The sequence below is a fragment of the Ciconia boyciana genome, chromosome 9, assembly GCF_034638445.1.
Source record: "Ciconia boyciana chromosome 9, ASM3463844v1, whole genome shotgun sequence".
Lineage (NCBI taxonomy): Eukaryota > Metazoa > Chordata > Aves > Ciconiiformes > Ciconiidae > Ciconia > Ciconia boyciana.
The window spans coordinates 478,395-603,659 of NC_132942.1; the positions used below are offsets into that span (position 1 = coordinate 478,395).

The window sequence follows — 125,265 nt, forward strand, 5'->3', positions numbered from 1 at the left end:
CAGAGGCCTCACCTTCATCAAAAGTTTATCCATAACTTGTGACTTTTATGCTAGTCTTTGTGGAACATTTTTGACCTTCAGAACCCTTGGTAACATCCAGGCATCCCAAATTTACAAAATGTAGTTTCATTAGTTATTGGAATGCATGCAGTTGTGTATGGTCAGGTGAAAGGAGAGGTTACTATTATGTTTACAATGTTCTGCATCTTTAAATGTAGAAGAACCTGCCTCCTTTGGCAAGGATGGATTGTCATTCTGGCTTTCAAATGATACTTAAAATGTTGCCAAGAATAATTCTGTATTAATTCTCTTATCATATGCTTGCTCTTTTCCATGCACATGTAAAGCCGCAGGAACAGAGATACACACAAACTTTCTAATTTTGTTCTTTCCTTGTTCCTTGCTTTCCTTAACTCGGAATATGGTATCGTAGTGTGTAGTACTTGTCCTGATGAAACCAGTGGTGTAATGGATCCTTTAACTCCCTGACACAACTGTGCGAATGAATGAGCTCTCTTATGCATAGATGGGAGGCCTGGGACATCTTTCAGCTCCTCAGACAAACACTGATTTCAATGTTAAATATGAAGTAAATGATGTTGCTGATTGCCATTGCGGTGCCACAGTGCTTTGAACTATATTTCATTACTACTATCAGGAAACAAGTTTTAAGGGATCTTGCCTTATTTTGAGATATTGATAATTAGCAGTCTAGTGTAGAAACCAGATTTGTGCAAATTTGGGAGGTGGAATTTCCTCTAGTCCTTTTGAGCCTCAGGATTCACAGTGTACAACTACCATGGCTGTGGGAAGCGCTTGCTGAAGGGCACGTCACGAGGGAGAGTCCCACAGTGGCTGCAGGCGTTAGGAGGGCAAGGACAGCCTTACGAGATTTGGGGCTGCCGTGCCTGTGGGCCGTGTGGGCAGACTAGGAATCCAGGCGTTCAGCATTTCAATCTTGGTCATATTAAATTAGTCAGGTGTAAAGCATACGTAGAATAAAGGTATCAAATGGAGGAATATCACATAAATAGTAATGGCTAAATTAAAATGGTCCTAATGAAGTCAGCTGTTCTGCCGGGTGTCTGGAATATTTTGCAATTGGAATGTTACCAGGTCCTAGCAAGCTCCGTGACCAACAGCCATTTCCAGTGGGTCTGAGATTTTTATTATGTCTGCTTCCACACGCCTGTGTTTGCCACATAGTCCAAATGTGTAACCAATAACTCCAAATCAAAGATTTCTGTGATGAATGATGGTCTGCAGGCTCACCAAGCTGGCTCAGAGCCTGGTTTGTGTTCTTACATGTTGGTTTCCTTTTTGTATTGCTTGCTAATTAAGCTCAAATATATATCCCGATTTTTGCATGTAAAGTGAAACTCAGTTTGTTAATGGAACATAAAAACTGAGTATAAATATTTAAATAGATCCAAGCCACAATAAAGATAATTTGGTGGTGGGTTTTTTTTACATTATTTTAATGAAGTAGAATTAATCTGTTTCTTAGGGAACGTTCACGTCTATTTTTAAGTGGAAAAAATATTTTTTCTGTCATGTACAATGGAATCTATTACATCCATACACATGGTGGAAGAGGGGCACAGTATTTGCAGATTTCAGTCCCACAAGTAGGTCTCAGATGTGGCTTCTGTTTCAAGCTGACTCTGAGTTCCTGGGTAAACCTGAAGCAAGTTGCTGCACAGCTCTGTGTGGATAATATTTATTCCAGGGGCTCACATAACCTCTGACTCTCTGTGATCTATATCTGCACCCATAAGGAGGTGATACAGACAGACACAGAAACTACAGGGATGCCATAGAAATAGTTAAAAGGGCATAAAGGGAGGAGAGACACAGGTTTAGGAGGAAATACAGTCCTCCTCCTGAAGCCGTAGTGATGATCTTGCAAGCAGAACTGGCGCAAATCTCTTTCTGGGCTCTTAAGCACAGGACCAAAGAGACCTGAGTCTGGACAGCTGTGGGAGTTGGACTGGTCTGGGAGCTGTCAGTTTTCCTCTCCCTCCCTGGAAGAGCAGGCAGGTGAACACCTCACAGTTCGGTTCATCCGTTCAGTTCCAATAGTGGAATAAGCTTCCAGCTCTCTGCTACCCGAGTGAGTTACACAAGCCCAGTGCTGGGATCGTGAGGATCTGGGTTGCAGCGGGGTGTCGTTTGGCGTGGAAATCTGCGCTGGAGGATGAGCAGGTCTGTGCGCAGTGGATGACCGTGTCTGTGGTACGGCAGCATGGCTCTGAAGATGCCGTCCTCAGGTAGCACAGTGTGTGCTGCCCTCTTCTCACGGCACGCACCTGCACGTGCAGAGCGTAAGCTGTGTGCTGAGAAAGGAAAGGTCATAATGAGAACAGCAGTACACTCTTTTTTCCTTTGTAGAAGGTGAACGGTTTCTCCAGAGCTCTTCTCAGCTGGCCTAACTTCGGGATAGCCCTAGCCTTCCCTAAAGGCATCCCAGCTCCAGAATATTAGTTCAACTAGCTGCTTGGAAATTCACATTCTTTTCCAAGTTTTGTTGTACACTCTTACGACAGTGGTAACTGAGCCGCTGTGATCATTAGAGATATGTAATTGCAGTTTTCGTGTCTGGGATGTGGTTTAATTATGCATACTGTACCTAACTTTCCTCTGTAATTTCAGCTGGAGATGACATTCATCACTTTCTCAGGTAAACCTGAATGTAGTTTCTGGGTGCAGTCGAACAGCAGTGTTTGCCTCAGAGACAGTCGTTTACATTTCCAGGCTAGTATATGAAATAATCTCATTGTGCGAGTCATACATGAACACATAAAGTGACTTTCTGTGAAGAGTGCTTTATAAAATATCATCTCTTTATTTCACATCTTGTTTCCTGGGATGGACTTGAGATACATAATAGTACTTAATCTTCAGCCTTCGCTTCTGTGTGATGCAATCGGAGCGAGCCAGCATCTCTAAGCAGGAAGGCTTTGCATTGCTTGCAGCCCAGACCTGGATTTTTTTTTCCACATCCAGAGAGGGTATTTTGAATAAAGAGGAAGATCCTGGAGTGGAAATGAAAAGCTGCTCTCTTCACTGGCACGGGTGTTTTGCACCTCTTTGGTATAAATGCAATCGTGCCGTCATCTGCCGATGACAGCAAAATTGGAAAGACTGCAGGCAGATGATGAAACCAAAGAGCAAAATGACCCAATGCTCCACACGAGGCAACAACAGCAGGCAAGAATGGTGAGTGGTTTGGGCCTAAACCAAAAACTTGTCTGTCAAGTAATTAAACAGCAGGAAAACAGGGGGTGTGAGCATCAGCAGCTTACCGCATTATTTCCTTCCAACCTGCCCTCTTGGTACTGTGACATTTTCCATCGCGTGCGCCTGAGCAGGCCGCGGCAGAGCGAGTTTGGAGTGTACTTAGCTGTGAGAGATTTCTACCTTAAAGAGTGGGTTGCAATTCAAAAAGTGTGAGAAATACTGCTCTAGATCTGTTCCAGTTCTCTAATGCTGCAGGTTCAACTGGCTATCGGAGTCTGCATTAAGAGCACTGCCTCAGAAGAATCCGTAATACAGCCAAATGTGTTTTCGTTCTATGATTTCGTGTGCACAGCGTGGTTTGTAGGTGCCTTTCTGGCGTCTTTTGGTCACCCCCGGCCTAAAAATGCTGGCTGCCCGAGGGCTGAGGGAGCGGAGCCCTACAGGCGTTGGGGCTCGGGCTGCTCTCGCCCGCAGCGGCAGCGCCGCTCAGCAGCAAGGGCAGCGGCGCGGCGGCGATCTCCCGGTGCGGGAACTCTTAGGCTGCGCAGGTCTCGCACCGGGAGAGCAACGGAGTGTAAAAACAGGAATCGCCTCAAGCTCGTACTTCGCTGACCTGCTGGCGCGGCCCCGGCCCGGCCGCTGCCGGCTCCCCCGGCGGGGCAGCGCTCTCGGCTGCGGCCGGTTCCGCGCCGCCGGCGGCACTGGCAGGCCGCTGCGGAGCCCCGCGGAGCGGAACGGAGCGGGCTGGGGCAGCGCGGCGCCTCCCTCCCTCCCTCCCGGCGCCCCTGCGGCGGGGCCGCCTGCCCGCCCGGCGCGGGGCTCGGGCCGCTGCGGGGCGGTGGGTCCGCGCCTCCCTGCGAGGACGGGCGGCCGAGGCGCGGGGCTCCGGGGGTGTGTTCGCGGGCAGGACGGCCTTAGTCAGCAATCCCGGCCGCGCCTCAGCCGATGCAGCGGCGGTGCCGCCCGGGCCGGAGCGCTCCGCTCCGCTCTGCCGCCGGGGCCGGGACCGCCGGGCCGGCAGCATGGGGGCCGGCCGGCCGGCTCTCCCAGCCAGGCAGCCCCAGCAGCGAGCCCCCGCCGCCTCCGCCGTGTAGGCTGCCTGGGCACCGGCGAATCCTGATGGACTGAGGAGGGGTCGCGTGGCGTTCTTCTTTATTTTTTTGGTGGTTTTTTTGGCTTTGCCCGGTTTCAGTTCCTTTTTCTGTTTCGCTACGGGTTGGGAAGATGAAATGCTTCTCGCGCTACCTGCCTTACATCTTCAGGCCGCCGAGCGCCCTCCTCTCCGCCAGCTGCCACGCGGAAGGTACGCGCCGCGGAAGGTACGCGCCGCGGGGCGCGGGGGCTGGCGGGCAGAGCCCCTCCGCGCCGGAGCCCCTTCTCCTCGCGGGGCGGGGGCGGCTGCGTCGGGCTGCTCTGTATCGCGGGAGGCGGCAGGCTGAGGGCTCGGAGGGCGCCTGAGGGCTTAGGCGAAAATGCCCGTGTTTACTCCCGTCAGCGCTTCCTGGGCGACTGGTAACTCCGCGCTAACTGTGCGAGTAAGCGAGCAGCAGGACCAGCTTAAGGACGGCTTTCTAGTTATGGTGCTGCGCTTTTCTCAGGTTTATGTAGCTTGTAAATGTGGCCTTTAATTCCTCTGTGTATTCCCAAGAAAATGAAAAAGTCCTCTCTAGCACTGCCTGCGTTTGGTTACCTGAGCCCTCTCCCTCGTTCAGTACAGCCTCTTTTCAGGTCTCGGCAAAACAGCTCTGCAGGTATTTGGGATAAACGAAACGTTCTCAGCAGTGTTTGAACTTTTTATTTTCTGGGTAGGAATGCAAAGTATCAGGTCTGTGTTCGCTGAGACTTGACTGGGACTTCTCCCGTAGGGAGTGCTTATTCATGCTGATTTATAACCCTGTGTGATATGGCTGCGTGTGCGTTGCTGCGTGTGAACTATCAGCTGGTTTTGTGAATCGTCTGCCGTCGTCCAAAGAGTTCCGCGGGATCAAAGTGTCACACACTGCTACTCCCCTGTGTGGGACCACAGCGATTTTCCTCATGCGCCCTAACCAGAGTTAGTTAATGAGGAAGAACACTCTTCCTGGCACCGAGCTTTCTACAGACTCACTCATCTGAGTCTGTGTGCATAGACTGAATTACCAGCCTTATCTGTGAGCAATGGGAGAATCCAGAGGAAGACTAGGGATTTATGCTTACGGCTGTTTTTGACATGATTGGCTTCAGTCTCTGCCCACTGTGTGTATCTAGCGAAAAAGAAACGCTGTGGGGAGTACCTGGCCACGGCTCCCGACACCTTGACCACGAATGTCGTAAGGCTGAAGATACGGAGTGGAAGGGTCAAGCAAGAAGGACTGGGCAGTAGATGATGACACTCCAGGCTAAATTATTGTATCTACTTAGGTTGCTATATTTTAGTCCAAGCAGACAGTATGGACTTTTTTTAAAAAAAAATTTCGTTTTCTCTGAAGTTCTAAGCAGATGAAATTATCCCAGTAGATAACTCAGACTAACTCTGGAGTTCTTTCTTTGACAATTTCTCTGAAGATTTCATTTGTTTTCATGTTGGCTTCAACCAAAGGCACAGCTCCTGAAGATATCCTGAATAAGTAACTTCTGGATTTTTCTACTGGAATAAGTGATTCAATGGAGAAACAGACCTTGCTGTTTTAGGGGAGGTCATATGAGACTACTGAGAGAAAAAAAAAAAATTAAAGAATGCCACACTGGTGTTCTATCTATTCTTCTCCATTGCAAACAATATATAAAGAATGAAACTTGTACAGAACTGTTTCTCAGAGCAATTATCAGATGCATATAATTAACTTGGGGTGAAGCTGAGGTCTGGAGAGTTTAAATGAATCTGTTACAGGCTAAATCACTAGCAGAACCGAGAAGAGAACCCAGGTAAGAGCCTGACTCCTGCCTCAGTCCTCTTGGAGTGGCTAAAAAGGCCAGTGTAGCATGCAAGAACCCTCAATATACGATTGTAGCAAGAGCAGGATCTAGTGTTCGTACCTCCATGCTTTGAAGCAATGAAGTTGCGATTTGGTATCTCTGGTTCACTCTTGGTGGAGTGCAGACTCACAAATGGACAGAACTATTGACGGGGTGAAGCTGCGATGCCGCAGGGACCAGATTCAGTCAGATGCTGCCCTGGTCAGTCTTTCAGCCAGGCTTTGCTCTGCAGACAGACAGAAGGCACAGAACGGCTGAGCCTATCAAAGAGAAAAGGCTCCTCTCCTCCCCCAGCCTGGCAGAGGTGTCCCTCAACCAGAGGAGAAGCTCCTTTGTGCCCCTGCACCACCCTCTGTACTCCTGGCAAAGGTGTTCCTCCAAAGACCCTTCTGATCCCGGCTCTGTCCAGACCGAGACCTGACATCCTGATGTATTCTCTATTACCTCACTGTAAGAATTCTTTTCTTCATTCATCCCAAATTCTCAGAGTTGTAAACAAGAGATCTAGGTCAGCAGAAAGCCTGGAACAGCGAACAAAGACTGTGCACCAAGCTGTAGTGAACCTGAAATTCAAGTACGCTTGTTTATCCTCTTCTGGCATTGCCTATGCAATGGTTGTAGAACGTTGCAGCTGAGCTCTCCTTTATATCCTCAAAAACCAGTTTGTTGTTCGGCTCTGCTTTGCTGTGAAGTTACAGTCCTTGACTGGCAGTGCTCGTGGAAATGATCCAGTGTCGTTATCGTTACTGTGGAGGTGCAGGATTATGGTAATGAACAGGAAGGAGAGGGTGCATCTGGAGAAGGCTGGTGCAAGTGAAGTGCCTTAGGTGGTGCACGTGGTGTGGCTGAGCAGGCGACATGCTGGCTTCTCTTGTGTGACCTGTTGTTGCCATCACACTCCTGATGCTTGTTGTCGTCCAGAAACACCAGTCCTCCTCATACCAAGGCGTGTGGACTAGGATGCAGTATAGTCTAGCATGTGTGTTTTGAGCTCTTTTGAAAATATTGACTACTTGAGCCTTGATAGCACAGCTCAGCGACGCATTCAGACGTGGGGTTGGCGTCGCATGTTGGAATTCAGTCCCACTCAGCAGCACGTAGGAACGCACACTTGTGTCCCATTGACCTTAAAGGTGTGCCTGTAGCTTGGCTGAATAATAGCAGTTTGACAGAATTTGAGCCCACAGTACTATCCTTTGGACCCTGATTGCTACTCCTGACCTGTATTTGAATGAGGAATATTGGTGTAGAAAAGCATTTCTTGATCTATTACTTAAGATGCAAACCAGGTATTTGCGTCTGCCTTGTTCACGCAGTGGCGTGTGCACTGAAAACTGATCCAAATAGATCTTCCGATGTGGAATGTGCGCTGTGGGCTTTCTATCATTTATTATTTGCTGAAAAAGGGTTAAATGACAGAGGGACTGGTGCCTTAACAAGTATATATACATATATACTGACCAAAGTAACTGCCTGGTTTTTTAAATGCAAACTTTTTTTTATTTCTGCAACATGTTCAACTCAAGGATATCAAAGATCATTTAAATCCTTAGCTAAGTAACCTTCAGAAAAAAAGCCTTTGAATTAAGAAAACAATATCCTTTCCTGCAGACGAGGAAGCAAGCACAAAGATGGGAAGTGAGTTGTCTGAGGTCATACAATCGCCAAACTTTGAGTCATGCATGTTTTTCTTCCAGAATTTACACAGAAATGTATTTGTGTGCACTTTTCTGAGCAGGGTTTTAAATGTTGGCTGCTCTGCAGAATTATTAATTCTTTTGGATACTTTAATTGATGTTTAGGCATGTAATAGTTATTTCCTGTCCCTAAAATCTGTTATTGTGCTTAGGAGATCTTTAACGGCATTATTAATTTGACAGGCCAACAACGTGAATAAATAAATTTTCCGTAACTTGCAGATTTTTCCAAATTTGGTTGGCACTGAGTTAGGTTGAAGGTCTTGAATCACTTTGCATTTCACACTGATAAGCGTAGCCCTTCATCGCTGCAGTTGTGGGATCTCTGTGCAATAGTATGTTAGTTTGGTGCAGATACAAAACCACAAACAATACAAATGCGTCTGCTTTCAGTTCACTCCCTAACATTGCAATTGATAGGGATTATATTAATATTAATCTTTATTTGACATTAAATACTTTATCCCATATCTGAATTTACTGTTAAGGTCTAGGTACAATTTTTTAATTGTAACAGAAAAATAATGATGCACATTTGATACTGCAACGCTAAAAATCTGGACAAGACAATGAAAACACATTTAGGAGGTCTATGTCAAAGAAGCACTGCTACTTTCAAGCTAGGTTCAAAACAAATATATGCTATAGGTTTTGTGCTATTTTATTAACTCTAATTACCATAACAACGTAATAAGAAACTTTAGCACTTCTTTCATACTTCCCATGTACTTTTGTGAAGGACCAAAAGAAAGTGTCCACTGAGCGTAAGTCACGTTAGGCCAAAGGTTTGGAGTTCAGTTGTTGCTGTGAGTAGGCTCAGGCAGTGCTGGTATGAGCACTGCGCTCACTGTGTGTTCTGCACCAACAAGTCTCGATATGTCTTGCTTTGAAGAGTCCACCAGGAGCTTGGTATTACTCTGCAGCTCATTCCTGCACATTCTTAATTCATGCAAATAGTTTAGAATTACTGAATCAGCAGCTAATAGAAAGTTATGGCGGTAGTGCAGTACGAGCAGTAGTAGGCCAAACACAAGGTTTGTAATCATTGGTGTGGAGTTCTGATGCTGGCTGGTTTTCTTTCTCATGGGGGAAAAAACAGCTTCACACTGTGCTGTGGATAGATTTCTGTTTGCTTGGGAAATAGAAAACATAGGAATAAAAGAAAACTTCCTGTGTCCAGCATACCCAAAGCTGAGACAGTGCACAACGGGTACAGCAGGTTTGTGTGTGTGGTATGAACGGGGAGGAGCTGCTGCTGATAACGAAGGGCTTTGAAACCCTGCTGTGCTGCGTCCTAGCTGCTGTCAGACGCAGATGTGAAAGGAGCAATGCTGCTCAGATGTGACTCATGTCGGAGAACAACAAGTGGGGGGGAGCACGGGAAGGTCTTGACTCGCAGCTGCAGAAATGAAAAACAAAGGGCTGGCTGTACAATTACCACAGGCCATGATCTGGGACTGAGTTGCGTTGGCTAACAACTCAACTGTCTTTATTACGTTATCGTCGTGGCTGCACTCACTGCCCTCCTGGCTGTGCATCTGGCCCTTCTACTGGGAACACTGGCTTTCCTGGGAGATGGCATTGTTGATGTTTCACCAGCTCCCATCTGTGCTCAGTGGGGCTGCTGGCACAGCAGTCTGGGATTTCACACACTCCTCCAAAATCAAAGTATTGGGTCAAGGCTGGAAGAAAATGTGGGTAATTTCTTAGCGGCATTTTGGAAGGAATAAAAAAAATAGCATTGACAAGTCCCTTGGGAGTCATCTAGCGGGAGCAACTGTACTGATTGGTAGTATTGACATAGTACAGGGATTCTTATAAAAGATTTTAATCCATGCCAGATTTGGTCTGGAATCTCACTCCCATCCAGCTGGTCTCTAGGTTCTTCTAATTTAGCAATAAATGAATGAATAAATCGACTTGAGATTTTTGAATGGGAGGAGATATACAGGAGAAAACCATCATGCCTTATTGCTTCTCCCAAGACTTAAGTGACAATATTTGAATGATTTTAAGTGATAATTACTACAGTTAGCATGGAAACATACAGTCAGATGAGTGGCTGGAGGGCTGGTAAGAGCTAGGGAGGTCTCTCAGATTACCTTTCTGTATGCAGTGGGCTCTAATAAAGCAGATACTTACCAGGTTCTTGTCAAACACGTGTCTCAGCCGTCACAGGATGCCAAATTGCTGTCTTTGCTGGTAATCAGTTCTAGTGCTGAGCTGTCTTCGTGGTTTGTGTTCATTTATCTCTAACAAAACTATCTGCAAGTTAAAATGATTCTGTCTCCACTATGTAGCCTGTAGAAGAATTGCTCAGCACTGGCTTTATCGTGATGTTGTATCTAGTCTCGTTCGGTTAAGTCTCGTTCCTGTCTGAGCCTCTCCTTACAAATGAAGCTTTCCGAACCTCTTATTAGTGTTTGGGGCCTTTTATTTTCCCCTAGTGTGGGATAGCCAGGAAGGGAACTGGTACTGTAACTAAGAAAATCATCCATCCTTAGTAGAGAATGTGGTTTGTATGTTTACTGTATGGCAGCCTGCTGATCTGTTGGCGTCTGTAATGACCTTCAGGCCAATGCTGCTGTTAACTTAAATTCAGTTTGTGCTCTTTACTGCATCTGTGTCCTCCACTGCGATGAGTTTTCTATCCACAGTAGAGGAATTCTGGCTGAAGTCGTGAGTTTCTGTATTGCTGAAAATAGTTGGTCAGGGCTGTGTCAGGTAACACCCTAGACCGTGAAAAATGAAGGTTTGTTAAGGGTTAAGCTGTCAGCCTTTCTCACCTCCACCCTCCTGAAAACTTTATTTTAAAGCCAAGCTGTTCTCGTTTTCCCTACTTTCTTTTCCTCTGGGGAGAATCTTCAATCCTCAGTACGCCTTTTAGTGTTAACATGTAGGGTAAAATTAATTAAAAAGCATGCCCAGGACAAGGAGTTCTCTCTGATGTGGCCAGGTCGGCTCCGTGGGTACGTACATCTGCTGCAGTTGCAGGCAGTTGGTGAAGCTGGTCCAGATTTCCCGGTGGGAGTGGAGCTGAGCCCGGTGGTGCCCGTGCAGGCTGGGCTCCCAGGGGCACACTCGGGGCTCCCAAAAGGGCTGGGCAGGTGGGAGCTGTGCAGCCTTCGTGCCGAGCTGGCATGCTGGGACCCTCCTGCGTTGCCAGCAGAGCTGCTGGCGGGGCGGCAGGCTGTCCGCCTTCGAAGGGCCTCCGTGGGCGCTCCGCGTGTTGTGCTCTCAGCGCTGCTAACCGTCGGCAGCTGCCCTGGTAACACTGCTCACACCATCCCTGCTTCAGCCAGCCGGCCTGGCCTGGGCGTACAGCTGATTGTCCTTCTGAACCCCCACCTTGGGGAGCTGCGCTGAGTGCAGAGCAGCCATATTGCTGAGCAGAGGAAAATAAATGAAAAGGCAGTTTAATAAATAGATTTTAAAAAATCAATGGGGTAAACCTTATGTATTTGAAAATGAATGTTTCTTTCAAGGCCCCTGAAGAATGGCTGGCACCCGTGCCCAGGGGGGCTCTGCCCGAGCTGCAGATGCAGCAGAGGCACAGATGCAGCAGAGGCACAGGGCAGTGACTGTCTGCAGCGAGGGTGGGCACCAGCCTGCGGTGCAGCCCCGCTCCACCCTGCCGCCGGGTACAGAGAGCTCTTGTCTCCAGTCCCCATCATGCTGCAAGAGAGGGCAGAGCCTGCCGGAGTTATCCCGAGGGGACACCAGCATGACCCATGGCTGTCAGCCTGGTCCCATTGTGGTGCCTCCTGCTGCTGCTGTACAAGACGTGAATCTGCGGGGAGCTCGGTCAGCAGCAGTGAGCTCTCGTCCTGCCAGCAGTTTTGGTCTGTCCTGCAGGGAGTTTAAACAGAAAGTGTATCGACATTTGATCTTCAGAAATTACGCACAGTTCCAAATTACAGACTGCGCGTGCAGAGAGCAAGGGAGGGCATGGACTAATTCTGATCTCTGCTGCTTTGTAAGTCACAGCAACTCCTCTGTCTTCTGTTAAGTAGCTCCTGTGTCTCCCTGACCCTGGGGCATCTCAGATTTGACTTCATTGCCTCTGTGGGCAGTGGGAGTCATGCAAAAAGCACAACTGCCCATTACAAGCCTGTCGCTGAACACGTTAGCACTGTGATGCTGCTCGAGTCTGCCAGGCTTGCCTGGAGGACGTGGCAAGTCCTCGCATGTCCTCATAAACCTCCTCATGCTCGGGTGTGCATGGGCTCTGCTCCTCATTCAAGTTTGTACAAACATATGCAAATACATTTTACAAACGTGGATCCTGTGCTCTCTACTCTGTATCAGTATTTTGACAAAGGCTAAGCTAGGAAAGGTCATACAGCGTCTGCTTTGGTAGATGAGGCCTGGAGCTAACTTGGTTCATTTAATGTGATTACCCTAAGGAAGTTAATCTGTTGCTTTAGGAATACCTTCACCTTTAGTTTACTGAAACTAAGTGTTCAGACTGTCCAGTGCCTGATTTATAAATTTCTCAATGTCAAGGTAAGCAAACAAGCACTCAGGTAATCAGTGCTGTTAGTGAAACCAACTTAGCTCAAAATTAAATACTGTTTTAGTGAAAAAATACACTAAATAATGAAACCTATCTTTAAGCAGACTGATTATTTCCCAAATAGCTTGATACTGACAAGATTCGGGGTCCTTGAAAGACCAAAATGTGACTTTCCTTTAAAATAAAGGATTTTGAAGTTACAATAATTCTCAGAGTATTTGTATGAATAGTTCCCTGGCTCAGAAAGGCTACAAAAGAGTGGAGCAATTCCTGTGTTTAAGTAGCCCCGAGGTAACTACCTTCTTGTTTTCTCTGAAGCCTTTTAGTTTTCCATTTTCCTGCCTTTCTCAGTTTGTGCCCAGGCTTTGCATTTTTGCCCAGGCATTTTTGGAGGTTCCAGTGGTGGTGACACAAAGGCAGGGACATTTAATCACTTATGTTTGAGCCAATTTTAAAGCTTAGCTCAAAGGTGCCCTTAAGCTAGAGGGTTAGCTTTTTAGGGGTCTTTAACATGAAAGCTCAGCCAGAGGCACCTTAAAACTAAGCTCTTTGCCTTAGCGGCACCTCTAGGCTAAGCTTTTGGCCTTTGGAATATTTTTGAGTGATGATTGTAAAAAATAAAAATAAATATTTCCTCATACGCCCCAGACAGCGATTCCTCTATGGGTGACCACAGAAGGTGTGTTGAGGTTTTACCTCTTACCGTCTTTAGATGAGTGGAATAGGGCAATTAACAAAGTGAAGGAAAGTCTGCTTGGGAACTGTTTAAAATGTGTCTTGCAGCTCCTGATCCCAGACATTAAACCCTCAGTGGAATTGAGCAGCCACAGGGACCAGCCAGCTGATGGCTAACTCACTGCTCTGGCTGCGCTCGGTCTCTGCACGATGCTTTGCAGAGCAAACCCTGGTCTGGAGGCTGGAGAGCTCTCAGGACGGCAGGACCCCACAGCCAAAATCCTTGGCCTGGCGTGAACCTAAAACAGCCAATTTTCTGTTCGTTCTTTTTTGAAGACTTTAACTTTGTCATTATGATGACCTGTATACTTACCATCAGCCTGTCAGTTTTGTCCCTGCTGTGTTGACCACAAGTGGGTTTATTTTTCTGGTGAGTCATTCCTATGGCTTCGACCTGAGTTAATCAGGCACCGGCAGCTGGGAGCTTCACTGAAGTCCTGAATTACCCTGGATTAAAACCCACATAAATTAAATTTGAAGCAGCGTTAATACTACAGAATGGTATGTGCATTAGAGGTACAGTAAGATTGTGTAAGTATGCAAATATGGTTTGGTGTAACTAATAGTCTATAATTACATGAAGCGAGGTCATTAGTTTAAGGCTGATGGAGGAGAACAGCGAGTTAAGATTGAGCTTTCTACAATAATTGCATTTCCTGATTTAGCTGTTCTTTAATTTCTCAGCCTGAATGCCATATCAACCCTTGCTTTTTAGTGAAGAACATCAGACTTGCTCTAATCTCAGTTCTTACATTTATCAGAACTTGCACCATGTGCAGGAATCCAGCCGCCTAGTCATAACAGAAAATGAGGCTAGTTTTGTGTGGCCATGAAGAAATGGATTGTTGCTAGGGGAAGGAGGCAAATTCCCTATCCAAAATACTAGGCATAATGTCAAAATGAAGCATGGTATGTGGAAACTATTTCTCCTCCCAGTGAGCCTAAGGCCTTGTTTCTGCTACATCCATTTCTCTTCATTCATTCCTGTGTACTTGGAGGAGGTAAATCACACAGCGCTGCCCAGCTCCTCCCGCGGTGCCAGGCGTGAGCGGGGAGATGTGCTGCAGCCGGAGAGAAGGGGGAGCTGCAGGCACGTCTCTGGACTCCTTTAATGTGAGAAATTATAAACTTTGTCCTGACTGGGTATGATGGGGGAGCTCTGATAGCCAGCAGGCTGCTCATGAAATGGCAAGATGCCCAGCTCTACAGCTGCCAGACTCAGCTATTGGTATTCAGGCATATCGGTGGTGCAGGCGGATCGGTTTTCTCCTTTAGGGATGATTGGTGCACCTGCATTTTTGTTGTGGTAGCTCAGGAGCTGCAAGTATGGTTCCTTGGCTGCACTGATTGCATTTCCTTTGCATTTTTTCTTACTCCGTCCATTTCAAGGCCTTTTAGGGAAAAATAACATTTTCATTATTCATAGATATAGACTTACAGGGTTTTATTTTGCTCTCTACTAGCTTCAGGAATTTATAAAAGAGGAAGAAGGCTGCTTCAGCTGTCACAGATACAGAGCTTTCTTCTTGCAGTTACACTCTTTCAGTATAATTTTTTGCCACAGAATACAGTAAGATCCATGTTTTTTGTCTGAATGGTGATGCTCTTGGAGCACTTTCAGTGGGGAAAAAGCGTACAAGCCACTTTGAAAGAGGTTATTGTTTCGTTAAGAACTCAGGTCGAAGTCTCTCTCCTTAATGATATGCTAAATTTTGTCCTTTAAGGGGCAGAGAGTCAAAGATGAGAGGGAAAACTCACTCTGGATGATTCCTCCGTGCTTTGTTATTTGATCACATGCTCCAGCTCTTGGTGTCCCAGGAGGGATGACTCTGGCTCTGCGGAGCCGCAGCTCTTTCCCCGTGGCAGAGAGGGAAGAAGCAGAGATCTCTCCCCAAGCCTTCTCGCCCTGTCACCTGAAGCAGCAAGGATTGCCCAGGCAGGAGGGGACCCCTGGCCCCGGCTGCGGGTGGATGGATGCCCGCAGGGGATGGATGCCGGACCAGAGGCTGCGGTGGGAGGAGGAGGTCGGGAGGAGGCCAGGAGAAGGAGCGTGGCACCTCGCAGCCCAGGGAGGGGGGTCAAGCCCTGGCTTTCTAGCACTCAGTGGCCAGGCACTTGGAAAACCAGCGGCTGCTGCCGTTGTTCCTCAGCCTCTCCCTGCGCTCTGAGAATCCCAGTTGCAGTGTACCAGCACAGGGTCAACCTCTGCCGCAGGAGGTGAACTCTCGGGGCACGCTGGGGCTCATCTCATGCCTTGCGTTTCTAAACGGTACCTACCCCACCGTCCAAGGCACGTAGTGCTGTGGGCCCAGGAGACTGTTACAAAAAACAGACGTTGGAGAAAACTAAAACCTGCCTTTTGTGGTCTCAGCCCCGGAAGAGCCCAGACACGGTCTGTGAGGCGGGGATGCTGCCTTGGCTGTGGCCAGTTTGGGCTGACTTCAGAAGGCAGCTGGCCGGCAGAGCAATGCTGGTCGTTGGGTTGGCGGCAGGGAGCCTCTTCCAGCCGCGCCAGCAGCCCCCAGCCGCAGCGCATCACCTTCCTCAGCTGCCCCGCAACCACTCGGCTCGGCTCGGCTGCAGTCAGGATTCCTCCAGGACCCCTTGCCACGTCTTCTGTGTAAACATCTCTCTTGATTTCCTGCAGATAATAACTACACCTTGACTGGGAGAGATCCTCTGCCCGCTTCCCTGGTGATGCGCTGCTGTCACTCGGCGCCGTGCTGGCTGCCGCAGCTGGAGGAGCAGGTTTGCTGCTCCCTGGTCGGAGCGGTTCCTGTCTGCGCGTACGCTAGGCTCTGAGCCGGGACCTAACTGCAGGCCCCGCTGAAAGCCAGTATAAGCGAGGACAGAGGTCTAAACTGCGCGTGATGCTCTCATCAGTTAGGAGTGGATTTTTTTAATTCTAGCCAGTGGCATTTCTAAACCTCTTAATGCCACATAAAAGTGCTTTGTATCTGTAAATAAGCTCTGATAGTATAAACACTTCTATGTTGAGGCCATGATCCCTCACATGATCTTACACTACTGTAAGTTTACAGCCATAAATGCTACGACGGTGCCCAAGCAGAGTGTTGTTTTTTTTTAAAAAAAAGCGCCTAATAGCTGCTAGGCTCAGACAAGGCCTGAGCTGGAGATCAGCTTTTATTATTACAAAAGTATATGTATTTCCACTACTTTCCCAGGCTAAAACGTGACCTCATTTGTATTCTCTCAAAGCTATTGGGTAGGGAGTGAGATTGAATTTGGTTTTAAATTCTCCTGCGCATGACATTGAGCTGCTATTTGAAAGGAATTAATCTCCATATCCTGCTAGGACCCTTCTGAGCTATCTGAATAAATGGAGTGGAGGAGGTCATTCAGGTTTTGCCTTTGATTCCCTTTGGATGGGCTGCGGGCAGTCCCATGGGACTCGTGTTGAGACCCTGGGGTTGTCTTTGATCAGACTTTGGTGATTATTGACGCGGAATAAGGGTGCTCTGTAGGCTGGCTCGCAAGGCCATACATCTCGGGGGAAGTAAACTGGGACCAGTCTGTCCTTCTAAGTTTTGCTTTTTAGCAACCCCCTCTCCATGCGGGAAGGCCAAGAATGGGAAAATCCCTGACCACAGAGTTCATTATAGTAAGTGGAAGCAGACGTTGAGCTGGAGACGCTTCTGCGGAGTTCAGAGTTTTTAAAGTTCTAATTAAAATGCAATTGAAACAGTGGATCTGGATTAGCGCTGCCAGGCGAGGTGGTTATTAGAGTTGCATGCCGTTTACTTAAACAGCTCGTTCAGGGTGTTGCCTACACTCTCTTCTGAAGCTTTGGTTCTAGGCTTTGAAGCTGTGTATTTTCTCTTAAAAAAAAAAAGAAAAAAACGCTATTACTTGTTTGCTGGAGACAAACTATATTATTTTTTTCCCCCACGAGTCGATATTGCCTCTCTCATTTAAACCTTCCGTCTCTGAGCAGCGCTGGTTCTGTTCAGGAGGTATTACCAAATAACAGCAGCGCTGAGGACTGGAGAAGCTGGGGAGACACAGAAGCTGCCCCGGCCGCTGGGAAGGGGCAGCACCCCATGGCCCTCCCGGTGTCTCTTTGGGCTAGCGAAGGATTCTCGGAGAGCACGCGGCTCTCCTGTGAAACCACTGAAGCAGACCTGGACTAAAGCCCTCTTGTTTTATTGCAGCACGGGAAAAGTCGCTAGGGCGATGTTACTGGCTGCAAATTGAAGAACAGTGGCAAGTCCTGTTGGAAAATGAAGCTGGAGGGACCTCCAGCTGGCCGTTCCGCCCAGCAGCCCCGCCGAGCCGTTGCGCTCCGCAGGAGGCCTTTGCTCGGCGGGGTGCACACGCAGGGGGCCGGGGCCGGGGCCCGGGCAGGGGCCGGGGCCGCGCCGAGCCGCGGCAGGGCCGCGGGCTGTGCCGCACACGCCTCGGCCGGGCTGCAGCCCGACGGGCCGGCTCTGCTGTCGGCGAACGGCGCGTCGCTGAGAGCGGGTGAAACGCCCAGGCTGTGGGAGACCGTCCCCGGGCGCTGCGGAGCTCCGCTTCCCCTTCTGCCGGGGCGAGCCGCCAACCGGGTGACCCGCAGCGGGCGGCGCCGCGTCCCGCCGGGTAATCCGGAGCCCCGGCTTCTCCCTCCCGCCCCCCGGCCGCGCCGGTGCGGGCAGAGGGCGCGGGGCAGCCGGGCGGCCCCCGGCTCGGGGCGGGCGGCCCGGGCGGGCGGGGAGGAGGCGCAGCCGCTGCTGCCGGCCCCGCCCCGCCCCGCCCCGCCCCGCCCGCCGCGAGTCCCTCCGGCCGCCGGGCGGGGGCGGTGCGGCTGCCGCTGCCGGTGCCGGTGCCGCTGCCGTGCGCGGTCCGGTCCCGCGGGGAACGGCGGCCTGGCCGGGCGGGGTCCCCGGCGCAGGGTGCCCCCGCCGCCCGCTGCGCCCCGCGGGAGGCGGCGGCGGGGCGTCTCGGGCTGCGCGGGGCGGTTCCGGCGGGTTCTCTCGGGTGACACGGCCGCGCGGGGAGCACTGGTGAACGCGACGGCGGTCGAGCTCTCCGCTCTCTTGGGAAACCCGCCGCCTCGGCCGCAGCCCGGCCCAGCGCGCCTTGACCGGGCAGGCCGGGGCCCCGGGCGCCTGTCCCGGGAGGGGGCGGGTGTGTGGCACGTCCGTGGCTGGGCTCCGGCCCTGGCGCATCTGCACCCCGGGGCTGGGACGGTGCTGGGGACCAGGCTCCGGCCTCGCGCCCGGGGGCTCGAGCCACTCTGCATCACGTCACCCCTGAATGACCACAGGCAGCTGGAACAGCTTACTTCTTTAATAGCAAAAAATGTTGCTGAGGGTTTTTTTGTCAAAAATGCTTTTAATTGTGCACGTTCCATCCTATCATCAGAGGATTTTGGAAATTATTTTCTTCTCCCCCAGTTCGTGTTGGGAAGTTGCTCCCCATCCCGCTCTTGTGCTGATCAGCAATCCCAGTGCAGCCATCGGTCTCCAGGCTGCCTAGTGCTAAGGCTTCCTGCAATTTTGCGTGTCAAACCGGCTCCAACAAAAGAAAGAGCAGAATTAAGAGCATATTTCCAAGGCTCTAGAGAGATTTCCGTTATGTGACTATATTTCACTCACTACAGATGGGTTCAGCTGTAGCTTCCCAGTGTTCCTGTGTCATCCATATTTAGTTAGCGCTTAAATCAGCACAAAGGTACCTTCTGTCATCCCTCCCACTCTGAAGAGACCTGACTGAGGTTGCAGGGTTGCACAGCTAGAAACGCTTCAGAGCGGGAGAGTGGGAGAGCAGCTGGCTGGGAAGCTGAGCTTCACAGCAGATCTCACATTCTGCAGCTGGCTGGGAATGGAGCTATTTTAAGGACTTTCGGGGAAGGCAGGATGGTGAGTATGGTCAGGGTGACCTACCTGTAAGAAAACCCAGGGAAATTGCCTCTATTTATTCTCCCCACCACTGACAGCTTCACCCACGTGTCGGCAGGATTGCTGGATCCGTTCTCCCGCCCAGGGCCCGTGGTGAGGGCGCGCGTTTCCCCCAGCACCATGGCCTGCGTTGGGCACAAACCACAGGCACAGCTCAGTGACTCTCATCAGACCTCGAGGCGTGTTTAGCTGCTGTCCTGCGCTGGCAGACCAGATGGTAAATACCCAGCCACAGCCTGCAGCTTCTCGATTTTTGTATGCCCTCTCCACTGAACCCACCCAGGAATGTCACAAATTACCATGCTGGCAGAGGGCACGAAGGGCCACAAGTCCACGTGTGTCGACTCAGCGAACACGTTCACAAAAGCAATAGTCTGAGGTTTAACTTTTCTCTTCTCTGCAGGCAGCTTTGCTAAAGCAAGGTCACAAAAAAAGTCTCAGAAATTCCTTAAATGTTTTGATACTGTGGTGAAGCTGTGCAGGTGTAATTGGTATATGCAAGACCCTATTCTTACTGCAAAAGCCTTGTATTACACCAGTGACTATTTCACAGCAACCCAACAAACTGTGTTTGATACTATACTCTAAATAATTTTCTAATGTGGCTTATAAAAGAAAAACAGGCTGTCATGGGCTGATCTTGCTATATTTGGGAAATAAATGCAGTATCAGCTTTGTAAAGCCATATGGTGGATTTATTCACAATCAGCAGTTCCTTTCAAATGCAAGTTCATGGCATTTAGTAATACATTTTCCAGTATACAGCTCAGCACTCTTCTTTTTCTTTTTCCTTTTCCAGCATATGATTTGAGAGCGGTCAGCTGGCTGCGGTTGTAGGCCACCCCTTGTCTGGGCAATGCATATTCAGCAATATAATTAATCACGTACATTAGTGAGTTCTTACAAACTCCTGTGTACTTCGTCATCAGTTTTTGTCCCCGCACAGATTTGTTTCCTGTGCTGCTGGCTGCTTTTTTTCCTTTCTATGCGGTGTTGCACAACAGTGTGACTTTTTGGCTCAGTTTCCTCTGGAAATAGTGGTTGTAAGACCACGCTTGGAGCGTGTGCCTGCACGGCCATCAGACCCGCTCTCCTCCATTACTTCTGGCGCTTGCTCCTCCTCCACCAGGTCTGGATGAGGGCTGGGGGTCTTGGAGGTACCAGCTCCGTGGGAATGTGGGCAGAGGGAGAGCCTCTTCCTGCCCTTGGGAAGGGGGGTGGTCTCCTCCCGAGGGAGGGGGCTCTGCGTCCAGAGCCAGTGCCAGGGACGCTGGGCGCTGGAGCCCTGGCACTGCCGAGTGGGGTCTGTGTGCAGGCAGAGGTGTGCTCAGCACCTGGCCGAGGCGCAGTCGGTCCCCATCACGGACCTGGTGGGTTTAGGGGAGAGGGTTTGAGCGCACGTGGCTGCGAGCAGTGGGCTGGCGTGCCGGTCAGAGATGGATGGACCTGAGGTGTGGCTCCTGGGTCTCCTCCTGATCCGACTTTCTCCCAGTGGAAGTAACTACTGACACCCGCAGGTGACTTTTGCTGTGGGCTGCTCTGGTCTCTACGGGCTGGGTCCTCGTGAGTACTGAGAATCGCATTATCCCTGGCGAAGGCCTGCGACCTCACTGGCTGTGCAGGGAGCAGGGGTGCTCAGCTCCTCTTCCTTACAGGACTCAGTCCTTACCTGTGTATTCCTTCAGGATCGTTGCTGCATATTGGAGCTCAGCAGATCCCAGCCTTCTTTGCTCGCTGCATTGTGGCTGATCCCGGACACAAATCTTTCCCTTGTGCCTATTCCAGCTGCTCTGCCCACCTGTATAATGATGGCACTTAGCACTAAATAGCTTCAATAAGGCCTCTGAAACATTAACTAATGAATCTGCACAACATCTTTGTGAAGGAGCTATGCATTATTTAAGGAACTCAGGGAGAGAACAGAAAAGGGACTGCAAGTGGGGCTGAGTTCAGGACTTGGTGCGTCTGATGTAGGCGTGCTTTGTACCTAAATGCTGAGCTGCTCTATCGCCCTCTTTACTCCTTTTGTTGTCTTGGTCTGGAATGGAATATTTATTTTCATAATAATGCATTATAAAATCCCAGCTTTCTAAAACATAAGCAAGGGGCTTATCAGTTCTTAATCTCTGCTCTCACTAACCAGAGAACGCAAGTTTACTCGTTGATTTGTAACTGGGTGACACCCTTTACTGGGCTCAAAAGCTCCTTCTTCTGTCTTGTAACACACCTTCTGCCCCGAGCCACAGCACACTGGATTGCTGTCCACAGCTGAAACGGGAGGCTGGCAGTGGTTCAGGGACCCGCGTTTTTGGGTATTTCTGTGGAGCACAGATACCTGAAAACTTCCATGACTGCATATGCAAGCAAAACAGATCAGTCCCATGTCTGCGTACGTGTGTTTACCCTCGTGTAATCTTGCGCCCTTTCATACGTGCATCTCCCAGTGCTGGTAAGCTGCTTCTTGGGCAGTGAAGCCTCAAGTGGACTTCGGAGCTCTTGGGAAGTGTGTTCCCTACAACAGGATCCTGCAACAGAAAAACAGGATCTCCAAGACCTGCCCAGGCCAACCTGCTGGGTCGTGCTCTCTGCTGTTCCTGGAGCTCGTGTGCCGTGCATACCCTACTGCCTGGCGTCTAATGCTTGCTGCTGTATTGGCAACATATGCATGAGCAGGAGGAGAGGGGGAGGAGGCTGAAGATGGCCCTTGCTGCGGAGCCCTCATTCCCTTAGGGAACCTGGTGCGTGACAGTTAGCCAGACAGCTCTCCTTGCTCTCTCTTGGGCGCAGTGGGAGATGCTTTCTGGCAGCTGCAATCCCAGGAAGTGCTGCATACAGAGAGGCAGGAGTCCGCATAAAACCATGCTGCTTATATCCCAGTTTTTCACAGAAGAACATATTTGGCTGTTGGGATCATTTATTTAAAAACATTTAGTGATGGATACATCCAATTGCCTCTGCTTTTCCCTAGAAATTGGTGGAAACGGTGAGAAAGCCAGAGGAACAGTCAAGAGAATGGTAGGGCAGTAGTTCACCATCACCGTGCATTTCTTTGGCAGCATGGCAATGCCAGATGTGGTTTCCCGCTGGTTTGGAGCCATTGCTCCATGTCCGTGGCAGCACAGCGGAGGTCACGGTTGGCGCCCCGTGCCCTGGCCTGAGAACTGCCACGCAGCACGCATCCGAGCTACTCCCGTGGTGCGTACCTAGGGCAACTCTCATCCTGTAACCCACAGTGAGATGCAACCGCAGCGTATGGTTTGGGGAGGAAGTTAAGCATGTGCTGGACGGCATTGCGGTGATTAGTCTGCTGAGTGTAATCGTCAAATTATACAGTTGGCTTGGAGCACAGCTGGAGGAATTGTTCAGGTGACTGAAAAAGCAGCACAGTAAATATGACCTAGGCCATCCTTGGCAAAGCATCGCTGTCTAGTGCAGATACTGCAGTGGATGTTTCTTGTGCAGTGAGTGTCTCCCCGTTAGAAACTCGATTAAAAGTTAGTATAAAAGTTAGTATAAAAGAGCCACAAGACGAAAATAACATCTTATCTCCTGCTGTGCTGGGCATGAACTGTTCATCTGGGGGAAAGAAACCTCTATTTCCTGGCCCTCTGCGAGTGTGCTGGCATGTGTTTCCTGTGTGCACGAGGATGAAAGATGGGCTAAGAGAAGTGTAGTAAGGAGCTGGCACGGGAGCAAAGCAGTGCTGGGCTGTGCATGCTGCAGGAGGAGGTGTGATGGATGAGGGAATTCCTGTTAGTCAGCTGTCCGTCCTTTAAGTGTTAAGAGACAGTCTTGGGTTTCTGAGGAGTTTCTTGATTTTAAATACTTTTCTTCTTCTCTTGGCTAGCTGCAAATTATCTCCTGAATTCTTCTAACAGTTAATGAAATTGGTCTATTTTCTTCTTCTTTCTTCTGCTTGGGGACCCCACTGCCTCTGGTGTGTGGGTCTGGGCTGCCATGATCCAGTTGCTGAAGCATCTTGTTTTTTGTATATGAGTAGAAACTGGTCAATACCATGATTCTATGAAACCAGTGACTCTCTGAGCAAGGTTGATACTGTAAGGTTTGAACTGCAGTTTGTTTTTATTGGGAGCTATGAAAACTGAAATGACTTTGAGCTGTCATTGAGCACTGATTAACGGCAGCACACAGTGGCAATGTGAAATGCATCGACCCCAAAGGATGTTTGGGTGTGCCGAGCACTGAGGATGCACTGCAAGCAGCGCAGCTGCGCCGAGGTCTGGCAGAGGCTGGGGGTGAGCACTCACTTTCGTGGCTCGTGGCCGTGTTTTGTGCCCCCCTGCCCGAGGGGAGACGGCTGCTGTCAGCGCAGGCACTGCATCTGCTGGCATCGGGTGTGATCTGGGTCACTGAGACAGAGCGAGCCAAAGAGCGTGGTGCTCAATTTTGTTGAACAAAGAGCACATTTTTTGTGAAATACTTTGTCCTCTCTTTCTGTAACATTGATGAAGTAATTTATAATAACACGGGATACTTTATGTGGCACTGTAAAAGCGTGGGCTCTCCATTGCTTGTGAAGTGTGGTGAGCACAGGGGGACTTTGCTGTCCTGGGATGGCGAATATCGGAGCTTGTCACAGAGATGGACTGAGGACTCTGTTACTGCTCACCGGTGTTCTAGGCATAAAGTCTCTAGGTCTGAAAGGTCAAGGAACTTGGTCAAGGTTATTAAAAAATAAATAAATAACTAAAAAATCCATGGTACAGTCAGGCATAGGATTTGCACTTCTTGATTTGTCTTTATTAATCTTCTTGTTTCCACTATAACTTTTCTTTTTTGCAGAGAAAGCAATGTAATCATAGCAAACCAGAAGTTGTGACTTTGGGCAAGTGAGAGACCGGTACTGAACTGCCCCTGGGCATGCGGGTGCTCAGTCCCTGCTCTGTTCACTCTTCCCCATGAACTCCTGTTGTAGGAAAACCTCTAAATTCTCTTTCTGCCTTATGCTTTATGCAAAGCACCTGGAAATTCCCTTAGCCTTAGCTCCCATTCTGGTGATAGCACGCATACCTTGAAGCAGTACCACTCCTTAAAAAGGAGCGGTGTCGTCACCCAAATGCACAGGGGTCCCCACCGTCCCCACCGGGGCCTGGGCCGTGCTATGTGTTGAGCACTGAAGATGGGACCCACGCGTGGCAGGGCAGTGTTCCTCGATGAGGGCTCTGAAGCGGTCCCAGGCTGCTTGCTGGAGAGTTCTTATTTCTCAGGTCACTTGCTGGGTGTATTTCTCAGGAGCGCTGGAGGGGAGGTGAGGTCCCGGTGCATCACGTGCTCTCGGCTCCGAGGGCCAGCTGCACACCGACAGACGGAAAGCAGCGTGACCCAACACGGTTCCCTCACTTCCCTCCTTCAGTCTGGGGCTGTGTGTGTGAGAGAGGGGACCCACCTGGATGCCTCTGGTCCCGTGTGCAGGGCTGGGGCCGGCATGGCGGGGACAGGGTGACTGGGATTTCCCTGGGGATTCAGGTCCCCAGACCTGAATGAGGTCCCCCAGACCTGGGCGATGTGACCTCCGGAGTGTGCCAGGCCCTGCGGGTGAGGGGATGGGCTCGTCCTTGGCTGGGGGAAGCTGCGCCTCTCGGTTGGCTCCGCACCAGCAAAGCGGGTGGGGGCCGTGCCGTCATGCGGGGCTGGGGACGATGGCTAGGCAGAGGCCAGCAGAGCCAACTCCCGTGGCAGCTCACAGCAGCGTTAATGCCCTTCGCTTCATCACTCACTGGTTTTTGTTTAGCATCACGGCTGGGCTTGACCTGTGCAAAAGGCACGGCTGGCAGGTTGTGTCCTCCAGATGCTTCAGTAGCAGATCCCGGCCCTGTGGGGCTGGGCTCTCCTCTGGAAGAGGTCTGTAGGGATGTTGGTCACCTCGTAGGGCAGCCACATAAAATAAACCCAGAATAAAATGTTCGGTTCTTGCCTGTAAAAAGACCTTTAACAGTCTCTCCCTTCTGCACTTGAGTTCCCCTCTTGCTCAGAGACCAACAGGCTGCCGGCTCCTGAGGCTGTGAAATCACAAGGACCTTGGTGCTCCAGCAGCATTAGGAGTCTGGCTTTAAACCTGAACTGTCCGTTGAAGAAAGATTTATTGCCATGGGTATTCCTAGGGATTTCATCCCTTAGTCTGGGCTGGATCAGATCACAGCCGGCTCTAAATCTGGGGCCATTTGTGTTGCCCCTCGTCCCCCCGGCAGCTGCCACAGCGCAGATCCCCGGGGCTGGAGCGGTGGCAGTGCCAGGGTGGGCACAGACCACGCATGGGGCTGGGCAGGGTCTCGCCGCTGCAGCCGCTGCAGCCCGGGAGGGTGGGCTATGCCCTGCCTGTCTGCACAGCAGTGTTCTGCAGGCGTCGGGAAGGAGCGAGTCGAGAAGCGTGTTGGTCCCAGGGAGATGTCTGTGTTCGTCGCAGGCAGAGCTCACCCTACAGCTTTCTGTCATTGGGTGCTTCTTCTCAGAGCTGTGGGATATCGGTGCACACACACATCCACACAAACAGGCAGACTCACGTGTGCAGACCATGGCAATACAAGCTTGCACACTGGTGTTTTTTCTCTTTAATCCAGTTTCTTAGTAACCCGCCTAAAGTGGAAATTTCACAACAAAACCAATGCATTCAAAAGCAGGAGCTGATGAGAAGGCTTCCCTTTTATTTTTGCCTTGATTCTGCCTTTAAATTCAACATTCCTCAGCTGAAATGAAAAACTAAGCAACTCACAAGCAGATGGCAACAAACGCACCGTGCTAACCCATGAAGAAAAACCATCAAGGTGCGTTTTTTGACCCGCTGCCACATAGTTAGATGTTACTCTGTTGAAAGAGGCTAATTGACTTGACTGTTTAACCTAATAGCAGCTTAGGCTTCTCTCCATCCACACTGTTAATCTGAAGTCTTAGGTGACAGAATAATTGGAGAAGAAAACAAATAATCCAATTGATTAAAATCAGGAGCAGCCTAAGAGCAAGAGGCAAAAGTGTTCGTCACTTGGGGAAACAGGAGGCAGTCGTGTTCCCTGTATGGTTCTTGTCCGTAGTATCCTCATGGGCACAGGCACCACCACGGGCTATTGCTCGCCGTGGCCGGAGCAGCCCACGTCCCCAGGACGGGGCCCTGGAGCAGGGAGGCTCCCAGCCCAAGGGTCTGGGAGCCCTGCAGCTTGCAGGGGGAGAGGGTCAAGAGTTGCGGGAGATGCTCATTTTCAGGAGACACGCAGGACCGCAGTGACAATTCCTGGTGTACGAGCAGGTCCAGACCTGAGGATGCCTGGTGCGGAGCAAGGAGCAAGGCTTGGCCCTGCGTGGGGGTGAGCAGGGGCTGCCCGGACCCAGTGCCTGGCCCCCGGGGGGTTCCCGTGCCTTCCTTGTCCTCCTCTCACTGGGGAGGCAAACAGCTCCCCGTCTTCTGGGGGTGCTGTATCCTGAACGTGAGCACACACACACTACACGGCAAACAAATTGCCTGCAGATGAGTCCGTTTACAATCCTCTGCTGCTCGGGCTGCCCTCAGATCTTTATCTTCTCCTGTTTGTGCTGATTTTGTAATTTTTCAAGGGTAGTTGTCCTTGAGAGAAAAGGCATTGCAGGTTTGCTGTGCTTGACATCACTCTCCGTGTTGTCTAAACTTCAAAGCCATAAAATTCACACTGATGAAATTTCACATGTGTAAGACTGGGAAGACCACGGAGAAGGTTTTTGATAGAATGTCATGGCCATGTTTTTCTGACACAGATTATGTGAGGGCAGGAGTGAGGGGAACATTGCTGTTATACCCTTGAGATTTTGTTCCATAAATTTGGGTCTCAGGAAAATGGAGCACTGTGACCTCTTTGCCACAGTCTGTTGGCAGAAGTTACATATGTTGGTGTGTGGATAGCTCTAAAATAGACTCCGTAGTCAGCAGGATTGTAACTGACTGTCTCTCTGGTTGGATGTGGCAAGTTGGAGTGGAAGGGCTAAGAGAGATGAAGCGTGGGAATTGCTTGGGACAACCTGGTGGGGACCAAGAGCTGCCGGTGCTAATGTCTGCAGTGCGCCCGGGGAGGAGTTAGGTGTGCAGTCTCTTATCCCAGGACAGCCTTCTGCAGCAGGACGGGTGTGTATTGCTACAGAGTAGGTGGGAGTGAGTTGCTAATACATGTGCACTCAGGATAATCATGTGAAATATACTATTCAAATGCCTTTTTTTAATTAGCACAATTACTTGTTTTAGGTGAGTAATCACGGTAAGACTGCATACACGTTGGCATCCAATTTTGCATATATATTGCGTGAAGAATGGGGTGTTCATGCCTCAGTACTACGCGGAATGTCCAGAGAACATACTGATGGATTGACGATGCTCATGCTAATGAATTGATTACCCTCCATGCGCGAATGTTTCTTCCTTTAAATGTTCAGAAATCATTCAAAAACATGACAAGAATGAAATCAGTTTTGTTTATTAAATTGGATTGAAGTAACTGGATTCCCATATGGACAGGGGCAATTGGATTTAATGTTACTTTGCATATTGTTCCAGTCTCATCTTGGTGGGGATAGTTGTCTGGTTTAGGAAGTAATTTTTTTTTTAAAGGGCAATAACATCTTAATGATCACATCATCACGTTTCAATGTAGACTTTTATACATAATGTAATACTGACCTCATTGCTTATATTGTTATTATATGTAATTTGGGAGAAGGCTTTGGGAAAGGCAGGTACGTGTGTGAGCACCTGCGCATGTTCATGTTCGTGTGTAACCCATGTGCTGGACTGGGCTGCTGCTTGATTCATGATTTGGTCGGGGCTATTAGATTTCCTTCCCTCAGGCATTTCATAATCTGTTTAACATAACACAGTCATTTGTCTTGTTTGCTGACTACTTAACAGATGGATTTGTGGTTTTCGTAATTACTATATGAACGTTAATAAGACGTGATATCTTTTATTAACAGTTTTCCAGGTTTGTTTTTCCAATGACATGAGGTAGATTATATGTAAATATTAGTGACATACAAATATTAGTTTTACAATGTTAGTGTTTTGAGAAGTTGTGCAAACTTTTAAGGCTCCCCATGGTGTCTTTTTTTTCCCCTCCCCTAAGGTATACTTCATAATTATTCTCTAGTAGCACAACTGGTTTTATGTTTTGTTAAAGGTTGGTCTCTCCTTAGTGTAAGGAGAGCATAGACCTGGCCGATGTCCTAAGCCACTCTCTATATTTATCCTGCCTATGTGGTGTTCTTCCATCCCATTTATATCCTTGTGTGATACTCGCATCCCATCTTTCCTCCCGGTGATTTCCAAAAGTGGAAATCAGTGTAAACGAGTACTAAGACTGTGTACCACACAGGAGAAAACTTCTCCCAGCACTGGGATGCAGTCGTTCCTGGGAGCTGTTGCTGTACAATGGCTGAAGAGAAGGATGGAAAAATGAGCTCTGTTGTCCTGAGAAATGGCGAGAGGCTGGCAGTGCAGGGCAGGGCCCCGCAGGGTTCGTGTTCACAGGTGAGACCTCAGTCACGCCCAGCCCTCGTCCTGGGACTCCGAAAACGGGGGCGGGGATTTTTGTTTTATGACGGAGCAGCCCCTTCTGTTACCCCGGCGGGGGCCAGCCGGGTACCAGGGCACACACAAGGGATGGGGACCCCATCCAGTCCCAGTGCCGTGCTTCCCCAAGCTGACATTTTTATCGGAGGCACCTGGAGGTCTCGTGGAGGAGGAGGCATAGCCCCAGGAGTGATCAGTCAAATTTGAATGCTGAATTTCAGGCGTTCACAGAGAATGAATGAAATGGGAATGACGTGGGAGGGAAGGGCTGCACCGAGGGCAGTGCCTGCCCGCAGGGCTGGAGCCACAGACGCTCCATTTGCTGTCGTTTGCCGCTCCCTGTTTGTGGCTCTGAGTCATGGAGAAGCAGCATTACCGACTGAATTTAGGACCATGTGCACGTAAGAAACGTTGAACGGGAAAAGCATAACACTCCCTGACCCTCCGTTAATGCTTAGATGCTTCAAACACGAACACAATTTAAGCTGAAAGGTTCCCTTCTAAAGGGCTTTGTTTTATAGGATGATATAGTATAACATACCATGTCATCATATAATGACGGTATGCAAACGCAGGCGTGACGTGAGTGCGGTGCAGAGTCACCCTGCCGGCATGCAGCCCTGGGGCGCGCAGCCGCCTGCCTCCGAGCACTCCCGTTCTGGTCTCTGGACTCAGCCGGGTTTCGGCAGGAGGCTCACATGCACCCTCAGTGCCACGGCTGCCATCTCTTGTGGCAGCTCGGCCATGCTTGTGGGACATGTGGCCATACAATACCAAAGAGGCGTGTGAATCAGAGCATGTTGTGATGACTTCTTGTGATTTTTCCCATACCAAAATAGTTTTGTGCTTAAAATACATTCTACATTAACCGAAGCATGCATGAGGCTAGGCTGGCTTTCCAGCACTTGGCTGAATTTCAGACTTAGTGTATTGCAATGCACTGCCAACAGACTGTATCCTTCTGCCAAGGCAGCTGGGGAAGAAACACGGTTATCAGCGGGCAGGCCCTTTGCCTGCGTTGGTTGTCGCTTTGTGAAGTATCACTAAAAATTTACAAACTCCTGTGAATGTTGAAACAGTCGGCAAGTAGATCACTACTTATAGGCTCTCTCGGTTGTCCGGCTTTCAGTATTGCAGCCAACAACTGCTTTATTTTGCCTTACCCCGTTTTGCGTTATCCACCAGCCTGGTTTTGAGACCCCATTCATCCTTCTGATGGTTGCAAAACTTCAACTAATCCCAATACAGGTCAAGATTGCCGCTCTGCCAGACGTGCAGTTTCCTTTTCTTTGGGGAATTAATCCCGTCTGACTGATTAGCATTTGTGCTTTCCATTTTACAAGGATGGCCAAGCTGCAGCTGGGTGTTCTCCTCTCTTCGGCTGCTAGATGACATTTGAGGACAAGCAGAATGATTTTTATAAAGTAATAATCCCAGTGCCAAGTTCGCAATGCTGTAAAACTTACTGTGCTTGTGTTAGAAGACGTGGGCAGCCCTAGTTTAATTTATACCATGATTTCATTACTTTTTGATGTAGTCCCTGTTCAAACTAAATGAAGGCAGTGGAGTAATTGCAGTTTAGGATATACAATTCAAAGTGACCTCATTGTGTTGGTGTCTCATATTGGCGTACATCCTTGCAAATAAAATCCACCTTTGGGGCCATACAAAATTGTGCATATTTAATGCTAATTTAACAGAAACAAATGCTAAGTAGTCACTCCCACAAATAGTATCTCATCCCAGGATGTGTGGGGAAGCATCTGAGTGCTCAGTGTAAATACATTACATGACAAACTTAGCTTTTTTCTGCACTCAAACAGATCCCAGTTTCTCCTTTTGTTGCTTCTTCTGATCATGCAGCTGATGGATAAACAGTTTAGAGGTTATTGGTCATTTGGTAGCTTCCCAGGGTTTTTTTGGGGGGTATTTTAATTACTGTGGTGTGTGATTGTCATCTTTGCTCCATGGAATTGTTTTTTGCCTTTGGCTTGATGACTGAAGTTTTTTAAGCAGGAGAGTGACGAATGAGAAGTGGTTTTTGGAAGCCGTTTCACACACACGTACACGCCAGCGGCAGCCAGTCCCTGAAGCTGCTGTGAAGAGCCCAGCCTGCGTACGTTACGTTTCGTGAACAGCAGATGAAAAGGGGTGCGCACGGCTGAGGTGTGCAGCCAGCTGAAGATAAGCAGATGACCTTCGTATAATTTTACAATATCTGTTCCACTGAAATGCACGTGCGAGTTCACATGTTCCCCTCCTATATGGTGACCTAACCTAATATAAAACATTTTGGGAGTTGCATCTCTGTATGAAATAGTGGAATTAACATGGTGATTTTCTTCACCAACTGAAAATAAATCAACAGGGAAAGCCAAGAAACAAAATGCTGCCTTTATTTTTCCATTCTGTACTCACTAGATTTAGTTATTCAGCCTCAGACTTCCTATAATGGTTATCTCTTGAACAATGTTCCAGTGTCATCTTGCATTCTCTTTATCCCTTGTATCACATTTCGCTGCAGCAGACTGTAAGCACTTCGGGGCAAGGAGCCAGTATTTATGTATTACACCGTGCCGTGTACGTCGGCTGTGTGCTCTATATATAGTGCTCCAAGTCCCCAGGAGACCTTCTGCATTGGTGTCTCACGACAGTGTTTCAGACCTGGAGACCCAAGCGACGCCAGTCGCTTTGGCTTTCCACTGTCATGTGCGGTGGAGTTTGTTACGCCAGTTAAAAACCAAAACCAAAGGGACAAACAAAACCCCAACACTGACAGAAGACCTCATTTGCAGCACTGCTCAGAGTAGCTGTTTTCAAGCAAAAACTTACTCCTTAGCATAGACTGTGCTCAACTGGTTCAGATGCACTGATGCTGTAGCATGTGGCCTTAATCTGCATAAGTGGCAAATCCTATTTACTGTGTAAGTATTTAAGCTAATTATATCTCTGATGTGAGGAACATGTGACAAACAGTTCACACTGTATCCTTTAAAGGACATTGAAGTCTTGGACCCTCATGAAATACTCTGTGCCTCATTCCATTTTTGGGGTATCATATGTGTTCTGGAGTGTATTTAGCAATAACATAATTAGTAATAATACAGCAAAAATGAATATGTTATGGCTAGATTGTCCGTAAAGGAAGAAATAATTCATAACAAATTTTCATGGAAGCGTCGTGTTTGCATTGCAGTTGCACGGTTATGGTATCTGTTGCATTATAGGAGTGATTTGGTAAACAGAAAGATGTTTTGGCTTTAGAAGAGCTGCATTTGAAATCAAAACTCCTGTGCTGATGCTTTAAGTAAGAACAATATTGTTTGTCAGGTGAGACTGCTGTATGAAGGTCTAAGCTGGCTTTGCAGTAGCTGCAGAGGTGCCAGGAGATGGGAGGGCTCATGTCCATGGAGGAGCCATCAGCAGCTGCGGGGGATCGGCCCGGTGGCAGCAGGGCCCATTCGCACGGCAGGGAGGGCGGCGCAGGCCGGCACCAGCGGCGGTTGCGAGCTGCCTCCAGCAGCAGCGGTGCGGGCCAAGCCAGCCGAGCCGTCAGCGGGGATGCTCCGCCAGCACAGGAGGCAAAAGCCTGGCCAGCTCTTCACGAGGTGTTGATGCGTCCCCTGAGGCTTCCTGGGCGCGGTGGGAGCTTTGTGTGGTGCTGGGCCCTCAGCCTCCCGCACGGAAGGCTGCCCCATCACCTTGCTTTTCAGCTCTGTTTAGCGCTGGGGCAAGAATCCTGTGGTTAAAGTATGACCGCAGAGAGCAGGATGCCTGATTCCCACAGACGCTTGGCTTCGGGAGCATTTCTGCAGGCTTTCACGGACATAGGCGAGATCAGAGCCAGGCCCCTTACCTCTGTACTGGTTTTGGTCGAAGTCAAAATACTGGTAAGGGGAAGGTTTGTGCATGGGGAACTGGATGGGTGCTGGTACCCCGAGTGGCTCTGCGTACAGAGCGGTGTCCGCCTGGATGGGCGATCACAGTGAAAAAGTCAATTCCTTAGTGGCGGGTTGATCCCTGCCCTCACAAACCCCGGCTGGGGGAACGGAGGTGGGCACGCGCGTGCTGCCGAGCAGTCGGGTTGCTGAGGCCGCCAGCCCCGCGCCGGGCTCGGAGCAGGTCGCTGCGTCTGAGGCACCTGTGAATCCAGCTGGAGCCCCGAGAAGCCGCGGCGCTGACAGTGGGGTTGCTGCGGCGCTCAGCGGCATCGCCCCGCTCTCGGGAGAACGGCAGGGCGATGAACTGCGGAAAAAAAGTCATCTTGCTGAGGAATAGCCAGTAGATAATCCAGGTCTACTGCTTAAGAGACATAGCAATAAGAGTCTTCTCTTTCTAATTTCAGTGTAGCCCATTGTTACTTCTCCCTGATTTGTCATGTCACCTTTGCAATCCATAAGATAAATATGTATTTTCTTATATATATAAAGTTCTTATGTATATATAAGAACCAGTGAACAGTATATCCGAAGTACACGATGAGATAATACAAAGGAAATACCTGAAAACATGGTTGAGAAAAGTTATTTCTTATCTGATATATATGTATATCACAGTCTGAATTTGCAGGAAGAGGTCCTACTCATTATTAGCCCTGATAATTGCAATGGTTGTCAGTTGCCACTGCTCTCAGAAGAGCAGAGAACAAATTGTGAAACCTTGATCATTTAGCACAAAAATCATTCTCTTCCGAATGGTTCTGCTGCGATCAAAGATGCCGTGATTTGATGGTTGCACTTGATGACGTGGAAGTGCCTGGCCCCGTTTGGTGCATTGGGAGCTCTGTGCTGACACAACCTTTCCTTACCGCACATGCAGTGTGTGCACAGGCACACACAGACACACTTACACGTGCAAATCTGACACTACCTGAGCAAAATCTGTGTAGTTTTGCACGGAAAAAATGTGTCCCACTAGCTTAGTTGTAGCTTTTTGGTGTGTACGAAGGGAGAGCAAAGGTTTGGCTCAGAAGAAAACAAGCAAGAAGCACTGGCAATGGGCACTGGATGGGGCTGCTCGAAAAAAGGGCAAAAGCAGTAAACAGGCAAAGGGAGGCTGTTTTCAGACCCTGGCATAAAATGCTTAGTAGGGAAAGAGTAAAAATGAAGAAAGGCCTGCTAAAATGCCACAGAGGCTGGTCAGTCTCATTGGAGATAGGAGAGAGAGCACGTGGAGAGCAGCTATTCCCTGAGCCGGGCTGGGTGCGTGGCAGTGCTCGTTACTGATGTGCTGTTAATCATACACAGCTTGTACCAGTACCGGTAACAGCGCGTAGCAGGGGTGAAGGCCAAGTAGATCAATTTATCATACGACCTTTGGGAGGCAGAAGTCTTTGCCTGCTTTGCATTCGATGAACTGATTCTTCCCTTTCTGCCCCGAGGTCCTGACCCCTGTTCTCCATCATTCGTGAAGGAGAAGGCTGCAGCTCGCCCTCTGCGTGTGACCTGACTTCCCAATTTTCTTGATCTTGGTTTAATCCAGTAAATTACTGGTCGTCCTGAAGTCATGCTAATTAAGGTTCATGTGATTGGGACTTCATCCCGGATATGAGTTACAGCTTCCCCAGCTTTCTGACGTGACTTGTACTTGAAAACGTGAGAAACAAACTGACTTAGTGTAGTGAAATCACGGTCAACTCTTGTGGTGTGCTACAGGAGAAACAGAAGGGCACAGCTCCAGAGCACGGGCTGGGGGATGCGCAGGGGGCTCAGCGAGTCTGTTAACCTGCGGTGGGATTCACAGACATTCTCCGGTGACCACGCAGCAGCCCAGCCCTCCCTCTGCAGGTTAAGAGGATGGCCCCGCACGAGGTGTTCACCAGGAGGGTGTTCATTCAGAGCATGTTCTCACCTGAACTGTGCATCCCTTGATGGCTGGATGGGAATGGTCTTTGCTGGCGAGCGCAAGCTGGTGCCCTTCCCGAGCCTTCCCCAGGCTCCCTGGGCTGTAAACAAGCAGTGTTGGTCTCTCTGGGTACTCAGCCGTTTGGTGGGGATAATACTTGCTCACCCACTGTGAAGTGCTTGGGTGTCCATGGTCCTCTGGAAGGAAAGGTCCCTGGCCTGGTGTCTGTGTCTCTGGTTCTGGATTGAACCACCGTTGTGCTGGACCGGGCGCTGCTTTGAGAAGGCTTTGGGAGCGTCGGGCAGCGTGGCAGGAACAAGCACGGGCTCCAGCCCCTGTGCTTGGGAGCAGGGTCAGAGGCGCTGGGTGAGTGATAAGGTCCCCAAAGGTGCTTAAGGAGGCTCTCTCTCTGGGGGCTGTGCAGCGCGCTCGGCTGCAGGGTGACTGGTGTAATTGTCCAGTTACTGATAGTGATGCACTTGCATTGAAAGGCCTTAATTCCTGATTCACTCCTGTTTTCCCACTGGTGCCTGGACTTGCCCTGCCAGGTTATGTTCCCCTTGCGTTGCTGGAAACAGTATGTTTTGTACAGGGGGTATGGCTGCCCAAGCCCTTCAGCTGGGCGTGGGTGGCAAGTGCAAGGGCCGAGGGGTCAGTGATGCCCATGGGTTCAGGGCCATGTCTGAAGGCAGGACCACACGCAGTCAGTTCTTCCCAATGTGCCGCTCGGAGATGAATCCTACCAGTCCCGCGCTGGATGCCCCAGGCAGTCCCACATTTGCACCTCCAGAGGGAAGCCTGGCTTGCAGGTCGGCTCTGGCTGAGACGAGGGAGCCACTAGCACCCAGACCCCTGGGTTCAGCAGGAGCCGGACCCCTCAATGTCTGCTGTGGTCGCTTAGAGGTGCTGCTCCCTGCAGCAGCGGCTGGGGCTTCCCACCAGCCATGGCTGTCCCAGGGACACCTCGCCTATGGCATCGGGTGTGTTCAGCACTGGGGATCACAAGAAGCTCTGGGTTCCTGTAAAGTGGCTCTTCCAGCGTGTGCAGCACGAGGGTGCCTGCCCTGGGACAGCCCCTTTCCCTTTGGGGCCATCCCTTAAATGCAGGCCAGCCAGCCACCAACCCGATTGGCTGACACCAATTACATGTGGGATAATAGGAGTGTAATTACCTGGTTTTGCTGCTTAATTAGCTCTCAGATTTGAAGCGCTCTGTCTACTGGAATCTGCGAGCCGAAGGACTCGGAGCACATTTATAAACGCATTGGGAACTGGACATGACGAGAGAAATTGTACAAGAGCTTTAAGTGCTCTCCCTCTCAGAATACTGATTTTATGACATGACCTTCATCCAGATCAAAAATTAGGTGCCCATTTTGGTGTGAGCTGCAGGGTGGTCATGCTAGCACTGGTTTCCCGTCCCGCACAGAGGTGGGCTTTCAGTTAAGGCATGCTCCCATACACTGAAGTTACACAAGCCTGGTTAGTGCAGATAGTGGTGGCCACCCATTGTGTTGTGTCCTTAGTTTGATAAGTCTACAAGAACTCCTCAGGAGAAAACATCTTTCCCACATAAGAAAACAACAACGTGGAGTCAGCTGTGTTTTCAGAGGGACAGTCGCCTTTCAAAAGCCAATATGGTCTAAGGGATTGCATCACTTTATGAAGTAATGATTGGCACAATGAATGTCATGAATTCTAATTAATTTACATATGCATTAAAGTGCACTGTCAAGAAAGATGGTATTTCTCTTTCAAACAAACGCAATTAAATATTTATCCCCGTTGTGATCTACGGAAGGCACAGTTAGTGCCTCTTCCAAGCACCCCCGCTCCCGCCATGTTCCGGGTTCCTCAGGGAGCATCTGCAACGCTCCAAAGCGGTGTCAGCTCCGGTGCTCACCAAGAGCGGTGAGGAGAAACAGCCCATCTCGCTGTGCCCGCTGATGTGTCCGTTTCCATAAAACAGATCATGGCATGTGGAGAAGCTGCACAGCAACTCAGTCTTCCAAGGGCCATCTTCCTCCGTGTAGCAACGGCAGTCGAAGATGCTGCAGGGTGGGAGCTCGTCCTGAGAGTGTTTCCCTGTCCCGCCCCGGAGCAGGAGGATGTTCCACCCGCGCGAAGGGGCAGAGCGAGGGCAGCAGCATCCGCCCGTGGCCTCAGGCAGCCGTGCTGCCCGCACGCCCTGCGGCTGGGGCAGAGCAGAAGGGCCACCGGGATGCCCGCTGCCAGCCCTGTCCCCTGAATTGGGGCAGCGGAGCTGTGTGCGTGTGCCATCGCCAGAGCTTCTCCGCACAGGCTGACCTCCCGGCATTGTCCAGCGAGTCAGTGCGTCAGTGACGGCACTGCGCTAACGATCAGTTAATCAACAGAAATCATTCTTACAAGTTTAAAAGAAATGTTGTTATCTAATAATATATTAAACAGTTAAAAAAATGAGGTTAGTGCTCTAACCCAGACCAGTAATTAGGAGAATAGATCTAGTGCTCATGGATGTGAAGGTAAAATAAATGAGGTGAAGGAAGTTTTGTGCTGAGCATAAAATCGGAGGTTTGATTCAATTATTGTTAACACACTGCGTAGGTCCCACGGAAACCTGCGCACAGGGGCTCTTAAACCTGTTCCAATTGAAGCATAAATCAATGGAGTGGAAAGTGTCCTGGCTCTTCAAGAGATGTCCAAGTCTGTAACATGGTAGACACCTGGGGGTTTGGAAAACAGTGACAGCTACAAGCTGACCTTTGGCGAATTTAATCTGCAAATGGATTCCTGCTTAGGACAGCTAATGCTTTTAGTTATTGTAAAGGCTTGTTCCTGGATTTTAAAAAGCTGAGAATAAATTGATTTCATGATGCAGCTCCTATGCGTGTTGCATAACAAACAGGTGGCTTGTGGATGTATTTAAATGATACGGTGTATTGAAAAACTTTGCAAGACTTATGAATACATGATTATAATTCATGCACAATGGGGAGAATAATTTTTCTAGTTAATAAAGGAGAAAGGACTTGGCACTTGTTAAAATGGAAATACACTGAAGACGGAGCCTGCTGAAAAGAAAGGGAAGGAGGTTGCTGATTTGTGTTTATGTTTCTTAAATAATATTCATAAGCCTTGCAGGGGCTTGTTATTCAGCTGGGCATTGCCTTTTGACTGAGGCTTGCCATCTGAGATGTGAAGGGAGGATGTGATACGGTAACGTTTGCTTATTAAAAATCTGTCTTTATTTTTCTTTTCTGGAGTTGGGATTGTTTAAGCTAGATTGCTCCCGTGTCTTACACGGCGTACACATGTGCACCCCTGCAGGCAAACGCACATGGTGGGCAGAGGTAATCTGATGCCTGGGTCTAGTGTTTTGGTTTGGTTTTAGCCTTCCTTTTCCTTCTCTCTTTTCCTGAGGGAGGTCCGTACCCTTCCCTTCCCTGTGGAGGCAGGAGACTACAAGCACGGAGGTGTCGGTTGACTTGCCCAGAGCCAGCAGCAGTTCTGAGTCCTGCTGTGCCGTGTTCGGGTCTGGTCCCCTGCGCTGGAGCATGTACAAGGAGCAACCAGCAACACAAAAGTTATTTTTAAAGCACGATGTTACTGCTGTGACTCTTTCTGGCCTGCAAGAGAGCATCGGTAAATACATCTCTTTGCCATGAAACCACGGCCAGGTCTTGTGCCTGGTCACAGTGAGTGAATTCAGACTAGCCTGTGGATCTCGGCTGCTGCTGCAACCGAGAGCAGCGTCAGCCACAAACATGATGTGTTTGCTTAACTTCAACATGTGCCTGGTGTTTATAGCAAGGAACTCGCATTCCAGGATAATTCAGTGAAGGCTTTGGGCATGGAGACTTCAGGCTCATGCCTGTCTGATGAATGCTTCTGGCTTGTCACATCAGTAATCCCCGTATTAATGAATGGCCAGTGATGTGATGTGGTTGACTGACAAATCCTTGAAGTTATATATGCGTATGAATAAGTGCCAGAGTTCTCCAAGGTGCAGTTTTACAATGCCTTATATCAACCTCCACGTGACAGCATGTCAGAAAACGTCCTGGGGAGGCAGGCAGCTGAGAGCCTGGGAATTCACCTTTCCTCACAAGGTCATGACACGGGGCAGAAGGAGCTTTCCCTCTCTCTTGCCTCTCGCCTGAGAGGATCCACACGCTCCTCCAAAAGGCATGCGGCGGTGCTGCGGTGCTGCGGTGGCGTGGAGCGCCCTGTCCGCAAGACGTGCATGCTGGACGTACCAGAGTCCTTGAGCCTTCTCGCTCAGTGATGCTATCTCCCGCGCTTCCCCTGAAATAAGCACCTCCCAGGGAGGCAGTGCGATCTCAGCAGAATAATAATGTCGGCTGTAAAATCTTGCACCTTGCCAATGAGATTTTAATTATGATACTACAGTTAGGAGAGGAAATCGAGCTGCAGCACACCACTGTATTCACAATGTTATCGAGCATCTTTGTCCGTTCCCTCTGCATCCTTATTTCCCCTCTGGTCCCAGTAACAATAATGCTCCCTGCTGATGTGGCTGTCAAGACAGCTCCTGTCGAGCTCCACGGTTCCTGCGGCTGACCCCAGCCCTGCGCCGTGGGGGCTCGGGCGGCACTGGGCTCACTGTGCTGGCAGGTGGGCACGCAGCGCAGAGGGGTTGTGGGGCCTGTGCCCGTGTGTGCCCGGCACCCCTGCTGCACCCAGCCAGCGCCCAGCACTGACGACGATCCTGGACAGAGCAAGGGCTCTGCCGCTACCGAGGGTGATGCCGAGGCAGGTCTGGATGGCGGGGCAGGGGGGTGCCGTGGGGTGCAGGCCTGGGTTAGACCCCAGGGTGTGTCTGTGTGTCCGTTTCCCTTCAGCAGCCATCTGGGCGGAGGAGAGCGACGGGCAGAGGGGACACTGCGAGTCGGTTGTGGCACTGACGCGCGAGCGTGGAGTCGTGCCCATGCCCCCGCTGCTGCCCAGGGTGCACATCGCTGCCTGCCTGGGGACGTCTTGTGTCCTGACACTGCGGTTGGGTTTTACGGCCAACTTCAGGTGCAAGAGCGAACAGAAGCGGAGTTGGGGGAACTTGCCCCCCATGAGTTTCTTCCCTGTGTCTGCCAGTGGCTCAGTCAGTGCCAAGGCTTATTTCTTCCTGGACTATATCAAGACACAAAACCCTCCCAAAGAGTAATTGTTTCCCTTTGGCGGGCAGCAGGTGACAACGTCCAGAATGCAGCCTGTCCTTTCAGAGACGTGCCCTGAAAAGGAGAGCCCTCCCTTCCCCTATAGCCCCTGTGCTCGTGCTCTTCCTCAGATGTCACCGATCCCCCTGCCCGCGCTGACCTTCACAGCCTTAAACCACCGAGCATCCCTGCCCCTTCCCGACCGGGTGAGCCGAGGCGAGGCACCCGTGGGCACACACCCCCTTGCCACTGCTGGCATGGCTACCCCCATGGCCCTTGCTGCATCCCCTGTCCCAGGACACCCGACGTGTACGTGCTGTGGCTCTTTTTCTGCCAAAAAAGGGCCTGGTGTCAGCCCCCGGCTGTGTTCTTGTGCTTGCGGCGGGCAGGTCAGGGAGCAGCACTCCTTCAGGCAGGGGCGTCCCCGGGGGCAGGAGCGTCCCCGGGCAGGAGCATCTCCAAGCAGGGACTTCCCCCGGGGGCAGGGGCATCTCCGGGGGCAGGGGCATCCCCGGGGGCAGGGGCAGCTCCGCGCTCCGCCCGCCCCGTCGGGCACGGCGCGTCCCGGGCGGGAGGAGCGCGGCGCCGTGCCGTGCTGTGCCGTGCCGAGCCGAGCCGTGCCGTGCCCAGCCGTGCCGTGCCGAGCCGAGCCGTGCCGTGCCGAGCCGTGCCGTGCCCAGCCGTGCCGTGCCGTGCCGTGCCCAGCCGAGCCGAGCCGTGCCCAGCCGAGCCGTGCCGAGCCGAGCCGTGCCCAGCCGAGCCGTGCCGTGCCCAGCCGAGCCGTGCCGAGCCGAGCCGTGCCGTGCCCAGCCGTGCCGTGCCGTATGGGAGGAGCCAGCGGGCTCCGCCGCCCCTGCGCCCCCCCACCGCCGCCGCATTTCGCGGCCGGCCGCCGCGGAGCAGGGCGCGGGGGGGGATGATGGATCCGCGGCTGCGGCTGCTGACGCCCCGCGCCCGCCAGCCCGCCGTCAATGGAGGAGGACGTTGAGACCCGCAAGATCAGCAGCAGTTTCCTGCGAGACCACAGCTATGCCACGGAAGGTGAGCGAGTGCCGCGGGGGCGGCAGCGCCTGCCCGCCCGCAGCAGGTGGGGGCCGCCCCGCCATCCGCCCGCATCGCCCCGCACCTTCCCCCGCCGCTGCCCGCGCCCCCGGCCGCGCTGGCGGGGCCGCTGCTGGAGCCGGGGCCGGGCACCGCTCCCCGCCCGCCGGGCCGGGCCGGGCCGGGCCGGGCGGCCCCGCGGCGGCGGGTGCCGGGGCCGGCGCGGGGGTCCCGGAGGGTCCGCGCGGGCTGCGCCGTGCGGCTGACCCGCTCCGGTGACTCAGCAGCGCCGGACCCGCTGCATTCCCGCCGCCCTCCGCCGAGCCGGGCTTGCGGGGCTCCGGCCCCCCGCACGCTGGGGCCGCCGCGCTCGGCGGGGCTGGTCCCTCGGCGGGCGCGGCGGCAGCCGCTCGGTAGCCGGCTTGTCGCTGTTGCGCCCGCTGCCGAGCCGGAGAACCGAGAGCCGCCCGCGGCAGCGCCCTGGGCGCGCAGCCCGGCCCCCCCCCCCGGGGCGCCCGGAGCTCCGCAGCTGCCGCCCGGAGCGGGTCGGGGCGGAGCCCCCCCCAGCCGCGGCTGGCCCCTCCGGGGGGCCCCGGCGCCCTCGCCCGCCGCTGGGCTCCTCCGACGCCTGGGGCGGCCGGCGGGAGCGGGGAGAGCCCGGGCCCGTCCGCGCCCCTTCCCCGCCGGAGCGGAACCGGCGGGACCCCTGCCCGGCCCGGCCCCGCCGGGGCCAGCGCTGCTGGGGGCTGCTGGGCTCGCTGGGAGCTGGCGGGTGCGGGCGGCCGCGATTTCGAAATGCGCTTTATTGCCTTCTGGCTGCATTAGTGGCTTCCGCAGGTAGCCTGTGACTGTAGCTGTGTTCGTGAGGTCAGGAAATAGGGCAAATACTAGTGCAATTCTTGTTACAGAAATTAAATAGTCGTGTCAGGGCTATTTTTCCTACAAGCCTCTGCAGGAAGAAATACGTATTCTGACTTGTGTGTTGCAGAGGCAAGGAGATGCCAAAACTGTTAGACATGCATAATGTCATAGCCCCGGCCAAGCTTACGGGTGCATTTGAACACGATTTCCCGTAATGGCTCGGGGAGTGGAGGAGCCGGTGTGGCCATGTTCAGTTCAGGCGTCGGAAAGTGAGCTGCAGGCTGCACATGACGCTGCAGCCTGCCACAAAGAGGCAGGCTGCACCAGCGGAGGTGGTGAAGAAGGGATGGGGACAGAGCAGCGGCTGCCTCTGCTGTCCTTCCTGACAGCCGAAGAGCTGTTGACTTCATCAGCTCCATCACGACCTCCTTTTGCTCCCTTATCTCGGGAGGAAAATGCAGCTGCTGTAAAGCAAAACCAAATCCCCCCCATCCCTCCCGGTAGCCCTGACACCTTGCATGAAACTTCAGAAAACAGACTCCACACCAGAGAGTCCGAACAGGCTTATTAATGGCTTAATTAGTAGCTGAAGAGGCTTTCCCTTACTGTTTCATTCTCCTAAGGCTCTAGAGGAAGCCAACGTAGGACCAGACTTTGGGAATTTTATGACTCCAGCACATGGCTAAAGGAGGGTTTATCCAGCGGCAAAATCTTCGGCTTAATATAGTACTGGAAAGCTTTGGATACCTGGCAAGCCACAGAAAATGATCATATGCAAGTTCCTGTTGCTTGTGTGTAGCTGAAACGTAACTGCTCGGCGTTGACAAACCCCAGAGGCAGGGGAGGTGACGCCCTGGTGCATCCCTGGCTCCGCTGCTCTCTTTGGCGTGTCTCACGCCACGGGGCTGGGTGGCAGGCGGCCACGTGGAGGCCACGCTGGCTTCTTCACAGCCAGTTTGCCGGCGCAGGGGTGGAGGGACGTTTCTGCTGGGAGGGATGGCATGAGGTGCTTCCCGGAGGGTGGTGCAGCCAGGATGGGGCTGAGCTCCTGTACTTCCCAGTTGCCTGGCTTGCACCGCCTTGTGCTGTGGTCCATGGAAGGATGAATTTGCTGTTGCTGCATTATAAAGGCAGCTGCAGCAACCAGAAAATAAAAAATCGGAAGCTAGCTGCTCTGTTGTGACCTGCTGAGAACTCGGTTTTCCTGGCCGGGAAGGATGGAGGGTTGCGATGAGCCTGCAGTGATTTCAGCCGGTGACACCGGGAGGTCTGGGGATTTTCCAGCCCAAGATTTCAGCGATAAGATCCGGTCCGTCTAGTAATCGGTGGTGAATTTCCCCAAGCTGTAAGCTGGCTTTTTCAGAAGAGCCTTGGGCGTCACAGTAGAAAACTATAGCAAACCTCTCCATAGAAATGAAATAGCCAGCAGCGTTTGTGCAGTAGGTGCCCGGCTAAGGCAGGGTGATCCCCGTCGCCGAGGCGGGGCTGGAGGAGGTACATGGGAGCGTTTAATGGCTGCGTATCAGCTGGGAGTTTCTCTTCACCTCGTGCTGTTTAGGACTTCTGATTCTCCGTGCAGTTGTTCTGCTAGAGGAAGGCTGGATGCACTTTGAAATGGTAGACCTTGCTAGTGTGGAAAAAAATCAAGGGAGATAATTCAGTTTTATTTTTTCTACATGTGAAAGCAGCATATGCCTAGAACGATGTGGTTGGTAACCTGTCCTCTGTTTAAAAAAAAATCCTTTCAAAGCCTGTTCAGAAGGTGAAGACTTGCTTGGAAATGCAGGCGTCTCTGGTGTGTCAGCTGAGGGAACAAATGGGGTTATGCAACGTGGTGAAGTGAAGTGCTGTTGTCACTTAAATAGGTCTGGTATTTTTATGCAAATGCGGGGTGAGGATGGTATTTCAAACGCACACACTCGAATGCCTTGTTCCTGTGTGGTGCTCAGAGGTACAGCTCATGAAGGCAATGCAGCCGTCGGGCTGATTCGACCTGCGTGGCCAGGGAGCGTGCAGTCGCTGAGGTGCAGTGCGCGTCCCCCGGCTGGGGGCGCGGAGGTTGCCCCGGCGCAAGAGCCGGGTGGGCTGGTTCCAGGGCGATGCCAGCGAGGCTGTTCGCTGGCTCAGACCCCACCGCACTGCCCCAAAACGGCAGATCTCACGCGAAAAATGTTCAGAAAATATGCTTGGTGTGTTCTGCTGCATAAATCCATCTTCATTCGCAATTCTGCTGAGCGCCCAGTCAAAAGTAGGACAAATTGAGACTATTTGAATACAAACAAAGCGTTGGAGTAGCTCCACTTCAGACGTGCTTGCTAGGGATGTTGAAGGGCCCTTCATCCCCCCAAAGCTGGCCCGTTTCCAGTAGCTTGCCCCGAAATGCCCATCTCCTGAAGTCTTCAAGCTGTGGGTGTGACCTTTTTGTGTAGTGTTGCTGTCCACCTGGCAAGTCTCTTGAGTCCTCTCGGTGGCTTACGGTTGGGTGAATACCTCCAAAGAAAGGAGGGATGGCACAAACGCCCCTTTCTACGCTCCCTGCCCTGATGAGTGACAGTCATGACCGAGCCCGTGTGCTCAGCGCGTTTGGGTGGGACAGGAGTGGCAGCCGTCATGGCTCAGCGCAGCGGGACAACGCCTAACGAACAAGGGTGTTTCATGTCTGTAGACACCCGCTCCATTGCAGGGCAGCGTCTTCGAGAGGGGAGGGATGCTGAGAGCCGTGGTAGCCCAGGGGGAGGTGGGTCCCTGCCGGGGCAGGTGGGTATGGCGGCAGGGCTGGCTTGGGGCCGGAGCCAGGCTGGCGCTGCTTGTCCACCACCTGCGAGCTTGGCTGGGAGCACAGCCGCTGTGCACATCCCTCCTTGGTGGGGACGGGATTCTCCTCGCCAGCTCTGTCCCTGCCCCCTTCTGATGCTGCAGGATGTCCTGGCTCCGCACAGAGAGCCTGCAGAGCTTGGCCCTGCAATAGCCACGGTTGGGTGACTCCTTTGCGTGGAGACATATCCCTTCGCACCGGTTTGGTACAATGGGCAGGAAAATCTCATGGGGTGTGACGGGTGCCCTGCGCCCGAGGCACCATGGAGCTGCTCCGGGGAGGCTGCTCCCGCCCTGCGGCAGGCACCAGGAGGAGTCTCTGGGTTGGGCGTGCGTTTCAGGATGTGCACTTCGGCTGTAAATGTCGTAGTGCGAATGCCCCCAGGCCTGGCGATGGCTGTAGGCGATACAGGTGTGGGTGCTTCCCTGGCACCCATGGTGCCCAGCAAAGCACTTGGAGGAGGAGCGGTGGCCTCGCCTGTGGCCAGCTGGGGGAGGTGGCCCATGGCCAGGTGCTTGTGCTGTTGGAGGAGGACCCTTGGGAGGACCCTCGTCCCACGGCCATGGCATGGGCCCTCTGTGGGGCCAGCCGTGTCCTGGGGCCATCCTGGCCCCCCCCAGCGGAGCGTCCCCGTCTCCCGCTGGCTCTGCCAAGGGAGCGTCTCCCCCACGGGGCGCGGGGCTGACCCTGCTGGGGCCGTGTGGCCTCGGGGACGTGCCGGCTGCCGCTGGGCGGGAAGGCCATGATGCCCTGCAGCCGCTCCCCGGCCACCGCTCGGCTGCTCCCCATGTGCCCCTTTTCCTGGGGCGCTGGCTGATGCCCCAGCGAGTCTTTAATCTCCTTGAGGAGCATTTCCCAAACTGAATAGATTTTGCTGTTGAGAAATCTACCATTAAGCCTTCATTTCCTTTTCCTAGTTTAATCTTGTTACTTCCAGCTGTAACCCCCTTGCCTCTCTCAGTCATTCCCATCCCGCCTTTATCCCTGCCCTGCCGTCGTGCTGCAGGAGGGAGCTCTGATGCTAGTCCCCCTCCGGCCCGACACCGGGGACATGGCCGTGCGAGTCCCCCCACCGGCACCCTGACAGGGCCTTTGGGTACCCGGGAGCCGTCAGATGCATAAGCAGCCTCCGTGTATGGCAGAGGACAAGTTCAGGCTCTTTTGTTCTGTTTTGGGAAGAGAGAGGCAATCCATGCGATTAAAACCTGACCAGTCGGTCACCAGTATCCTTGGGTAGCTGGGTGTGTGTCCGCTGCCCGGGGGCTTGCCCATCCCTCCCTCTGCCTGCCCCGGGGATCGGGGCTGGGCCGTGCGGCCATGCAGCCCGCCCAGGCCTTCTGTGGGGAGCACGTTCCTGCCTCGTCCTTACACAGGCAGAGTTTCGGAAAAAGCCTGGGGTTGTACATAACCCACACCTTAGGTTGTGCTGTGCTGGGTCCCTACAAGCTTTTTCACTTCCCGGGTCCGTTTGCTAAGAGCTCTCTGTGGCAGCGACAGTGACTTTTTTTTAAATCTATGTGTAGTCCCCAGAAAAGCATGAAATTAGGTGTTTTCCCCCAGTGCTGGGTTCAGGTTCGGGTTATTATAACCCGACAGGATTATACGCTGTTGGGTATTTTTGTTGTCACGAATGATGTGAGTTGCTGTTTGGGGATCATCTGGATTGGGATTTAATTAATCCGGGAACTTCCTTGAAGTTGTTGTTTTATCACATAAGTACTTTGATTACAAAACACAGTCCCATCCTTTATGCTTTTTATTTATATACACGTACTATGTTTAGATGTCCCTTCCTCTCCCTGAGCCTGTGCTCCAGCTGGGTCGGAAGGACCCACGGACACGTCTCCTTCTGTCTAATCCGGGGATCACTGCGAGGAGAGCAGCGTAACTCAGCCGTTTGTAGCACACTGCGTCAAAGCCGACTTGGGCATACTTTAATCCAGGGATTAATGAGAGAATAGATGTGCCTGGGGACTCTGTAATCTAGGGATTACTGAGAGGACCGGGAGCAGGTAATGATGCGACTCCGACCCACCGCAGATGGGCCATGAGAGCGCCTGGTCACTGGTGATGGCATCTGCGGGGCTCGTACCCGTCCCCAGGGGACGGGGCTCGGCATCTCCCCCATCTCCGTGCAAGGACCAGGTTGGGACCTGCTCCCACTCTGATGCTGGGGAAAGCCGGGTTGCTCCCAGCAGGCACCTACAGCAACATGGAGTTGTCTGGCCCTAAAACCCAGTGTTGCCCCAGTCCCTGTTGCTGTAGGGTCCGTCTGCTCTGGGGACCAGCTGCATCAGGTCGAAACCCAACACCAGTCTTTCCCTCGAGCCTGGGGCCCTGGGACATGCTGTGGGTGCTGGCACAGCGAGCCTCGGGGTGCCGGCACAGGACAGCCCCATCCTCAGGTTTCCAAATGGGATTGTGGGACTCGCTGAAGTGGTGGTGGAGGCCCCAGGGGTAACACAGCGGCTTTCCCTGTGCCCCTCCTGTCCTGTCCCGTCCCCTCTGTGCCTACCTCCGTTTTGTGCCTCCCCTTGGAACGTGCTTGCTCCTCAGCCAGCTCCTGCGGTGATGCCTAGTCTCTAGGCTGCTGGTGTCTCATCAGAGGGCTCGTTGGGCACTGGGGTGATCTTTCCTGGTCAGAGCGACCTTGTTGTGCTTGTGCTGCCAGCTGCGAGGAGGCTGGCAGGTGATGCAAAGCGTTTTGCGCTCCCGCTCTGTCCTGCAGCCATCGGTGTGCGCGTGGGGCTGCGTGTCGTGGCAGGGGTCTCCCTTGGGCCACGCAGGCCAGAGGCACAGGGAGCTCCGGTGGGGAAACATCTGAAGGTCTGGCAGAGCAGCAGTCATGTGACGGGGAGCAGACTTGGGAAACTTTCCCACGGGATAGTCAACCCTTGTGATCTTTTAGCATGTGCAGGAAGAGACTGGACAAGGTCATGAAAGCTGTCAAGGTTTATTAAACACAGAGGGACCACCTCTGGATCAGGAGGCCTCTGAGCTGAACGTTGTTAGAGGGTGGGAGAGTATCAGTGGAAACATGTTACGTGGTTGCCCTGTTTGCGTGCATCTCCTGTTGTCCGCTGGAGACGGGATACTGGGCTGGACGTGCTTTTGATGTGACCCAGTATGGCCTTGCTCCTGGGCAAGGTTCTCGTGGTCACTTGTGTGAACAAGAGCCTGCAGGGCTCTGCCAAACCCCTAATGCCTCCTCCCCAAAGAGCTGGCGAGATCCTGTGCCTGGAAAGTCAGTCGGCGGTAGGGCAAGTGCTGTGGCAGACCAGGTAATCATCAACTACCCTAAACTCTGGGAGTCAGAGCAGAGGCTGCTCTTGCAGGGGGCTTGGTGGTGGTTGGCTGTGGGAATAAAGGTTCATGGAAGAGATCGTTTGAGAATGTGAGTCCCAGCTGCTGGGGTTGCTGGAAACGCCACTGGTGCGGACTGGTGACTGCCGTAACCGCCGTGAGAGGCGTGTGCCGGCTCGCGCAGAGGTGAGACCCGCAGAGCCGCGCACACGTAGCAGAGCTGAGGCGTCTTGACGTGGCAGGATGCTGATCAGGCAGGTTAAAAATAGCAGCTGCTTCCTCCCTGCTCCTCCTGATCTCGGCTGTGCGGCTGCGACCGGGAGCTGGAAGCGCTTACACTGATGTGCTGAGCAGGCACAAAGCCCCAGCTGCAGTCGGGGCCGGCGCAGAGCTCGGGTACCACAGGGAGCGTGCTGGGCAGTGCCGTGCAGGTGCCCACTGCCGCGGGGCTGGAGCGGGGATCCTGGGCGCCCAGTGATAGCAGAGCTGCTGCACGGCAGGTCTGCCTGGAGCTGGTGGGTAAACACCAAAACACCCACTGACTTCTTGTCTTGGCATCTCTGCATAGTGCTGCCGTGACTCCTGGATACCCGTCAGCCCTGTGTGGTGGCACCCAAGCTCCTCACGGCCCTCCCAAAGTCCCGGTGAGTTAGGGTACTGGCAGCTGCCATGCCCTGGAGCTGGGGAGCCAGGGCAGGGCAGAGCAAACGGGGGACCCGCCTGGGCACGCTGCACCTGGCCCCAGTGCTCCTGGAAAGGGTGAGGTGCAACCGTGGCCATCCTGCCCCAGCACCTGGGCACCGGAGCCCAGATGTGGAGACACTCAGCGCGTTGTTCATACGTTGTCAGAAACGCTGTGCACAGCTTGCGTCCCTGCCGCCCTCCCCAATAAAGGCCTAATTGAGCCGTTACAGTCAATGTCTCCATTCAGAGCAGTTGTTCCAGCACCAGTTGTTATTTTTCTCCCAATGCATCGTGAGCCTGATTTCTTGAGGGGAAACATTTGAAGGGTCTTTGAGCGGTTTTGTTCTCCTGTAGCAGCTGCAGTCACGGATGGAGCAGGGAATGGTACTGCTCCTCTTGCACCGTGCTGCTGGCCTTTGAATCGCTCTGGAAGCACAGGCAGAAATTAGCGGGACCTTGCTCAGTGTGGCAGTGAGCGAAGGGAGTTCTGGGTGCTGTTGTCGTCCTTGACATCCTTGTGTCGTTCCCCATCAGGTTTGCAGTTGCATCCAGCAGTTAACTGAGTTGGGATGATTTTTTTGCTTTGCCCTCGACAATCGAATGCGGCAGATGGCTCCTGACCTGAAGGAGCTGCAGCCCCTCTGCCTGCTAGGCACAGCGTGGGCAAGCAGAGTAAGGTGACAGGCAGGTGAAACAATCTGAGGTAGCACCCTTCATGATAGCTTTGCCTTTTGTTGAGGCTTTTCTATAACATGGGTGTTTTCCATGAGCAGTGCAGACTTTACGCCTTCCCTGTGTCAAGTTCAAGCTTGTCCTAAGCTCTTTGGTCCTCTGAATCCGTCCGGTGGCACGGTGTTGCCCAGGCAGGGCTGGCCTGTCTCGGACCCGGGTTTCTGTTGCGAGTGTTCGTGCTGGCTGGCGGAGGAGCACGCTGCCCGTCCCTGCTCGTGCTGGAGGATGCCCCAGGAAGTCGCCTGTGCCATGTGTCTGGGATGGAGGCTCTGCTGGATTCGTGAGAGGAGCCGCTTGGTCCCTGCCCGGAGCCCAGCCAGACGCCGTGAAGGAAACCCCAAAGCGGCAGCCCCTCCTCGGTGTCATACCCGCTCCGGGTCAGCGTGAGACCTCCTGAGAAGTGCTCGGTCCAGGGAGTTTGGAGGTGGAGCAGGAATACAGCTGCCTGCTGAGGCGGGCCCACCGTACTTCTGTTGCCTTTAGTGTGCAGCGAACGCGAGTGACAATTGCCCGGAGGGATGGACGGGGCTGCGACCCCCAGGCTGTTTCTGCGTGGGAGGCGACGCTTGGAGCGCTTGGAGCGGGAAGCGTAGCCCTCCCTGGCACAGCAGGTCCTGGGACCAGGCAGGTGGCTGTGCGATTTGTGTGGTTTTTCTGGTTTGTTTTGTTTTTCAGTCTTTAACTGCTTAAGCCTCCTGCAATCAAGCCCTCACCGCAGCTTCAGCTCACTTTGTTTCAGGGTCAGCTTACAAAAGATGTTGTAGCACTTTAAGGTGTGATATGTACCTTGGGAAGAAAGAATAATGCCAAACAGGTCAGGAGCTTTTGATTGCAACCTCGTGGGGGGCTGCAGGAATCCCAGGAGTCCAGGCAGCAGGGCCGGGGGAGAGAGCGGAGAGTCGTTTCCAGGCGGCAGGCGTATCCAGAAAGATCCTGGCCCCGTTGCCATGCTGCTTGTCTGCATTGCACAGAATTGTTCTGCAGCCTTTTTGTTTCCTTTAAAAACTGTTTCCTCGCTTGCTCATGTGCAGCGAGTCAGCTGTTCAACAGCGTGCGATGGACCATCTCTCCTAATGCTGTGCTAAAGCAGATCCTGTGAATGGAAAGGTAACCGAAATAGAAACCAGAAACCAAAATAGACAACTAATCTCCCATTTCGATCTTCTCTGTCCTGCATTTCAGTTGATTCTCTAGTGCGGTCATAAAACATGACCATTATCTCAGCTTCCCGAGTATGCAAACAAATTGCTGTGATTTTCCTACCCTTGGATCAGTCCGTATCCATATTCTCTGAATAACAATAAAACGTTAATGGAGATAAAGACTGTTATCTCCCTCATGTCTATTTTGTCATTGGAATAACAACTTTAAATGCTAAGAGTGCTGAGATTTATAGATGCCAAGCCTGCTCAACAAAAATAAATCATGTTCCATAGTGCACATTACCATTTATTGCTGCTATATTATCTGAAGCCAGAGTGGGTGTTAACCCTGTGATAACATCCTCAAAGGGGATTTTAAATAATTTTGTAGTTTAATTTAAAAATTCTGTTGGCTGCCTGGTTTGATCTGCAACTCATTTTAGTGCAGGGGTATCGAAGTGGAAGCTGTCCAAAATGCTGATAACAAGCTCTCCAAGAAGTACGGCAGCGGGAGAAGCCCCAGATCCTGAACAGCCACTGCTTCAGCTGCAGCTTCAGTGAGCCCAGCCCCACACATGTGGCTTCCCCAATATGCTCTTTTCCAAGGTTTTGTAGACTTTGGAAGACCAGTGGTTTTTTTAAGCTTCATCTTGGTTTTTTAATTCTTGATACAAAAGTCTTCAGTGACATACACGTTGATAGCAAGAGAAACGTATTTCAGTTGTTATTTAACGCGTGACCTGGGCCGGCACGGCCCTGCAGTCAGCACCTCTTTGGGTAAAGCCCTGCCCTCGCCCAGCCCTGGCACTCTCTCCTCCCTCAGGGATGGAGCGATGCCCCGCTGCAGCCGTGCGCGGTGACAGCCAGCTTCGGACTGGCACTTCGTGCCCAGCGCCGGATGCTCCGGGTGTCTCTTGGCCAGCCCCCAGCTGCCTTGCTGCGTTGGTGCTTCCTGCCTTGCCAGCCTCGGCGGAGCTGAGGGCAGCCTTCAGGATCCTGCCCACGTGCTGCTGTGTCACCAGGCGGTCCCGAAACGAGCAGTGCAGCCTTGGTGGCTAGGCTTGGTCATTAGGCATTTCCTTGCGTTCCCTTTGTTAGCTCTGTGAGTAAAGGACAAGCAATCTGACTCTGCTGAAAAGCAACCTGTCTGACGGACGCAGGCATTTGACCAAACATCGAGTACTAGCTATTGGCAATTCATTTCTGCCACCAGTCTCGTAGCAGTTAGCAGCTGATGAGCAACATTAGCTGGGATGACAGATTGCTTCACTTGCAGGCTGAGTAAATTTTACCAAGTGAGAAGGGGAGGGAGGTCAGGGGAGTGCAGAGGAGCCAGTCCTTCCACCTTGCGTTATTTACAGCGCACACCGATGAATCTGTCTCACCGCAGAGCTCAGACTGATGGGCGCCAGATGCCGACCGGCGTCGGGGGGAGGCTGTAGCTTGTTTAACACCTGGCTCCTACCCATTAAACTTCCTCAGATGCACGGTGCAGAACACTAAGTGCTTGTACTCCTGCGTTCATGGTGCAGCTCCCGCAAAAACCTACTGCCAGGAAGAGTGCCTGTCTCTAAGCACGGCATTTCAGGGGCATGGCAGCCCTACGGAAAATGCCTCGAGAGCTGCGGTGTGCAGGTGCGGAGCTGTTCAGCCAGCATGAAACTGCCTGCAAGAAAATGAGCTTTGCTTCCTTGGGGCTCCTGCTCCGTTGCTGCCTGATGTGGTGTCCTGAAAGTCGGGTGCGTGGCGTGACCCTCGAGGCAGGAGGGCAGCCCCAGTGACGGCTCTCCCCCCATACACCCGCCTCCAGACAGGGCATGTGTCTGCTGCTCCCAGTCTCATGGGAAACCTCTGCGATGGCTCGGGGGGCTACTCAGAGAGCCCAGCTCCCTCTTTACCCGCTTGTGTAAGCATCCTGCTTTCTGGGTGCTTAGGAGTCTATTGAGAGGTCACACTGCTGGTGTCCAGCTTTGGCTAATTACTCTGGTTTAAAAGTTGTCATAAAACTGTGATAGAGCAGTGAACAACCCAGATGCCCCTTCGGCCCTTCATGCATGTCCCCAGCTCCCCTTGTGCGGGGCTCAGAGAATTTCTTGCTCTTTAGCCACTTCATTTTAAGGGAAGAGCTTCATAATGTTCTGTCGTAAAATACTGTTGTGGATCCTAGGTGCAGATAACTGGGCTGTACAGCTCCAATGAGCTCTCCAAATGTCAGGATGAGAGCTCTGCGCTGAGAAAATGATGCATGCTTGATGTACTTGATGTTTCCCGAGCGAGCGAAATGGCTCTCGTGACTGTTGTTGGTCTTTGTTCCACTGAGACAACAGGGTTGTCCAGGGAAGGGGGGTGGTTGTCGCCCAACCACCTGCAGCAGGAGATGATCTTAAGCAGAGTGTTTTAGTGGGGTGCAGAATTCACATGAGATGTAACAAAAGGGAGCTAAACATTTCACACTTTTTCAAATTCAGAATCTGAATTTTCTGAACACTCATAGGTAGATACATACAAGATTAATTCCTTTCCAAACCTATGTGTATCAACAGATTGCCACCTGTCTGGCAGGTAGAGGAAGCCTCCATTATGAGCAGATTATTCCGTGACTCCTGACTCAGGACCCTTGCACTTGCTGTTTCGGAGCAGGAGATGCGGTCTGCTGCTGGAGGTTAGACGCTGGCAGAGGTGGAAGCTGCTCCGACCTCTGCTGGCAAGCTGTCCGTGGAAACGTGCGTCTGTGTGGGATCGGGGGAATGGAAGAGGGAGAATTAGGGAGGTGGTTTCTGAGAGCCATCCCTCACAATCCCTAAATAAACTTGGCCTTGGTTGCAGTAGGCTGACAGACCCTTAATTATAATAACAGCATGAGCAGTGTTGCTTTGTAACTGGTTCCCCACTGAAAATTTCTGGCTAGCAGGAGCGGTGTGCCAGATGTCTGCTTGTGATTGCCTCTGGTTGTGAAGATCAGTTCAGGGGTAACGCTCTCAGCTGGAGGATACAAATAATGCAGGTATCCAGGGGTGGCTTGGTTTGTTTGCCTGGTTTCTTGGCAGAAGCCAGAGTCCCATTGCATAGGCCCATCAAAATCTTTGCAAGCGTCTCTGCATCAATTACGTTCTGCAAAAAGTCATTACGTTAGAAGACACTGGAGTGAATGGGGATCTGCACATCTCCAAACAGTGACATACTGCTGAATTTTGGCTAAGTTCTGGAGAAGGTGTCCCTCCATCCCGGCCTTGGTTGTGATTGCTGGGCTTTGGGTTCCTGCAGCCACCAGACCAGCGTGATTTCAGTCTACTGAGACATGGTGACGTGCGGAGCATGGCTGGAGCCGTGCAGTGATGGGGTCCTGACCGCCCCTGGCAATGCCTGTGAGCCCCAGGAGTTTTGCTAGGCTGGAAAACGCACTGAACGACGTTCTGAGCCTGTGTTTTTTGCATCTGCTGTGCTCTCTGTGTCCGAGTAGAAAGCAGCCTGGGGGCTGGGCGGTGGGAGAGAGTTGGAGGCACAGTTGTCGTGAGGAGTCTCCGGACTGTTGCAAGCAAGCGTGTTAGGCTGTGTGTGAGTGAGAAATCCAGAGAGAAGCCACCTCTCAGCCAGCCTGGCCCAGCGCCGGGCAGGCTGTCACGCTGCTGGCACCCTGAAGGTATCTACTGGTTTGTCACATCCAGCAAAGTGCAGCTGGAAGCCCCTCTCCTCCGGTACCAGCTAGGTCTGAGTTTCCCTGCAGCCAGAGCATTTTGGTTATGGATCCTGTTTAATACTGTTGTTTGACACCTTGATGTAGTATTTTCATTAGGAGTCCTGCAAAATACAGCAGCTTGGTGTAACTGATGAAGCGTCTCCAGCTAATAACAGGTTATGAAGTTCTTTTCAGCAATGGAAGTAACGAAGAAGCATCCTATATTAGTCATTTGGCATAAAAATAAAGTCAGAGGTCAATACTTGTGGCACTAACTGGTTTAGTTCACCCAAGATTGTGTTCGCGATGCCACGCAGTGATCACCTCGTAGCCAGGGCCGTCCCCAGCGTCAGTGGAGCCAGATGCATTTCTCCCTGCAGGTCTTGAGATGATCAGAGTCAGTGTTCACCATCGGTGCGGTGCCCATCGGGTGGCAATGCTCCCTGCTGGGAGACTGGTATGGGGATCCAGCCCAAGTCAGGCACGCAGGAATCCGCATCTGGCTGTAACATCGATGAGAGAATAGCCGCTCCTGATTCTCATCCAGCACTCCTTCACTAGTGGTCTCAAAGCACTTCATAAATGAGATGAAGCTTCTTGCTCGTATTTTACAGATGTATTTACTGATTGTTATTCATTAGTGCACTTCCAGGCTGGGCACCGATCTTGGCGATGCTGCTTTGAAGCTAGAGTGAAGTCTGCAGCGTTACCTTGTCTGTACGGGGCTCTTAGGAGGAGACAACGAAGTCTTGTCATGTTTGGACATTTGATCTAACGTAAGAACTTTCTAATTAGGATGTTTATGAGTTAATCACATGTGACACTTTGTTTGCTCCCTGCTGCAAGCCTGAGATATGTGTGAGGATGTGGGGAAGTGGATCATCCTTTTTTTGGCTTTGTGTCACCCTAATGCATTATCTCCATCTGGTTGTCTCCTCCCCCCTCGTGTCCCTCAGCTGGAAGTAAGTGTGTACCAGTGGCTATTAATAGCTGAATCCTGCAACAGTCTGCTCTTGCAGATGGGATTCTCAGCTTCTGAAGCCTAAAACTCATTACAAATAAAGCAATACACTGCGTGGTCCTTAATACAATTAGGCTTGCTATAAGTTAGGTTCTCAGGGCCAAATGCCGCCCTCAGTTTCTGTGTGAAGGTTGCCCATTAGTGTCCTGGCCCGCAGATCCTGACCATCCTCGTCACTCAGGAGCTGACGACACGGACACAGCCGCAGTGCTTCGTCACCAGCACTGTCTGTCTGTTAAATACGGTGGCGAGATCCTGGTCCCGACACCTCTGGCTGTGCAGTCCTGATGTCCTGTGTGGTTTACAGCACCAGGACAGGAGAATTGTTGCTCTACAGCCCGTCTGTGTGGCTCGAGGACACCGGCTGGTGAGGGCTTTGACTTGTTGCCTTTCCTACCATCTCCTTGAACAGCTAAAACCAGTCAAAGTGCAAGTTGCCCTCTGTGCACGAGGGCTTTCTGTGTGGCAGGTAGAAGCCATCTCTCCCTTTCTGATGGGGGGTATTTTACCTGTGGGAGGAGGCAGAAGGGCAGAGGAAGATTCACAAGCATTTCTGGGACCCCCTTTCTCACGGGACAAGCAGCTGTGAATCCAACAGCCCGCACAGCTAAAGGGTGGTTGGTTGTGTCTTCACTTGCCACCTTGCGTACCCACGTGCTTGACTGCACACGCATACGCTTGTCGTTGCCGCTAGTAAACCCTCTGCTTGCTGGGCTTGGCACTTACAAGGAGGAAAAAGGGAGAGAAAAGACAAACCGCCTTGACCTGGGAGCAGTTGGGAGGGTGTGTGGGACGGACGGGCTCTTAAGTGTACTTAGGACAGGTTAGGTGAAGCAGGTAGAGCTCCCGTGGCAGGTTCCGGGGCAGGAGACCGTCCCTGCAGTTGGGTGTGCAGCCGCAGGCAGCGCTGGGCGGCCTCGCGAGGGGCAGGCGGAGGGCACGGTGGGACAGCAGTGCCAGGTCCATTTCAAACCAGTGGCTGGTAATGTGACAAAGTCAAAGCTGTGGACTTCTGCATTTATCTTTGTTCTGCTTGGAGTCTTGGGAACTCTAGTTAATTTTGTTCCCCAAATTGCATTTTGCCTCGTCTTTCCATAACTGTGTCAATCTGTTGCTAAAGTTACAAACTGTGACATTATTCTATAGATCATTCATAATCCGTCGCTTGAATTTCACGCCTCTCTCAGCTGCTCAGGAGCCTGGAGGACATCCTCGCCCCGCTCACACAAAGGCACCTCCATCACTTTCTTCTCAGGGGGCTCTGGCCCACCCAAGGCAGCGGTGAACGTCTCCTCAACTGACCTGAGGGCAGGATTAGGCCACTTGCCCCCACGGCACCGTCAAGTGGAGTGAACAATGACGTGGCTCTGTCCGCAACGTCTACGGCTAGGGTCTGTCCTCAGCGTCTATGGCTAGGACCTGTCCTCACATCAACTGCCAGGCAGAACCCCAACCCTCCTCCTCCTCCTTTGTTTGTTCGCAAAACGGAAAAAATGGTATTTCCCTGCCTGGCGTATAATAAGTTCAAGGCTCCAGTACAACAGTCCTGAGTTGCAAAAGCAGGAGAGGTGGGGCTGTCATGAACGTGTGCCTTAAAGTTATTCTATGAAAACATGCAAAAATCTATGAAACCTATGGAAATCCTTCCTGAAGGGGAGTCGGAAACTTTGCAAAGTAACTGACAATGCGTATTTCAACAGGATTTCACCTACTGGGCCTGTGAGCTTTGCAAAGTTTCTGTGGTGTAATATTCATTGCAGACAGAAATAGCTCAAAACACAAATGTGATCCGGGCAGAAGAAATAAAGTCAATTTGTGGTTTGGGCAGCTGTCCCGCAGGGGTTGATCTGTCTAATCCCAGACTGAGAACTGAGAATTTTGCTAAAATTTCTGCTCTGTCTTCTCAAATGGCAACCTGTATATTTTACTACTTTCCCAACCAAAATAGCAAGCTTGTCTTCTGCCATGTGTTAGAATAAAATCTTCTGTAGATACGGGAGCAATATAAACCAAAATGAATTTCGTTTTGAAATGAATCGCAGAGGGCTGGCTGAGCCCATCGCCTGCGTTTGATTTGGCAAAACCTCCCAGCGCGGAGCTCGTGTGGAGCCTCCGTGTTTGTGCGAAGCCTCGGGGTCTCAGGAGCACCGGCCGCCTGGACGAGGCCGCGGTTTCGGCGCTTGGAGCTCGAGCACGGCGGGCTCTGTCCCACCGCTGGCCCTCCCCTCTCATCCACCAGTGACCCCGTGGTGCGGGGCGTGCGGACGGCGTGGCACGGACCAGGGGAGCCTGGCAGCAGGGCCTGAACCGCAGGGGCACGGGGGGGCCGGCTCCGCATCCCTCAGCCCCCGCCTGACGGCCGTGGGGAAAGGCGGCAGATGGGAGCGGGGATTACGCGGGCAGAGGAGGCGGGAGGTGCGATCGCGCCTCGCCGGCAGAGCTCACCGCGCGCCCAGATTGTGGGGTCTCGTGTCATGTGTGTGCTGGCCGCGTGGTAGGGCGGTGGCAGCCGGGCCGGGCTCCAGCCCCGCGGGAGCGTGGCGGTGCTGGCTGCGCCTTCCTCCGGCCGAGAGCCCGGGCGTCCGACGGGGAGGCAGACGCCAGCCCCCATGGCTGGAGCGTTGTTTAAAGCAAGCTCTCCAGGCTTGCTGAGACCAGGCTGCGTCCTCCCAGTTCACGCGTCTGACCTTCTCTGAGGGGCCAAGTCCTGTCCTTGGCAGAAGGGTTCTGTTGCTGGGGGCTTCTGCACCAAACCGTGTTCTTGCCCTTTTCCTTCACTCAAACCTGCCCTTTCCCAGCTCTCCAGCTCCTCCTGCGTGGCAGGCGCATCCAGCGATGGACTTGCCGATGACAGAGCAGCAGGAGAGCGGTGCGGGGTGAGACAGAGACCTCCTTCAGAGGCAGGAGGAGGGACTCTGCACAGAGCTGTATTTAGAGAGAAACTGCCAGAAATTGCTCCAAATTGTGCTCACGTCTGGTGTGCTTCCCCTTGCCAGGGACCCACGCAGCCCTGGGAACCAGCGAGGCTTTGGAGTTTTATTCTTAAAGGCTTTGTTTCTTTAATTAAGAGAGAGCTCTGCTTTCTCTTAAGAGAGAAACCTGCTGTTAAAACCGCGAGGTTGTTTTTAGATGCATTTTACCTCTCCTTGTGCTTTTTGGAGGGAGGTGTCTCCTTAGGGATGCTCGTGTCCCCGTGTGCGAGGGGCGTCCGTCCCCATCGGGCCAGCGGTCCTGCCCTGTCTCTGCGCTGGCTGGAGGGGGCGAAGCATCCTGCCCAACGTCCCCGGTGTGCTTTGTACCGGGGCTTGGCCACAGGGAGTGCCTACCGCGGTGAATGCGGCCAGCGCCCGCGTTCCGCTCTGAACAGGGGCCCTGCAGCTGCCTGCTCTGCTTCGCACCTTTTACCTTTGCAAGGTAATAATGCAGCTAGGCTGAAGAATACGTAGCTGTTCACTTCGCTGGCTAGAAATGATCGTCATGACTCCAGACAGGAGACGTGCCCTGGTTTGAAGTACCACTGTACAGCTGAATTCCTGACTTTTGTGACACTTTGTTCTCTATTTTTCAAGAGCTACTGCCTCACCAAACCTCTTTCTTTCCTTGCAATCTGTTTCTGACAATGTGCGAAGTTATTGACAAGGTGATGAAATCTGGTGGACTAGGATTTGCCAGAAAAAGAAGGCTTTTTTCCTCTGCATATGCAGTCTCAGGCCTTCAAATGAAACCATCCCCCCCGTAAAACCTGTGTGCCGACGTGCAGTGTACCGGGTTCAGAGCGGTGGCTGCAGGCAGTGAGCGCCGGGCTGGTGGCCTCGTGGCCCATGGGTCCAGCGGTACCTTCTCAGTGCACATGCAGGCCTTGGAAGAGACGCGGGTGATAATTAGCACAAGAAAAACGCACTGTGATATCGTCCTTGCGAGTTCTCCTCCATCGGGTGCTGGACACTGCTTAGCAAACCCTGTCCCTTCTGCCTGGTTAGGATAAACCTGCAGCAATTTTATCACCGGGAGAGAGGAGTAATTTTCAGTGCTGTTTCACAAAGTCAGTCTCAAGACGCATCTGTTTAATACCAGCCTGGCGTCCAGGAGCTTTGTGTCGTGGTAGGTGGTATGGGCAGAAGTCACTCCGGTGTTCAGGGACGGTAACGCAGACACGCCTGTGGGAGTTAGCACTGCTGTGGACTCCGCAAATGCTTTGCCATCTGCTATGGACTTGACTTCTTCAGTGAGGTTAGCGTGAGAGAATACGAATATGGTCAGATGCATTAAATGGGAAGACACTCCCAGTGAATGACGATGCCAGCTCATCCAGACGAAGCTTTTGGAATAGGTTTTTGGGAAAAATCCTGTCTTGGCAGAGTGCTTGGAAATACTTTAATTCTGTAAAGTTAACGTTTGGTTTTAGGTGGCATTTATTCTTGGCTGTTCTGTTGCCTTCAGTTGTCCTTGCAGAGATGCCTTTCTGCCAGCCGGGGCTGAAACGCCCGGTCGCTCTGCGGGCACCTGGGGCCGTGGGTCCCCCAGCCCCGGCCAGCCCAGCCGGGTGAGGAGCTGCCAGGGCGGCTTCTCCTCCAGGCCCTTGCAATAGAAACAGGGGCTGCGCTTTCCCGGTGCGGTTTAAATAGTCTCTCTGCATGACAGTACATTAAAATAGAAGCTTGTTTTAACCATTGCACTCGGTTACCTCCAGAGTGAGAATGCTAATAGACAGCTTGGCTAGATTTAGCTTTTGTTACGCTCTTGGCAGTGCTATTTGGAGGCTGGAAGGCTATTTTAGGTATATTTAATTACAGTTTTTTCTTGCTTAGCGAATAGCTGCTGGTACAATTATTAACCTGTAGTGAAAAATGTTAAAGCAGATGGGAAATATTCAAGGCATTCTTTTTTCCCATCCCCCTCCAAAAGATGGGGAAAACAGTATTTCTATTTATCGGCAAGCATTGTTTTCTTGCTAGCAAGGTTTGCGAGCAGTTTACTGTGTGTGTTTCTTTTACTTTCCAAAAGCCATTGATTTTTGCAGCGTTGCAATTAGAAAACAAGAAGCCTATAAAGGGATGTTATTCCTGTATTTTAAAATGGAGTTTCGGTCTCCTGCTGTCTTTTTATTGGTTTCCCCCCTTTCCAGCCCTGCTGAATGTTGCTGGAGTCAGCATGTTGTAATTGGCCTGTGGAGATCCAGGTCTTGCTGGTATCACTTCAAACCCAAAGAGCTTTGCTACAATTTCGCCATTCTTGCACTTCCCGTGTAATAGAAAATGCGCGCACCCCTGAGCGGCTCGTACTGCAGCGGTATTGACTGGGAGCACTTGGCTAATCACTTCCTGTAATTAAATTCTTCACTAGGAATAAAGTTAATCTTCTCAAGGCATGTAAAACCTGACCCGCAGCCTGAGCAGGCAGAAACACTGTTGTTTATAGGCACCTTTATCCAAGTGTAAAGGGTCTGTTCCCACCAGAAGCAATTAGTGTAATTAGATATTCCTTGTCCTGCACCAAGGATATATAATAATAAACTGTAACTGATACGGCAGCCTTCCGCTAAAGATTTCATAGATTTTCAAGGTCGGAAGGGACCATTTTGCCTGTTCACTTTGCCCTCTGGTGAGACACAGCTCTGCTCAAGCCCCGTCCATCTGATGGGGTCATCCGCTCTGCCTCTCAGGGTGCTGGGGACTGATGTGGGGGTTTTGTTTTAATTTTTTTAGATTAACATTTTCTCAGCCCTGTGGTGCTCAATGAGTTTGGTAGAGAGAAATCGAGGAGACTTTCCCCGAGTCTTTTTCTCTGTGTTTGCATAAACACATTAATAAACTAATTGACCAAATCCTTGCTGGCTGGCGGAAGCATTAAGCTTGCTATGGGTAGCTGACTTGAACCATATGGTTTGGTCCCAAGGCTTCTTTGGGTTTTTAGAAGAGGTTCAAAAAGTGCCTATTTGCATCATCTCGAAACATTGACATTCCAAGCACAAATAGTTTTGCATAATTTATTACTCTCACTGTAGCTTTGCTCATACTCGTAAGTTCAACTTCAAAGTACTGCATCCTCACTTGTAATTATTTATGTGCAGCAAAACAAAACAAAACAACATTAAGTGCCATCCAAGCATTGCTGTGCTTCATTTGATGGAGAAACTCAAAGTTCTTTCGTAGTCATAAAATTTCTTGTTCATTTATTAAGAGCCAAAGTCAGAATAAAAATAACTTTTCCACCAGCCATTAACATTGGCCTTTCCTGGAACTTAGACCGATCAAAACCAAGCACTTATGGAAAGCAAATACATGTTACCTGGATGATGCCAGGTACTCGCCATCAGCTGTTTAATTTGGACAATTAAGGTATATTTGTCAGTTCTACTTCCATTTAGAGTGAGATCCACTTGCCAGTTCTCGCACCCTGCCTCAGTGCAGCAATATTTCTGCTGCAAACAATGTCAGGGAGTGTTCGGATATGACAAGGCTATTGCTTCCCCCCATCTATTTGCAATACAGCTCTGGAAAGATACCATTCGCCTCTAGAGACTCATAGCTAAAAGGGTCAGCTTTTGCCTTGCCTTACGTTTGGGAGACTGCCTGTCGCTCTGGAATCCTCGTTCTTCCTGCAGCTCATTAGCAAAGACAAAGCTGCTGCTGGGCATGTTGTGTAGCAGGCAGCGGTGACGGGCTCCCACGGCACGGGACAAGCCCTGCTGGCAGCGGAATTGGGAGTGGTCCCATTGAGCAAGCGGTGGGGTAGTCGAGAGATTGCCCTGTTACCTTTGCAGCAAATATTATGACATATAAAATCAGAAATGCAGGCGAAACGTGCAAAAGTGCCCCAGTAAGCAGAGCGCTAAGGATGCCCTGAAAGTGGGACTTCACCAAACCCGCTTTACTTGTGGTATCTGGTTTGCCAGTTGTTAGGTTCCCCTCATCATGATCTTGGGTCTCCTGCTGACTGATTCTGCCCTAGCTAATGTACTGTCATGGAGAGCAACGGGGACTTGCTCTCATGATCCGTGTCCCTCCCATCGTTGCGTGGATTCTAATGAGGGGTACCAGCGAGGCGTCAACCATTACGATAGACAGGGTCTGAGTAAATCGGTGTGCATGGATCATTGAGCATCTTTGTTGTGAAACAAATGGCCTGTGGTCAGTTAATCATATAAAGGAACATCTCCCAGACCTCGTGGCATTATTCATAAGTCCTAAATCCTCTTGCAGTTTCGTAAACAGAACATCTGTTAAAATATGGAGAAATTACAGTCTGGAATGGACGTTGGAAATGTGGCTGCCACAGACTGCGGGGGAAAAGGAGTGAGAGATTTTTTTTTGCAAAAGGCTCATCTCCACCATTTGAACCGTCCTTTTCTCTTTAGCTTGCCGGTCTCCTTATGCTGATTCTTCCTTTCTCACCGTGCCCGCACAGCCCTGCTCGGGTGCTGCAGGAGCCCCCGGGCCCCGCAGAGCCCACCCGGCTGGGGCAGGGACCCCGCGGGGTCCGCGCTTGCTCGGGCACCCCCGCGATGGGCAGCGCGTGCCCTGGGCTGCTTATCCAGGGTGCTGTTGTCCACGGCCGGTGGCTGCGTGACCTTCGGTGCGACGTCGCTCCCCCAGCGTCACAGCTGATGGAGCGGGCTGCCTGCGGGCTGCCTGCCACCGCGGCATGAACGAGGGCTGGCAGCAGCCCAGGGCCCCGCGCTGTCTGGTACGTCTTGGCATTGCCCCTTCCGTGTAAACGCGGCTGGCTTGGTACAGATGAACCGTCTTTGTTTCCTGCCCACTTTCCCTGCTCCACTGGGAGGGGAATAAAAGTGCTGGAAGGTTGCCTGCTCTGACGGTAACTCCCCAAAGTCTGTCTCTGTCCGCCCTCTGCCTAAGTGCCATTCGAGGCCAACACTGGGTGAGCAGGAGTGGCTGCTGCAGGGGGGGCAGTGGGAGCCGCTCTCCCCCAGCACGGGCAGCTGCAGGGACCCGCTCCCCAGGGCTGGGGCTGGGGCTGGGGCTGGGGCTGCCAGCGGGTTCCCTGACTGGGTGGGCCTCCTGCAAAACCCTTCCCACTGCCTGCCCTGTCCGGCCTAGCGGTGGGAGCCCCAGTTTGTGCCGGGGAGGCTCTCGCCCGTGGCGAGCCGTGGAGCGCCAGTGGCAGCGCGGTGCCGGCACCCGGGGGCTCTCCCGCTGCGGGGTGCGGGTGGGCTGGGGGAGCAGGGAGAGGTGGGGGCCTGGCAGGAGGGCAGGCAGCCCTGCTAGAAAGGTGGGGCGAATCAGGCAGTGAAGGAGTGAATTTGCATGTGGAAGCAGCAAAGGAATCGAAGAGGGTGAAAGCCAATTAGCAGATCAAAGGCAGAGAAACCAAGCCCCAAAGAAAGGGTTTGGTAAAGCAGAGCACTCTGGAGAGGACTAAAAATAGGTGTTAATAAACGAGGGCTGGGCTGTTCAGCCGCAAAGTGGAAAAGGAAAAGAAAATGCTTGAGGGTCTCCTCGTCCCAAGCCCCCTTGTCTCTGCGGTTCGTGCCCAGCAGCGCTGGCGGCAGCACCCGGGGGTGCCCCGTGCAGAGGGCTCGCCCCCACCCAGCTGCAGTGCGCAAGCCGTAGCCCTTCTGCCCTTCCAAAAAGGAGCTGCTTGGGGACGGCACTTCCTCCGTCACCTGCACCGCAGCTCTACGCGCCCTTACAACAAGCGACACTTTGGAGACTCCACGGCCTGACCGCTGGAAGGGCGATGCTGTGCAGGGGGAGCGCGGGCAGGGGTCCCGCAGCAGCGGGGGGAGCTCCGCCTTTCCCACAGGGAAAACCTTTCCCACAGGGCGTCCCGGCTTTCACAGCGTTTTGTGGACCCGCTTGCAGGTCTGAGGCCCAAGGTGTCCGATGGGTCTCCTCTCTGCCTGCGCATATGGCGGAAGTGCTCCCGGGGACTGACAGGCCGTTAATTACTAGCAGCAATTAGTCCATGGGGAAGCCCGGACAGCCAGTGTCGCAGTCCCTTTGCTGTTGCAAGAACGAGGAGCTGTGGAGCTGTGCGTTAGAGCAACCGCACCCTCTGACACGGGCGGGTTCGGCACAGCCCTTAAGCACTAAATCCCCTCCTTAACCGGCAGAATGTGCACACCTTTTTTGGTAGAAAGTCACAGGTCCACTGTGTTGTTTTCACCTGGATTTATCTAATTCTGTGCTAAACTGCTTCGAAGTAGCTCCCAGCCATGTAAAACCGGGTGCTCTGGGCCACGTTACAGCCTCGCTCCAAAGGAGAGGCTGCCTTCCCATAGCAGCTCTCCGCTTGGTCCTCAGCCCTGAAAATCAGTTGCTTCTGCTGAAGGGCTGGAATTGATGTCTGTTGCTTTTCCATGATGACTTAAAAAAAAATAAAATCTAACTGTGGCCGTCCCAATTTACAGTTCGTGTTTCAAGAAAGTGGCTCTTATGTCTTGCCAGCCCTCAGCACGTTCACTTGTTAAATTATGCATATGCTAATGAAGTGTGAAAATCAGCCAAATAACAACTCTCTGTAATCGCTTAATGTCCCCGGAGCATTGTGGCTTTTTTATTACTATGATTTTATGATTTGTGATCCATTCTGAGTCACGTTTCTGCAGGGCGTTCTTCCAACAACTGAGGTTAATTAGTATTTTCACTTTTTCCCCTTCTGAAAGAAGCCCAAACGTGCTCACAACCCACAGTGCAGTTTGCATTTTCTGTTTTGAATTAAGTAATCCCCAGATTTGTATTAGAGTGGGGAGCAGCTTCCCAGCACAATTGCTAAAATCCACATCATTACCCTCGGCTTGCACCTGGCATATCGGAAGGGACCGCGTCAGCCGTTGGGTGTCCTGCAGTCGCTTTTGCCACGATGGCCATTTTGGGGGACTGATGCTGCTCCTTGTCCCCCCCTTGACAGTGGTCCCCCATCCCTGGGATGAAGCACTGTCTCGCCTTGCATGCAGACAGCCGCAGCGGCAGCCTGCTGATCTGCCCAGAGCATTGCTCCAGAATATTAAAACATTTGTTGACTCCCCAGTTCTCCCGTCGCTGCCACAGTGGAAGCCTACACAAACAATTACGTCTGATGCAGGCTGTACCAGGCAGGCAACAAACCAGCGTAAGGAGGATGTTGCATTGACAGCATGTCATCTGTGGCTAGAAACTGCTGTTCCTCCTTCCTGGCATGAACCGATGTCAAGTGCCGTGTTTGGACGCTGCATCATCCCACCCGAGGCGGGCGTGTGCGAGCTTTCAGGGTACTGATCCCTCTTTGTAGCAGAGATTGTCCCAAATTCATTAGCGTTACAGGGCACCGCCAGACGTGAAAAGGCTTGACTGGGCCGGCAGCGATGCTCGGAGTCACCGGAGGTGGGTGACGCTGCGGTGTTTGGGTGGGGAGCTCTGAACTAAGGCTGGCTGTGACTCAGACTTGAAGCGGGGTTTAAATCTGTTCTACGTGCTTTATGGCCTTACTCAAAAAATGTAATTCACTTGTTGGTGAACCTCAGCAGGCAGCAGTGTGAGGAGAGGGGAGCCCAATGCCTTGTCTTCGGATAAGCATTGGGCAGGCCACAGATGGTGTATAAAAGCAGCATTGCTAACAGCTGGTAACATCTGGTAACCTGCTTTCTCATTGACGATGCGGGGAGGAATAGAGACGGCGTACCTAGCTCTTACCTCACAGAGCTGTGGTGGTGATTAATATTGGCAAAGCCTCGAAATCATTTCTAGAAGATGGTCTGTAAGAGAACATACTGTTTATCACTGTGGGTTTTCAGTGGAAATTGTTGGATGTTGTATAATTATGTCTGTTCGGTGTTGACCATGGGTGCTTGAGACACACTCGATAACCCTTCTCCTGCTGGATCAGAGCCATTTTTCACGCTCACCCCGCTCCTCTCGTGTCGGTAAAAGATCTTTGGTTCAAGATCTTTATGCTCGTGGTGCCACGCCGTTCACCTCTGATATACATGCTGCAGGGTCACGCTCTTCACCACTAACCAGAGCTTTGTTCAAACAAAGTGTGGACAAGAGGAGAAAAATAGTTCTCCACCTTCTTTTGTGATGAGGCCCTAACTCTTGGGAAGTTACATAGTTGTAAAAAAAGGAACCAAAAGACTTACGTAAAGCCCAATGTTTTCAATGGCGGTGCTGCGAAAGACTTTAAACCCAGGTGATTTTGCCTTGCAGCCTGCCCCATAAATCAGAGACTGGTGTGAGCCTGTGACCGGCCAAGGTCTGAAACGTCCCTGAGCCATAGGTCACCGTGGGGAACAGCAAGGGACGTACTCGTAATAGGCTCTGGCCTCCCTGGAAATTATTAATTAAAACTTATCCTCTGCGTGCCTGAATGCCATCGGTGTGACCCTGCAGACCTGAGCAGCCCGTCGGGCAGCAGTCACCGGTGCTTACCCAGCGGGGAGCTGCTGTGATCTGCCCCGACGCTGGGCCGAGGCGGTGGTGGGCGAGGGGGCGGTGGGGGTGGGAGGGGAGAGGGAGGGGTGGCAGAGGTGGGTGAGGGAGGGGTGGTGGGCGAGGGGGCGGTGGGGGTGGGAGGGGAGAGGGAGGGGTGGCAGAGGTGGGTGAGGGAGGGGTGGTGGGCGAGGGGGCGGTGGGGGTGGGAGGGGGGGTGAGGGAGGGGGGCAGAGGTGGGTGAGGGAGGGGGTGGTGGGCGAGGGGGGCAGAGGTGGGTGCTGGGTGAGGCTGCTGCCCGCAGGGAAGAGGCACCCAGCAGCACCGCTGGCCCTGGGCAGCCCATAAATGGTGGAGGAGGGGGGTTCTGCCATGTAGTGGGGTCCCTGCGGAGCGATTCGGGAGGGAGTCAGCCGAGAGTCGGGAGGGGCCCCCCATGCCTGGTGTGGAGCTGAGATGTGACCTTTGGGGGGATTTCCCCCATCTCCTGGCTGGTGCCGACACCCCCATCCCACTTGTCCTGGCTCCTGCAGGCCGCCACGTTCCTCTGCCCAGGTGACGCTCTTGGCGGTTGGCTGCGGCAGGATGGGCCCGTTCCCTGCACCGGCTTCAGCTGTCCTTGGCCTCGGCCAGAGCTGTCGGCTCGGGTGCTTCCTGTGACGGCCGTGCCCCCAGCCCAGCACCTCGTCCGCAGCCTCCTGGGAGCTGCTGTGCTCCCGGCGCCGGAGCCACGAGCCCCCGTTCCCCATGGACCCACGTGGCAAGACCGGGTGGGCAATCTGTTTAAGCAGAATTACTCATCGTTTGATAGGAAATAGGTGGACCCGAGAATAGGATGTTTTACTAGAAGTGCATCGGTGTTGCTGTTTGATGGCACGTGGACCTCCTGAAATAGCAGCCACCACCTCTAGACAAGCGATAGCTTTCTGCCACTGCTTGGCCCTATCGTGCTGCAGGATCATCTTCTGTATTTGTCTCTGCATTCGTTGCTAGTTTTAGAATAAACAAATCAGTTTTCCCTGCACTCTAATTAATTTTGCCGTGTTAGTGTGTTAATGATAAAACCTCACTAGGAACAACCAGGTTCAGCTGCGACTCTGGTTCCTGCACTGTGGCGGATGAGCAATGTCAAGATTATCTCAGTCTAACAATTTTGTCCGAAATACTTTGTACTAATACTGCCTCGGGAAGCACTATGTTTAGCTTCAGTGATACAGCCCCGACACCAGAAACATAGCTGCCAGCAAAGACCTTTAATTCCCTGTCAGAATCAACTTAATTAAATCCCATTTGACTGGGAGAGGGTTTTCATTTGATCTAATGAATGTCCATGCTTCCATTTGGAAGCGTATTACATCCCGGAGTTTCTTCCCTGATAACAAACAAGGTTTGTCTGCCTGTTTCCACTACAGATAGATTAAAATAAATGCAAATAAATTTTCCTTCCGAGAGGACAAAATCCATGGTAGAATGATTAATTAAATTCAACTGTAGTTGAATTTGCTGCCGTGCAAGACACAGCTACACGGCTACCCCAGGCTGGCGGTGGACAGACCGGTGGGCTGGGGTGCTGGCGCGGCAGGATGCCTGGCAGCCTCTTTACTCTGCGTGGAGGAGTTGGTCTGAACTGGTCACCTGGGGAATGGGCACGAGCATGTTCGGGCTGGGACGTCCTCAAATGCACGTCGAGGCAATGGGTCGGCTGGGTGCTCTGGGGACAGTCTCCTGGGGTGGGAGCTCAGCCACCGAGGGTGGTGGGAGTTCAGGTCGCCGTGCAGGGGTGATACCGTTCACACAGCACCTACCCCGACCATAACCCAGGTAAGTTCTCGTGATGCACGTCAGCAGAAAAGCAGGGGAACTTTCTGAACTCTCCAGACTGCTCCAGAGGATCTTTACTCTTTCAGCAATCTGAAATCCTGGTCGTTTGCACACTTAACTCATAGTAAAAATTAACGGACTGGTTTGTGCTAATGAAAAGGCTTTGCTGGAGAGCGATCAGCAGGTAGGTACCTCTTGTCTTGTATTATTGAAGGGTCCTTCAGTGTTCTGCTATATATATTTCTTGCAGATAATGGTGACGATTAGCAGCCTAGCTAGGGTCCAACTGTGGACATCTTTAATATTAGTTCTCCCATGTTAAAGATGAATTCTTGTTATCACAACCTAGCAGATCCTAAAAATAGCATGACCATGACCTCTCCATTTCAGATATAGATTGAGTAGTGATTTATCACTCAGGGAAGTAAGCAAGGTTATTTCTTTTTTGGGCAGACAGGAAGAGGTATTCCAGCAGTGGATTAGATCCTTATCTGAGTCAGGAGAAGAGCAGTACAACCCGGTGTGTATGTGAAATTCCTGATCAGTTTCAAAAAGAAATATTTGTTACTGCAATTTATAAACCAAGTCTTTTTTACTCTCTGTTACTTACCAGCAAGAGACAGAATGCTTTCTTACTCGGACAGATCCTAAGCCATCTCCAGGGTGAAGGCAGCACAGACAACACTCAAGTGCTTTCTGCTCCCAGGCAGCATGGCTCGAGGTTTTGCCCTGTGGTGCCGTGGCCGGTGAGCACCACGAAGGCAGGTTCCTCATTCGGTCAGCTGCCGCCTGCTCTGCGTTGAAATTGGGCAGGACTCTGCAGAGGCCGGTCCTTGTTACATTTTCTGAACCATTACGTCAAATGATGCTGAACGCTACTAGGTACAGAGATGTACATACACACACTGCGAAGAGATACCAGCAAAAAATGCAAAGTTCAGAAGATGGACTCATTTATAGCTATAATCTCCTCCTTCAGCTGCTGCACAAATTACTTTTAAGCAATTCATTTCAGTGGCTCAGAACATCACTTAATGAACCTAAAACTAAATTGAAAGAAAGAAAGTTTAATTAAAATACTGAATGGAAAATGTCTTGAGACAAGCTCTTCCAGGGGCAAATTGAAAGTGATGGCACAGAGATCCAGCTTCTGTCGGAAGAAGTGTTAAAGTAGGCAGACAGTCTAGTCTATGATGAGTTTTAAACCGAGCAGGCAAAACGTGTGTTGTGGACTGGCCCCGTGCAGGGGCTCTGTCAGGCTTTTCCTGGGTTAACGTGGGTTTTTGCACTGCTTCGTGAGGGGTTTGTGCCCCCAGGCGAGGAGCGTCGTCCTTGAGCCGGGTGCGGCGGCAGAGCGCGAGCAGCCCCACGGCGGCCGCCTGCCACGGGTGCAGAGCCTTTGCACACCTGCAGGAACGGCGTGCGTCCCCGAGTGAGGACCCCGAGCGGCACCGGTCCCCAAAGGCAGCGGGGAGGGCAGTGGTGGGTGCCGATGGGCCACGCTGCCTCCTGGGGAGGGGACCACGGGCTGGAGGATGAGCACAAGGACCTACAGGCAATGGGACTTGACTGGGACAGACGCAGGAGAAGTGCTCTTGGCGGAGCACTGTGGTGGCCAGTGTCAAACTGAAATGCCCTGTTTGCTTGGACACGGGGTGGCTCCGATGGAGTAGGTGCAGCCCTGTACTTCGGGTAGCATCACCCACCACCGCGGGGCTGCAGCTGCTTGAGCCCAACATGAAAGAAATCCTTTTGTGATGTCTTGCTACTTGATATAGTCCCAGATGTTGGATTAAGCCATTTTGAGCTGATTAAATTCAAATCTATGCAACAAATGCCAGGGACTGTCTGTACATAGCTTTAGTGTGTTTGCTTTCCTCTAAATATAGAATTGGGATAGAAAGCGCATTCTTTCAAATATCAGCACTCTCTGAAGGCTGTGGCTTCCATGTATGCTTTCTTTAAAGGTAGATTATGGCTGAGGAGGCTCAGCTGCTCCCTGCAGAAGGTGTTTATCTTCCGTTGGCTGCGTTCCTTGTTTGCCTCCTCCCGTTCCCTAGCGTGCGCCAGGCCCACCCGCGTCTCACCGCTGACCCACTGGTGTTTCTCCCATTGCGCTGCCTCCCCCGCTGCCCCCGCACGCCGGCAGCCCAAGAGATGCTCTTGTTTCCAGGTGTCGTTATGAAAACTCTGCAGTGGGTCCACCCTGTTTACACAAGGTAACCCCCTGCAATAGGCGATCCTTTTCCCGTTTTGTTGTTTGCTGTATTAGCTTTCTAAAGCATCTTCTGAGCTGTGTCACCCTCATTATGGCTTTTCAGCTTTAGAGAGGGAGTATCCTGGGGCCGTACTCGACGTGGGCCATGAGGGCTGCAATCTCCAGCTCGTAGCTGAAGCTCTGCTGAAGAGCCAGCGTGCATGTCTGGCCAGCAGTCCTGTTTTGGTGAGATGTCTGATTCCAGGAGCTTCGGAGGAGATGAAAGTGAAGCATCCCACCTCAGAGCTGGAGAGAAAGTGAACAGTTGTGATGTCCGTCCTGTAAGTGCCTCATCTGAGGGTCTTGAGATCTGAAATGTGCCTGTGCACGCACGTGAGGGCTGTGCCGTGTCCGGCACCGCACTGCCTGATGCCTGACAGGTATTATGGAAACTGTCTGTAGAGCTTGGAGCACTGGAAGAGCTGACTGGCCAGCAGGTCTTTGGACCTCATGGCCAGGGGAACCCCGTTCTGGCAGACTTTGAGGGGAGCTGCGAGCAGGCAGAGTCCTCGGCTGGCAAGGGAGGACCCCATGAGAAACCTTGAGTGAGCTGCCCCGCTCCTGGCTGCAGGCTCGTGACTTTGCTCAGGCGTCAGAAAACTGGGAAGGAGGAGAAAACAGAAAAATTCTCTGATGAGGGAAATTCTGAGCCAAGTAGCCCAGGCGGTGGGTATGGCTTAGGGGATTCAGGCAGCTCATTCAGTCATCCCATGCCTGGGTTTGCCCACTGGTAAAATTGTTACTATGAGTCTCCATGTTTGTAAAGTATTTTGTGATCCTTCATGGAATAAGTCTCTATCAGCAGTGCTCATTTCCGAACGCTCAGTATCAGTGTCCTGCTGGAAACTCCACTTGCAGGAGGAAATCTCTGTGGCGGTTGCTGCGTGTGGCACCGCCTGCCTTCAGCCTAGGTGCTTGTTGCAGGGGCACCAAACTGGAGTAATGAGACAGGGAATGACATCAGTGCAAGATGGTGACAAATTTTGGTCATAAGCTGAAAACAGCTGCTATATATGAGAGGAGAGCTTGCTGCTTCCAAATTTTACTCGCTTAGCTGACATTTGGGTACTTCTAATTAAAATTTTTAAAAAATCAATAGGTTTTGCTGATAAGCTAACAGATGGCTTCAGCAAGATGACCAGAAAGACAGAATGCATGGCACACTGAGCGCTTTGGCAAAACATCCATCTTGGTGTCTGTATGCCGACCCTTTTGCTGTAATAATTTAACAGTGGTATACATGCGTGAGGGTTTCCTGGGCTTGCAAGGCAACCTCTTGAGAATACGTGTGTGTACTGACGGTCAGAGCCGGTTGCTGTAGTGGTCAGCACAGTGTTGATCTTGCTAGAAAAGCCCTCTTTGTATTCCTGCTGAGACCAAGGGTCTTTTAAATACAAAGAGCTAGGTATTGTTAATATCTGTGAATTTGTGTTTCCTGTGTCAGCTGTTCAGGTTTCAACAACCAGTGATGTCACTGGAAACTACACTTTTTTGGAAGGTATTGGGAAACCAGAGCACTTTCTGGGCTTCTTAGTCCTTTATGCCCATGAATGAGAAGTGCCCAGACGGTCTTGTGGCAGACCTGGTAGAGAGCCTGAGGTTCATAGAAATCCTTAGGGTTTTTAAAGGTGTTAGTGTGGCAAGGGTGAAGCGGAGGACTTGATCAATGCTCAGGTGCCTTTTACAAAGTCTAATTTATTTTAAGAGTATATTTGTGCAGGTGGACTTGGATTTTCTGTTACTATTCCTCAGCCCAAATCAGCCATATTGAGGAGGTTTTCTGTCTGGTGTGCCTCTAAGACTCTTGGCAAAAGGATGGCAACGTAAATTCTGCAGCGAGCCAAGGCACAGAGTACGGTCGGATGAGTCGTCTGGGGACGCTGGCAGCATGAGCCTGCTCAGCAGCACACCACGGGCAGCCGGCGCAGTGTCCAGCCGGGAGCGCACGGGCTGGGGAGGGAGAGGCACGGTCTGCAGGGAGGTGCTGGCAGTGGGGAGCGGCGGTGGGTGCGGACAGACTGCTGTCAGACCGTATCGCTTCCCAGGCACCGCTCCTCTGATCCCCTGTAACAGTAGAAATGTTGGCATGTAATGGAAGGCTCGACTCACGTGTGTGCATGTGCATGCAAGAGGAAGAATGTAGAAACGAAGAGTAAAAAGAGAAGAAAACTAATGCAGGAAATTATGGATTTTGGTAATTGTACAATTCATGATAGGTTTCGTTTGCTTGGAAATTACCGCACTCTGTAGAACATGTTTTGTCATTATCTTAGGCATACTTACAGTGTGTCTGTCCCGCCACGATGAGGATTATTAAGGCAGCATCTTTAAATCTTTTCCATCACGTGCAGAGCTCTGTGCACGTTTGCTTTCCACGAGTGGGCAATGCAGCCTCCTCCCCTACTTATGCGTGTATTCACCTCATATCTCAGAGGACGACGGTGCTAGGCAGACAGGCCCCAGAAACGGCTCTCGCTATTTCCAGGTGCCAGGAGGGGCCACGGGCTCTTGCGTGGGGCACGGCCCGTCCTGCTGCTCGGCCAGGGGCCGGGGGGTCTTCGCGGGGGCGAGAGCCGGTCCCCACCGCTGCGGCTGTGCCATCCTGGCCAGGGAGCACCCACTCAGCTGGCGGAGGGCTGATCCAGGTCTCGTGCAAAGCGAGGTGCTCCGGGACACCGTAAAGCAGCTGTTAATTTTCCTCTCAAAGTGAGAAGGATTATTTGCGCTGGTAGAGAGATTCTCTGGGTCCCACGCTAATTGTCTTGATTAACATGCTGTTCCGCCATCACAGGTGTAATGTATAACAGCTCTATAAGGTTTTCATAGCCTGACCAATTAAAAATTGTCATTAATCCAAGAGCTAACGAGTTGCGCATCTTAATGCCAAAAGAGGAGTTTTGCATTGCACGTGCAAATCCACGACCAGCAAGAGCTCGTAGTGCGCACGCAGGCGTTTCAGGGCTGGCTGGGCTGCCCCTCCACGGGCGCTGCCGGGGTGGGGGAGCCGGGGCAGCCGAATTGAAACCTGCCCTGCAGCTTTGTCCCCTGCTCTGTTAACCTCCTCATCTGCTTGCAGCGAGCGTGCCTGGTTAATGAAGGGACTTGCGTCTGGCCGGGAGAAGGGGGAGGCAAGAGCCCAGCGCAGGGGCTTTCACTGTGTACGCCAGCCTTCGTCTTGCTGCTTTCAGCCCTTGCCCTCTGCCTTTTCTACTTCTTGCCCATAGCTACCATTTAAAACCACCAGCATTTTCTGAAGCAAGCTTTTCTGCCCTGAGAGCGATGGCTCCTGCGCACCCTGCGGGACACGGCCTGTGGCTGCTGCAGCGCGATGTCCGCAGCCTGCGCCGGTGCAGCCAAAGCTGCGGGCGGCTCCTCGGCGGCCGGAGGGCCATGTCCGTCCCCGCAGGACGGGTGTTCCCTGGGCTTGTCAGCATCTGGGTGTTCCTGCCCAGAGCACGGGAGGTCTTTCCCACCCCTGTGGCACATGAGTACCTGGCAGGGGTGGGAGGTTTGGCCCAGCGTGTCACAGAGACCGATTCCCCTGCACCTTTCCGTTCCACCTCCTCTTCCCTCTCCACTGTGCTCCTTGCTTGTCCCCGCAGGGCTGGGAGGGCAAGGGGCAGCGGAGCCCCAGGATGTACCTCCATCTTCCAGTCATCGCTCTTCCCTCCTCTCCCTGTGCTTCTTGGGGAGTCGTCTATTACGGCAAGGCAGAAGGTGCAGTTTGTCACTCCGGGTGCAGGGTAACGTCCACGCTGCGTGGCCGGGCAGGAGGGGCCGGAGCCTTACATCTCCTGGGGCTCACGTTCGGTAGGGAGGGTGAGAGCGAGTGCGTTTCTGCTCCGTGCTGGGAGAGGTCCCGGAGCTCCCTTGAGATGGAGGCTCCAGCCCTTTGCTTCGACACATGTGGCTGTTACAATTAGCTGTGACGGGACCCTCTGAAGTCAAGACGTGTCAGGGTGAAAAAGAAGTATCTCTGTCAAGTGCCGTACTAAGTTATGGTTCTGTCTGAAAGCTGTTGTTGGCTTTCTTCTCTATTTTATTATTCTGCTTCTGTTAATGAACCAACCCATCACATTTCGAAGCTGCATGGTTTCTGCTGATTGCATTCAGCTCCGGAGGAGCGTTCGATCGCGGCTGCCACGTGACAGGGACAAAGCGCTGCCCTGCACACCCGGGCACCTGGGGCCGTGAGAGCTGCTGCTCTCCGTGCGCCTTCATGCTAAACACTGCCATGACATTGTTTCCTCCTGAACTCTCATTTCCAGCAGTTACAGTGAATTAAACCTTGCGAGGACAGCGGGAGAGAAGTAAATCCGCATTCTTCCATTTAGGCACTCTGAAAGAGGCACTGCAGTGGGGGATGCTGCAGAGATGCACTGGGGGAGCTGCCAGATGGAACTTTCTTTCGTCTAGGTTGGTAGCACTAAATTATTCTTTGCTGTAACAAGGGCAGAGAAATTTTGAATGTGCCCGTATTTTTAGCACTTAAATCTAGGAGAGTTATTCCATTTTGGGGAAAAGTAGTAGCTGCTGCTAGCTCTGCAGCATCGCATCGTCGTGACAAGAAGCCATACCCAGGCAGCAGAGCTCAGCAGCGCGTCCAGCCCTCCCCGAGCCTGCCGGGAGGTCTGGCTCTGAGCTGCACTCCAGCCCAGCCCCAGCAGGAAATGGGACTGGCGATGGGGCAGGGGGCAGGCCTGGGCTTCCCCCAGGGCTTGGCGGTGCTCAGGCATGGTGTTTTTCTGCAAAGCCTGGCCTCCCTGCTTCGCCGCGGCCCTGGCCCATCTGGGGCGGAGGGGCTGGGCAGGCCCGGGTGCTGTGCCGTGCTGCGCTGCGCTTCGCGGCGTCGGCGAGCAATGGCGTTTCAGGGCGTTTTGCTGATGATACCAGATCCTTGCTGGGCTTAATGCAGTGGAATTGATTTCTGTTTGCCAGGCTATCATTCACCTCAGCAGGGAAAAATCAATGCAGATCAATCACATGTGATTTTGCATGCCATTAGATCCCAGTTTAACCTCTGCTGTCCTCTTCCCTTCCCACCTGCTGCCCCCCTGCCGTGGACCACACAGTTTGGGGGAGGACTGATGGCCCTGCGTGACCCTGCGAATCGCACTTTGCCCGTTCTGGTGGGACTCGGGTGGTGCTTCCCTGTCCCCTTCCGGCTCCGAGGCCTTGCCCGGGCTTTCCTCCGTAGCCCATCTTTTGTGTAGCCGAGGGGCCCTGAAGTCCTCCTCGTTTTGGTTCCTCGCTAACACTTGTTCACAGGCAGGGAAGAAAGCTGCATTCAGGTCTTTGGATGAGCTTTTCGCTCTGCCTGCTGGGGTGGAGACTGGGAGCTCTGGTTGTGCCACGGGCTGCCAGCTGCGCTGGGGGGCACAGGGCTGCGTCCCGCTCCTGCGACCGGCGCTGCCGGTGCTGCTCTTGGAGCTGCTGGGATGTTCTGCTTCATTTCATGGGAGGTGTCTCCAAGGTGCCCTGGCCATCCCCAGAAGAGCCCCTGCAAAGCTTCAGAGTCCCCGAAGTGCCCAGGACGGCTCCTCAGCTGCCTTCCTGATGCAGAGGTCCCTGTTGTGTGCGGATCAGGAGGGATTGGCCCCAGAAGCATTCTCCATTTGTCGGCCAGTCGGCACCCGTGACAGAAAGGCACGGTTGGCCTGTTTGCATTTGAGACCGGTGTTTGCTTGTTTGGTTGGTTTGGGTTTGGTTTGGGCTTTTTCTTTTGTAAATCTGAACTTACAAAAGTGAGAGCAGGTCATGGTTTCTTTTAAAACGCCTTGCAGTGTTCAAGCATGCACGTTGGTATTTTCACAACTCTCCATCAAAACTCTGCAAGTCTGCATTTAAAGCTCCGACACGCAGCGTGAATTCCTCATTGCTGACAGCATGTGTGTTTCAGAGTTAAAAAAACCCCTGCTATCTCTCTCTTTTTTTTAAGAGAGGCAGACAGAAAGGGAAACCAAAAGGATCTCTTTTAAACAGTGAAATGCAAAGAGTCTCAGAATTTCCTGAGCAAGATAAGACCCACAGGCTGTCACTGAGGTTCGGAGCCAGGAGTCCTCCTCGGGAGGCTGAGGCTGAGGATTGTGCTGCATTATTCAGTGGGAACTCGAAGGTTTGCGTCCTCCTTGAAACCTCTTTCTGAGCTCGGGGTCCACCTCCTGCCACGGAGTGGTGGGATGCGGAGATGGTGCTTCGCCCGCGCCGAGACCTCTGCGGAGGGCCCATGGGTGGGCTCGTGGCCTGGCTCTCCCGTTACCAGACGCGGCTGTGTCTTTCATTTCCCTCCCTAAGCCCTTTAATTTTTCATGACCTCCTCGTGCTTTCTTCATCCACCTGAAGGGTTTCAGATGTAGATGTAGTTCTCCAGTTAACAGGACCCTTCAGCATCCCATTTGCTTTCTCCATGGCGGCTGAGCGGCAGGCCGGGCGACGGATCACCGTGCAACGGCTCGTTACGTTCCTGGCTGGGGGCGGCATCCCCGTGCACCGGGCAAGTCCCCCTCTGCCCTCGCTCTGTTCGAGGGACTGACGTGGTGGGGGGAGGAGAGACGTGTTTGCGGTGAGTTATTATCCCACACTTACCAGCATTAAACTGGATTTGACAACTCATAGCCTGGGATTTGAATGATCTAAATCCTTCTTCATTTGGCGGCCTGGTTTGCTGTTATTTATGGTGCTTCCCAATTTATTATCATCTGCAGAGTTGGAGGCTTTGTGTGCGGTGCCATCCGCCCAGTGATTTATACAAATAATAAAAAGAATGGGGCATCCGGAGCCGAGCTGCGGTCACACGTCCCCTCCGCAGCCTTCCCGGGGCACGCGGCGCCAGGACCCGGCTGGCAGGGCCGAGCAGGCAGGAGCGCGCCAGCGAGCTGGGACAGGCTGCGGCAGTCAGAGGTCAGGAGCTGCCTAAGAAAGGCAGAGCTCCGCCCTTGAGGAATTCGGGAAGGAATTGGCCTGACGGTGCCGTCTGCACGACTCCTGGGCCTGCGTGTGGGTGCTGGGTCATGGGCCTGCCCACTGCCCACCCCAAAAGAGACCTGTCCCAGGGGGAGAGCAGCCAGAGGGCAAGGAGGTGCAGGAATAAGCGACAAGGGTCGGGTCCTTGGTGCTCTTCCTTCCTGGACTCCCAGCTGTTGCGGATTGCCCTCAGTTACAGAAGAAGTGCAGGTCCAGGGGACCCTCAGGTCTGAGGTCCAGAGCAGAGCTGTGAGGGCTGAAGCGTTCCCCTGTGCTCTGCCCCGGGTGCCAGCGCTGAGGGGAGCCTCTCGGTCACTCTGTGATAGGGCTTGCGCCAAGAAAAACCGGCGTTTTCATCCTGGGGAAGGGCCGGTATCGCGTTTTCAGTAGGTACATAAAAAGTAAAGAGAGAGAAAGGAGAGCACAGCTCTGCACGGCTGGAAGGAGCCGGATTGCCAGGGCTGGTTTAGAGGCAAATCCCTTCTGGGTCGCCCCCAAGTGTCCCTGCGGGATGGACCGTGGCTGTGACCACTTCCAAGGAGCGGGGAAGCAGGGGTCAGTTGCTTGGAACTGGAGCTGGTCAGAATTTGAGGGTTTTGTTGTATTTTTGTCAATGTTTTGGGAGGAACAAGAGCAGTCCTAAAAATCATTGAAAATATTGCACGTTTATTTTCTGCCCTTTTCTTTCCTGAGTATTGCTATGTAATGCTCTTCTCATGCATCTTCCATGAGTGTAAACAGACTCATCTTGACTTCAGCAGGGCTCCACCGGCTGGGTGTCTGTCCTGCAGAGCAGCAGCAAGAGCACCTACATGTCACTTGTTTTGGGGCAGTGAAAAGCTAGGGTCTTTTTATGCATGAGGGGCTGCGTATCGGTGACCGAGCACCAGGACTTGGAGAATGCACCGGCTCTCCGATACTGGTGCCTGGGGCGAATGAGCAGGCTGTACGAGACGTTTATAGGACCAGACGAACTTTAGGGTGAAACCACGTATAGCAGCGTGGAGCTGTCAGCTCTGGGTCTTGTTGGGTTGGAAGCTGCTGATTTGCAGCTGTATGACTGACTGATTTGTGGCCCTCAGACACAAAGTTTGCTGTTCGTGATCTTCCCACTGTAGCCAATGTATCGTAATGATGCTTACAGTAATGCTCTTCCTGCCTCTAAAGGGTTTCCTCTGGGGCTCGCAGAGAGCGAAGCTTTGCAGGAATCTTTGTGCATATGTCATGGTCCTGCCCTGCAGATGGAGGAGATGGTGCGCAGGAGGGCTGCGTGACTCTCAAGGGTGCAGAAGGCATGGGAGCAGAGGCAACCAGGGAAGAAGCCGTCATGCAGTGACTCACACGTCCCCTGCTTTAAGCTGACAGCGCTCCGGCACACCTTCTGGCAGCTAGCGTGAGGCCGGTGCCAGTGGTGTGCTGCAAGCCCTTGAAATGAGCCTCTGCCAACATCCCTCCTGGCATCGGCAGCGGAGCTGGTCTGGGCAGCAGCTCGGTCCCACAGGCAGCACACGGGAGTGCCCGTGCCGCCATGCCGGGCAGCACCTCGCAGCCGGTACGCACCAGCCTGCCCGGCCACATCACCCAACATGTTCTGTAGTTGTGAGCACAGTGCAAGTACATTTCTGAAAAGCTAATTAAAAATTGGGGGTCATCCAGTAAAGCTCTGGATGTTAAAGCTTGCTGTAACACATGTACCTCAGCTGGAAAGGGTATTCTTACCTGCAGATGGCTTTTTCCTTGGCTTTCCCTACTTTGAACCTCTTTCTGGCCTGCTGGGCTGTGAAAGCAGTGCATAGCGCTCCTTCACAGCCCTTTTAGCCCGTTGGATCAGTCCTGCAATGCGATCCGGCAACGTGCAGTGGGCTGCACCATCCTGCACCAGGTGAAATTGCTGTGCCCTGCTGGAAACTGGTCGACTTTGGAAGAAAGGGCAAAAACTCAGCACTTCCGTGCAAGGCAGGCCCTGGCAAACGATGCCAGTCAGGGGGAGGCATGGGCTGTCCCGGACGGTGCCAGGTGTGAGCCGCCTTGTGCCAGCCGCGCTGGCTGACGTGACGTGACGTGACACAGCAGCGGGCAGAGCTCCCCGGGGGGGCTGGGGGACACCCCTCTGCCCTCCAGGTTTGAGCTCAGGGGTGCCCCTGCCACCAGGCTAACGGCTGTCCTGCTGTGCCCTGGACCTCACAGGCTGGACCATGGGTGTCATCCTGTGCGAAGCGGGGGCATGTGCCCCGGCATGCGTGGTGGGACACGCCTGGTGTCCCCATGGCCTCCCCGCTGGGACAGGCGGTATCAGGGCCCTTCTGCGTGGAGCTGCTGCTGATGCTGGGGCAGGCGGGATGTGCCAGGAGCGGGGACCGGGTGCCTGGGATGCTCCGGGAGCGGGGACGGGGCACCCAGGGCCCTGCATTGGTGGGCAAGAGGAGAGAGGTGGCAGCGCGAGCAGCTCCCCGCTCCGGGTCAGGCTGCTCCAGGGATGCAGGTCTCGGCACCAACTGCAGCTCCCCTGGTTTTATCTTTTCTTTTTATTAACGGATTCATTTTCCCGTTCCTTGCGGAGAGCACGCCTTCCCTCCACGCCGGGGGGGAGTGTGTGTGTGTGGTGTGTATTATAAATTTCCTATTTTTCTGATAAAACTGTATCGCTACGGCGGAAATCAAATCCTGTCTTCGATATTTTTAGCATGAAAGCGTGAAGGCGCACTGATGCTGAGGGAAGGGGGGACGGGTGGGTGCTGGTGGAGGGGAGGGTCTCCATGGAAACTGTTTTCTTTAAATTCCCGCATTCGGGGCACTGAGCGTGTAGGAGGTGATGAAGGAAATGAAAAAGCAAAAAAAGAGAGAAGCTTTTTTCCTTTCTGTTGTCACAAAACTGCTGTAGGAACCTTAGGAGAAATGGGCATAAATTATTGATCATTTCAATGCGAATACTTGTGAATTTTAATTAATACTCGCCCTGTCGTGTCTCTCAAGCGGGGTGAGTGGGGATGAGCAGGCAGCAGCCCGTGACCGACCAGCCTGCGCTGGAGGGGCCCAAGTTTGTTGAGAGGCATCTTTGAAAAGGATCTGATGCTGCACTGTGCTCCTGAATTGTAACCTCCTCCATTTTACCCCTCGGGAATGTTTTCCTGCGCAATGCCAGACTGTTGTCACTACCCAGAGACATCGGGGAGAAGAGCCAGAGCCCAGCCCACGGGTGCTTGGGGGTGACGCTCCTGTCGACGGTGGTGGGGTTTGGGTTGGGTTGAATACTTCTGCTCACGAGAGGGTTTTTTAATTGTTAGGGTTTTTTAAGGTATGCAAGTGTGTTGCTAGCCAGGCTCTGTTGTTGTCTTTATCTGAAATCCTGACGGCGGGCATGAGCAAACGGTTGGTCCGGGAGGTTCTGTGGACCTGCATCCCCCTGCCCCGCAGGCGCAGGGTAAACGGGTGACGGGGCTGGCTTGGCTGGAGGATCCTCGTGGAGCCCGGCCCCGGTGCTTCAGATAGCTCTGCTGACAAGGTGATGCATTAGGTAGCAGGCTCCGTCTGAAAAATGTCTCACTGCAGCACGGAAGGTTATTTTTAATTCATTGAAAAGTGAATGACCTAAAACCAGCAGCTGGCAATGGAGAAGATTAAATAGTGCAAAACAGATACATTTTCAACCAAGTAATTTTAGAAGGAAAAAATACCACTTAGTGCGAGGTGCACATTAACCCTGCCTGGCCATGGCCTCTGCAGTTCCTCGGCTGCTGCTGCAGTTCCTCGGCTGCTGCTGCAGCTTCTGTTCCAAGTCCGTCCCCGGCATGTTCTCCCTGTGACACCTCTGCTGACGTTAGGCTTGGCCGAGGACATGGCAGCGGTGCTCACGGGGTGGAGGTCACCCGCTACAGGAACGAAAGCCTCTGCTTGAACTGGGGCGTAGCTCCAGCTGCTGAGCCAGATTTGGTTCCAAACACAAAGTTTCTCAGTGCTTGAGCATGTTGGATTTTGGTTGTGGCATCTGTCTGCAGCTGTGGGTGCAGTTACCTGTGAGAATGGGAGATGGCTTTTGGCTTAACTTTTCAGGGATATGTTTTTTCTTAGATTTCTTAGACCCAACATCCCTTCCTTGAAATTGCAAATTGGTTTCTGATTCTGCAGGATCCTCAGATGCTGTGGCAAGTCTGGCAGGTTCGCAGCAGCACGCGTGGGATTTGCCCTGTCTAGGTGTTCTTTGCCAGCCTTTAACAGGTGTTTAAAAATGCCTGTCCTGGCCTTTGGGAGGCATTCGCTGAATATGGCGGTGGTAGGAAAGAGAACTATATCAGGTGGATGTGTTGTTCACTGACGTTTTGCTAATTTAATTTCTGAGGTTCTAGCTTCAGTGCAAACCTCTTTGCAAAGGTTTCCCTCACGCAAGGGACTTTGTGGGTCCTTGCTGTTCTGGCCCGTTGGTCGAGCAAATCCAAGGTTAAAGAACTGGGTGGGTAAGGGAGAGATTTGTTTTTCATAGTAGATGCTTGTTTAACAGCAGTGTCAAAAACGTGTCTGTACTGTGGGAGCAGGCTGTTGATCTCCTTTTCTGTCCTGCCGAAACGAAGTAACCTGGCTGTGTATTAAGGCTTAGTTCAGGAGCCGTGCAGAGGAGGGAGGCACCTCGCACACAGCGCGGGGAAGTCATGGGCACACCAGACGGTGCCTGGTTGCCTCCGGTCCGTGTTGGATGCGAAATGGTGATCTAGAGGTCAGAGGCTGTGCATCACGTTATCTGGTGCGTTAATGGATTGTAAACCTATTGTCAGGGAGGTGATCTGTTAAAAGAGGCTTTAAAGGGTGTGCGAGAACAGCAGAAGCAACCAAGAAGTATGTGTAGATTACATTGCCAAAGGGAAACCAGAAAAGAAAACCCCGAAAACCTTCCACGACCTGTTGTCCCAGTTGCCAAATGGGAACGATATTTAACTAATGGTTCAAACCCAGCCAAGAGAGGAAGAACAGGTGACCTGAAGAAATTCAAGATCCATTCAGTGACTTTAACCCCAAAAGACTGAAATCCCTAACAGATGCTGCCTGTGCCCAGCGCTGCAGCCAGCTCCGCCGCAGTTAGCCTGGCTCTTCGCTGGTGTAAGCAAGAGCAGAGCTTGGCCCTTCCCATCGCTTCTCAGCCTTTTTATTAACATTAGTAGCAGATGGTTAAAACCTTTCTGGCAGACTCTGCTGCCCACAGAGGCACTCTGAGGCAGAAGGGCTCCACGCGAGGGAATAAAGTGCTTCGCCTTAGAGCCTTCCAGCTCTGTGCCAGCCAGTGCAGCCCCCGGCACCCGCACCCCTTTCCGCTTGCTCGGCAGGACGGGGGTGTTGCCGTTAGCCTCTTGGGTTTTGCTTCTGCAGTGCCATCTCCGTCTGCGGTGAAATTGTCTCCCTAAATCTATTCACAGCAACCAAGTGTTGTAAATGAATTAAGATGAACTTCAGAATGCATTCGCATGTCACTACAAATGTGCTTCATGCTGGAGAGGTGGGACAATATGGGGAAGATGCACGAATATTAATAGGAGCAGCCCAGAGTTCATTACTCATCTGCCTGCAGCCATCTGGATTTTCACAGCTCAGCAGACGTGGTGGGCTCCTTGCACGCTCTCGGGGACAGAGAAGATCCAGAGAGTGAGCAGGGGAGTCCCCTTGAACACACAGAGCGGTGGACAGCGTGAATAAATGGGGGATGGTCTTGCGTCCCCGGTTTCTCTGTGCTGGAGGGCTGGTTCCCCACTGGCAGCATGGCTCAGAGGACACAGCCCACCCACGCGGGCAGCAGAAGGGGCAAAGCCTGTGTGAACTGAGGCTCGGCAGCCGTCCGCCTAATTGGGCGCGCCTGAGGTCGGGGTGCTGCTGTGGGTGGGCTGAGGGCAGCAGTGCACGGGTGAGCAGCGGTGTGTGGGTGAGCAGCAGTGCACACGGGTGAGCAGCGGTGTGTCGGTGAGCAGCGGTGTGTGGGTGAGCAGTGGTGTGTGGGTGAGCAGTGGTGTGTGGGTGAGCAGCAGTGCACGGGTGAGCAGCGGTGTGTGGGTGAGCAGCAGTGCACGCGGGTGAGCAGCGGTGTGTCGGTGAGCAGCGGTGTGTCGGTGAGCAGTGGTGTGCGCTGGTGAGTGCCCCGCACCGCTGGGACGGGGTGGCTGCCCGGGCGCTGCCTGCTGCGGTGGCTGTTCTGACTCCCAAACCTGCCTGGAGTCACTCTCTTGGCTGAGACACCGTCCCAGGGCAGAGGTGTGTTGTTTCGGGGGAGCCTGCGGCCGTGGAAGGCCCACAGCCTCTGAGATGCCTTGTCTGGGAGATGCCACGGTGCAGGGCGTGCGTTTGGTGGGTGCTATCTCGGCTGAAGTCCTGGAAGACAGACTGTCAGAAGCGTTCCCAGCAGCTGCAGAAGTCTGTGCCGGTCTCTGAATTTGGGTTGATGGCCTTTTCTTCCTTGTCTTTTCTAATTTGCTGTGGTAGCTCTCTGGTATGTATCTGCGAGGGATAAAAATCACAAGAGGGAGAAGGGACAATTCAGGTTATGTGGTTCAGATGCTTTCTCTGTTGGCACGACAGAGCTAATAAGCAAGAGGAATCATCGCGGTGCTCGGAGGGCTCCGAGGGTGCCAGTGCCTGCGATCTGGGTGGCACCGGTGGCCTGCGTGTGCCGCCAGCGTTTGCAGCCGCAGCCGGCACAGGGCGTCTGCCCCTTCCCAGAGCTGCGGAGGCTGCGGCTGTGGGCTGTGCAACCCTGTTAGTACTGGTGGACTGCAGAAATGAGAGGGAAAAGAAATGCAAATCCTGTCAGCCATCATGGCAGCAATGAGCTGGCTGTTATGATAGCTAAGTGCCGCTCATTGCAAAATCAGCCTTGCACCCAGCACTGGGTCTCCGAGGCTGCGTTCATTCTTCCCCTTCCCCAGCTTCGTGCTGGGGGGGAGCTGCACTCCAGGCAGTGGGTGAACACCAGTTGGGCAGTAATTGCTGTGGAATTAACCTCTGACATTCTTCTAAAAATAGGCCCAATAAATCCAATCATTAGCAGCTCTCCTGCTTGCTTTGCCTCAAGGGTAAACACGGCAGATTAAAGCATTTACAAGTTACAGGTCCGTGAGCGTTTCCTCGCTTCTCCCTGTTACTGCGGCCAAGCACCAGTCCCTGCGCAGGGGTTTTGCCTCCTGGTGATGGCACTTCTGTTTGTGGGGAAGGGGAGCGGTGTGAGCATGGTGGCTTTTGGGGTGACGGAGGGCTGAAAGGCGTCGCTTTAATTTACCTTGATAGATGATGGAAGCTTTAGCAATGGGCAGAGAAAACTGGCACAGTTGATGTGGTCACCCAGGCTGCTCTGCCTGGTGGGTTCGGGTGGAGAACACGAAGGTGTCTTCACCCGTCTGCTCCCTCTCCTCCAAGGGTGAAGGCAAACCACCTCCCCAAGCCGCGGAGGGGAGCGAGGAACCAGAAGAGCCGGGCGGGAGCGAAGCCTGCCCCTTGCACGGGTGCTGCTGGCCGGTGCCGGGGCAAGGACAGCTGGGGTGCCGGGTGGCACTGAGCCCTCCCTGGGTCCCAGGAATCGATCACATCAGCCAGGGTGGTGGGGGCGGCTCCCCAGGGCACGAGGGGAGCGTGCCATGCCGTGCCGTGCCGTGCCGTGCCGTCCAGCTCTGAGCCCCCGCTGGTGGCAGCAGTCCCCAGGCCGCATTCGGCACAGGCACAGCGTGGAGATGGAAATACCCCTGGATTCGGCCGTTGGGGCACAGGCCAGGGGCAAGGGGGCAGGAGAGCCGAGCAGGTCTTGGTTCGTGACAGCAAAGTTCCAAAATGCTATGGCCATTATTATAGACAAGAGAAAAATGGAGATTTATTGAGATGCCACAGGGGATGAAGCGCTGACAAGGCGTGTAGCTGTGTGGGGAATGGTGCTTTCTAGGTGCCTGTAAAAGCCAATCTGCGGTTACTTAAATTGTCTTTGTCTTCCTCTTTCCAGCTGACATAATCTCTACAGTAGAATTCAACCACACTGGAGAATTACTAGCAACAGGGGACAAGGGGGGCCGTGTTGTAATATTTCAACGTGAGCAGGAGGTAAGTGCCAGGGAATGCAAAATGCCCATTTTATCCTTTTAAGAGAAGCTTCCTGCTGTTTCCTAATCCGTATGTGTCACTCCTAACCTCAGGTCTCTCCTGGCAGACTTCAAACTGAAAAGCGACTATTAACATAAGCAGGACCAGATTTCATCTTGTAAAACACCGTCCAAAACCACGTTGCATTTCCTGCATCCTTTTGCTCTGGTTGCAGCTCTCTGCAGCCGGGTGTAATTTGAGCGTGCCGTGCATTTGAGCGTGCCGCAGGTGTCCATCTCATAGCTAACACCATGCCCCAAAAACCCTCTCACCCCGCCAAAATGTCCAGAAAGCGTAGATGGATGAAACAGTCATGTTTCCCTTCCGAAATACTTTGCCCCAGGAGATTTTAACAAACTCTTTTTGAGATTGCCGTCTGCCCAGCGTTCTGCAGGCGTGGCGAGTGCTCGGCCTTCAGCACGGGTGCCTGCGCTGGCACGCACAAAGCTGGCCTGGCCAGGGGCAGCTGCAGGGGCCCCTGCCGCCTGGGAGATTCCCCGTCATTTCCAGAGCCGTCCCGGTTAGCTGGTCTGGCACGGTGCATGCGGCATCGCTCGGTCTGAGCCGGCGGGAGCCGTCCTCCCCTGTGGGTGTGTTTGCTGACGGTGGAAGGGATGAGTCAGGCCTGGCCATGAAAAATGTCAGTCTGATGATGGTTTTAAATTTTTCTCAAAGTTACAGCCTCAAAATTGTTTCTATAGACGCTGGAGAGAACCGATCGGTTAAAGGTTACACTCATAGACACTTCATCAACCTTTCCAGCAGTATTTAATTTCTCATTTCTCTCTCGTTTTATTATTCTACTGCTTTTCCTGAACTTTAAGCTTCCTAACGTCACACCGGGTGTATTCCATTCAGATCCTACTTTGGAGCAGGACTGCGCTCCAGGGGACACGCGGGGCTTCACCAGCCCAGATGCATCATTTGTGTGCAGGAAGTTCATCTCCACGATAGTTTTCATTTAATTACCTCAGCCCCATTCAGAGCCTGGTTCCAGGTGGTTCACCACCTGGGATTTGCACATACACGATACCTTACGAGCCTGAGCCATGGCACGCAGCGTCAGTTCCTGCAGAGATTGTGCCCTTTTCTTGGGTGCTTTATTCTTGCTTTGTATTTGTGCACCTGCGGGGCAAACGCTGCTTATCCTGTGCAGGTGGTGCGGAGCCAGCGGCTCCTCTGGGGCTGGTTTTGGTGCTCGGTCCCAGCCGTTCACTAGGGACAGCCAGCACGGCGGGCTCCAATCCCGCTCCATTCCTGCTCCGTTCCCGCTGAGCACACCAGCATGCGGGAGCCGCTGCGCCAGGAGAGGCCGTGCCTTGGCTTTCAGACCTGCGCTGCGTCACCACGACCAGGCGCTCGCCGTCACTTAACAAACCTTCGAGAACTAAAGAAAGTGTCCTGTCTCTCTCTGTGCCTCAAACTCCTCTCTGTTCCCCTCCCTGCAGAGCAAAAACCAGCCCCATCGCAGGGGAGAGTACAATGTCTACAGCACCTTCCAGAGCCACGAGCCGGAGTTCGATTACCTGAAGAGTTTGGAGATAGAGGAGAAGATCAATAAGATCCGATGGCTCCCGCAGCAAAACGCAGCCTATTTCCTGCTCTCCACCAACGGTACGTGGCCGCGGCCGCGGGCAGCCCGTCCGGCTGGGCAAGCGCCAGCGCTGCCGTCCCACCGCCTCACATCCCTGGGCCCCGACAGCCAGACGGGGCCTTCTCTGAAGAGTTTCTTCAGGAAAAATATATGTTAAAAAAAAGTCGACTCCCTTCAGGGTAACACGGGTGTCACGGGGGGCAGGAACCTGTCCAGACTGTCTGGCGGAGCTCAGTTCCTGTGCGCGAGGTTTTGTCCTTATTTCACAGCATCTGTTCCCTGCAAGGGTGGGAGTCTCTTCCCCCGGCTGACAACTTTTTTTTAATTTGTTTTTTTGGATCTTGGGAACTCTCTTTTTTTACCTTTTTTTTTTTTTTTAAGAAAAACTGCATCTGATTTGTTTCAATTTGCAGCTGTGTTCAGCTCAGCAGTTCCATGCTATGTTCAAATAAATATCAGGAGAATCCAGGAATATTACTTGGGATGAATGAAACCTTAAGATGGATGTGACTTAATTACTTCAGGGGAAAAGGAGGGGTCTAATTATCTTCCATAACCAACTTACTTTGTATTATAGAATTGACTCTATTGATCATTGTAATAAAATTCAAAGACTTATTAAACTCATTTGGGGGGAGAATCATTGAAATGCAATGAAGATTAATTATAGAGCATAATGTTCTGTTAATTGAGTTTTTAAATAGTTTTTTGATTAACAGGGATATTATCTTTCCATTTGGGATGGTGTTTCATATGCTAGCAGGTTATCAAAATGATTCTTTTAGAAATACTCCCGTGTTATGCTGTTTCTTTTTGTTCTTACTGTTAAACTAACGTTATATATAGAAACCCCCTGAAGTAAAGCGGGTTAATAAAAACAAAATTAATGGCACTCTATTGGAATTGCCATGTAAAGGAGAAAATGAAGATGAATGATACGGTTGTGTATGAAACCTGGTGGAAGTGATGATAAACTACTCGTAGAGTCTCTGCCAGGAGAGAGGAAAGAAAACACCATTATTCAGAGTGAAGCCACACGTTCCCGGGGCTCCTTCCCCTGGGGCTTCGTGGCGCAGGGTGGCTGGGATGCCAGGAGGGGACGGGGAGCTGCAGGGGGCATTCGGAGCTGCCTTCAGTCCGTGGTAAATGCCAGGCTCTGTGCAGTTTCTGGGTGGGGAAGGTCAGGATGACTTTTTAGGGAGTTACAGGCACCATTTCACCTCCTTCGGGGAGCTTTCAGGGACAGCTTACCTCCGCACCGGCTTTGCTCCGTCCCGGCGCTGTGGTACCAGCCAGCTTGCTGGAACCCTGAATCGCCCATTGCTCTGCTCCACTCATTGCACGCTGGATTTCTGCATGAACTCCACTGGAAGCAAAATTATTTACCTTGTGGCACCCTGTGCCTGATGAGCTTCAAAGCCGTGCAGAGCTCCCAGCACCTGCTGCCGGCGCGGGCGCTGCTGCGGCTGCCTCCCCGGCACCCCGACACCTGCAGGGTGACGCCTAGCTGGAGCGGCCGCGGGCGCCCTGTCCCTCCTTTTGTGTTTCCTAAGGGGCCGGCGAGGCCGGCGTGGGGCTGCTAATGGAAGGCAGCGCCTAATTCCTGGGGGTCAGCAGGGATGGACGGGGGTGTTCACGAGGGTCAAAGAGGAGGAGAAATAGAGCAGCTAGCGGGGACAGAATTAGGAGAGCTGCTGCATCCTTGGTATTTAACACATTTCCAATTACTAGAAGCTAAATTAATTTGGAAATTACTCTCAAAAAGTAAGCGGTGGCCCGTGGATAACTGCCATCTGAGCTAGGAAATGTAGGAGGAAAAAACCTTACGTGGGAGTCTGCTCTCGGCTGGCTTTCCCGTGGGTGTGCAGGTGTGGGGAAGGGGGGGGTGTGTCCGTGTGTGTGCACGAGCGTGCGACGCGCGTCGGCGGCAGGGGGGAGCAGAGCAGCCGTGTGTGGCGCTGGCCCATTGCCGGGACGTCGGGTTCAGCCTCCCTGCGCTGCCCAAGCTGCCCCATCCTGGTGCCAGCGCCTCGTCACCTCCTCTGCGGGTAACGGGGCCCCGTCACTCCATGTATCAAACACCAACCTTCAGTGCGTGACCTCTGAGGCTCTGAGCCCTGGGAAATCACTTCTCCTATTATTTCTCCATTAATCCAATAGTTCTGTTGTTCAACCACCTCCTTACATCTGGAATAAACGCACCGGCAGTTGTCCGGCAGGAACAGGGAAACCAAGGCTCTAGGGATGAAGTGCTGTGGTGGCAGGTACCTCTATAACCACTTTCAGGAAGTTGCAGGTGGGGACGCAGCAGACTTCTCACTGTTAAACTGACCAGCATGGCCTTGGCGTGGCCTTGGCGTGTCCATCAGTGGGCGGCTGGGGAGCAGCCAGCCATAATGCTCTCCTCTCTCCTGCCCCCAGATAAGACTGTGAAGCTATGGAAGGTCAGCGAGCGGGACAAGAGACCAGAGGGATACAATCTCAAGGATGAGGATGGCCGTCTCCGCGACCCCTCCATGATCACCATGCTACGGGTGAGTGCGGGGAGACCGAGGGTGCCGTGGAGCCTTTCTTGTCAGGGTCTTGGATGAAAATCGCTGCCGGTGTCACCTGCGTGCAGCATTACTGGTAATGCCCTCGTGACGCGACAGGTCGATGTCAGAAAGCGGGGGGGTTGCTCCTTCTCTCGGGGGCCGGTGCTGTGGCTGGTGTGTGGGCACGGGAGCGGAGGAGGGAGCTGCTGCCAGCGTAGCACCCAGGCTGTGCCGACTCTGGGCAGGCGTGCCACGAAGCGCTGCGTTTTGTCTTGTGTCGGGTACCCCAGTGCCATGGTGCTGCTGCTGCAGTGCCCTGTGTGCCCGTGCTGGCAAGGAGGCAGTTAATGAGCTCTCCCTTCTTAGTGCATTCGCAATCGCAACTTCTGCTTCAGGAGCATAAATGCTTTCTCTAAATGAGTTTTCCTCCCAGCCTAAGGAGATTAAAACCGGCCTCCCGAATCAAATGTAAACACCTAAGGCTACGTTTTCCATTTACTGCAAGGGGCATGGATGCACTGACCCCATTGAAGCAGCCGCCCCTGCGCCCCGGGAGCGTGTCCGTCCTGGCGAGGGGAGGCACGTGGGCACGGCAGCGCCCGTCCGCTGGGCATCACTGTGCCCTGGGAGCTGGCTGCACCTGGCCAGCAGTGCCAGCAAATTTGCCCTTCCCCGGTGCTGCCCTGGGATAGCTGTTTATGATCTTTAATTTGCATATAAAGAGCCAGCTCCGGCCCGAGGCGGTGTGCGCGCTATTAATTCAATCAGAGCTCACCCGCGCCCCGGGGAGCTCCGGCAGCTCCAGCAGCGGGTACAGGCAGCGGTACAGGCAGCGCTGGAGACCCCGACCGTGTGGGCTCCAGCCCAGCATCCTCTGTGGGAGCTGGTCCCTTGGCCGCCCCCAGCAGTGAGCAGGATGCCCCTCTGCCAATGGGGAGAAGCTGTGCTCCCCTCCGCTTGATATTAGGGCAGAAACGGACAATCACTCCTTTAACCCGTAGGCCTAGAAATGCCAAGTATGCAGTAATTTTGTCATGACATTAGTCAGACCAGACTAGCTTGTAATTTATTAACATCCTGTCAGAATTTGCGTTTTGGGTATGTGGGATATTTATATTTATATATATAAAATTGTTGCTATGATTACCCTTGGCTCACTTCTGCGGCTTCCAGTTCCACTGCAGATGAAGCCATTGAGAACCCCAGACAGGTAGTTAATTCTCATCTCCGTACTGAGTTGCTCCTGGTGGCTGGCAGGCATTTTTCTTTACTGAGCAAGAAAACATTTTATTTCATGTATATATGTATCTGCTGTCATGTTTCAGGCAGCATTTCCAGCCTAATATGCCGTTACCTAGCCAGCCCGTTGGAGGAGTTTGCTGGGGATCTGGACGTCGGAGCTGGGGTTATCGACCCTGTGCAGGGCTGGGAGGCAGGTTTTAAAGAGATGGCCGTGCTAAGGGGTGTTACTCCAGTTAGTGCTTCCTTCTCTGGCTGAGCGCACTGGAAAAGCCCTGGGCTTACTGAGGTGACAGTTTCACCTAGGTCTGCCATCTTGGTGCCTGTGCCGAGCTCTGCTGCGGGCGGCTATCGGCATCGGTCCCGTGCCCGGGGGCCTCCTGCAAACCCTAAGACACTGCTGGAAACCACGCAAAACAGCAAATGCCAGGTCAGCGTTCTCAAAGGAGCAATTTCTGAATATTGATTTATTTTTATTTCTAGTGTATTATTTAAGAACATTGAATTTCTGGGGGAAGTGAAGCAACTCCAGAGTCCAGGATAAATGTAATGCGTACTTCTTTTCTCTTCCAACGCAAACTGTATTAAAACTGCCAAAACATCAGTGTAACCTCTTAAGCAAAATATTTCATTATGGGAACACTGAGTTTTGACATTTTGAAAAGAAGCTTTTTAACCTTTTGAAAATGCATTTTTATCTTTTGGGTTGACCTGGCTATCAGCTCTGTAGGTGTCACGACATCCGTCTCGCCTGCGGTGGCCACCAGCCGGTCAGACCTGCGCTGGCAGCATGGGGAGCGCGGGGCGACGTGTGCCGCAGCCCCGTCTGCCCAGACCCGCTGGTGGGTTCCCCCTGGCCTGGGTGAGGGGAGGCCACGAGGAGCACGGCGGGTGGCCCTGGCCATGTGGCACTGTGTCCTCTCCTGCATGCGGTGCCGACTCTGCCGCCCTGCCCGCGACACGGCTCAGGTTGGCTTTGCAGTGCTGTGTGTGCCCAGGGCCTTAACACTATCGTTTAGCTGCTCCTCGTCCTTCTCTTACCTGTGTTACAGACACTGGGGTGGGAAGAGCAGGCAGCCTGCGTGTGTTTGCTCGGGGGCAGGCGCAGGGTGGATGCAGGAGTGCCGAGCTGGCGGGTCGGGCTCCCATCCCGGACCTGCCTCTGTGCTCCCCTGTCTGCTCCCGCTGCGCCGGCGGGAAGCGGCCGTCGATCGATCAGAGCCTGCAGTGAGGGTAATGACTCCTCGGCAGGGCACACAGGCGATGTGGTTATGAAAATAAATAAATAATCATCGTGCTTATCTTCGCTATTGATTGTTGGCGTGAGCTGATTGCGTTTGACCGCATCCTGGCACTTGAATTGGCGACCACAGGGCTGAAGCAGAGCCAAAAATCAACCCGGGTATTTCTGCAAGTGCTCGACCTGAAGTTACACCATCCAGGCCGTCCGTCACTGCTGGTGCCCAGCGGGGCGTCCCCAAGGATGGGCAGGGATGCAGAGACGCTGCCAGTGTGGCTGGTGCCGGGGATTTCCCGAGGATGTGGGCCAGCCCCCCAGCATACAGGGGCCGTGTTTGGGGGGGGGGGGCAGCCAGCCCATCCCACTGGGCACCCCCCTGCCCCGTCCCTGCTCACCCCGGGAGCGACCCTGCGCTGCTGGGGTGGGTGGAGGCAGCAGCGGTCGCTGGAGTTTGTCAGGGAAGAAGGGAATTTTGATTTTTTTTTCCCCATAGAAAGTCATACTGAAATACCAGAGAAGTGGACAGTATTTATCGCAGTCTGCTGCCTGCCTCAAAAGTTTCAGCCTTCATTTTACTTGCAGTCCATTTATTCCTGGTAGCAGCTTGATGCCGTGTGGCTGGAGGAGTTTGCTACTTGGGTGTCTTCCCTTGTGCTATGAGATAAGGTGCTGCGATTCCCCGCTCACGCAGCCCCGCGGGAACATACGGCTCCTGCTTCATGGCAACGGGAAGAGGTAAAACACGATGTAAGTGCTCAGTATTATGGTTATTAGTATCTGCCTGTGCAACGCCTGCTGTCCCTGAGGACGGAAGATTGAGGAGTCTTCCGCCAGCCCCAGTTTGATCTAATGTTTTGATGATTTTACTTAGACAGATATTTACATAGCTGTAACCATTCTGCTGCAGCTTGGTGTATCTTTGACGTTTAATTGTCCTGGGATGCTCGCACTTTGGAGTAAAGCCGCATCCATCCACAGTTTAATTTTCAACCACAGACAAGCAAAAAAGAGTTTTAAAACCACCTTGCTGCAATCATCTCTTACCCATTCGTCATAATGGTTTAAACGTACTCGATGAGCATTGTTCTCTGAGGAATTTCTAACCCACATAGTGCAAAAGGAATATTTAACTCTGCTCAGACTGTAAAGTAAGGCTTTTGCTGTCATTAAAAGAGCTCTGCTTATTTGGATAGCCCCCAGTCTAACAGCTACAGCCCTTAGGCCTCGTTTAACAGCCTCCGCGAGCTCTCGAGTGCCGCTCAGTGTACAGACGTACCTACGCCATGGGATGTGCGCAGGAAATAATTAACACAAATAATATCCAGGGCTTAAATATTTTTAAATAGAGAATGTGTTTGCTTTGATCCCTCACAGCGCAAGTCAGACTGTGGTGAAACACTGGTGTGCATCCTCCCACCGGTACCGTCCTCCCTGCAGGAGGAGGAGGCTGCGGGCACCTGGGTGCTGTGTGCGGCAAAACGCTGTTTGTGCCTCTGGTGAGCAAAACTGGGGGAACCGGCCAGGAGAGGCAGCTCCTGGCCTCCCTTTGCTATAGAGAGGGTCTGATCTTTACATTGTTTGTTTAAAGAGAAGCAGCAGCAGCAGGCTGTGCTGCCAGCACTGCCTTGGCACGTAACGCCTGAGCTCCAAGCACCACAGGGGTGGCCTTCTGCCTCCCCGATGCGCAGGGTGGAGGCTGCTGCTGAAGGATGTTCTTGTTTCAGGCCACTATGCGTTCTCAAGCCAGGCTGGGATTTCTTGCTCCACCAAGTCCCCTGCTCCTGAGCTACGTCCGCAGCGGGGAGAGCAGCCGGGGCTCTGCTCGGGGGCTCTCAGGAGGGGCTGCTGCTGCCTCCCCTCCTCTGTCGCAGGGAAACCCAGGGGAGCTCAGATACCATTTGGGAACAACTCTCCCTGCCCTGGGCAGCCGATCTCTTCCCCCAGGCACTTTAAAATGTTGGTAAGTAAGGAAGCACCCTGCAAACTGGCTGGTGTGCATCTAACGAGCCCAGGGACCAGTTGCTCTGGGCAGCAGGGCCGTGTCTCACCCGGGTTGTTAAGGGCTCAGGAGAATGCCGTGGTACAGAGGGTGGTTTTCTGTGGTCTCCGCTGGACACCCCCCGGGGCGAGGAATGACCCTCCCAGGCCAAGTGCGACGTGGGTGCGATGAGCGGGTGCGTTGGTGTGCCCGGTTCTTGGAGTTTGTAGCTGTCACAAATCTCTCTCTGATCAAGAGCTACCACTTCAGTCTCTCAGTTCCAGCAAAATCCGTCACAAATCCCGTTTTATATCTCCCATTTTGCCAAAGCACTCGGATTTCTTGGCCCCTGGGCGCGGTTTCCTGGGGAGGCTGTGCTGTGTTCCTGCTGCACCCAGGGCACCCGACGGGCAGCCCCAGAGCGGGGCTGTGTGACGGGAGAGGGAAAGCGATGGGGGATGCTTCAGAGGACGGCTGTGCTGCTGCATTTCTGCCCCAGCAAAGAGATTTGTTGTCTTTTCCTTGCGTACATTCTCCAAAGCATTATCATTTAAATGACAAGGCAATGTGAAACATTTGGCTTTTTTTGGCTATAAAATGCACATGGCAGAACTAATCCATTTCAAATGATTGTCATCAAACCATTGCCACAGAAATTAAAAAGAAAAGGATTTTCCCATATTCATTACTCACATTGCTCTAAAGCAGCTCAACGTGTAATACTTGCATGCTCGGCTGCCCTTTGGTAGCCTGGCCCCTCTGCCCGAGCAGGGCAGCATCGGGCTCACCACCAGACAGTGCCGTCTCTGGGAAGCCGGCGTGCTGGTCTGGGACGTGCTGGGGACCTGTGTGGTGCTGGCTGGAGGCGCTTGATTTTTGTGGCTCTTGAAGCAGCACCCTGTATGAAGAAGGAAGGGCTTGGCTCGGTCTCCCGCTGAGGCACGGCCAGTCTGCAGGGCTCGGGCTCCGGAGTCACCGTGGGGGTAACGGTGGTTCCCCGGGGACGGGCAGCGCCAGCACCTCGCGCCACGGCTGCGGGGCTCAGGAGGGCCCGGCTGGGCGTGGGGACGGGGCGCTGGCGGCACGGCCGCAGCGAGTCTGCAGGGCGCGGGCTCCCCCCGGCCCAGCCAGCGGCAGCACCCAGCCCGCCAGCGTGCGCTGCCTGCGCCCCTGCTTCAGTCTGCAGGTACTTGACAACAAATGAAAGAGTTTTCCTGCTGCTTTTCTCATTTTTTTGTTTTTCGCAGGTCATGAGTTGAATTCTTTCTTTTCTGGTGAAAACTCATTGTTCATCCTTCTAATATTTGTAAACTCACCTTGAAATGCTGATGACCAGAACTGACCTTTCAGATATTTTTTTTTCATCTCTTTTTCCACAGCAATTACACTGCTGGTATCTGTGTCTAGACGTACTGTAAAAACAGTGTGCCGGGCAGGATTATCAAACGGGTTTGGATTGCTTTGAATTTGTGTTTGGTAACGTGGCTGTACTTCTACACACTTATCCCGGGAAAAGTAGGAAAATTGTAAACTGCTAGGTGGGATTTTACTGACACTGGCTCTTTTTCAGCGGGAGAAATAAGTTAGAAAATATCTTTTCAAACAATCACATCTTTAAGGGGAATGCAATTCTAATGAGATTGGCATGAAGGATTCAGGAGTTTTAACTTCAGATAAGAAAAATGTTCTGTTTGTTCTTTGAGGTTACTGCAAACTTATTCAGGATTTAGGTACAGATGGTGAAAGTAATCCTGGAGTGCAATAACTGAACTAGGACAAATTCTCGGTTACCAACAAAAAAAATCCTATCATGCTATAAAAATTATACAGAGAAAGGGAAATCTGGGATGATTTGGGCTGCATGTGGAACGACACTTGCAGTCAATGCTCAGCCTTGCACTAAAAACCCTTTGTGAACTGGCCCCGTTTTTTTTTGGGGGGGTATTTGTGTCGGTGGCCCAAAGAGTTGGCCCACACGGACTAACTTCAGGCTTTGAACTCCGCTCCTTGGTGCCGATGAGCAGAGCCCAGCAGACGCTCCTGCGACTCAGCCCCCGTTGCGGCTGGGGCCCGCTGCCCACAAATGGCTCACGTTGGCTTCTGCCGGGGCATCCAAGTGGGGACAGAAGGACGATAGCCCCGCTTCTGCCCTGCCGCGGGGCTGGGGGCTCCGGGAGGGGGAACGGGGCAGGCAGCGCAGGGACCGGCCGCCTGCTCCTGCGCCCTTGCCCACTCCCACGGCGCAGCAGGGGCTCGGCACGCAGCCAGGTCCGGTGTCACACCTCCTCCCCTCCAGCTCCGACTCCTGCAGCCGCAGGTGTGCGCCGAGCGCCTGCCGGTGCCGGTGCCCTGCGGCGTGCCAGCAGCCGCCTCCGTGGCGGAGCGGTCACTGGGAAGCTGGACACGGCTCGGGCTGGCAGGGCTGCCAGGCAGCACACGCTCCCGCTCCGGCGCCGCAGTGCTGGCTGCAGCGTCCTCCCTGCAGAGCCGGTGTCCGTGGTCCTCCCCCTGCTCCTGGCCCCCAGCCGGGACCCAGACCCTTTTGGGGCAGCCTGCACCTTTTGGACCTGCATACGTGGAGGTGGATCCTCAGTTGGCCGCAAGTCTTGTGCCTGCATTTCATTGTATGAAAAAAGGCTCAGTAACAGGCAACAGAAGAAACGGTGTTAGCGTGCTGCTTAGCAGGGAGGGAAATGTCGAGGGAAAAGAGATGAAACCAGAAGCTCTGTCAGCTGCATGGGCCAGTAATGAGATAGCGGTTTATTCTCCCACAGGAAGGTACCTCCCACGCTTCCTGGGGAAGTCCAATAAGACAAAATCCTGAAGAGCATGAAATTGTCAGTCTGCCATGAAAATAGTGTTTGATGCACGTTTTGTCTGCAAAATATTAATCTGCAGGCAGCGTTGGCCAGTTACAGAATATGCCTTTTGTAGGTAAGAAATAAACATCGGGGAGCACATTCAGAGCGGCTCAGCTGCTGGAGCGGGTGAAGAACCTTGCCGGATTTATCCCCGAGCAGCTAGCTCTGCTCTCGGATTTGCCAGGAACTGGATTACATTTTCCTTCTTGCCAACCCAAGGCTAGGGTTAATCTGGGCTTCAGCTGTGACTAATTCTACTTGGCCGGATCCTGCCAGCTCGCCGAGGCTGCGCGAGGCTGCGGAGCAAACTGCGCCGGGCAGCGCTTGCGCGGCGCAGGGACGGGTGGGCTGGCGGAATGGGGCTACGCCCGGGCGGCCGCGCTGGCCTGGTGCTGCCGCCGCCGCTCGGCTTGCGCCAGAAAGGGCAGAGCTTGTCCGGCTGCAAATGTGAAAGGAGAGAGGAAAGCTCTGCCCTGTCCGCTGGTTTGCAGCGTCGCGGTTAGACGTGAGCGCTGCCGTACACGCCGAGCGGGCCGCAGTGGGAGCTGCTCTGCAGTCGCCATTACAGCCGCTGCGCTGCCGGGCTGGCCTGCTGCCGGTCACGCAGCAGGTAATCGCAGAGCTTCAACTGCTGTTGGTGCTGAGGCTTGGTAACCCCTGACGAGGTGGGCACCGGAGAGACGCCTAAACGGATTATTTATGGATTTTTTTTAATGGCTGCTACCCTGGGTCAGATTTGTATCTCAGCGTAAGTGCCGCGCGGCTCCATTGTGCTAAGAGGATTTCCATGGAGGTAACTGAGAGCAAAGCCCCCTTCTCCATTTTGCAGAAACGGGTGCGTGGTCCCAACGCTGACGAGTCTGCGGTCGCCCGCTCCCCCGTCTGCCCGTGGCCGGGCGCAGGACCCGCGCCGGGCGACGCTGGGGCGCGGCAGCAGCTTTCTGGGGCAGAGGTGGCACCGCTGCTTTGCTGGTCTGCGCTGGGCTTTCCCTTCGTAGCCAGCCCTGTCAAATTCACACCCTTCAGGGATTTTTGGCCTCCAGCGTGTTGCGTGAGAGGGATTCCCAGCAGCGCTTTCGCCTGCGTGTCAGTGGTTGAGTCCCATCTCTCTGCGGGGCTGTGCGGGGGGCTTGTGTCACCGGTCCGAGCCCCAGTGACAGGCAGCTCAAACCCCACACGCGCTGGACTTGTGCTTGTGAGAGGTTATGGGACCGCGTCGTCCTGGAGCCTCGGCCTTCATCTTTTTTCCCTGTATATGGGCTTGTGTTTTGGAAACACTGCATGCCATATAGCACCTCTGGGCAGAGGACGAGGCTTTCCTGAGAAACACCAAGTCTCTGCATCTCTTCAGGCCATGTCCATCACGGTGCCTTGAATGACGAGGAGAAGCTCTGCCACACGGAGCTTTTCCCCCCGGGAGCAGGGAGCATTTGGTGGCAGTCGACATGACAGACAATGAAAGGGGGAAACGTGATGGGAACAGGGGACAAAGTAGTGAAGCGTCAGCAATCACTGACATCGCGCTACCTGCGCCGTGGGCCTTCGCTTGGCGGCTGGAAGTGGCAGGAGGAAACGCAGCACCGGCAGCGGGAAGGGGCCAGGGCATGCCGGCTCCCTCCGCCCCCCAGCCACGGAGAAAATGAGTTTTACAGCTCAAGGGAGGATTAGTGCCTCATTACCTCAGGAAGGGGAAGCCTTCGCCAAACGAGGCGAGAGGAATCGAGTGCCATGTGCACTTTGAATGAGTGGGACCGGCTCTTTTGCAGGGGGTGCCTGCTAAAGGCAGAAAGAAAAATTAAGACATATTTTGTTTTAAATGAAAAACGACCGGCATTCCCCCCCTTCCTGAAAACAGAAAGTAATTTAATTTATTAGTGGTTTATTTTATTTGACAGCCTTTCTATGTACTTGATGCGGTTTGTTACACTGAATTACCCTTTAATAATGGGTATATATAATACCAGAGCCTGCCCTGCAGGTTGGCTCTGTAATTGAAGAAGGGATGCGCTGAGCAGGTCTCTGTGCTGTTGGGGATTGCCATGGCAATGCTGATGGGAGCAGGGTGGTTTAGGCAGACACTGGTTTGGACTCTGCGTGCTTCAAAAAAAAAAAAAAGACCAAGTTTCAGTTGCTGTCACGTTGCCCCATTTGTTGGGCGCTTTCTCTTTGGTGTCACTGACCGCTGCCGCCCTGAGCCGCTCCCTGCCTGCCCAGCTGGGCTCTGCCTGCCCACCTGCGGCACCGGCGCGGTCTGCAGGGTCCTCCCTCAGACCACCCTTTCTTTTCCTTTATTGCACGTTAAGCAGAAACGTAACATGGGTGCCCGTCAGCCGCTGGAACGGGCCCCGGGGCGCGGGGAGTTGCGTTGCTGGAGACCAGGCAGCGTGCTAGGAAAGACGCAGCCAAGAGCAGTCCCATGGTGGCGAGTGGGGAGGGGGAGGCCGAAGGCTCTTCTCTGCCCGAGATCCGCGTGTCGGCGAGGGCGCGCATCAGTGCCAGCACCGGGGTCGAGCCGTCGGCACAGACTCGCGTCAGCCTCCCCCGCGGTGGAGGTGTTTCCAGACGGCTTCAGGGCAGGCTTAAGCAGAGAAGAGATTAAACCCAGGCTGGGGCCCAGCCCGCACTGGGCAGCTGCTCCCCTTGGCCGTCCTGAGATGGGGCTTTGCCTTCCGCTGCAAGATTTCTGCCGCCGTGGGATGAGAGCCCCAAGCCGGTGTGTGCTCCCAGTGCATTCCTGGCTGCTCCTGCCTCAAAAGTCAGTGCTTTCAGGTTTAAGCACTTAACTGTTGATGCCCTTAAGCAAAAGCTCGCAGCAGGTGGTGAGAAGGGGCATGGACACTTGCTGTTTTCCATATTCCAGTGCAGATTCTTGCCACGGTAGTGGGTAAAAAATCCTGCCTTAACAAAATACTCACGGATGACCAGGTTTGTTCCTCTCGTGGGGTTTTACCTAGTGACGGACCAAGTTCCAGACATTAAAAACTCTCCAGAATTTGGCTCTGAAGTAACATGTGGAGACTTTTCTTGGCTGGAGAGTTTATCTTAGCTCTGTGGTTGTGAGTAGCTGCCATATAAGAATCGGGTAGGGAAATCTGCTGGGGCACTGGAAGTTGCAGATGGCCACGCTGCTCTGGCTCAGACCCGGCTTGCCCTGGTTGCTTCGCGCTGCAGTGCGCACTGCTGGGCTCCTGCCGGGGACAGGGACTGGCCCGGGGTTTGATCGCGAGGTGCGGTCGGGCTACACAGCATCGTCTCGCTGAGTGAAATCCTCTGCCGAAGCCTTTCCTGTGCTTATTTTTGTGCCTGGTGAGGCCTGGTGTAACCGTTGAACCCTTTCCCTTTGCACAACCGTCGTGTTTCCCATGGTCTGAATGACAGGCGGTTCCTGTAATCCCTGAGCAAAGCGCGAGCCTCCGTCCCCAGATGGCTGAGCAGAGTCCTTCAGCGGCAAACGATGCATCATTGACTGTGTCAGGCTGAATTAGCAGGCAGGCTCGTCACATTAAGCTCAGGCTCTGAGCTGGCAGTCCCTGTGCTCTAGTGTCGCTCAAGCTGGCTGTCACACTCCTGTCCCCACCTCTGCAGCCATGGGAAATCTCTTTGGGCAGCACACAGATAATACACACAGTAATGAAGTAGCTTGAGGGAATAGCTCACTGGCAAACGGGAGCACAGACGGACACCTTTCTAGTGTATTAAGTTGCCTCAAGAGCGTTATGGCTGAAGTTATTACTTACATTGCTCCTTGCGTACACTGTTCCTACTGCATCTCTTCATCCCCTGATGCTTACATGAGTTGTGCTTATTAATCTAAAGGCAAACGTGTGTAGCTCTGTTTCTAGTCCCCCATCTGTCCCTGCCCTGTGCGTTCCCTTTCCCCGTCTCTTCTCATCTCTTACCTCCGTCACTTCACTGTGAAGCAAATGCAGAAAAGTTAAAAGAAAAATCTGTGCTGACCTGGCGCTCTCAAGAAATATATTTCTGTTAGAAGTGCTCCAGGAATGTCAGATTCCAGTTAACAGTGACAAAACAAGGCAGGCAAAACAAGGTTTCTGGTTTGTTTGGTTTTTTTTCCCAAAGAAAAACATTGCTGCAGCAGAGATCCGAGCCTGGTTTACTGGGCTCTCACTGCCTCGCTGCAGTCTAACCGTACTGGTGCCTCTTTCAAAAGTGAAAGGCTTTCCTGTCTGCATGTCCTTCTGTTCATACGCCTAGAAAGGCGTTAGGTTTCCTTGGTGAGAGTGTGGAGGGTGGGATGGAGCGCTGCCAGCCGGAGCTGCGCAGGCCCCGCCGTGGCCGTGGGGGTGTCCCCCCTCGGGCCGGGTGCTGGCGTGGGTCGGGTGGGACAGCTGGACCCCGTCCCTGGGTGCTGACGCTCTGCTTCCCATCCTGCAGGTGCCCGTGCTCCGGCCCATGGACCTGATGGTGGAGGCCACCCCCCGGCGGGTGTTTGCCAACGCACATACCTACCACATCAACTCCATCTCCGTCAACAGCGACTACGAGACCTACATGTCAGCGGATGACCTGAGGATAAACCTGTGGAACTTTGAAATCACAAATCAAAGTTTTAGTATCCTTTGGTGCGTGCTGCCCCGCGGCCCCTGGGATGGTCCCAGCCCGGCCAAGAGCAGGAATAAGGGAGGTACCTCAGCTGGCAAGTGGGGCGTAAAAGCCCTGGGAGCCTAGACACGGGCAAATGTCAGTGGGAGAAGGAGAAAGCTGGATGGGGAGACAGGTCTCTGGTGAAGGTGAGTGGCGGAGGGGGGACCTGCGAGGTCCGGCTCCGTGGGAGGCAGCAGAGCCGTGCCTGTGTCTGCTGCGGTGGTGACCGAGCAGGTAGCGCAGCGTCTCGCCTGGCCCTGTCCCCACACCCCGATCACGGTTCGTCAGTACAGGAGCTTCACCTCTGGCAAGGGCTCACAGGGGCTCAGGAGTACAAAACAGTGCTGTCCGCCCTGCATCCAGCTGCAGAACACCTGAGATCCCGTCCCCAGGTGTCATTACCAAGGCGCTTCCCTCTCGTCTCTGCCCATGCTGCCGGGCCGAGCTGGGGCGCCGGTGGGACGCCGGGCTGTCTCTGGTGGGCACGTTCGGCCGTCACGCTGAGCTGCTCCCTCTGTGGTGCAGGGCTCAGCTGGCATCGTCATGACTGCTGCCTCCCGGTGCGGGTGACACATTTTTGAATTTTGCCTGCAGGGTCTGCGTGGGGCGGGCGGGAGGGAGGGGGTTCCGCGGGTGATGGAGAAGACAGACGCCTTGGGGAAGATGGAGAGAGGAAATATTAATGGTGCAGTCTCCATTGTACCCTGCAGCGGGGTGACAGGCTGCCAGTCACAGTCATACAAATGAGGTCGTGCCAGTCACCCTTGTAACAGCCGCATCAGAAATAATAACAACGGGGCACTAATCATTGGTGATATTTATATAGTGTTTCCTACTGAGAAACCCCCAGGGCATGTGCCAAATTTAGGCAGCTGGAGAGGATTTCAGCAGTCACAGGCGTGTGGCTGGCAGGAGCTCGAAGTGGGTATGGTTGAGCAGGGCTGCAATGTGCATTGCGTTTTGGGGAAGAAGATGAGGAGTACTAAATTTGGGTAAAACCTCAGGGAGTTTAGATGGCCCGAGGGAGTTTGGCCAAGGTACAAGTGCAGCACCCAAAACGCTTGCTAAGAGTTGATGGAGAAATGTCACCACCAGCGAGATGTCCACTCAGATGTCCCATGCCACCGTCTTGCCGGTGTGTCGGTGTCACCTCTCTGCCCGGTGCCTTGGAGCCCCTTCCTGGGGTGTCCCCGGTTTGGCTGCATTTGGCCGAGCTGCAGGACCAGCTCTCCGCAGGGTACCCGATGGGGCGTTGGGTGATGCTGGCATGGCGGGGAGAAGAGCTGTGGCAGCACCGCCTGCCTGCCTGGGGAGGTGAGGAGCACATCGCCGGTTTTCACTTTTGTGGATAAAAACCAAATCTGGTCCCTGCCTGACTGAGAGTTGAAAAGAGGCAGTGCTGTGGACTGGAGTTTCTTAGTTTTGTGCGTGTCGCCCAGCCGCTGCACAGGTTGATGGGGTTTGAAACCTCTGCTGAGCAAAGCATCGGGGCTGTCATGAGAGGTTATTGCGGGTCAGAAGTGCAGGATCGCTACAGAACCACGGGGAGTGCAGCGGCATCGTGACACAGTGCGGTCCTGTACCGCTTCTCATTGCAGACTGTCAGCATGCCTTACAAACACCAGTACATCCAGACTTGCGGCAGTTTGGGAGGCAGCGATCGCTGTCCTGCAGGGCCATGTGCTGGGCTCAGGTCTGGCTTGAGCTGGGATCCAGGTTCTGCTGCGGACCGGCAGCATGGCCAGGCTGTGAAGCCACTCAGTGGCTGTGAACTGCAGCGGCTGCTTCTGCGGGAATGCTTGCTGTTGTAAAACGCCCCACATGGGTGAGAAATTAATATCTTCTTCTTTTTTTTTTTTTTAAACTTCTGTCTTACCAGGAACAGCAGGATCTTAATTTGCTTTCCAGGGGGTGAGGAAAGGTGCTGTTTCTTTTTCCCCCTCTGCACAGTGGGTGAATCGTCCCATGCTGGGTGTCTGGATTGCACTGTAAGATCTGAAGCCGCTTCCACCAGCGACCGCTGGCTTGGAGTCAGGCTGGGACAGACGCGTGTCAGCCGTCCCCTGCGGCACCGAGATGCTCTGTGGGGCTGTGCAGGTCCTTGCTGGCACCATCCACGGGGCCTGGGGACAGGGTCTGCAGCTCAGTTTTCAACCCAGCATTTCACTGAGCCCAAGCATGTGAAATGTTTTGGAAATTACACGTCCCTGGGCAGCCACCCCTGGGCTGTGGTGGTTTTCTCTTGGTCGTCGTGCTCTGGGTTTTGTTTCCTCCCTGTTGTTTTCGGTGCGGTTACTCACCATGCCCCGGCCCTGCAATAAAAAGACATTTACTCTGGCCCGGGGCGAACGGGCAGAGTCAGGTCTCATGCCACGCAGAGGGGCTCCAGGCCGTGGTACTGGAGCGGCGGTCCCCGGCTGAACAGAAAACATGGTGGACGTTGGCTTTCCCCTGCGCTGGCGCTGGCTGGTCCCGGCTCGGTGCTGCGGTTCTGCCCCAGGACGGTGCTGCTCTCCCGGGAACACCTGGTTTGCACGGGGCGAGGGGAAGCCCAGGTGCCCAGAGACATCGGCAGGAGGGGCGGTGGGAGGAGACCCCATGGGAGGAGCGGGGTCTGGGCCAGGCTACGTGCGGCTCCTTGACTCGCCCTGCCAGACATCGTGGACATCAAGCCAGCCAACATGGAGGAGCTGACAGAGGTGATCACGGCCGCCGAGTTCCACCCGCACCACTGCAACACCTTCGTCTACAGCAGCAGCAAAGGCACCATCCGGCTGTGTGACATGCGCACCTCCGCCCTCTGCGACCGCCACGCCAAGTGTGAGTACGGCCCCCGCCAGTGGGACGGCCGGGACGGCGTCCCCTTTGGGTTAAAAGAGCCCAAAAAAAGGAGTGCGGAGACAGACCTGGGCTGAGGTCTGCCCTGCCACCTCGCCCCATCCTCCCTCCAGGTGTGCCGGGCTCTGGTCTGGTCCTGCCTGCTCCTGGGCGTTCCCACGGCCACTTGCCCTCAGTCCTGCCCGTCCCGAAAGGAGCAGCTTCCCCTGGGTCCCGGCCCCACACCCTTTGGGGGAGCACGTTAAAAACCCCACGGTGGTGTTTCGGCAGCAGCGGGTCCGAGGGGTCACTGGGATGCCGGTGCACAGCAACTATGGAGCTGTCAATGCCAGAAGACAGGGAGTGCTGTGTTCCTTCAGGCTGTTTGTCCAAATAGCCCCATGTCCTGTTGTCAACTGTGGTTGATGCCACAGGGGTCAGGATGTGCAGAAAACCCCCTCAAAATTCGGAGTAAGCTGGACTAGGGAGCTTGTCCTTGGTCCTCCCTGGGCCGATGCGACGAGTGAGCTGCTGCCGAGGCAGCCAGCCGAGCCTGGTTCCTGCTCAGCCTGTATGTGTCAGGGGGTCGCTGCTGGAAATATTCTCCGTATCAGCACCTGCTCAGTAAAACACCGGCATGAACACCTACAGCATTTGTGGGTGGGCTGGTAAATACCTGTCGCTGTTCTTTGTGCCCTGGCAGTTCTGGAAGGCGGCTCTGTGCTGAGCGCAGTGTTGTAAATAAGACACAAAGATGGGACAGACCAAAAGGAGTTTGGTATCTGCCTTAAAGACAGCGAAATACGGCAGAAGCAAGGACCGCTGTGCTGTGTGACTGGACAGCTAAACTCCTGTGTCTCCTGCTCATGTTTGAGTTTTCTTCAGAAAATGGCCAATATCTTCTGGGAAATTAAGGAGATTTTCAGTATTCAAAGTGTGATCATGTTACGAGAACAAGATGCACAGACCGGGTGCAACTTACTGGAGCCCCATGCTAACAATCTACATCCAGAGAGCACCTAGGTGTGTTTCAGATTTAGGTTTTCTGGAGGCGATAGGGAATTACACGCCAGCTGTTGCTTCTGGGCTTTTGAGCTGAGGTCGCAGTCTGATACCTGTTTTTAAACTGGAGAAAAGTAGATGGAGGGGAAAGCTTACATCGCTGGCTGGACATTCAGAAATGTCGAATGGCAGTTTTCCCAAATCCTGAGCAAAACACACCTTTCTATTCTTGCATTTCCCGACCGTGTCTCGCAGTCCTACAGTGACGGCTCCCAGCTGAGAATCAGAATACAATTAAGGAGCAAACAAAATTCATTTTCTTGACACTTCAGCGGCAGAAGCCCCCCCCGGCATTTCCCTTTGTTTGGGTACTGCTGCGTCCCTCCAGCCCTCAGCGAGCACACCGGCCAGCGGTGAATCCCGGCTCGGTTTGACCTCTCCTGTGACATCTCCTTATTGATTTCCCTCCATCCCTCAGAAGCATCAGCCTCAGTCAATTGCAGTTCAGCAGATGTGTGAGTCGAAATTGAGACAGTTCATCAAAGTTCAAAATGAAAAGCAACATTGGCTTTTGGAGGCGAATCCTCCAACGGAGACATTTAATAACTGTCAATATTTAATAAAAATGCAGAAGATAGCACTGCACATCCCAGTCATGTTTATTTAGATAGATGCAGTGTGCTGCTCAGGGCCAGCTTTTACTTATGTGCTTCTCTTATTAAATTTTGTTTGCCCATTTTATTTGAGGCTCCTGCGATCTGTGACATTGTGCCTGTTACCTCCAGCCATGTAGGTGGCCTAGGAGAGAACAGCAGCTTCCATATGGAAATGCCCGCTCCGCAGGGATGCGAAGAGCCGTGTGCTGCAACACTAGGAGGGGCAGTGGCCCTGCGAGGGGATGCCTACCCAGGCACACCACGCACAAGGAAATCGCGTGCGTTGTCCGAAGCACCGCAGGAAGCCAAAGGGGAGATCGGGATTCCTGGAGCAGCTGGTAACACCGGCAAAAGTAATCCTGTTTGAAAAGCATATGGGAAAGTGAGCGAAAACCCTGTTGGGGGTTACTACAGTTATTTCCCCACAGCAAAAGGCATTGGGCTTTCCACTTCTTTTTTAAGGAGCCACCTGTGATTGTACCTACCAGACTCCTGAAACGAAAGGCTCAGCGTACAGCCCGCTTCCCAAAGGGGACCTTTGCCTTCTTGTCTTCTCACTGCTGGCTGCGTTACAGCAACGCTACCAAATATTTATTCTTTGCTGAAAACAGTTTCAGCTTTGGTTAGAAATAAGTGTATGAAGCTGCTGTGATAAGGTAACCGAGAGCTCACAGATTTTACCCTCCAATATTGCAGATGTATTTCTAAAACAAGCCCTCCCCTCCTCTACTTGGGCAGGCACTGCTGCCTTTTGGGGCAGCCCAGGGAGGAGGACCCAGCCAGGCTCTGCGTCGCTGCCGCTTTCCAAGCACCCGGTGGAAAGGCCGCCAGTCTCGCTGAGGAGCAGGAGCACCCCGTGGGCTGTGCAGCTCTTCCTGGCCATCTCGGGTTTTCGTTTGGTCTGCGTCCCCACGGAGAGGGTGCTGATGGAGGCCGCTCGGGATGGAGGGCTGGCAGAGGGAGCCGGTGCGGGGAGGGCAGCTCCTGCTCAGTGTCAGAGGAAAATAGGTTTGTTGTGTAATGGAGAAATAGCGCTCAGAAATCCTTTCTGTGAGCTCAGCAGCCTGGATCTGCTTCTGCAGCAGGAGCAAAGCCACACAAAAGCCTTCAGCCAGGAAGCAAAAATAGCTCCCCGAGCCCCGTGCCCTGCCCAGCCGTGTGCTTGGTTCTCAGACCCGACTAGGTGGCACTGCCTGTGTGCTGTGACCCCGGCCCCGGCAGAGCCCCCGCTGCTCCCAGCACCAGGACTGGGAAGGGTCCGGGCATCCTGCAGAGGAACGGGCGGCCGTGGCCCTGCTGCCCGGCGGCCGTGGGGATGGTGCTGGCAGGGTCTGGGGACGGCAGCGTCCAGCCACCCCGCAGACAAGCAGCTTCCCCCCATCCTGCCTCGGGGCTGCCAGGGCCCGTGTTGGTGCTCGGAGCACGCTGCCAAAAGCGCTTTGTTAGTCTGCACCTCATCCGTCAGGAAGAGGAACATGTTTTGTTGCCTTGCTACAGACAGGAAGAATGAGGCAGAAAAGCAAATCGCTCAAGTTCACGGGGGATATTGGCACCAGACTAGTAATTTCTGCTCCTTAGCCCATGGTTGCAAGGCTCCTGCACCTCTGGGCTGAGCGCGGTTTGCAGAGTTGATTTTTCCAATATAAAGCAAAGCTCAGTTCTCTGCTTGTGCTAGCTTAGCTTCTCCTCAGTGATGATCGTGATTAGTTTTGTGCTTAGGTGAGCTATCGCTGGAGTTTTGACTTTTTATTTGAAGCGAAAGAAGCAGCAGTGGGTTACTGTATTTGCCCATGCAAGCGCTGCTCCACTGCTTCCAGGTTTCCACGGGGGCCCTGTTTATTACCAGATTAACTGGAGCCTCCGCTGAAATCCAGAGGGGTCGGATGCCTCGCCCAGGGCTTACGCACTAAGGGGCTCCATCGCTTTTAGTGCACAGGCCAGACAGGCCGCCTTGCACACGTGAGCGGCGTGCAGCCCCCGGGCCAGCGTCCCCCTCGCTCCCTGACCCGCAGGCGCTGTCCGAGGGTGGGCGCCGTGCGGGGCGTGCGAGGGCACGCGAGGGAGCGCGAGGGAGCCCGCAGCGCAGGCGGCAGCGCGCCGGAGGCAGCGCACGCGAGCCGGAGCCCAGCAGAGATGGCGACGTGGCTTTGCCTGTGCCGGTGCGCTGGCAGAGGAGGTTTGCCTTGCACAGGTTAATGCAGGCTGAAACACACCTGCCAGCTGAAGCCACAGCATGCTTACTGGTGGCCAGTCCCAGTAACAGCCCGAAAGCTCAGCAGGGAATGACTACCGTGTAGGACTTGCCTGCTCTAGCAGAGCTCAGATTGATTGATCCAAGGTCCTTTTATCTGACAAGTTGCTTCATGCAGCTGGCCATCTAGTGGAACCTGAAACTCAGGCTGCACAAAAGAGGGGGAGAGGAGGAGGAGGAGGAGGAGAGATGGTGGTCTTGGTAGTGTTAGGTTTACGGTTGGGCTCGATGATCTTAAAGGTCTTTTCCAACCTATACGATTCTGTGATGCTGTGTGAGAGAGAGGGGAGCTGGGCTCTGCTAGCTGGGTCTTTCCAAAGAGAGGGAGTGCAGGGGTAAAATAGCCACATCGGGACTAAATTAACTTCTCCGGCCTACACGTGTGGGTCTGGGGAGACGCTCCCAGTGCTGCTCTTGTCTGCAGTGTGCTGCGGCTGAGCAGAGGGCTTTTCCCGCAGCAGCTGCCTGCCCTGACTTGAGACACCCTGGTCCTGCCCTCTCCCGGTGATGGTCTGGCCTTGCTGGTAGGTGACCCTGCTGCTTGGCTAGCGGGTGTCCTCTGAATGCCTCACCCCTGGAAATCACCTTTTCCAGCTCAGAGGAGAGGCTCTGAGCCACGTATCCCGGGCTGCCGCACGCCATTGGCACAGGCAGGGGCAAAACGAAACAGTGCCAACTCCGCAAAGCCAAACTAGGCTCCAGCAAAACACATTCACTCCCGTGTTCCTGCTAACAGTGTGTTCTCTTTACCTATTTTTTCAGCTAAGACTTTTATAGAGGAAAAAGGTTATGTAAGTAGAGAGCAGAGATCTGATTCCCCGTCAGAAGACTCACTTCTTTGTGTAGACAAAGCCAGTCCTGCGCAGCACTGGGAATCTGCGGGGTGAGCTGAGCCGAGCTGAGCTCTCGTCCCAGGTTTTGGCTGGAGCAGAGCTGAGCTGGTGGTGTTGCCCCCAGAAACGAATCATCTCCTTCCTCCGACCCCTCGCGGGAGCTAATGATGTCCTGCTGCATGGAATAATAGGCCTGGCAAGACCTCGAGCTAAGAATTAACTAGTTGGTTGTGCAGAATCTCCAGGGGGGTGAAGAACAAGCCTCTTGTGCCACCCTGAGCTCATTTAGCAAAGCAGGAAACCTCTTTGCTTTGCAACGCTCTCCTGTCTTCATCTGGAATCAAAACTTCCACCTGGTGAATCATTTGCTTCTAACAGGGCGGGTGTTGGGGCTGAGCTGAGAGGTGACACTGACCCGGAGAGGGACCCAAGTGACAGCCCCGGCCCCAGCCTGGGCTTGGTGATGGTGCAGTGCAGCTTTGCTGTGCTTTCGGTTTTCCAGCCTGCATTGCTAATTGTCATGATTAGAGTTTAAATGAGGAGTGAGAAAGAAAAGACAGTACTTGAATTGGTGTTAAATTTATTGATAAGTGGTTAAATTTATTGGTCAGTGGAAAAACCCATGTGCTTTGAAGCTGCCCCGACAGAGGGTCCCCCTGGCCGAGGGGTGCTCCGGCGCAGGGCGAGTGCGGAGGCAGGAGCTTGGGGAGGGCGTCTCCAGAAGTGTCGTTTGAACGATTGCTCTCTGCCTTGGTAGGTCTGGTTTTCACTTCCCAGTATCAGAGCCCTAATGTGGCAGGCAGGGAGACTGGCACAGGGAAAATGCAGTTGGCCCATGCCAGAGTTCACCTCTTAGCTGCTCTGAATTTTAAAAAGCCGACAGCTCCTCTGCACTGGACTGCATAGGGGACTGGAGCCAGCACTGGCCTCTGCTGTGCACGGCTGGATCCTGCACTAGACTCGGTGCGTGGCCGGATCCTGTCTTCTCACCCTGTGCACAAGTTCCTCGGCACAGAGGAGGTGCTGCACAGGACCCCTTGGTCCTCACGCTGGGCTGGGCCTGATGCTTTCACCCTGCCCAGCCCCTTTCTGGGCATCGCTGCAGCCCGCACTCCTCTTCGGTGCCAGCTCCCCCACAGCACGAGGGGACGGAAGAGCCCTGCTCCGCTGCTGCTCAGGCAGGACCTGGAGGACGGGGAGTCACCGGAGGAGGGAGCAGAGCAGGCGTGACGCCATGCCGGTGGGAATGCTCCCTGCAGCCGTGCCGGGGGATGCGGTACCTGGCGTCAGAGAGCTGTTCCCAGCCCTCTTCGTACCGCAGATGTCTCACCCTTGCTGACTTGTCTCAGTGCCGCCTCAGCTCTTGGGTTCATTCTCTGAGGCCTTTCCTGTTCAATAGTTGACCTGCAATTTAACATTTTATACTTCTACAGTATCAGCAACAATTTCCTCTTGCCCCTGTTCTATAAACTGACATAAAAACCTCCAGCCTTGACATAAGCTCACATACACACAGCCGTGATGGAAACGGTGCAGCCATTAAAACAAGCCTCACGAAGCCAGCCGGCCTGGTGTGAGCAAACCTGTGACGATTGCAGCGAAGACGCGTCATGGCATTCAGATGCTCTCCACAGACTGCCTCAGATCTTTATTTTCTTTTGTTGCTGTTGCTTTTCTTATTTGAAAAACCTGACGTGTCATCAGATTTCGTGCTGGTGATTAAAGCACCCAGAGCTGGGTCCTGCTGTGGGCAATGCCATTTCTGATTTATAGAGAGATCATTTATACTGGCACTTCAGGCATTTTTTTCTGCCGTACTCAGGAGTTCAGGCGTTGGTACCACAGGGCTCAGCGAGGGGATGATAAACCCGAGCAAACGCTGGTGCTCAGTGCAGCGTTGTGCAGGGCACGCTGCCTCCGGGGTGCAGAGCAGCCAGGCTGGCTGCTGGCCCGTCCCCTGCTCTGGCCACTGGTGGGCCGGAGCCAACAGCCACCGCAGCGGAGGGCTTGTAGCGGAGCCTCACTGCTGGGGACGAGGGTCGGACAAACGCGGCTGGCAACTGGGTTTTTCTCCAGTGGAGAAGTGAAGCGTTGTGAGTTTCTCCATGTTACCCAGCAGTAGCCTTTAATGCTGCGCTGGAGAGCTGTCGGTAGAGGTGGAAAGAGGATGTCCCCACATCAGCAGCATCTCTCTTGTCGTCGAGGCGAGCAGCTCCGGTGCTGGCAGGATCCGCAGTGGAGCGCTCCAGCACGGTGCACAGGGGGGTTTCCCGAACTGGGGAAATCTGAGGGGGAGCCGAGAGAGCTGCCAGGAGCCCACAGCTCGTGCGACAGCGGCTGACGAGACCTGGGCAGGGCCAGGAGCAACGGCGGCCGAGCCCCCCTCGCGTACAGGAGGAGCCCCAGGGGAGCGCTGCGAGCAGGGCGCTGCCAACAGGGCAGGCACGCAGGGCGTGGAGCGTCAGCAAGGGCCTGGTGCGGCAGTTCGCGCGGAAGGGCGTGCGGGAAGGGTGCTGAAGCTCTGCCGGCTCGACCAGGGAGCGATGGTACCCACCATGGCCTCTGCAAGCTCTGCCCCCACCACGACTGACCCAGTTCCCAGACAGAGCACGGTGGGAACACGCTGCGGCCCAGGTGTCGGGGTGCAGGCTGTGCCCTGCTCGGATGCCAGGACGGGACGGCAGCAGTGAGCACCCGTGGGAGGTGAGCCCAGGTCGGGGAACTCCTCCGCTTAGTGACCAAGCTCTGGGAGGAGGCGAGTAGGCTGAGGAGTATCGGAGTGCGAGAGAGAGATGGACTACTGGAGTCGTGCCTTGCCTTCCCCGAGACAGGCCCAACAGGCAGTCAGGACGCATGATACGGAGCGTTCCCTATCCTCGCTCCGCCTGCCTGAACGCAGTGACTGAAGGGATGGAGAATGGCGACGAGTTCCTGCCCGGCGCAGCAGATGCGTCTCCTCTGACTACCCCACCGTGCCCGGTGCCCTTGCATAACAGGTACGAGGCTCTGCAAGTGGGACCCAACAATGACGAGGACAATGGTTCATCTAGCTTGGAGGTGTCGCTGAGGTTAAGTCGGCCTACGCCCTGCGCCAAAACTGCTTCTGTGAAGAAAAAAAAGATGGGTCATTGTCACAGGAGACTCCTTCTGAAGGGAACTGAAGGCCCAGTATGCAGACCAGACCTGCTTCTTAGGGAAGTCAGCTGCCTGCCTGGGGCCCAGGTAAAAGATGTGAAGGGAAAGCTTCCTACCCTGGTACGGCCCTCGGATTACTATCCATTATTGACTTCTCAGGTCAGCGATGAAGCTGCAATAAGACGTCCGAGGGCAATCAAGAGAGACTTTGGGGCCTTGGGATGACTGGCTAAGGGATCAGGAGCACAAGCAGTGTTCTCCTCTGTCCTTCCAGTTGCAGGAAATGATGAGGGAAGAAACAGGCAGAGCCAGGTCAATACCTGGCTCCGAGCCTGGCATCACCGGCAGAATTTTGGGTTTTTTGATCATGGGTCGGTCTACACGACACCAGGCCTGCTGGCGGTACACCTGTCTCGGGGGGGAGGGTTCTTTGCACAGGAGTTAGCAGGGCTCATTGAAAGAGCTTTAAACTAGATTTGAAGGGGGAAAGGGATAAAACCAGGCTCGCTAGAGATAAGCCTGAGGATGTCATGCCAGTGTTTGAGGGACAGTGTGCTAGCGAGGCCCTTCAGTCTGCCGTCTCAGTGTGCCCCATAGACACACAGAGGTCTGTGGGGCCAGATGGGATCCACCCAAGGGTACCAAGGGAGCTGGCAGAAGTGTTCACCAAGCGACTTTCAACCCTTTACCAGCAGTCCTGGCTAACTGGGGAGGTCCCAGTCGACTGGAGGTTGGCAAATGTGACGCCCATCTACAAGAAGGGCCGGAAGGAGGACCCGGGGAACTACAGGCCTGTCAGCCTGACCTCGGTGCCGGGGAAGGTTACGGAGCAGATCATCCTGAGTGCCATCATACGGCACGTACAGGACAACCGAGTGATTGGGCCCAGCCAGCATGGGTCTAGGAAAGGCAGGTCCTGCTTGACCTACCTGATCTCCTTCTACAACAAGGTGACCCGCCTAGTGGATGAGGGAAAGGCTGTGGATGTTGTCTATCTTGACTTCAGTAAAGCCTTCGACACGGTTTCCCACAGCATTCTCCTGGAGAAACTGGCGGCTCATGGCTTGGACGGGTGTCCTCTTCGCTGGGTAAAGAACTGGCTGGATGGCCGGGCCCAAAGAGTGGTGGTGAATGGAGTTAAATCCAGTTGGCAGCCGGTCACAAGCGGTGTTCCCCAGGGCTCTGTGCTGGGGCCAGTGCTGTTTAATATCTTTACCAATGGTCTGGACGAAGGGATCGAGTGCACCCTCAGTCAGTTTGCAGATGACACCGGGTTGTGCGGGAGTGTTGATCTGCTTGAAGGGAGGAAGGCTCTGCAGAGGGACCTGGACAGGCTGGGGCCTGTCGAAGGGCTGGGGCCAACTGTATGGGGTTCAACAAGGCGCAGTGCAAGGTCCTGCACTTGGGCCACAGCAACCCCATGCAACGCTGCAGGCGTGGGGAAGAGTGGCTGGAAAGCTGCCTGGCAGAGAAGGACCTGGGGGTGTTGGTCGACAGCCGGCTGAATATGAGCCAGCAGTGTGCCCAGGTGGCCAAGAAAGCCAGTGGCATCCTGGCTTGTATCAGGAATAGCGTGGCCAGCAGGAGTAGGGCAGCGATCGTCCCCTGTACTCGGCACTGGTGAGGCCGCACCTCGAATGCTGTGTTCAGTGTTGGGCCCCTCACTCCAAGAGAGACATGGAGGGGCTGGAGCGTGTCCAGAGAAGGGCAACGGAGCTGGGGAAGGGTCTGGAGCACAAGGCTGATGGGGAGCGGCTGAGGGACCTGGGGTTGTTCAGCCTGGAGAAAAGGAGGCTGAGGGGAGACCTCATCGCTCCCTACAACTGCCTGACAGGAGGGTGTAGGGAGGTGGGGTCGGTCTCTTCTCCCAGGTCACAAGCGATAGGACGAGAGGAAATGGCCTCAAGTTGCGCCAGGGGAGGTTTAGACTGGATATTAGGAAATTTTACTTCACCAAAAGGGTGGTCAAGCATTGGAACAGGCTGCCCAGGGAAGTGGTGGAGTCCCCATCCCTGGAGGTATTTAAAAGCCGTTTGGATGAGGTGCTTAGGGACATGGTGTAGTGGTGGTCCTGGTAGTGTTAGGTTAACGGTTGGACTTGATGATCTTAAGGGTCTTTTCCAGCCTAAACAATTCTATGATTCTGTGATCTCTGTGGTGGTCATACTTGCCCAGCTGATGTTACTTTAAAATCAAATTTGTAAATACATTTAATTTGGAACTTCATCGGTCTCCTTCAAACTGTTCAAACTGTGATTTATTCAAAGACTGATTAGATTAAATTTGTAGGTTGCAGTGGCTATAAAATATTTACGTTGACTTTCAGTTACGCTGCACATTGATTCCTAGAGAGCAGAAGTGACATGCAAAGCTCTAAATCTTCTGGGCTTCTGTGGTGCTGTTGATAGATCGGTCTCCGATGATCCTCCTTGCTTATTGCACGCATTAAAAACAAAGGAGCTTCAATTGTACCCAGTGAGGTCCTTCGGATACGGGCGTTTGTCCGGTCTAGGCCAAACCCAGAAGTGGGGCGCGCTCTCCCAGCCCGCCGTGGTGACGTCCCACGGGGGTGCAGGTGCCTCTGCTCGGCGGAGCGGGGTGGGCGGCTCCGGGACCAGAGGGCGTTTGGGCATTGGCAGTGGCTGCCCAGGACGCCGGCTCAGTGCCGCCTGTAGGTCTCCACAGCCAAACCGGGGCCTCCTTTGCCGTGCGCATGTGGCGCCGGGGATGCCCGCTCCCCTCCCAGGAGCATCCTGCGGTGCCGGGGCAGGGCGGCAGGTCCCTGGCCTGGGGACAAGGAGCTCCTGCTGCCTTGGTGGATGACGGGGCTTGTCCTTTCCTCTTCTGCAGTTTTTGAAGAGCCCGAGGACCCAAGTAACCGGTCGTTTTTTTCCGAGATCATCTCCTCAATCTCCGATGTCAAATTCAGCCACAGTGGGAGGTATATCATGACCCGGGACTATCTCACCGTCAAGGTGTGGGACCTGAACATGGAAAACCGGCCCATCGAGACCTACCAGGTGAGTGTGCCTCGGCCGGGCCCCTGCAGCGGTCGGGCACCCGCAGTGCTCCTGCCTGAGCCGCGCTCCCGGGCCAGCGGCAGGGGGTCTGGTACAAACCTGACGGATGGGAGCATTGTGCCATTAAATCATGGAAAGCAAATGAGGAACTGTTAAATGTGGGCTCGAGTGGCCTGGTGAATTGTAACCCACATCCCCAGGTTGGTGTGGGTGAGGAGGGAAAGCTCAGGTGCTGGCAGCCAGGAAGGCTGCATGGGAGGCAAGGGTCGGGGCGGAGCAGCGGGCCTTGCCACCCTCTGCCAGGGGACGTGCCCCGGCGCTGCCCGGTGCTGCCCGAGCCATACGTGAAGCGGTGCTGGTGCTGCTTCTTACAGTGCAAAGGTGGCTGTGGTCAAGGGCTTGCGATAACGGGCTGTGCCCAATGCTGCCTGGCTTGGCTGCGGAGAGCGCGGGGCTGGGCCGGGTCCTTCAGCTCCCGGCGAGCACCGGGCTGGCGTTTGCCAGCCGCTGGGCTGTGCCGGTCGGTGCGGGGGCCTCACGCCCCGTCCCTCCCTGCTGGCAGGTTCACGACTACCTGCGGAGCAAGCTCTGCTCACTCTACGAGAACGACTGCATCTTCGACAAGTTCGAATGCGTCTGGAACGGGTCCGACAGGTGAGCGGCTCAGCGACGCGGCTCCGCCCCGGCACCCAGCCCTGCGGGTGCCGAGTTCGGCCCAGAGGGTGCACGCTTTGGGACGGCCCGGTGGCTCCCGTGTCCCCGGGCGGTCCCTTCCCCGGCCTTTGGCTGGGTGCGGGGTCTGGAGAGTTTTCCTGTGGGTACAGCAGGGATCACCTAAACCCACAGCCCTGTAACCAAGCGCTGCTGAGGTGTCTGACGGGGTCCCTGCTCTCTCCTGGGTGGGTTTGGTCCCTGTCTCCATTTCACCCAGACCCGGAGGAGGCTGGTGATGCGTTTGGCTCCAGATTGCCAAAATCTGGGAATGACGACTATCCACGCATAAATCACACTGAACCAGGTGGCAGAAAACATGCAAGACCAGTTGACCTGGCAGGATTGCCACATTTTTTTTCTCTGAACCATCGGAGCGAGTTAACAAGGCACAACTGGGCCTGAAGCTCAAATTCCAGATCTCATCCAAATCTCGTTATGCCTCTGGCTGTTCAGTCTGCCTCTAGTCACGGGGCAGTTTGCCTCTAAAAAGGTGTGAAAATCATGCAGTTCAGGTCAGCTAAATCTTTGCCATAAAGACTGATCTCCAAACGTGTTGTTATCCTGAAAGGAATTGCTTCCCCCGTGCACATTCCCTGGGTTAAGGAGGAGAAGGACACGGGGACGTGGCTTGACCGGCCGAGCCTGAGCCTTTTGGTGCCGGACGGGCACGAGCTGCCTGGTGTCGTGGTTGCGTCCCCACGTCCTGTGGGGTCTGTGCCGGGCAGGTCTGGGGTATCGCAGCCGGGCGGGCGGCAGGGCTGGGCAGGGGGTGGCGCGGGCCGGGGCCGCGCGTGGTGACCCGTCCTTCCTCCCTCCTCGCAGCGTCATCATGACCGGCTCCTACAACAACTTCTTCCGCATGTTCGACCGCAACACCAAGCGCGACGTGACGCTGGAGGCCTCGCGGGAGAACAGCAAACCCCGCGCCATCCTCAAGCCCCGCAAGGTCTGCGTGGGCGGCAAGCGGAGGAAAGACGAAATTAGCGTGGACAGTCTGGACTTTAGCAAAAAGATCCTGCATACAGCTTGGCACCCCTCCGAGAATATCATTGCCGTGGCAGCAACAAATAACCTGTATATATTCCAGGACAAGGTTAACTAGGAGGACAAGTTGTTCTTAGGAATCTCATGTACTGAATACTAGTAAACACAAGATTTCAAATGTTTCTTTTCTTTCTTTCTTTTTTTTTTCCTTTTCCTTCCTATTCCTTTGTTCAGTTACTGCTCTGCAGATAGCGGTTGTGCAGAGGGAGCGCTCCTGCACCCCCCGGCGCCCGGGGCAGCGGGGGCTCACCCAGCAGACACCAGATTTCTCTTTATTTACACATTGAGAGCTCAGACGTGACGTGGGGCGGTTGGGGCGGCGTTAGGCTTTCGCTGTCCCGGTGTCCCCAGGCGGCACTGGGATGGCTGTAGCTGTCTGCCGATGTGGGAGCGTGGTGGTGCGGTGGGGTGGGCTGGCAGCCCTCGGCCGGAGGAGAAGGGGAGGGGGCGTGCGGGGCGTGCGGGGGCACAGGCTGTGCGCAGTCCCGCTCTGATGGTTTTAAACTTGATCCTAGAAACATTCCAGCGGTTACGTTGCAAGATCAGAACATCGTCCCCTTTGCCATTTTTCACATTTGTCTTTTTGTTATTATTATTTTGTGTTTTTACCAACAGAGACAACAAAACCAAACGTAAAATGGAAAAGTTCAGATTTGCAATGGACGAGCTTAAAGGGGGGGATCTGCTGCGCACCGAGACGTGTCTGCGCTAGCCAGGCTGCTACCTTCCCCCACCCCACCGAAACTCTCCTGAGGATTTGGCTTTGTAGATCCTGTGGTGCCTTTTTTGGTATATGAAATACCTTTATAAATGATGCTTCCAAACTGCATTGATGCAAACCAAATTGAACCTGGGCTTTTCTTCTGCATTTCTTGTCTTTTGCTTTGGTCATTTTTACTTGGTCTGTTGTAAGCTCTCGCATGTTGTGACTCTCTCTCTCTCTCTCTTTTTCTTTTTTAATTTATTTATTTATTTGATTTTTTTAAAGATAAAGCATAAGTTGCTAATTTATGACCTTCTAAAAAAGAATCCAACCATATATTGCTGGTAGCACCTGACTGCTTCAAAGAGAGGCTGTCTGTGGTCCTACATTATAATAATAATAAAACCAATAACTCTTCCTCTTTGCATGGCAAGGCTGCCCCTTTCTACTCTAAAGATGTTCAGGTCCCTCTTTTACTTGAGCAACTGTTCAATAAAAAAAAAAAAGAAATACTGAATTTTCAGTCAATCTGAAAACTGCTCCTGCAACAAAAAGCAAATGAATAAATAAAGTCAACTAAAAAATTCAACGCTGTCACTTTAGAAGTGGCTCCGTGAGGGTGACCCTGCTGCGCAGCCGTTCTGCGGGGGCAGCGGGCGTCCCGCCAGCGCCTGCATCCTTGCAGGGAGTTCACAGGACGCTCCAAGGGCGAAGTGCCCTCCTGGGACAGCCTCTGCGAGGCACCACGAGGACTCCCAGCGTGTCCCGCGATGGCCTCCCAGCTCTCGCACCCGACGCGGGGGACAAAGTGCCGCTTACTCAAGGAGCGCAGGGACCGCGCGGAAAACCAGGAGCTGTGCGGCGGCAGGGACCCCCGGCTGTGCCCCGGCCCAGGGGAAGCCGCTGCCCTGGCCCCTGGGACGGAGCCTCGGGGTGCTGACCTGCTGGGACGCCCCGTCCCCCCCTCGCACGCCTGCGCAGGGCCGCAGCGGGGAGAGCTTGCCGCCTTCAGAGGAGTGAGCACAAGGGAAAAAAAACAGTGCACTGGCTTATAAATTTATTACAAGTGATGGCTTTCAGGAGTAACTTTTTTTTAAAAAATGAAATGGTAAAAAAAATAGCAAGAGTAAATGAACCATTTTTTAAAAAAAGAAAAAAAAAAAGTTCTTTTTTGGTTCCTGTAAAGAAAGCCTGCGCTCTGGTATCAGAAGTAAAGTTGTCCCAAACGTGTCTCTGTGTGGAGTCGCTGCTTGTTGTGCCTCTCGCGTGCTGCGTGACGGCAGCATCGTGCACCCAGACGGCGTCTGAAGAAGGTCCCTGGTCAGAGGCTGGCCGCCAGGTCTGTGCCGATGGGGACGGCTGGGGCCCAGAGACCCCAGGGATTCTGCATCCCTGCCGAGGGTACGGGACATCGGGGCAGGAGATGATTTGGGAATGCAGCCTCCCCCTCCAGCGGGGCGCACCATGGTGAGGGTCGATCCTTGGGTGCAGGGGGCCGTGGTGAGGCCGAGCAAACATCCCGCCGGTCCTGCCTCCGCCAGTGGCAGCGCATGGGAGGTGAGCGGAAACCCAGGGATGCGCAGGTGTCCCCGCAGCTTTGTCACCCATGGCCCTGTCCCGCTCGGGACACATTTGTGGCTGGGTGGAGAGGGTTAGTGCTGCTGCTGGCGCAGTGGGGCATGGCGTGGGCCGTAGTGCCAGGGAGCTGGCAGCCAGAGTGACCATCACCAGCATCAGCCAGGAAGAACATCTGCTTTTGGAAACCCCACTGCCCAACAGCATCCCGCACCACACTTGCCTGGAAATCACGTCTACGAGACTCACGGTGATGATCCATAAGGAGGGATGTTTGGCATTGTACCCATCTGTTGCACGTGGTTTCTGTTCTCCCCGCTGCAGCCACGCGTGCGGAGCCCTGCTCACGGGTCAGCGGCCTTTCCCACGAGGGGAAGGTGCCGTTTGCCTCATTTCTGCACACACACCATGTCGCCCTGCAGTGGAGTGCGGTAGCTCCCGAAGATGCCGGGGTGAAGCGAGGGAGCGGGGTGCATGCCATGGCTGGTGCTGGTGCCAGTGCTGTGCAGGGGATGTGCTGGGGAAGAGCCACCACGGCTGGCCCTGCCTGTGCTTCGTCCCAGGGGACTTCCCGGTGTGGCAGCCACCGTCGGCACAACCCTGCGAGTGGTGGAGCCCCCACCGTGCGCCTGGGTGCCAGGGAGGCATTAATTCCCTTTTCACAGCTGAGTGCAGTGGGGTGGATAGGCTGGGAGTGTTGCTTTATTTTAGAACAGTCCCTTCTGGTCATTTGCAGCCTGTGGCAGCGAGGCAAAAGCAATGGGGATCTTGAGGGGCACGGAGGGGAGATGCCCGTAACCAGGCTGGGAACCGGTTGTATTCAGCAAGTGCAGTGAGCCCCACATAGGCCAGTGAGGCAGTCACCCAGCGCGGTACTTGAGCTGGCCCTTGATGTTCACGTGCAGAAGGCTGTCCAGCTGCCATGCCCAATGCTTTCTGCAGCCGTAGAGGGGCGTTTGAGAGTGCTAAGGGACGCTGTGTCGAGGGGCAGCACGCATGCTGTGCCAGCAGTGTCGGCTGATGCCGTGTGCGGGATGCTGCCCGGTGCACACGGTGTCTGAGGGGCCGGCTGCGGCTGACAGCCCGCAATCGATGTCCTGCTCACTCATGCAGGGAGCAACATTATCACATCCCAGCTATTAGCTCCGCAGCCCAGCCTCAGCACTAAATATCTCCAATAACAGGGCTCTGTGGAGTGACAAGGGCTATTACTCTTGCCCTGCAGCCTGGCCTCTGGAAAATGGAGCTGCTGGACCCTTCTGTCCGGTGACAGTGCCTGGGGAGCGAGTCGGACCCTGGCAAAACCCCACCTGGCACCAGGGGCTGGCTCAGCAGAGCGAGGCAGGAGGTGAGCACTTCCCTTTATCCAGGGTCTCTGCCACAAACCGAAGCCACTGGCTAACGGGAGCTGGACTCCCCTTTGCAAGACAATGTTTGCAGGAACAGATTGTGGGTGATGGCGTGGGGGTGTTCATGCCCGTAAACGAGCTGCTCTGGGTGGACTGCTGAGCCCTCACCCGCAGCAGTCTGATCAAACACCGTATCTCACGGAAGCCAAACACAGCTTTAGCTCAGCACACAGGCTTGGCAGTAAATATATATATACATATATATTTAGTTACTGATCCTAGCGTGCTCCTGGCCTTGAGCAGCGTTTCAGCTGAAGCCGACAGGCCAGCCATGCGAGGTGGGGCTGGGCCCTTCTCCCTGCCCCGGCCAGGGCTCGGGTGAGATGCTGCAGGTGGCTGCAGAGCTCGTTGCCTCCATACAGACACTGACGGTCGATTCATCATGACGAGGATGGGCAGTTTCACTGAAAACTTCCCCCCTCGCACTCAGGGAGCGCTGCGGAGGAGCCGGGGAGGACACAGCGTGGCTGGGGCTCCTCTGGCTCCCTCCTGCCCCGGTGCAGGTTGGGCGACTCCCCGCCGCAGTGAAGAGCGGTGCCTGGACCCCACGCTGATGGCTCCGACCTGGCACAGAGACCGAGGCTGGGGATCACCCTCCACCGCCCGGCACAGGGAACAGCAGGTCCTGCAGTGCTTTTCAGGAAGAATCCCGTTTTATTTTCCATTTGAAATCACTGCTGATAGCTGCGCGTTGGCTTTACAATAAACCTAAAGCAGGATCTGATGCAGGAACAGCTTGCCTGGGTGAGCCGCAGGTTAGTGGTTATCACCATAGTGTCTGCCCTGCCCTGTGCAAAGCTCTGATGCACTGTGCGTGGCACGGTGCGAGCACGGCCACGGCCATGATTAGCCCCATTCTGCCTGTGCTGTGCCATGCTGGCCCTACGCGCTGTGCCGGGCGGGAAGGGGCACACGGGGCTAATGCAGGAGGGCTGTTGTTCATGGTAAATCCCTGGGAGTGTCCAACAGCTCACCCTCTTCAGCAGGACAAATCTCATTATTTGATAAAGCATTAAAGCCAACTGTCAGTTCCTCTGCAGTCCGTGTGCTAATTCTCTGCTGTTCTTGGTGATGAATTTAAACAGCGGCACCTAATTAGAAGCTGCAGGGCATGGATTATACTGTCAAGGAAATGTTATTCAAATAGACGCTCATTTACCTTCACGTTTGCTGGGTGACCTTAATCTACTACAATGCACACAGATTCAAGCCCCGGTTGATTCCTGGCGTGCAGTGCAGTCCAAGTGGGGCAGCTGGGGATGGCGGGGGAGGCACCACCAGCCTTTTCTTCCAAAGAGCCTCTGGGTAAGTCCCGGATACTCAGAGAGCTCTTCAACATTTCCAGCAAGGCTTTTGACATTTAAAACAGCCACATTTGTCTTTACCTTTGTGAAAATCAAGTTATGTGTAGAACGCTGTAGACACAGCTTGCAGAAGGATCGGTCATGGCTGAGGCCGTGCTGCTGTCGATGGGGTTACAAGGGGTGGGAGGGGAAGCCCGAAACGCGGAGCTCTCATTTCCAAGTGTTTTAAAACATTGTGGCATCGCCCCTTCAGGTGCAGAGATCAAAGCTGAGCCTCGCTGCTCCGCAAGGCACGAAGGTGCCAGGCTTCTGGTGCGGGGCATGGGGGGTCCTGCAGCCACGTCCCTGATGCTTCTCTTCACAGTAACTGGAGTCCCCCACGTCCTCGAGAACCTGGAGTCCTTTGGGACAGTACTGGAAAGGTCCTGTGCCAGAGTGCCACTGAACGCATCCTCCCTTCCCCGTCACGGCTCTCTCCTGCGTTGCGGCAGAGCCTGCTCGGGGCCTCGTCTGAGCTGCGTCCCGTCCCCCCCCGGCCACGCTTACCCCTCTCTGCAGCCCAGCACCGGGTCTGCCGCCGGCAGGCCTGCGCCAAGGGAGCAATGGCACATCAGCGAAAAATCGTTAGAAAATCAGTGCATATCACCTCAAAATTAAATTTTACACAGATTATTTGGGACTGGAAGTTCTTACTCGCTCCCACAAGTGAAGATGAGATGTGATAAAATTAGACTTCTGTGACTGTCAGTAGCCACTGACCGTAATCATTGCTCAGCAACAGCCGCCCTCCCACGGCACGGTGAGCCGTGGCATCAGAGTAAAATCACAAAGTTCACAATAAATGCTCTTTTCTTCCCACCTTTCTGGAAGGACCTATTTCACCATCGCTTTCTTTGCTGTGAATCCCTGGCTTGCTCCCACACACCTCGGTTCATGCCGGGCCGGGCCCCTGAGCACAGCTCGGCTTCGGCAGGGTACAAGGGCGAAACCCCATCGCGAAGGCACTCGCTCACCCGGCCTGCACGGCTGGACGGGAAAATAACGTCACACACGGGAAAATAACTTATTTCTAAAGCTCGTGGAATGAACATGAAGAAAGCGACACGGAACAGCGCTGCTGAGCCGATGCCCGCTTACTGTTGCGAAGTAACAGCAGGAGCTGGGTGCATCAGCCCACGCCGTCGTGGCCGGGGGGCAGCCGAAAGCGGAGCGGGTGGAGGGCAGGGTGACGGAGCTGGGGCCATCGGGCATCGCGTGCCAGGGTGGGGGGAGACCGGCTGGGAAACGTCCCCAACAGCTGGGAACGTCCCCAGGAGCCGAGAGGCGCGGGTTGCGCTGGCTGCACAGGAGGCACAGCCCTGAAGCTGCGGTGGCCGTGGAGGGACCCCTGGTGCTGCCAGCCCCTCGTCTGGGGAAGCAGCAGTGTTTCGGGGCCCAGCTTATTGCTGTTTGCAAGGCCGGCTGAGATCCCCTGGGAGGCCTCGGGTTCTGCGCTGGCTCCCGAAGCAGGAGACCAAAGAAGAAACCATGGAGCGGCACCAGGTGGAAACGGCAACATGGCCCCAGAAGAAACTGAACCCCGAGACTGGGACTGGCCCTCCTGCCCGTGCCAGACCACAGCTCCTTACCCCAGAAATGAGTCTGGCCTTTCAAAATTTGAGTGAGTTTCCCTTTGCTAAGCTTACTTAGCTTTAACTCCTGCCCTGCCAGCCTGTTGTGAGCGCTCAGCCACAGCAGCAGCCTGACGCAGGGCCGGGCCCGGGAGCGGCCGGGCTGCGACGGGAAAGGTGCTAGAGAAGTTGTCAGCATCCCTTATACCAAACCCCTCTCTGGAAGAGGATCGCACGGACTGTCCCTGCCACTGGGGGACACAGGGGACCGTGCCCGAGGCGCTGCAGGGACAGGGACCAGCTCTGCATTGTCACGCATCACCAGCGCGTCCTCCGGCAGCATCGCTGCGGCTGCAACGGCAGCACCCCCCTCACCAGGGGCCCAGTGCATTAGGCGTAATTGCTTTATGCACAGAATAAGCAGATAAATAAATGTTAATGAACATCTGGTCTCCATAAACAAGATAAATTAAAATTAATAGCAGTCTTATTCATTTAATGAACAAGTTAACCATATTTTAAAACAGCTATAAAAAATGCATGGCTTCCTGCCAGGCTGCGCTAAGCTGAGCGAAAAGAAATTCATTTGCTGGCAGAGCGGGGCGACGTTGTGCTCTCGCGGTGAGCGGGCGCGTTGCCACAGTTCCCACCACCAGCGTCCGACCCCGGGCACCTGCCACGTCCCAGACGTGGACAGCGAGTCGTTGCCCAGAGGACACTCGGGGGACGCGAGGCCCCCGCGGCCACACCGGGTGCAGTCGGCTGCAGGGTCGCTCTGCGCCCGTCCCGCGCCCAGGGGTCGGAGGACTCTGCGCTGTCAGCACCGAAGGGAGCCGACCGGTGCGTTGGCGTCGCCGCGGTCAGCGGGAGCCATCTGACCCTTCGCTGCCAAAACCTTCCCGTGCTGCGGCTCAGTAGGCTCCTAGCTTGTTCATAAAAATGAAGATCTTGAAGAAATGTAAAATTAGAAACCACTCCTGCTGTTCCGTTTGCCCGACAGGGATCTGGCTGGTGACGGGTGCCCCGGCCGCCCTGGCGGAGCCGCCCCTCGGCTGCGTGGGTGCCCCCCACGGCGCCAGTGCGCAGCGTGGGCTGGTCAAGCAAAGGCTGCCCGCCCTGCCCGCTGCCCCCGCCGCGCGCAGGAGCCTGCGAAGGACGGGTCTGGCTAGGGCAGCTCAATTAGACGCCTTTTTTTCTGAATTGACGTTATCGCAGCAAAAACTTTCTGAGGTTTTGTCCTTGGCAAAACCGTTCCTGCTCACCTTGTACCGTGTTCCTGTGCCAGTTCCTCGTGTCCCCCGCTCCTGTTTTCAGATGTGAACAAACGAATGTGAAATCTGTCCGCCTGAAGCAGGCAATCCAAAACGCATGAGACATCTGACATTCAAATACAACATCAAGAATTTCTTAAAAATTAAGGGAACTCCTGGGTCTGACTTGCTAACACAGGTTTATCGGCAGCAGCTGCGGGATTTCTCCAGGTCCAAGGGTGACGGTGGAACCCCGGGCAGCTCTGCTCTCCCCACCCTGCCCGCGCAGCACGGGCAGCCAGGGCTCCCCACGGCCCTTGCAGATCGCTCCGCAGCCTCCCCCGGCAGGCAAGCAGGCAGTTTAACTGCTGTACTTCCCAGGTGGGAACTATACTTCCCGCAGGGTCTAACATTTTTGGCCCTACACAAGCGACGAGCCTCCTTCCTCCACTTCCACTCCCAGCAAAGGCATTGCCCTGCGCTGGTTTCCGATGGTTGGGTACCGCCACGCTGGTGGAGCGGGCAGGC

The 125,265-nt window shown here is 53.7% G+C and overlaps 1 protein-coding gene across 3 annotated transcripts; it reads left to right on the top strand.

The window, feature by feature from the left end:
- The first annotated feature begins 4,028 nt into the window (after positions 1-4,028).
- PPP2R2B (protein phosphatase 2 regulatory subunit Bbeta) lies at positions 4,029-118,810 on the top strand. 3 transcript variants are annotated; one of them, XM_072873488.1, is made up of 10 exons: positions 4,029-4,543; positions 85,227-85,324; positions 86,812-86,977; positions 89,379-89,491; positions 101,205-101,382; positions 104,070-104,234; positions 114,959-115,128; positions 115,691-115,782; positions 116,665-116,972; positions 117,502-118,810. In XM_072873488.1, exons 1-9 carry the CDS (start codon positions 4,465-4,467, stop codon positions 116,942-116,944), a joined length of 1,341 nt encoding a protein of 446 aa, XP_072729589.1. In that variant the 5' UTR covers positions 4,029-4,464; the 3' UTR covers positions 116,945-116,972; positions 117,502-118,810. The 3 variants fall into 3 exon arrangements, with proteins under 3 accessions (XP_072729589.1, XP_072729588.1, XP_072729591.1); XM_072873487.1 differs by lacking the exon at positions 117,502-118,810 and having other exon boundaries at positions 116,665-117,303; XM_072873490.1 differs by lacking the exons at positions 4,029-4,543; positions 117,502-118,810 and adding an exon at positions 40,470-40,622 and having other exon boundaries at positions 116,665-117,304.
- Positions 118,811-125,265: the final 6,455 nt, after the last annotated feature.

Bases quoted from the DNA above. Each gene is read 5' to 3' on its own strand.
- PPP2R2B (XM_072873488.1), top strand. From the start codon at position 4,465: ATGAAATGCTTCTCGCGCTACCTGCCTTACATCTTCAGGCCGCCGAGC. The intron at 86,978-89,378 runs GTACGTGGCCGC...TCCTGCCCCCAG, and splicing joins TTTCCTGCTCTCCACCAACG to ATAAGACTGTGAAGCTATGG. The intron at 115,783-116,664 runs GTGAGCGGCTCA...CCCTCCTCGCAG, and splicing joins GTCTGGAACGGGTCCGACAG to CGTCATCATGACCGGCTCCT.